Source organism: Phaseolus vulgaris, chromosome 7 (assembly GCF_000499845.2).
Source record: "Phaseolus vulgaris cultivar G19833 chromosome 7, P. vulgaris v2.0, whole genome shotgun sequence".
NCBI lineage: Eukaryota > Viridiplantae > Streptophyta > Magnoliopsida > Fabales > Fabaceae > Phaseolus > Phaseolus vulgaris.
The window spans coordinates 3,170,942-3,280,386 of NC_023753.2; the positions used below are offsets into that span (position 1 = coordinate 3,170,942).

The 109,445-nt window shown below is 30.3% G+C and overlaps 10 protein-coding genes across 11 annotated transcripts; 5 read left to right on the forward strand and 5 right to left on the reverse strand.

The window, feature by feature from the left end:
• The first annotated feature begins 14,223 nt into the window (after positions 1 to 14,223).
• LOC137830351 (uncharacterized) lies at positions 14,224 to 16,218 on the forward strand. Its single transcript, XM_068637638.1, has 5 exons — positions 14,224 to 14,388; positions 14,474 to 14,526; positions 14,754 to 14,803; positions 15,637 to 15,791; positions 15,892 to 16,218. The coding sequence occupies exons 1-5, from the start codon at positions 14,375 to 14,377 to the stop codon at positions 16,088 to 16,090; spliced, it is 471 nt and encodes a 156-aa protein (XP_068493739.1). The 5' UTR covers positions 14,224 to 14,374; the 3' UTR covers positions 16,091 to 16,218.
• Positions 16,219 to 17,558: 1,340 nt separating this feature from the next.
• On the reverse strand, positions 17,559 to 19,928 carry LOC137830352 (stress enhanced protein 1, chloroplastic). 2 transcript variants are annotated; one of them, XM_068637639.1, is made up of 4 exons: positions 19,753 to 19,928; positions 19,563 to 19,664; positions 18,413 to 18,588; positions 17,559 to 17,883 (listed from the first exon to the last, which is right to left on the reverse strand). In XM_068637639.1, exons 1-4 carry the CDS (start codon positions 19,796 to 19,798, stop codon positions 17,779 to 17,781), a joined length of 429 nt encoding a protein of 142 aa, XP_068493740.1. In that variant the 5' UTR covers positions 19,799 to 19,928; the 3' UTR covers positions 17,559 to 17,778. The 2 variants fall into 2 exon arrangements, with proteins under 2 accessions (XP_068493740.1, XP_068493741.1); XM_068637640.1 differs by having other exon boundaries at positions 19,756 to 19,923.
• A 2,687-nt stretch (positions 19,929 to 22,615) lies between these two features.
• Positions 22,616 to 28,517, forward strand: LOC137828182 (sodium/proton antiporter 2). The gene is made up of 10 exons (XM_068634646.1): positions 22,616 to 23,034; positions 23,539 to 23,715; positions 23,851 to 23,979; positions 24,998 to 25,174; positions 25,698 to 25,804; positions 26,331 to 26,451; positions 26,754 to 26,815; positions 26,925 to 27,227; positions 27,707 to 28,001; positions 28,117 to 28,517. Exons 1-10 carry the CDS (start codon positions 22,792 to 22,794, stop codon positions 28,231 to 28,233), a joined length of 1,731 nt encoding a protein of 576 aa, XP_068490747.1. The 5' UTR covers positions 22,616 to 22,791; the 3' UTR covers positions 28,234 to 28,517.
• Positions 28,518 to 30,681: 2,164 nt separating this feature from the next.
• Positions 30,682 to 36,011, forward strand: LOC137827655 (triacylglycerol lipase 1). The gene is made up of 9 exons (XM_068633875.1): positions 30,682 to 31,065; positions 31,194 to 31,313; positions 32,022 to 32,162; positions 32,471 to 32,581; positions 32,669 to 32,812; positions 32,885 to 32,925; positions 33,019 to 33,095; positions 34,636 to 34,731; positions 35,522 to 36,011. Exons 1-9 carry the CDS (start codon positions 30,895 to 30,897, stop codon positions 35,842 to 35,844), a joined length of 1,224 nt encoding a protein of 407 aa, XP_068489976.1. The 5' UTR covers positions 30,682 to 30,894; the 3' UTR covers positions 35,845 to 36,011.
• Positions 36,012 to 37,054: 1,043 nt separating this feature from the next.
• Positions 37,055 to 39,085, reverse strand: LOC137828808 (gallate 1-beta-glucosyltransferase 84A24-like). The gene has a single exon (XM_068635520.1). The coding sequence runs from the start codon at positions 38,675 to 38,677 to the stop codon at positions 37,166 to 37,168; it is 1,512 nt and encodes a 503-aa protein (XP_068491621.1). The 5' UTR covers positions 38,678 to 39,085; the 3' UTR covers positions 37,055 to 37,165.
• A 6,982-nt stretch (positions 39,086 to 46,067) lies between these two features.
• Positions 46,068 to 47,785, forward strand: LOC137827819 (gallate 1-beta-glucosyltransferase-like). Its single transcript, XM_068634159.1, has one exon. The coding sequence runs from the start codon at positions 46,228 to 46,230 to the stop codon at positions 47,686 to 47,688; it is 1,461 nt and encodes a 486-aa protein (XP_068490260.1). The 5' UTR covers positions 46,068 to 46,227; the 3' UTR covers positions 47,689 to 47,785.
• A 6,535-nt stretch (positions 47,786 to 54,320) lies between these two features.
• Positions 54,321 to 56,094, reverse strand: LOC137827820 (UDP-glycosyltransferase 84B2-like). Its single transcript, XM_068634160.1, has one exon. The coding sequence runs from the start codon at positions 55,907 to 55,909 to the stop codon at positions 54,485 to 54,487; it is 1,425 nt and encodes a 474-aa protein (XP_068490261.1). The 5' UTR covers positions 55,910 to 56,094; the 3' UTR covers positions 54,321 to 54,484.
• An 11,755-nt stretch (positions 56,095 to 67,849) lies between these two features.
• Positions 67,850 to 69,443, reverse strand: LOC137828838 (UDP-glycosyltransferase 84B2-like). Its single transcript, XM_068635572.1, has one exon. It carries the CDS (start codon positions 69,388 to 69,390, stop codon positions 67,966 to 67,968), a length of 1,425 nt encoding a protein of 474 aa, XP_068491673.1. The 5' UTR covers positions 69,391 to 69,443; the 3' UTR covers positions 67,850 to 67,965.
• A 4,588-nt stretch (positions 69,444 to 74,031) lies between these two features.
• Positions 74,032 to 76,315, reverse strand: LOC137828688 (UDP-glycosyltransferase 84B2-like). The gene is made up of 2 exons (XM_068635368.1): positions 74,688 to 76,315; positions 74,032 to 74,358 (listed from the first exon to the last, which is right to left on the reverse strand). Exon 1 carries the CDS (start codon positions 76,136 to 76,138, stop codon positions 74,714 to 74,716), a length of 1,425 nt encoding a protein of 474 aa, XP_068491469.1. The 5' UTR covers positions 76,139 to 76,315; the 3' UTR covers positions 74,032 to 74,358; positions 74,688 to 74,713.
• Positions 76,316 to 102,262: 25,947 nt separating this feature from the next.
• On the forward strand, positions 102,263 to 104,172 carry LOC137827691 (cinnamyl alcohol dehydrogenase 1). The gene is made up of 5 exons (XM_068633954.1): positions 102,263 to 102,476; positions 102,569 to 102,682; positions 102,787 to 103,014; positions 103,159 to 103,598; positions 103,718 to 104,172. Exons 1-5 carry the CDS (start codon positions 102,388 to 102,390, stop codon positions 103,918 to 103,920), a joined length of 1,074 nt encoding a protein of 357 aa, XP_068490055.1. The 5' UTR covers positions 102,263 to 102,387; the 3' UTR covers positions 103,921 to 104,172.
• Positions 104,173 to 109,445: the final 5,273 nt, after the last annotated feature.

Below are 109,445 nucleotides of genomic sequence, written 5' to 3' on the forward strand. Positions count from 1 at the left end.
GAGATGACTTGTTTAAATGAAAAAAAACATACAATTTTTAAAAAATAATTACAAATAATTAATAAATTTAATTATTTAAAAAATTGTAATTATATAAAAATATTTAAAAAATACAAATGTTATTTATATAATAAAATTTTAAAATAATTAAAAGTACTAAAAAGTTTAATAATTGCATAATAATATATTTTTTTAAAAGCACAATTTTGATTTATATCATAAAATTTATGTACTTATATCATTTTACATTTAGTAGGTAGTTTATTAGCTAGTTTACCAAACACTTCTAATTTAATAAGGTATTTTTTTAAAGTTAAAACTTATAAGTTAGATGTTTATTGGCTACCCGCTGATTAACTAAAAATTAATTTATTACCTATCATCTAACTTATGAACTAGTTTTGTCGAATAAACCTTAAATAATACCATATTTATTAATTAATATTACACGTCTAAACATGGTTACTGTTATAATTTTGATTATCTTTAATTTGATATAGGCATGGGGTCTATATATAAGTTAAAATAAGACTACATTTATTTAATAAAATATGTTTGTATCTATGATATTAATACAAAACACTCATCTTTAAAAATAATAACTAATATAGTTAAAGATGTTTTATTTGTATTACAGTTTTATTTATAAAAAAATTAATTTATTAATTTATTTGAATTCCATCAAGACAATTGAACGTCTATTTAACTTTAATTTTATTGATTTTATTTGAATTCCGTCAAGATATTGAACATCTATTTAGTTTTTAAGTAATTGTTATATTTATTTACTAGAGAAAGAATTAACATTTACATGCAAGCCTTTTACCCTTTTCATTTTTCTTTCTAAATTTAGAATATTTAAAACTTGTTCACCTTTGTTTTTTGTTTTTTAAATTTAAAATCTTTAATAATTTTTTTGACATTAATTATATACTAATGTTAATTTTCTCTTTAGTAAAGATAAATGACAATTACTAAATACCATACTTCAATCATTAATGGAATTCAAGTAGAAACTTAAATTTTTATTATACAAAAGCAAAATATGAGAACATTTATTATATTAAATATTTAATTTTCTTAAATTCAAAATCATATTTTCAAGTATATTTTTGGTAATTTTGCGAAAAAGTTGTACCTCATCCATAAATTTTCCGACCCCATTAGACCACAACTAACAAATAATTAACACATACAAAAAAACTATGAATAATAAAAAAGAGTGACACTTAAAAAGAGTATTCTTATGAAATATATAAGTAATATATTAAAATTTAAAATGTCACATCAATAAATGATTTTGTTTCGGTTCAACCATAACGATTAATTGAATTAGGTACTACTCAAACAATTAAAAAAACTAAATATATAAATATTTTAGTTGAATTGGATCATTGAGATAATATGTTTAATCACTTGAAAACAAACGTTTTTTAACATCACAATAAACAATTGCTACCAACTTTGTTTAGAAGCAAAGCAATGAAGGATTATATATTCCTAACAACTTCCAAAATTTCAAGGTTTCATTATAATAAAATCTGCAGAATAATTTTGTTTCTTAATTATAATTATGTAATGCTAACAACTTATTATTATTATTATTATTTATTTTGGTAGTTTCACAATTTAAATAATAGTTAGTTGGCAAGTTTCATGAACTAGATTAGGATATGTTTATTACATTTCAAACCAATACTTATAACTTTTGTTTGAAATAAACGACAATAATGCCTTGGGAGTTTTGTTTATTTTCTTTGTAAAATAATAATAATAATCATACACACAAAGAAAAGACAGTGATGATTAATGATTGGTTTTGGCTAAACAAAACTCAATGAAACATATCTTGCCTACTTTTTTTACCTAAAATAATTAAGTTAATTCATGTTTTATCATAAATTATATAACTCAAAATACCTATGAATTTTTTAATAATCATTTTTCCTTTATTAAATTACTCCATTTTGTATATTACATTTTTTTAAAATTAACATATTTAAATCCTTTCTATTTCTCAATTTAAATTATATTTCGAATTTTGAATCATAAGATGCATTTAGTCAAATTAGATACTATCCGAGTTTTTTTTTTTTAATGTACACACGTGTGACTTTCAATTCATAGATGAATTTCTAATATTTTTTCTATTTTAGTTTTAAGAAATTCAAAAAAATTGTTAAATACGTAATTTTACTTAATTTTATTTCGATTAAATTTAACTAAAGACATGATGTGTAACATAAAAATTATTTTAAACATAAAATAAATAAATGTATGCACACTTGGAGTTAGACAAAATGTACATTTTTTAAAAATACGAGTGTGAATCATTTTATATATCCGACTTCACTTTAAATATCCGAATGAAGTTGTTTTTTTGAAATTCTTTTATAGAGTTGGTTTTATAAGAAAACTTGTGTTTAGGTTTAGAGCTTTGCGTGTGAAGTTTTTGGAGGCAAAAATGAATATTTGTTAGATTAGGTTATGATAAGTTTAGATTGTTGATTAGAGTATTTTATATATAAATTTAGCATTTTGGTGAGAGAAGTTAAGTTAAGAATTTAAACTCTTAGATAAACAAAATGTAAAAGTAATGAAAGGTAGTTATTATTTTGATAACATTTTAGGATAGGTTTTTTGGACTCTAATGTGACTTGATCATAATATTTTGAGTTTTTGTGCAATGAATGTATTTGTTATATACCATCTAAAGAGTTTTGAGTTTTAACATGGATAATATTAGTGATGTTTTATTTAGAAATTTGTGATAATAATTATGGTTTAGGAATATAGTTTGTTTGTAATATATATTACTAATTGTTGAAAGTAAGGAAAAGAGTGATTTTGTACAAATTGTCTATATGAAATTCTAAATAAATTTTAATATAACATAATATGTTAGTAAAGAGATGAATCTCAAAATAATTATCTTTGTTATTGTAAGTGAGATTAATAATGTTTGAACTATAAGTATGAACTACTACGATATTTTGAATCACATTCTTTTAAGTTGAATTAAGTTAGATGGAATATGTTACATATTTTGGTAGCTAAAATGTATAATGTTTCAAGTGAGTCAAATTGGTTCAAGATAGTCTTATTTAAAATAAATTACTCAGTTATATGTATAAACAATGGATTGAAACATATTTGGACCAATTCGGCACAATCTATGAAATTATGCAAAAATTATTTTTTAATATACTTTATGGGCAACATCTTTTTTGTTTAACAAAATTCATTTATTTGAAAATCTGATAGATTTACTATTTGTTCATTGAACGAAATTCAATTATGTGAAAACCCAACGAAATTCAATTATGTGAAAACCCAATATTTTTGTTTGTTATGTGAGCAAACCCTTGACTAAATGTAAGAACGTTAAAAAAAAAGAGAATAAAGGTACAAAGATGCCCCTTCTTCCCCTCACCACAGTTTTTTTCTTCTTTCTCTCTCTCTCTCCATATTCTCTTCTATCACTCTCTCTTAATTTCTCTCCCAATCTTCATCTATTTTAGAATCTGATCATACCACGCTGTAGCAGAGGAGTTAAGGAATATTTCTACCCGATCAAATTTTCAAACAGAGTAAGTTCATTTTTATTCTAAATATCCTTTGTTCTCTGTTTTTCCTTAGGATTTAGTCATCAATCTTGGTGGGGTCAGTTGAGAAGTTTAATCCTCTCAACTTATTCTATTATATACTGAATTTTTGTTATGTTTGGATAATTTGCATTAGGCCCATAAATCTTGAAGCTTATTCAAACGGTGGGGAATAAAATTCTAAAAGTTGCTTGGAAAGCAAGCAATTGAGGTAAGAGAAGCTAAATTTAATTTTTAATAGCACCCTAGGATAGAAAATCTGAATGCGGAAGGGACGTGGTCCCAATATTCATTTTTTCTTGCAGGGATGTTGTGTGTTTATATATTGGGTTGTTTGTTTATATATTATTTAAATTTGTAAAAATATTATATTTTGATGGTTTAATATTTAAGTGTTGTTGTTTTTTATGTTAATTACGCTTTTGAATGATATTGTATGACAGAATGGTATGGAATTGAATTCATACATTTGGGATAATGTATGGACTGATGTTTGTTGTGTATTAAGTATTGATGCCTATGTGGTAACAGAGATCTCCGAGCTTCACTGATGATCTAAGTCACATAGACTAAAATATCAGGTGGTGAGAAGCTGATGAGGGAGTTCATGCACACCATGACATATGAGATGCACGACTTGGGTTGTATTGAACTTACCCTGATCCTTTCTGTTGGATTCGCTGGTAATCTTTGGATTAGGTGTTAGTCTCTGGTAGGACTTACTTAATACGGGTCTTCCGGAAGACGTTGTTTGTTGAATATTCTGGATGTGTAGATCCATGTGAGATGTATGTGATTGTTTATTGTTGAAATTTGAATAATTTGAGAAATTGATCATGTAATTTGGTTTTCTCTTTTGATTTAATTGTGTATATTATAAAATTCTATTTTCGCTAGCTTACCCTTGCTTTTCTTGTTGTGTTTGAACTGCGATGACTATACTATGTACACGAGCAAATGACCATACAGGTGCAGGAGAGCCTTAGAGGTTTCAGATTCTTATTTTGAGCTGTGGATATGTAAATATTTGTATTTCTATAAATCCTAATCATGTATTAGGAATGTTTTGAAAAACTCCAAGTTTGTACATAAACTGGTAGAACTTTTATTGTAATAGTTATATGTAAATTATGGGATGTTACATTTAATGGTATCAGAGCGGTTCATCCTTAGGATAACATGAGGGTAGTGGGTTTATTCTGTTTCTCCTCTGTGTAGATTTTTGGTTACGTCTAGCCTCAAGACTTAGTTAAAAGTTTTTAATAAGATGTTTGACAAAGTTGTTTTTCTTGAAATCTTGTTTGTGTTTGAGTCAAGTTAATTGTTATGAATAAAGATGAAAGTATTAAGAATGAAAAGAATCTTGATAGAGTGGTGAGGGTGCACACTCATGACTAGATCAAGATTATTTTCTATCTTAATTCTAAGTAGTTAGAGTACATTTTAGGGATAAGTTTTGATTGGTTTTTACTTGTTTCGTATGATTATTTCTTTGAAGTTAATTTGTCTTAAAGATGTAGTTGGAAATTTTTAGTAATTTCTAATCCAATTCTTTATGTGCTTAGAAGATGGCACGTAGACCACCTACTCCTCCTCCACCAGTAGATATGCCCAACTTAGCTTGGGCAATAGAGATGATGGCAACAGCCTTGCAACAACAGAGTGCTACTATGGCACAACAGCATCAGGCCACCCTTCATCAATTAGAAACAACTAGATTAGCAGCAGAAGCATCTCAGCTTCATCAACAACCCCATACCTTTAGTCTGGAGGATTTTCTGAGACATAATCCATCCAAATTTAATGGCAAGGTAAATCCAGATGGGGCAGACCAGTGGGTGAGAGACATAGAAAGAATCTTTGAAGCTACTCAATGCCCTAAAGAGAGAAAGTTATCTTATGCCATCTTTATGCTTATTGAAGAAGTTGAGTTTTGGTGGATAGGCATGAGGCAAATGATGGAAGACAAAGGAGAAGATGCCACTTGGGAGAACTTCAAAGTAAGATTCCTGGAGGAGTATTTTCCTGATAGTGTCAGGTATGCAAAAGAAATTGAATTCATGCAGCTGGAACAAGGAAATCTTTCAGTCACTGAATATGCTACTAGGTTCAAACACCTAGCTAGATTCTACACTCAAACCATGACTGAGGCTTGGAGATGTAGAAAATTTGAGTTTGGGTTGAAGCAAGAACTTAAAGAAGTGGTGATTCCTATGTCTATTAGAGATTTCCCTGCTCTAGTGGAGAAAGCAAAAGTAGTGGAGAGTTTGAAAAATAGTAGCAGACTTGCTAAGCCTCAAGTGGGAGGACCTTCTAAAAGCATGCCTAAATATGAAGATAGAAAGAAACCTTATTTCAAACCTCAATCTTATAGCAGTGGAAGACCCAATTCTCAATCACCACCTAGTTTCAGATGTTTTAGATGCGGTGGGCCACATGTTGTTAGATTTTGCCCTCATCCAGTGTCAAATGTGACATGTGATAGATGTCACATGTATGGTCATGCAACAAAAGACTGTCGTGTCCAATTGGGAGCTCCAAATTCTGTCGGAGTGCAGCAAGTAGAACAAAATAGTAATAAAAAACCCAAAGCTGCTGGTAGAGCTTTTGCTATTAGTGGAGTTGAAGCTTCACAGTCTGATAGCCTTGTTAGAGGTATTTGTTCTATCCTTGGAACACAATTATCTGTATTGTTTGATTCTGGGGCAACCCATTCTTTTATATCTTTTAATTGTGCTAAGAAACTTAAGTTGTCAGTCCGAGAGTTAGAAATTGAGTTGGTGGTATCTACACCCACAGAAGGTATTATAGTAACTTCTTCCATGTGTGCTGAGTGTCCAGTAATTATAGATGGGCAGAGATACAAGATCAACATGATTTGTATACCTCTAAAAGATTTGAAGGTTATATTGGGAATGGATTGGTTGTCTGCTAATATATCCTTATAGATTGTGCTCAGAAGAAGTTAATTTTCCCTAAATTAGAAGGAATGCAGGTTATCTCAGCTCATCAATTTGAGAGAGAGATACAAGAAGGTGCAGAATGTTTTATGCTCTTGGCTTGTTCTATAGTTACTGATAAAGTACAAAAAGATATATTTGTAGTTCAGGAGTTTATGGATGTATTTCCTGATGAGATTCCTGGACTTCCACCTAAAAGAGAGACAGAGTTTGCAATAGACTTGATTCCTGGAGCAGGCCCAATGTCAATTTCTCCATACCGAATGACACCAACAGAGTTAGCTGAATTGAAGAAACAACTAGAAGACTTATTGGAGAAGCAATTCATTCGACCTAGTGTTTCTCCATGGGGAGCTCCAGTGCTATTAGTGAAGAAGAAGGATGGTTCGTCACGTCTATGCATAGATTATAGACAATTAAACAAGTTAACAATAAAGAATAAATATCCTCTTTCTAGAATTGATGATCTGATGGATCAGTTGCATGGGGCAGTTGTCTTTTCTAAAATAGATCTGCGCTCAGTTTATCACCAAATTTCAGTGAAAGCGGAAGATGTTCAGAGACTGCTTTTAGATCAAGGTATGGTCACTATGAATTTTTGGTCATGCCATTTTGTGTGACTAATGCTCCAGCTATTTTCATGGATTATATGAATCGGATATTCAGACCTTTTCTTGATAAGTTTTGAGAGAAAAACAGTTATATGCTAAACTTTCAAAATGTGACTTTTGGATGTCAGAAATACAATTTTTAGGTCATGTCATCTCTGCACAGGGAATATTAGTAGATCCTTCTAAAGTGAAGGTTGTACTTCAGTGGGAGTGTCCTAAAACAGTTACAGAAATTAGAAGCTTTGTCGGGTTAGCAGGATATTACAGGAGATTTATAGAAGGTTTTTCTAAAATAGTGGCTCCTTTGACCCAATTGACTAGAAAGGATCATCCTTTTGCATGGACTGAAAAATGTGAGAGAAGTTTTGAAGAGTTGAAAAGAAGGTTGACTAATGCTCCTGTATTGACAATCCCTGATACCAATCAGTCTTTTGAAGTTTTCTATGATGCTTCCTATCAGGGATTGGGTTGTGTTCTGATGCAGAATAAGAAAGTTGTTGCCTATGCTTCTCGTCAGTGAAAGGTGCATGAAAGAAATTATCCAACTCATGATCTAGAATTGGCAGCAGTTGTCTTTGCTTTAAAAATATGGAGACATTTTCTTTACGGAGTTAGTTTTAATGTGTTCAGTGATCATAAAAGCTTGAAGTATTTGTTTGATCAGAAGGAGTTAAATATGAGGCAGAGGAGATGGATTGAATTTTTAAAAGACTATGATTTCCAGCTAATATATCATCCTGGGAAAACAAATGTTGTTGCAAATGCGTTGAGTCGTAAAAAGATACAAATGTCGTCGCTTATGATTAGAGAGCTAACATTGATTGAAGATTTCAGAAGTATGAATTTGGAGGTTTCCATGTCTTCAAATTGCATTAGTTGTAATACACTTGTTATAACTAGTGAATTTCTGGAGAAGGTGAAGGAGAAACAGTTGGAAGATTCAAAATTGAAGAACTTCATGGACTTATTAAATACTGACAAAGCTAAAGACTTCTCTTTAGGAGTGGATGGTATTTTGAGATTCAAAAATAGAATATGTATACCAGAAGATAATGAACTAAAGCAAACAGTGTTATCTGAAGGTCATAAAAGCAAACTCAGCTTACATCCAAGAATGACCAAGATGTATCAAGATCTCAAGAAGTCTTATTGGTGGCATGGCATGAAGAAAGATGTAGCTAAGTTTGTAGCTGTTTGCTTGACTTGTCAGAAATCAAAGATTAAACATCAACGACCTAGAGGCATGTTAACTCAGTTAGACATTCCAGTGTGGAAGTGGGACAGTATCTCAATGGATTTTGTTACCCACTTACCACGTACTTTGAGGAAGCATGACTCTGATTGGGTCATAGTGGACAGGTTGACAAAGACGACACACTTCCTACCCATAGACTTGAGAATCTCTATACGAAAGTTGGCCCAGATTTACATAGATGAAATAGTCAGATTGCATGGTGTACCCTCCAACATAGTTTCAGATAGAGATCCTAGATTCACCTCGAGATTCTGGCAAACACTTCAAGAAGCTTTGGGGACTAAACTCAGACTTAGTTCAGCATACCATCCTCAGACTGATGGACAATTAGAGAGAACTATCCAGTCCTTAGAGGATTTGCTTAGGACTTGTGTGTTAGATCATTTGGGCAGTTGGGATGAAATTCTACCTTTGGTAGAGTTCACTTACAATAATAGTTACCAAGCTAGCATAGGAATGGCTCCTTTCGAGGGATTGTATGGAAGAAAGTGTAGGACACCTTTGTGCTGGTTTCAGGATGGTGAAAGTGTGTTAATTGGACCAGAATTAATACAACAAACCAATGAGAAAGTCAAAATGATTAAGGAAAGATTGAAAATATCTCTCAGTAGGCAAAAATCTTATGCAGATCAAAGAAGAAGACTTTTAGAATTCTCTGCGGGTGAGCATGTCTTTTTGAGAGTTACACTGTTCACTGGTGTAGGAAGAACACTCAAATCCAAGAAATTGACTCCTAAGTTCATAGGACCTTATCAAATTCTTAGAAGAATAGGCCCTGTGGCTTATGAAATTGCTTTGTCTCCTCCTTTAGCTAACATTCACAATATTTTCCATGTATCCCAGCTACGAAAGTATGTACCTGATCCCAACCACATTCTAGAGTCTGATTCCATCCAAGTGAAAGAAAATATGTCGTTTGAAGTGAAGCCAATCAAAATTTTAGATTCACAAGTGAAACAACTTCGTGGAAGGAGTATTCCCATGGTGAAAGTATTGTGGGATCTCATCTCTGGAGATTCCACTTGGGAAATTGAAGAGGAGATACGAGCATCATACCCTAACCTCTTTCTTGGTAAGTTCATTTTCGAGGACGAAAATTTTTGTAGTTGGAGATAATGTAAGAACGTTCAAAAAAAAGAAAAGAAAAAAAAAGAATAAAGGTGCAAAGAAGCCCCTTCTTCCCCCCACCACAATTTTTTTCTTCTTTCTCTCTCTCGCTCCATATTCTCTTCTCTCCCTCTCTCTTAATTTATCTCCCAATCTTCATCTATTTTAGAATCTGATCATACCACGTTGTAGCAGAGGAGTTAAGGAACATTTTTACCAGATCAGATTTTCAAACAGAGTAAGTTCATTTTTACTCTAAATATCCTTTGTTATCTGTTTTTTCTTAGAATTTAGTCATCAATCTTGGTGGGGTCAGTTGAGAAGTTTAATCCTATCAACTTATTCTATTATATACTGAATTTTTGTTTTGTTTGAATAATTTGCATTAGGCCCATAAATCTTGAAGCTTATTCAAACGGTGGGGAATAAAATTCTAAAAGTTGCTTGGAAAGCAAACAATTGAGGTAAGAGAAGCTAAATTTAATTTTTAATAGCACCCTAGGATAGAAAATCTGAATGCGAAAGGGACGTGGTCCCAATATTCAATTTTTCTTGCAGGGATGTTGTGTGTTTATATATTGGGTTGTTTGTTTATATATTATTTAAATTTATACAAATATTATATTTTGATGGTTTAATATTTAAGTGTTGTTTTTTTATGTTAATTACGCTTTTGAATATTGTGGATCACTTTTTGAATGATATTGTATGACGGAATGGTATGGAATTGAATTCATACATTTGGGATAATGTATGGACTGATGTTTGCTGTGTATTAAGTATTGATGCCTATGTGGTAATAGAGATCTCCGAGCTTCACTGATGATTGGTTCAAGAAGCAACTTGGACTTTTGCATATTTGGCCCATTCACAAAGGTAGATGCTTCCTCTGGATAATTTACTCTAAAAAGACAAAATTAACAATAATAATAGTTAAGGTCCAAATAAACCCAATTATAAGAATATTAATTAAAACAATGGATTTATTTATTATTATAGTCTAATAATCTATGAATAAGGCTAGTGAGTGTGAATAAATATTAGATTTTTTATTTTTTATTTTATTTTTCGTTTTTTTATTGCTATAATAAATAAATAAAAACTAAAAGGAAGAAAATAAAGGTTAAATATGCAGAAAAAAAAATTGGGAAAAAAAAATTATGCAGATAAGAAAGAAAAACCTGATAACCAAAATCAAATTGAATTCCCCGGCAACGACGCCAAATTTGATAGCTATCGTTTTGCTGTCAAATTAATATGATTCTAGCGTAGACTTGTCTAACACTAGAGAGATGATAGTATAATTGCGGACAAATGTCCCCAAGTCGTCTCCCAACGAATCCAATAGTAAAATCAATTGACCAGGGTTTAAAATCTATCTGCAAGCAATAAAAGTTAGCAATAACAATAAAGAGAAAAAGGGGGTTTGAGATAGTTGTGCATAAAATATAAAAGAGATTAAAATAGCAAATAAAAAGCGGTTGATCCCAAGTTTTTCCACCATTGAATTCTTCATAGGTTCTCTAAAGATTAATCTTTTTTCAATCCTCCAACAGAGCTAAACCAGATTGAACATGCGCCGATCTGATTCAACTGAAACTCGCCAGTAAAGCATGTGTCTACTAGTTTAATCAATACCCACTTTGTTCCATGCGTATACTTCATGGGAATGCTTACCTCCTCTCCCTTGAATCATGCGCCCAAGAAATTAATTAGAACAATGCGAACTAACTAAGAAACCAAAGTTTAAGATAAGGAAGACTCTCAATCATGCGTTCAAGTACAACCTCTCACAAAAACCAGTTTTCCAGGAGATTAGACAATAAAAACAACTGCTTTAAAGAATTAAAAATCGAAACTTTTATTGAACAAAACCTCAGAACTCAATGGGGAATTACAAAAGAATCAACCAAAAAGGTTTAGCCTTCCATGCGGAGGCAAAACAAAAGAATTACTAAGAAGAAAATAAACTAAGAAAACCCTATGAAGCTCTCTCTTTTCTACTTGATGCTTGTGTCCTTTTATAGGCTTTTCTGCTCCAAAGATCTTGGGAAAATATTGCAGTTTAGATTTTGTAAACAGTTTTACTTTCCATAATTCTTTTTATTTTGCAGAAGATTTGCTTCCAATTCTGTTTCTGGAATCTTGTAGCTTTTATTTTCTCTTTCTTCTCCTCAGAATATTTTTTCTGTTTTGGTTCAAGAAGCAACTTGGACTTTTGCATATTTGGCCCATTCACAAAGGTAGATGCTTCCTCTGGATAATTTACTCTAAAAAGACAAAATTAACAATAATAATAGTTAAGGCCCAAATAAACCCAATTATAAGAATATTAATTAAAACAATGGATTTATTTATTATTATAGTCCAATAATCTATGAATAAGGCTAGTGAGTGTGAATAAAATATATGCTCATCAATGATCTAGGTCACATAGACTAAGATATCAGGTGGTGAGAAGCTGATGGGGGAGTTCATGCACACCGTGACATATGAGATGCACGACTTGGGTTGTATTGAACTTACCCTGATCCTTTCTGTTGGATTCGCTGGTAATCTTTGGATCAGGTGTTAGTCTCTGGTAGGACTTACTTAATACGGGTCTTCCAGAAGACGTTGTTTGTTGAATATTCTGGATGTGTAGATCCATGTGAGATGTATGTGATTGTTTATTGTTGAAATTTGAATAATTAGATAAATTGATCATGTAATTTGGTTTTCTCTTTTGATTTAATTGTGTATATTATAAAATTCTATTTTCACTAGCTTACCCTTGTTTTTCTTGTTGTGTTTGAACTGCGATGACTGTACTATGTACACGAGCAGATGACCATACAGGTGCAGGAGAGCCTTAGAGGTTTCAGAGTCTTATTTTGAGTTGTGGATATGTAAATATTTGTATTTCTATAATCCTAATCATGTATTAGGAATATTTTTGAAAAACTCCAAGTTTGTAGTAGAACTTTTATTGTAATAGTTATATGTAAATTATGGGGTGTCACACTAAACAATTAGAATGGTAACATAATAAATTTAGACATGTGTTTAATTTGTTTAGCAAACATAAATGATGGTTGAACAACATTTTCTAGACTTTGAATAACCTGTTTTGAAATGCTTTTAAATGTTATTTTTTCCACTAAATTGTTATATTTTATCAACATATCGTACTCGAATGTTATTATAATGTGATGCATGTTGAATTAAAATTTATATTACTATTTAAAATTGATTTTAATGTATAAGAATATATGATGCTTATGTTGTGATATGATATGCTGCATCTCATAAAATGAATTATTTCTAAGTAGAGAATACTATGTTGAGATACTTATGCTATGTATTAAAATTGAAATTCTAAAAGTGATATCCTACCTTTAGTAACACTAAACACAGATTCTGTTTGGGTTGAGGAGGAGATTTGTGAGAAGGGGAGAGACTGGATTTGTGAGGATTAGAGAGGATGTGTGATGATATGTGAGGTTGTTTGGATTGATGGATGATAGAGTGGATTTGTGAGAATGGTTTAGTGTAAGTTTACAAATTTATCCTTGTTATTAAAAAATATTTGAATAATGAATTATGATTTTTTTTGTGCAGATTTGAATTAATTAAATATTTTTAATATATAATATTCATAATTATTTATATTTTTTAATAAAAAATTAAAAAATATAATAGAAAATATTTTTGTGTTAAATTGAAATAAATTTATTAAATACATTAAAATTTATGAAAATAATATTTATTATTATATTCATTTGTTACTTTATATAACTATATATATACTGTTGATATTATAATTTTATTTTTTTATTTTTATTATTTATAATTATATGTTGTTATTAATAGTATAATTAAATATTTTTAAAATTATAAATAATAAATAAACTTATGTAATATTTTTTTTTATATTGTAATAAAATGTGCACAAAGATATTTAGGTAAAATACAATAATCCTACATCATCCTCGCAAATCTCTTCATTTTGTGAAGAGTGAAAAAAATCATCCACTCTCCACCCTCAAAACTCTCAAAACAAACACAAAAAATCTCCCCTTCCTACTCCCCCTATATATATATATATTAATAGTTTTCTGTATGGAAATAAATTATTTAAAAATATTTTAAAGTATACTTTTTTTAAAAGTTATTCATTTAAATAAAAATTAACTAAAATTATACTATATTTTATAATTTTTTTTCACTTAAAGAATTAAATATGATTTTCACTTTTAGCTCAAAAAATTTAGAAATTTTAGATTTTCATTAAATTTTTTAAATAACAAACAAATTTTTCATGTAATATAATATAGAATATTAAAATATTTCATTTGATTTATCATTAATATAAATATTATAAGACAGTCATATTAAAAATTAATTTATTACTTAAAAAATTATTGATAAGAAAAAAAATTAATTTACTATCCATTCTTATAATTTACTTATTATAAATATATAATAAATTTAAAATTTGGACGAAATATAAAAACCAACTTCGTTACGAAAAAAATTATTAAAATAAATTATCTTTAATATTCATTAATAAAGCAAAAAATAGTATAATTTAAATGTATTATAAAAATAATCTTTAAATAAAAATTAAAAAGAAATCCAAAATACATGAGAAGAAAAAGCATAAAAAATAGAAAAAAAAATGAAAATATATTTATAACTAAAACGGTGGAGAAGGTTCAGGCAGAGAACCGCTGAAACCCAACCCTGTATTTGGCGCCGCGACTTGAGAGTTTTGTGGAGATTATTCACTGTGGAGAGAAACCCAAAACACCCAAACGACACCGTCTGATCTGTTCCTTCTCAGATTTTGCAGCAATGGGCAAGAAAAAGTTAATGTCTTTCCTTTTCTTCCCTTTCTTCCACTCCCCAATTTTTTTTAATTTCAGTTTCTAATGACTGTTCCCACATGTGTAGGTCTGATTCAAAGTCCGACCACAGTTTCGAGAAGAAGCTCCAATTTTATTCCAGTATGTTCCTGGATTAATTTCTGAAAGCTTTTTCTATTTTTAACAATTAATCAAAAAAATATTTAATAAGTTTATTGAGAAAGTTAAATAAAATGTTGGGTATTGTTATATCTGTTTTATTTGCGTGTGTTTGATTGTGAAATTTTAGTTTGGTTGGTGTCATGTTAGGCGTCAATTTCTGTTCCAAATTTCTATCCTTTCTGATCAAATCCCTTTTGTTATTGCAGAGGTGAAAGAAGCTGTTACTTCCTTGAGTGCCCAAAAGTCTATTTCTAAGGTGAGAATTTTATTTCAACTCTATTATTACTGGTCTCAAGTTGGATTGATTGAACTGTGGAAGGACTTCAATTGCTTTGTTGTAGGTTTTAATTTAATGGCTAAATAACTGTTTTATGCTGTGCAAATAGCTGGGCATTCTGTCCTTTCTCTCTCCCACACTCATAATTAAACATTCTTGTAATTTTGCTGAAAGAAATATTCAGAGGATATGAAAATATTGATTCCTGTACAATTAACACCCATATGATTTGACTAGAAGTATTCAAAGAACATTGAGAGGAGTTCCATATGTTGCTTGTCATGTTGATTAAAATAAAAAATGATGAAACAGGAGGGAACTTTATGTATTGCTAAGAGTGTAGTGGAAACCTACTGACTAATCTCAACTAATATGACTAACAATCTGTAACAGGAGTTTTTTAATTTCAGTTTTATAAAGCATTTGTACTCTTTAAAAGTATGTGGTGATAATGTTGTTTTAGAAGGCATTGGATACCTGATTAACATTGATCTACAAAGATCTCTTTATAGTTGATTGTACTAATAGAATTTTATAATAGAATATCATTTATTTTTCTTTGTTTAAAAGAAGACTTAGTACATTCCCATGTTCCAAGGTAATGTCTCTTATGGAACTATCTTTTGTGAACTATCTTGAACTTGTGATTTATCTTTTATGAGTTTTACCAGTTTTTATTGAGTATGGCCTGATGATATGGTTGTTGTGCTGTCGTACTACTGACTGAATCATGTTCTTTAAGAAATACATCTCCTGTAGTCTTATCAATTTTATGAGTGCTGTTGAGTTTCTGAAATGTTGTCTTCTATCAGAAAAAGAGCAAACAACAAAGGCGTCAGAATAAATTGAAGGCATATAACTTATCTTCACTTTTGGAGTCCCTTCCTGAGGTGAAGGCATCAAAGAAGAAACAACCAAGTGGTGAGAATGACTCCAAACTTAATTGTAAATCAAGGCAGACGTTAGTGTGAGTGTTTCTCATCATTATTCAATATTACATTGCCAACTTCTCATTTGATAAGTATCATTGTATTTGTAAATTGTAACCTATTGTCCTTGCTCATTAGGTTGAAGGAAAGAGATCGATTTTCCGCTGTTATCAAGGAGCTTAGCGTTCAAGCAGATCCCCTGTTCGCCATTCAGCAATACTTACAGAAGACACAACCAGTTGTAGAGGAACTGCCCCAGAAAAAAGTGAACAAAAATGGATCCAAGAAGAAGAAGAAATCAAAGGCTTCAACTGGACTAAAATCTATGGAATTTTAGTGTCTTTGTGTGTGGCTGCTATAGTGATCTGTTTTTTTAAGATCTTTCCATAATTATATTACTTATGTAAAACATTAGTTTCTCTAATTATGAATGCAAAATCAATGGCTACTGTAATTTAGTCTCTATGTTGATATTCGTGCTGGGTTTTATCTGGGGAAGACATGGGGAGATATAGGACATATAAGTCATGAGCAAACCTAGTTAAGTTAACAGGTTTGTGAGTCTTTTCTTTTTATATGTTATTCTTCTTGCATATTTTTATTCTGAGACTCTAACTTATATTTGACTTCATCAAACATACTCTTTAAGTGTGAGTTCCTTCTACATCAATATTTGACTTCGTCAAACTTACTCTTTAAGTGTAAGTTCCTTCTACATCAGTGATACTTCTGTTTAAACTAATTATATTAATAATTATCCGAGTCGATAAGTAAGACTAACAACTTTGATACCGAGTCGGTCACTAAGACCAACAACTCAATCATTTGTTAGTTTCTTTAGAAGAAATTGTATTAATCATTTGTTGTTTTTTTGTGTAGAAGGTATTATTTTATCTATATGTAAATTAACATATTCATAGAATATGAGCACAATAGAAAAACTATCAAAAGTGATCGGATAACAATAAACTGATAAAAGAAAATGCGGAAATAATAGGATAAAAACAAATTTATTCATATCAGTTAACTTAACTGTTATTTTAAATAAAACAACAGAAAAGCTTAATATGTTTCAATGGTCATATTTTCAACTCTTGGACCTACAAATTCCAAGCTCTTGTCTCAAGTATTTAAAGCTTTTGGAAGTGCTTTGGTTTGGAGCTTGGTTCTCCACAAAAAATTGTGTACTATCTTCTTGATTCATAGATAAATTTGTCATGATTTTTCTGATTCAAAGAGTCTGATTCACTGTAGCAATAACAACTACATATTTTGCTTTAATACAGTTTTTACCCTTCACAACTTAAATTCTCCATGTTCTTTACACTTTTGATAAATCTCAGATAAAAATCTTGTATCTCTGAGAGGAATTTCTTCTATGTCATCATCATGATCATGCAGGAACTTTGAGATTTCTGGTCCTTGTCAGATTTATTCAACAGGTGGAACGAAAGAGAAACATACACAACCAAAGATTATCAAATTTTGTAAAAATGGTTTGTGTACAAACTAGCCTTTAAATGGAGTTTTTTTTTGTTCAGAACTTTAGTTCACAACCTATTCAAGAAAAAATACAACAGTACTTATCATCTCTTTTCTCAACTTCTTTAGCAAATCTTTCTCATATATCATATATCATACAAGTGAATTTTCTATTTTTTCCCTCACTTACACAATTTGTTGTGGAGTGTGAGGCAGATTAAGTTAATGTTCATTTAGTTGCGCGAGTAATGCATTATACTGATCGATTCACCATATTAAGTGAAAACTCTCCTTAATTCAAAACTAATGCAACGAGGTGAACATAATTCACAAATAGAGTTTGTATTGGATGAAGGCAAGGCAACATGAAAAGTTGAGGCCATACTATAATATAAGGCTTAGTTACTTGTGACTTTTCAGGCTTCAATGCCAATTAATTTTTTCATCAAATAATACAGAAAAGAAAGATAAAGTTTTATCTCCGACAAACAAAATCTCTAAGCTTCTGAATTTACAACAAGCACAACGTGTCTAAATATGTGATCAATTCTTTGAGGCTGACTGGAAGATAAAAATTGCTGTCAAGACACCCACAAGTGCTGTTACTGCGAGGGCAACTGTAGGCAGGGGACTTGATAGTCCAAAGTTCTGTAAAATCAAAGTACAAAATAACTTTCATTCTTTTGCAACAAATGTGCCATAATATTTCTCTAGAATAGGTGAAGAGGAGGTAGAAATAGGAGTAAGGAGTATTGGAGCTCTGTAAACTTGTTGAAGATTTCAGTGAGTTGCATTCACTTTGAAGCTCAAAATTTCAAATAATTCTATTTCGTTTAAGATTCATCAGAAATGTATGTGAACTCACATCCATGATTGTGAGCTTAGCAGTTTAAAACATCATGAACTGCTGATAGCATTAGACTATTAATTTATTACCAAACACTTAAGCTGAATTTACTGGATGTCATAAACACAATAAATGTAGAAAAGAAAAAGCATATTAGAGTTAGAACATCAAAGTAAACTTTTGACTGGTGTGGAGGTTATAAAAAGGGTTAAGCATTTGATGAAAATGATAAATTGGGTTAAGGCTCAAAGATGTAAACAAGTGCTTCCGTCTAAGTCATGCCTGAAGTAATATTCCACTAGTTACTACATAGTGTATACTGTATCATACCTCTAGGAGTCCCTTCCCAGTGGCAATTTCAACAGTGATGGCTACTGCAAAGCCAACCATGGCTAGCCGGCCTAGCCACACATCCAAACTGTTCCCTTGCTGGGTGTTTTGCTCACATCTTATCGAAACCGGCACTGCTTTGCATGTGGATTTCCTTCCATGATTTCTTCGAATCACTAGAAGCAAGTCAAACAATACTTAGCTGTGTAAACTTATTTTATTTCAAAATTACTTTAGTTTCATTCTCCCCAAAACCCATAAAAGGAAGAAAGAAACATCATATGCGTCATAAACATATGGATTAAACTACAAATCCAAGCTTCCAGTTTTAAAAAGAGTTCTAGGACAATTTAAGAACTAACCAGAAGAAAGTGGTAAAATAAAAAAGATAAGAAAGGTAACAATCCTCAACGAATGCATCAACAGTTTCACGTGCCACTACCGTCTTTTACAGCTGCTTCAAATAAGCTAGTTCAGATCAGAGGCTTAACTCCTAAAGTCTATCCAAAATAAGAAGCTTTACAGATGTGCTACAATGTTGCAAGTTTATAACAAATTATAAAAAAAACCCAGCAAAAGTTTCAGATAGCATTTGTGCATTAGCATTACCATCTTTCCCAGTTGTTTCAACTTAGCTAGTTCACAGGCTTAACTAATGCAGTCTTCAAAATATAGAAAATACCAGATTTCGCAGTAGAACTCACTGTGGCTAAAATTAAGTCTAGGATCCAAAAGAAGTGCTGAGTATTAACAAAGGAAACACAAACCTATAGTAATCCTCCCACATTATGAGCATGTTTTTGTTCAATTCCTAATATGCAATTCTAAGATAGACTACCCCACAAAGAGTTCCAGATCATAAGTTCTACTTTATCCCGAATCCCAATTAACTGATGCAAAAAAATAAATAAATCCTTTGGTTGGAATAACATCTGAAAAAAAGAAGAAGGAAGAAGCAAAGAAGGCCAAGTTGCCGGAGCATTCAATTTTGAAAAGGGTTGTAATTATTGTGAAGGGATTGCAGTGACACTGACATAATTGAATGCAGTTTTCACATTATAAAGTAAGCAAATATGATAATGAATGCAGTTTTGACATTATAAAGTAAGTAAATATGATAAAGAGAAACCAGGGGAATTAGAACATTTACACAGTGGGGAGCCAGCGATGAATGATGCTCGAGTTGGAATCAAATTCCTATGAGGGAAGTGAGCAGTGGGAGGGTATTTTGGTGCTGTGAAAACACATGTATCTGCAATACAATTCAACTGAGTGTTAGAAATTGAATAATTTGAAACTGTTCCTGATTGAAGGAAAGAGTGATGATAGAGAGAGATTACCACGAACAGAGAGAGAAAGAGAAGCAGAGGGTTGAACAAGTGCCATGGTGATGAATTGCAACTATCTCAAGTGTGCGGTACCTACGAATTTCAGAGTTTTAATGTTTATCTCTTGTGTGTTTTGTGATGCGGTGTTAGTGGCTCATACTTGTTCCACACCATAACCATTCCTTTACACTTCTTTCAGTCACACGTGGCCTCTTTTATGATTTTTTTTTTAATTTTATAATTTTATTACATTTTTAATTGTTTTTAATTTTAAAAATATAATTAAATTTATTAATTTATGACCTATAAAATAATTACTCATAGTAAAAAAAATTACAAAATATTTCTTTTATGCAATTATAATATTATCAAATTTACTAAAATATTATTTTTATGTAGATATTTTTTATAAATTTAATAATATTTTTTCATTTGAATAATTAATTTAATAGTTATATTTTTATTTTTAGTATTATAAAAAGTGAACACATAAAATCTCATATATATATATATATATAAGAAAATTTAAAAGACACATTTCCAAATATTTAAAAATTAATTAATTAAAAAAGTAATTGGAATAATAAGATGTAAAGAAGATAATTTTATTTTTTTTGTTAAATTGTTACGTTCTTGTTTAGAAAGCTAAACAAAGTACATTAATAATTGTTTCCTAAAATAAATTATATAATTTTAATTAAAGAGTTAAAAAGTAAATAAACTTTTAAATTGTAAATTGTGTTTATAAACTCACTCACTTTCACGCAGACGGATGTCTGGGTATCAACCCCGTTTGCTTCAAGGATGACATGCGGGTGAGGGAGCGCATGGAAAGAAAGTAGAGACTTTGGGGAATCATCTGAAGATTGAAGAGAAAGGAGGGAGGGATGAGCTGAAAGCCACGTCACACACGTGAAGTTACCATGCTACCTTTCATTTTATTGATTTGAACTCTTCACACGTGCAACTACAAACCACTGCCATGCATCGTTTACGCATGCAATGAGATTCCATAATCGATTACAGAGTTGTGAATTGGTTCACTAGGCTTGTAGAGGTTCATGAGGTAGCAGAGTGGTAGGGGAGTGAGTTTCGTAGTGCTTCTTTGATCTCAAGTTAGCTTTCTCTTACTTTTTTAGAGCACATAATCGATTATCAGTGAAAAACAACAGATTACATAATCGATTACGCTGTTAAAAATAGTGAATAATCGATTATCTGTTATTTTTTTCGAGCATAATCAATTATGTACTATGTGTTAAAGTGAGGTTAATCGATTATAGTTTGGAATAATTGGTTATGTTGGATTTATAACTGTAACAATAATCGATTATGTTTTTGAAAACTTTGGATAATAGATTATGCTGTTTTTATAAAAGCAATGGTTAATCAATTATGTTGTTTATATAATTTATTATTATATTTTTTAAGATTTTTATTTTATGAAAAATGAGTTTTAATTTTCTTTGACATTAATTTAAATTACAGATATCAATATGTTTTTTGAAAATATTATTAGTAATAAAAATAATATAATTATTTTCATGAAAATTAATTATATGCATTAATTTAAAATAGAAATATTAAGATAGTAATGGAATTTATATTATATTATTTAAAATTAAATATCTTTATTATTAAGAATTTGAATGAGTTTGTCTTAATTAAAATTTAATTTAAATATAGACTAAATTAATATAATTATTGTTTTTTATTGTTTAATAGGAGTTTATATTAGTCCTAAAATATTGAATTTTCTTTTCTGTTTTGAGAATATTCCTTTACTTTATAGATATTTTTTAAAAAGTATTTTTTGAACATTTATTTTTTTATTTTAAATTAATATTTCAACAGTAGGGAAATATAATTCAAATATTAATTTAGATATCTTTTATTAATTTAAGATATTATATACAGTTGAACATATTAATTTATATATATTTATATATGTATACAGTTTAGTTTTTAGTAATTAGAACTGAAAATTGAATGTTACGTTTGGATTATTATTAGTAATATAAATTAAGTTTGTCTTATTAATAAAAAATAATTATATGCATTATTTTAAATGAAAAATATTAATATAGTAATGGAATTTAAGAATGTTAAATTATTTTTTAAATTATAATTAAAACTTACAATTATTTTAATTATACAAAATTAATAATATTTTTTTATTATATTTTTACACGGATAAAAGTATAATTTATTATTATATATAACATAATGTAATAGAAATTAAATAATATAATACTAATTATTTTAATTAACTTAAATGTCCTTTAAATTAATTAATATTTCATTTTCCTATTTATTTATAAGAATAAATTTGTAATCTTACAATTTACACTATTTAAAATATATTAAAATACTTTCATAACTATCACATCATTCACACTTTTCAATAAACTTTTTTCACATATCCACTCTAACATTCCCTAATCCAAACACTTTCAACTTTCTCGAGACTTTCTTCACACTTTCACTCCTCCACACCCTCAACTTTTCACTCTCATCCTCTAATCCAAACAAAACATTAGTGATATAGTGTTTTTACGAGTAAATATACAGTTTTGATTCTCGTAAGTAGTGTTATTGCTTTGAATATGAAAAAAACATAATGGAAAATAGGAGATAAACTTCTTTTATAAAAAATTAATAATACATTAATATTAGTTTCATTCACTAAATATCTAAAAATATTATCATTTTATTATAATATAATAATTTATTTAAAAAAAGTTTAATAGTGGTTTGTTTTTTACATTGTGTTAGATTATGAGAAAAACTTTATTCTATTATCAATATTTTACATCAATACAACCTTTGTAAACATAAAAATTGTATTTTTAAAATTTAAAAATTAATATCTGGCATTGAACAATGGTAACTTGCATAGAACATGTCAAAATCATGGTTCTTGGATCAAAGAAGGTTACAAAGAGTAAAAATAAAACATAATTAGGTAATAATGTTATATTTGGTACTCATGAAACTCCGTTGGGTTGTCGTCTATGCGAGGAAGAACACCCATTTGGTTGTGTTGCTCGAATGGCTAGTTTTTCAACTGCGACACACTTGTCCATATTCCAGCATTTGCGAAGCTCTAAACGTCCCCTTCATGCTCTGTGCTCTGTTGAATCTTCACCCTTCTTTGGCTCCTCATCTGTCAGAACCAAATTCACGGGTACAATTCCCAGGTTGCTTCGTCACAATGTATTGGCACGTGCTGAAGATAAGGAAAGAGACCCTACATCTTCTTCGTTTCAGCTTCAACAAAGTTCACAGTCACAGGTTCTGGTTCTCTTCTGTATGACCCATTAACCAAGTTCTAGCAATACCCTTTCAGTCACTGTGTTTTTATAGTTTACCATATTGGATATTTGATGCTGGGGTGCATAATCTGGGTTAAGGGCACCTCACTTTTCCATGAAAGATAGAAAATTTGCAGTAGATTGATTGGGTATTCAATTCCAACTGTCTTTATTTTGAATTAGTTACTGTCTTTATTTTGAATTAGTTTATTTCATGTGACGATTTTTTGTATCAAGGAGATAACTTCATCACTGTAATGTTTAATGGATTGACTAGTTCTTTCAAAAAAAGTAAAAACAAAAATGGTGGTAGGGTGAACTTTAAAAAGAAACTAAATGTAAAATCAAATGGTTAATTTTGGTGATTCAGTCAGTTAACATGTGCATCTGGAAAGAGTGCATATTAGTTCTGTTACAAGTTTGAGAAACTGCTTCTTATATGTTAATAATGCTCACACTCTGTTCACTTTGAAAACGGTACCAGAACTTGGCACCGGAATCTGGAAGTTGTGATCCCCTATGTTCACTGGATGAAACAAGTTCACAAGAGTTTGAAGAAAGCTACCAGCCTAAGACTGATTCCCTCAAAGCTCTAGCAATATTAGCAGCAGCTGCAACTGGGGCTATGGCAATTAACCATTCTTGGGTGGCCACCAATCAGGTTCATCGATGTCCTCTGTTGGTCTATCCTGATATTTATGCTGCACATTTCACAATGAAGTGCACGCTCTTGGGAAAACGTTTCTAAATATGCATATTCCAGTAGTTATTTGTTTTCTATGACATTGGACTGCAGGATCTTGCTATGGCTTTGCTATTTGTACTAGGATATGCAGGGATCATATTCGAAGAATCTCTAGCCTTCAATAAAAGTGGCGTGGGACTGTTGATGGCTGTAAGCTTATGGGTGATACGGAGTCTTGGGGTAAATGTCCACATTTTTGTTTTGTTTTGATTTTTGAGTTAGTTTGGATTTAATGTGTCCATTCTCATGCTTTTAAGTTTTAGATCGCTGTTTGTTTGATCATGTCTAAGACACTGAACAGTTTGAATTCACTTGATGCATCTACTCCCATATATGCATATGTGTAAATCACAATTGAAAAAGAGATGCTCAAGTGTCTAGTACCATATACACTTTTTTCTTAGTGATTGTTTAATGTTTATTTAGTCATCTTTGCAAGAGATAAGGAGGCACAAACAAGGATTAGAACAAGGACAAAAGTATGACCCTTCCATATCCCGCTTTTATGTAGAAGCACAGTTTCAATGGTGAAACTAAGGATGCTATGTTTTCAAATTGCTTTTGAACCTAAATTGCTTTCTCATCTCATCCAGTATATTTTGATGCAAAAATAAGGAGTTGCTCTCCTCCCATCCCCTAACCTTAGCAATAATTTTAAGATACAATTAGGTAAATGGGGGCAATCTCCCTTTTCCCCTTAACTTTTCACATGTCAAAAATGGGTCTAACTATGGTTATCCAAATACAACAGTCTATGAACAAATCATAACACTCAGGAGGGCTTTCTTGACCTAAAGAATATAAGTTGCTTTGATTCAAACTACATATTATACTTTACCTTGAAGTTTTTCGTATGGGAATTACATTTTTTTTGTAGCTATTGATGCACATAATATGTTGTAGAAAAATGTAATTTCCTGACCCTATAGTTGCTGTCTCCTTAGTGACAGTATCCCAGAATACAATGACTTAATAAATGATAGTTTGCCCGCTGATCTGTTAGCTGTAGAGACTTGTGACTTGACAAATATTTTTTGCCCCAATTATATCCCCAATATCCCTTCACTTGTTGAACTTCAACATGTCCAGTAACTGGTCTGTTTATATGTTATGTTTTGAAGTCGGTTTTTATCTTCCTCTTTCTTTTGATTGAATTTTCCACTACTATTTCCTATTTATTTGTATGGATTTTATATAGGCTCCTTCAACTGATATAGCCGTTTCAGAGCTTACACATGCGTCTGCGGAAGTCAGTGAAATAGTATTTTTCCTGCTTGGTGCAATGACCGTTGTTGAGATTGTTGATTCTCATCAAGGATTTAAGCTCGTTACTGACAGTATAACAACCCGAAATCCACGCATCCTCCTCTGGGTGGTAAGTTCTCTCCCTACTTTGTGCTTGCATGGTCAACCCTACCAAAAAAGCTTCCTACAGATTCTTGGCAAATTGAGAGTTCTTGGAGATTTGATTACATTAGTTATTGAACATTACAGTTTGTGGTCAAATTTGGATGATACACACAGCAGGAAGGGACTCAGATTCAAGAGCTCCTTTCCTCAAAAAGATGCTGTACCAATTAAGCTGCACAATAGCAACAACTTTTCAAATTTTGATCCTTATAAATGTTGGCATTTTAAAAGAATAAAAGACATCACAAGAAAAAGATTGCGAAAGGCTTGGTGCATGTTTTCTGCTTTATTGCTTTTGTAAAATAATTGTTCTTCTAAAGGTCTCAAAAAGTAGAATAAAAAACAATTATTTTTTAAAATAAGCTGAACCACAGACATACTCCAAATCCCCCTGCCCCTTTCCCAACAAGTTCTAAATCTTCTGTATTTGTATCTCTAATTATTCTGTCTCGACAATGGAAGTTGACAAATTAACGTTCAATTTGCAGATTGGATTTGTTACATTTTTTCTCAGTTCAGTTCTAGACAATCTTACATCCACCATAGTTATGGTTTCCCTATTGCGGAAATTAGTACCTCCATCTGAATACCGAAAGTGAGTATCTGTTATGTTATTAACTTCTATGTAATGTTTAAGTCATGTGGTGAAGAATTAAACATGACCATATTTTCTGAAATACCAAGTATTGATAGACTGGGAACGTTCATCATGCATTATCTAAGGTTTGATCACTAGACTTATAAGCTTGATAGCTCTGCTCCTTCCTGGGGCAATTTTATACTGCAACACTCTTGCTTGCTTGTTATTTTTTCATTCTCCTAAAAATTCTCAATTCTCATATGAGGGATCTTGACAATTTTTCCTCCTGAAATGAATCCTAAGCTTGTTACTTTATTAGTTCCTTCTAGTGCTTGTGATTCATATGAAAGGGCGTTGGCCTTGTATAAATTTGCAATCTGTATTTAGTGATATTTTAGAAGAAAAAAAGTTGTTGAGGGCATAAGGTTTTAGAGGAGTGGGTGAATCTTCTAATTTGCAATTTCTAGAATTCTCCAACTATTCCATGGTTTGGCTACATCTTATCAAATCATCAGATTGTTGATTTGGATTCTGCTGACAGGATTCTTGGAGCTGTTGTTGTAATAGCAGCAAATGCTGGGGGTGCATGGACTCCTATCGGTGATGTTACAACCACTATGCTGTGGATACATGGCCAAATATCTACAGTTCAAACAATGAAGGTTATCTGTTGGATATTTGTTCCCGTGTGATTTGTTTGCTTGAATCACTGGAAAATTTTCCTGTGAAAGAAACTACACAATAAATTTGTGGTATATGAAATTTGTACTAATAAGTAATATCTTCCTCAAATATTCTTTGGTTTCAGTGATTTTAAACATATAACTTATGGCCCTGTATTAATATTTCCTTTGCGAAAGTCTTTCTGTTACTGATCTTTGATTGCATGAAGAACACTTGGATTCAACCAAGTGCAATGCGGAATGAACGAATGTATATATGATTGCATTTTGTTTACTTGTAGAGTTTATTTGTACCTTCAGTCGTTTCTCTAGCTGTTCCACTGGCTCTATTGTCTCTGACTAGGTACTCTTTTTACACAGCAAAAGTTAAAGGTTGATTATTTGAATAGTGAGATTTAGCTCCACATATTACAATTCAGATAATGTTAGTTAGTTTTTCTTCTTCTGCTCAGCGAAGTTAACAAGAAGGGACAAAATTCTTCCAATGTCTTGGCATCTGAACAAATCGCTCCTCGAGGACAGCTTGTTTTCTCAGTGGGTTTAGGAGCTTTGATTTTCGTCCCAGTATTCAAGGCTCTAACAGGTTTGCCTCCATACATGGGGATGCTGCTCGGACTCGGTGTGCTTTGGATCCTCACAGATGCAATCCATTATGGTGAATCTGAAAGACAGAAGCTAAAAGTACCACAGGCTCTCTCAAGGATAGACACTCAAGGAATACTGTTCTTCCTGGGAATTCTATTATCCGTTAGCAGGTAATGAGGAAATATATTTTAACTTTTCTGTTATGGCAAGTTCTAGACTATAACCAAGTGTTCATGCATTTAAATCAATGAAAAAATGTCAACAATATGTCATTGTCCCTTTGAATAGAAGAGAACTTGCTATGACTTTGGATAAGTTTCTCCAGAAAGTAGAAAAAATAGAATGCACTTCTCCATAAACTAATTTGTAAAAGCCATCCAATTTAGCCTTTTCAAAAACTTATTTTAACTTGTAAAAAGCTTCTTATACAAGTGTTTACAGAAAACTTAATCAAACATAACTTTGATACCCCAAAAGTATAGTTGGACTGCCTTCTGGAAAAGATGATATATTTTCCCGGTTTACCTTGTATGGTTATGAGACAGATCTTCTCTTTTGCATGAACTGTGACTATGTGACATCTTGAAATTTCTAATTTTTTCATGTTAACTGGTTTTATTTCATCAATTTTGCCCACCGTGTTTGGCAGCCTGGAGGCAGCAGGGATTCTTCGAGAAATAGCAAACTACCTTGATGCACATATTGCTAGCAGTGAACTGATTGCAAGTACTATTGGTCTCATTTCTGCAGTAATAGACAATGTTCCATTGGTTGCTGCAACAATGGGAATGTATGATGTCACTTCTTTCCCTCAAGATTCTGTGTTCTGGCAACTGATTGCATTTTGTGCTGGAACTGGAGGTTCCATGTTAATTATTGGTTCAGCTTCTGGAGTTGCATTCATGGGGATGGAAAAGGTGGACTTCCTTTGGTACCTACGAAAGGTATTTCCTACTCTGCACATCAGACACGATGATAATTTGATATGATATGTTTGTGTTGTGTTGTGTTGTGTTGTGTGTAGTTCATAACAGAAGTCATTTATCTCCTTTTTTGCAGATTAGTGGCTTTGCTTTTGCAGGTTATGCTGCTGGTATTGTTGCCTATATAGCACTTCATAAACTCAACATCTCCCTATCAACTCTAGCAGAGGTTCCTTTCCTTTCTGGTTCATAAATAAAAAGTTCACAACTCATTTGATTCGGTTTTCATGGCATCAAAAGCAGCAGTTCCAAAATTAAGATTTTGGTAGACAAAAAGTTATTTAGATGTAACTCTAAAGGATATGAGAACGGTTTAGATTACTTTTGTTTAAACTTCCATGCTCTTGATAATGTATGTATATATATTTTCTTTAGGATTGTATAATGTTTTAAATTTAATGTGGAAGTTCTAAATGTGTATCCATATAAAGGATCAATAACCGAATTAATTTATCCAGTTAAATATTTTGATTTTCAGTATTTGATTCCTTAGTTTTATAAATAATGCTGTATAATATTTTTCAGTAAATAATTATTTAATGTAATTGAAAATCCTCCAGGTACATAATTATTGATAATAATTTTCACGCAATTTGTTTATAATTATTGATCAATGAACCACATTGGTTTTCTATAATTTTATTCTAAAAAGACAACTCGGGTAAGTTGAAAAAAAATAAAATAGTTATGTAAATTACATTTTTAATTAATGTGGGACTGTTTAATTTCAAGTCCTAACCAATGTAAAATCATTTTGACGTATCAATCTCATCATACACAGTATAAAGTTTCAATCATTTTGTAATTATTGCTTCTTATACAGGAATGGTGGGAATTTAATAATGTTTTCTTGATTTTTTTTTTATATTTTCAATTTTTTTATGGGAAAGGTAAATTTATTTAAGTTAAAAAAAGTATTAATAGAGTAAAAATAGCATATTAATTTTATTAGATAATTTAATACGATAAAAAATTAGAATTTATATTGAAAATATCAAATTATTCTTTTACTCTCCAAAAGTATATGAATATTATTATTAAATATTGACCATTTTTGTTCTCTTAATTTGCACAATTCCATGAACAAGAAAATTGGGTGTTTTTTCCCTGCTCCCATCAATTTTCAAAAAGACTAATTTATTCTCTTTTTAAATGATTCTGAATTATTTTTTCTGAAAGTTTTTCCGGGACATTCTTTTTAGAATTCATGAAAAATATTTTCCAGAAAAGAAATAGAATTTCTAGAAAAGTTTTTTTGAAAAAGGATTTTTAGAATAAATTTTTGGAATATATATGAAATGAATTTTTTGGAATAATTAAAAAGAATCTAATGTTAATGTGTGTTTCTTCATTTGACCTTTTTATAGTGACGAGACTGAGAAAAAGAAGGAAGAAGAAAAAAAGAAATATTTTTAATTTTATTCTAAGAGAAATAAAAAAGGACCTAAATTATTTTTGAGGCCAGTCCAGAAGTACAACACGTGGACCAATAAAAGAGAGTTCTTTATATACACTTCACAGTTGGTAGAATAAGTAATAGAGTTTAGTTATTAATGCTTAATAATTCATTATAATATGAACAAATGAAAACGATGATGGATAAGATAATAACAGATCCAATCCTTCTTCACTGCTTTCAAGTGCGCGTGGATTATGCTTCTCAACACATTTACATAACTGCTAAACGGTAATTTTGTTGGCTGCCCAAAACCATTCCATGAAACTTCCCTTATCAATATGCTTCCAAAAATACATGCAACCAACTGAATCGAGTGTCTTTTAAGTCATTATGGGACGTTTCCAACATTTTTCACCCATGTGGATTTCATTTTATGCAATATATTAATGTTAAAAAATACAAATAATATGCATAGAAAATATAAAGTGTTATTACATGACTTTATTATTAAATTTTCTTTTTCTTTTTCGACTTTTCATTGATAACTTGAACTTTCGGTTTGGGTTAGCTACTATATTCTATAGACTTGGACATATTCTTAGACACTGCATGTCGATTATCATTCAGCTATTGGATTTGAGTCAACTCTCAAATCAATCTTAAATGGGTGTGTACTTACAAGAAGCTTGGATAATAAAGTCATAATCAATTTGTTTAATTATCAGATAAAAAAAACACTATACTTATCTATTAAACTGATCACTTATTTATAGTGATTATTGTTTGAGTTTTAAATTTAATTGGACTTTATTTTCACATCTTACAAATACAAAATATATTTTTAATGTTTTGAACTTATTTATTAAATTTTTATATAATGTTATTTTATTTTATTGTTTATTTATATTATTTTAATTTTTAATATATGATGATTTTTTAACATCTCTAACTTGTTCCGTACATAAATAATAATAATATATTGATTTGACAGGTTTATCTATATAATTGTATGTTTTGAAATATACCAAAGTCCTTAATATTTAATACATGATAATATGGATGTTTACTTCAGTTAATAAAAAAATATTTTAGATACATAAGTAATCTTTTTAGTTTTATGAATTTAAACTATAAAGCCTGAAAAATAATATTTTTAAAGATGGAGAAATTAAAATGAATATTTTAAATATAAAAACAAATTTTTAGCTGTAAAAAAATAAACGAAGGAAAAAAAATGAAGATAAAGCGAATGATAGGTTAACCCTGTGGCACGCATCAGCGAGAGAGAGTAATAAACAGTTTCAGAGCTCCGATGTTTCTTACAGTGTTACGTTGGAGTTCTGAGAAGAACGCGCGGGGAGAGGCGCGTGGTAGATTATGAATGGTGGAACCTGGAAGCAATATTGAGTGATAGTTGCAGCGAAGCAGAGGATCACAGGTGGATGCATTGGAGGGATGATGGGGATTCAGAGGTTCTTCCTCACTCTCGCCATAACACTCTCCGTACTGATCGGAAACGGAAACCCCGTTCTCAGCTTCGACGGCGGTGGTAGCCACCAAAAACAGCAACCCACTCTGTGCCAAGAGCTCATTATCCCCTTCGGTTACCCCTGTTCCGAATATACGGTGCCTGCAATCTTTCACTTCTGAATAAACTTCTTCTGTCTTTCTATCGTCATATCATATTCTGTTTCTGTTTTCTTTTAATCTGAAAATTGAATAACCAACTCCTTTGTTCGTTTTGTTACTCTCAGACTCAAACGCAGGACGGTTTCTTGTTAGGTCTTCAGCGCGTCTCTTCTCCTTCTTCTCTTCGTCTTCGGAACCGTGGAGAACGAGGTCCTCCGGTTCTGCTTCTGCATGGCTTATTCATGGTCGCTTCCTCATTTTACTCTTCTCTTTCGTCACAATTCATGCAATAAATGCGTTGACTAAACTACAATATGCTGCTTGCTTGCTTCCGTCGATCACATCCGACTTAATATTTTGGTTTTCAATTTCCTCATTCTGTTTATCATATTGACTCGATTGGCTTTGACTCAAGGATTCCACGGTCTATTATAAGTTTCACCTTTTTTTTTTCGTTTACTGCTGAAGATCCAAACGGTTCGGTGGTTGATTTGATGTCTAGGATAGTTCACTTCTATGTTTGCACAGTTCTTGGGCTGTGTTTGGGATATTTTTAAGTTTTTCTCCTTTACAACCAAATTTGAAATGAGTAAACCCTCAATTTTTAATCTCAGATTATTACTCTCTCTCTTACGGGGACCTTTTAAGGTAAAAGAAAAATGTAAGTAGTTCATTGAATATTAGAAATCATTCTAAGTAGGGCTCCCAAATATCCAAAGTTAGGAAAATATACCAGGAACTAAATCGATTGATGTTCAATGCTTGAGAGATAACTTATATTATTATTACCTTGAGGAGTCGTTGGGATATGTTCAGGTCGAAACATTTTGTATCATGTTTTAACCTTTGACTTTTTCAGGAGGAGAATTCTCTAACACTTGATGGTGGGAAATTCTTTTTTAAATTTTAAACTGTATGATTGAATCTAAGCAGTGATTTGTTGATGCGATCAGGCTGGTGACGCATGGTTTCTAAATACCCCGGACCAATCACTCGGCTTCATACTTGCAGATCATGGTTTTGATGTTTGGGTAGGAAATGTGCGTGGAACACGCTGGAGCCATGGGCATATATCTTTGTCAGAGAAGAATAAGGTGGATAGTTTGCCTTTTCCTTCGTGTTATAAAATTCATTTAGTGTCAGTTGGCTGTTTGTGATAGTTTTAATTGTTTTATTATTTTCAACAAATGAAGCTGATTTTTTTATAAATGTAAACCATTGGAGAAATATCAGGTTGAAATGGGATATATTCTTCTTTTTCTATTAAGGGACTAAGGATGTATTTGATAAAACAGAAAATATAGCATTGAAGTTCGGTACTGAAATATTTAGTTAAGTTTGTTATACATTTCACCTTGTCTGTGATGTGTGATCAATTGAGCTTGGGTTGATCCCTTTGTAGCAATTCTGGGATTGGAGCTGGCAGGAATTAGCCCTGTATGATGTTGCAGAAATGATCAATTTCATCAATTCAGTAACAAACTCAAAGATATTTGTGGTTGGGCATTCACAGGTACTTATGATTCTTGACGTTGTCCTTTTGACTTGCTATTTAGCAGTTGCTATAGCATACTTTTATTATGTTTCCCATGCTTCATAGGGGACAATTATATCTTTTGCTGCCTTCACTCAACCGGAGATAGTAGAAAAGGTTGAAGCAGCAGCTCTTCTATCTCCAATATCATACTTGGATCATGTCAGTGCACCTCTTGTACTTAGAATGGTTAAAATGCACATTGATCAGGTATTTCTTACTTTGTTCTATTAATTTTCACTGTGGAAATGGATCCTTGATATGATTACTGGTTTTGTTCAGATGGTTCTTTCCATGGGTTTTCATCAACTAAACTTCAAAAGGTTTTACATTTTTCTACTTTCTTTTGCTTATGTTCTTCAATTTATTTTGTGTAGCAAATTTTCACTTTATTATTTTTATTATTTCACTTTCAGCGAATGGGGGGCCAATCTCTTGGTTTCCTTATGTGATACCCGCCTAAGTTGCAATGACATGCTCTCATCCATAACAGGTTCATGTCTTTCACACTGGATCAGTCTATGCTTCCGTACTTTCAGAGAAGTATTAGATTCCGAGTTCACGAGCTAGGCTGTGAATTTTCATGCTGAATACTGAATTTAGCTGTTTGTTGAGAATGTTATTGCCTTATTCAATTATGAGAACTCCAGTCTATTGTGTCTTTGAGAATGCTAAACCGTCTGTTCTATCCAAGTAATATTTTCCACATCAAGGAGTTCTCTATTACTATTGTCTGTGAGAGGACTAAAAGTACAACGGATTGATTTCTTTGTTTTCTTTTGGATCTGCGGTTGTACGTTTGTCTATTTTTATCCATTAGTAGAGCTGAGTCATCTTGTCTCTGTGATTCATAAATTGATGAGTGTGTATGATATGTGAAGACAAGATAATTGCATCGTGAAAGGATTTTTCAATCTTTTTTCCTCTCATACCCAATTAAGATAAGTTGATTTGTCACGGCAACCGTGATACTTCCTGCTATGTGCAAGCGTCAGGAACTTACAATTTGAAACATTTCTGAGTTTGCAAGGGAGTTCAACTTGGTCCAAATAAAAGAATTGCAAATTTCTGAATTCGTAAACTTTGTCTGCTTACTCAATTTAAATTGATGGATCATTGAGTTGGATGTTATGTGAAATCTATATCCTCTAGTGTAGAGCATGGAGGGGGTGCGCTTCTCTGTTAGGACAGAAGGGATGGGACAAATAGTTTGGGACAGTTTGTCAGAGGGGATCTGTTTGTTAAATAGTAGGAATGAGGATGGAAGGAATCATTCAGAGCATATTAGGAAGTTTGTATGTCGAAGGAAAACCCTTCTAAAGACAATTCTCTCTATGCCATTCGTGGAATGAAGTTTGTTTCTCTCAATTTCTCATTTGCTTTTCTGTTTCATAATCCTCTAAATTATTATTTTTTATTTAGTTTTGTCAAGATTATGTAGCAAAGACTTGTTTAGTTTACAACTCTATCTAATTTTTTATTTTTACTGATCACAAAATTATCAGTATGCTAAATTATTGTCATGCATGCACTTTTCATGAACTTGAATTTGTATTTCTGTGTATTGCATTTGGATTTTGTGTGGGAATCCGTATGTGCGTTATGCCATTGTCTGTTATTGAGATGCACCAAAGTCATATAATCAGGATAAGAAAAGTTTCCAAGGATAAGATAGTAGAGTGAAATGACCCAATTAAGTGTCTTCATTCTATTGTTTTATCGGCTTGAAAACTATCTTCACTTCAAAATAATTCTTGCCATTGCTGGTTCACTGAATTTACCTTAAATTCAACATGGTGATTAAACTGTTCAGATCTGGTTACATTGATGGCCTTGTGAAAGCATATTCTCTCTCTATTAGAGCTAATAGATGTAGTCTGCTAACATATTAACTATTTCAATAACTCATTTTGACCAATTTAATGAGAAGTTGCTCTTTTGGGTCATTTTACAAGTTTCAATAGTTTTGCTGTGTTTTTTTCCTTTCTATTTTGACAAATACTTCCACTCAAGACACTTTTGTGAAATGACAGGGAAGAATTGTTGCTTCAACGAGTCACGCGTGGAGTTTTATCTTGAACAAGAACCTCACCCATCATCCTCCAAAAACTTGAACCACCTTTTCCAGAGTATGCTTCATTATCTTTATTTGAGTAGCGTTTTAATGAGACTTTCTTTGTGGCTGTCCCAACTCCCAAGTATGTGTTAAAGTTGTTGCTCTTATGAATACAATTAATTCTTATCATCAGAGATTTTCCTCTGATCCTGTCTAATAATAATCATAGCATTTGCATGATGCCAAATAGCTAAACTAGCCTTTGTAGGGATGGTATAAGAAATATCGAAAATAAGTCTGAACTCTGGAGACAATGTTTTGTTGTGTGTACACTAGCCAGGGAAATGAATTTGATAATTTGTCTAAACGTCAACCATAATTTTTGTTGGTTTATTTTTTTGTTTGATTGTATTGCTTACCTCTTCGTGGATATTATTGATCACCTACTTAGTACTTGGCAATATGCATCAAAATAGTTCTTGTTATTTACAAACTTACAAGTAGATTAGCTAGTGAAGTTCGCTATATTTTCTTCTTTTGGTTATTTATATTCCATTACGAGGTGGGATATATGCTTATGATGTTTTTTACATCCTTTATCTTGCCAAAGACCACACGTGTACAAAAGTTCCTCACTTCCTAGCTGATGTTATTAAATATCTGATGATTTCCAAGAGCAAGTCGTTTGAACTTAAGTTAGAAATTTCTGTTCTGAGATTTCGAATGTGTTTACCTACTTTCACCGTGTTATTCACCCTGGCTTTTACTACATATTTTTGTGTTGGTCTAGAAATCAATATTCATTTTCATGTGCCATTATTCTTCTAAATGAATTGTCTCTGATGACCTCCTTTGTTCACCAGTGATCCGCAAAGGTACCTTCTCCAAATATGATTATGGAAAGCTAAAAAACATGATAGAGTACGGGAAGTTCAAACCACCAAAGTTCGACCTTAGCCGTATACCCAAATCATTGCCTCTGTGGATGGCTTACGGTGGAAACGATGCTTTAGCAGATATAACTGATTTCCAGCACACACTCAAGGAATTGCAATCCACACCAGAGGTGATTTATCTTGAAAACTACGGTCATGTTGACTTCATTTTAAGCTTGCAAGCAAAACAAGATCTTTATGACCCTATGATTAGTTTTTTCAAGTCAACCGGAAAATTTACTAGTATGTAAAGTTTGCTTCCTTCCGGCACGACGGATGTGATACAAGTCTATGGGTCCATAAAGCATTATACTTTCTGTAGAGTTAAAATGTTAATATTCTGTGGGTAGACCCCACTCAACCTGCATTTTACGTGTAAAGAATTTACAGATCTATAAAGTTCGGCATTGCAAGGTCATATTTTCCCATTTAGGTCTGCCTTCAGCTGATTGGTAAAGCTAAGGACATTTATCATAGCAAAGACATAAATGTTGAACTAAATTTGTAATTAAATGCATTTATCAAGATTATCATTAAGGTAATAAAGAAATAAATATAAACATAAAACCAATAGTTGTTAGTGTAATGGGCAATCCTGCTTAACAAAATTTGCATGCTAAGTTATGACACAACTAAGCTATTTAGCAACTGAAAAAAAAAATCATGAAACCACTCAATTATGTTTAATTTATTATTTATTGTCAATATTATTATTTTAATTTTTTATTATTATTTAATTTTAAACTTATAGTTTATTATATATTTAATTTTAAACTATCAAAGTATCATTTGTAAAATAAGATATAGGGCGGTGTGTTGTTTGTCTCGTTAGGTTGGTCCATATATTGAGACCAACCATGGGTGAGGAGTTTGTTTTTGTTGTTGATCGACGAGAATGGTCCTATGCGAAAGAACTGTTGAGTAAGATATTATCATTCATCATTTTTCATTTTGAAAGATCAAGAATAGTGATTCATTGATACCCAGAAATAAAAAAAGTAGGCATTTTTATATTTCCATTTTTATTTATGTTTTAAGTCAATTTGGACAAAAAAAATCTCCCATCGAGGAAGAAAAGTAATGATTTGACATCTAAAAAATACTTGACTATTTTAAAGACTAATATGGGCATTAAAAAAATAAATTTTTATATTTATGAAAATAATTGAGTTGAAAACAAATAATTTGTTGAAGGGTCATGATTTCACTTTTGGGAGTGTGCAAGGGCCACAATTATTGACGTTTGATGGTCTGTTTTGAAGTTCATGTAACGTGAAAGTGTTGGAAACGTTAAATTTTTTTTAACTAAAGTATTGATATTCAACGTTCATCTCCAACATGACGCTCTGAAAGATCAACCACCACTCGCCAATACGTTCAAATGTCCAAAGAATACACAGATTACAGATAATTTTATATGCTAAAAAGATGAATGTTTTTTAAAGGAATTGGAAGAGTGGGTAGTTCAAATTGAAAGGTATTGAAATTTATTTTGCCTGTGCTAATGTTTCACTGAGATACTTCCATTTAATTTATCTTATCACATGCAACAAAGATTTGATCAAAGTACACCTATATCTCCTTCACCCTAACACTTCCACGCTTTTTTATATCCTTCACAAACGCGTCAAGATTCATGGCAGAGGAGCCATTTTCAGCCACTGCGGCCTCTGCAGCTCTCTTCCACTTCAATGCCTTCTGCTTCAACTCCTCTGCTTTTGGCCCTTCTGTTGCTTCCAACAAGCACTTATTCACCACATCTCTGCTTACAATTTTCTTTTCAGTCTGACCATAACCCAGTTTAATCCCCACCCCATAAACATCCACCAAGAACTTTGCATTTGTCACCTGGTCACCCCATGCTGGAAATGTCAACATCGGCACTCCCAAAGTCAGAGCTTCCATTGAAGAATTCCAACCACAGTGTGTCACAAAACATGCCACAGAAGGATGAGCCAGCACTTCTTCTTGTGGGCTCCACTGCACCACTTTACCCTTCCCTCTTGTCTCCTCTAAGAACCCATCAGGCAGAACATAAGGCGGAATCCCAAACTCCTTAGCAGGTGGTTTTAAAACCCACAAAAACGAGATTTTAGAGTCCAATAATGCATGTGCAATTTCGGTCACTTGTTCTTGAGGCGGGCACACAACACTCCCGAAGGAAATGTACACCACAGATGCAGCTTCCCTTGAGTTCAACCACTCTATGCAATCATCTCTCTTCATAAAATCACCACGAATATCACTTGTGTCTGTTGCTGTTGGGATCTTGAACAAAGGCCCAATGGGTCTTATATGCACCAACTTTGAAAGATAGTTTATGTGATCACACTCCAGTTCCTCAAAACTATCCACCAGCACACAGAATAGCTTGGACAAGTTCTTAAACTGTTCCAATATAACTGTCGCCAGAGCTGGATATGGACTAAATGGATGCAGAAAGTTTGGAATTTCATTATATTTAAGGACTACACAAGGTAATTGAACATCAACATAAGGATCAACAAGAGAAGGAAAAGTTGCCAGTTTGTGGAAATAACTATAGTAAGCAGTGAAGACAGCAGCAGATTGAACCCATAACATGGCAGAAGGAATACCATGCTCAGCAGCTACATCACTAACCCATGGAACAAAGGGGTTGTTTATGATGCACGAAATTGGGTGGTGTGCCTCAGCATGCTCCTTGATCACTCGGGAAACATATTGCCTCCCACAGTGCTCAATCTGAGCAATGAAGTCACTGAGAGTTTTCATCTTGGAACCATCACCATCACCATCCGTCATGCCACCTTCTTCAAAGAAATCGAACTTAAGAAAACCTTCACCGACGGGAGTGACTGATTCGTGAGAGATGTTGTTAGCTGTTCGCATGAGTTTGCCGACTATCTCCGCCGTGGAGAAGGTTACAAAGAAACCCTTAGCAGCAAGGAACTTAGCAAGTCTGAGGAGAGGGTTTATGTGACCTTGTCCTGGGTAGGACACCATGAGCACGTGAATAAGAGCTTCAGACTCCATTTTCTTCTTCCTTCGCCCACTTTTCTTCTTCTTGGAGTGTATAACAATAATGTGCAACCACTGTCTCATTTATATATCATAAAACCATTGATTAAAAGAATCATGAAAGAGGAATGAAGATGATAGTTTGACATTATATTTTTTTATACATTTAACAACGAAGTCATTTAACAAACGAAGGAAGATGATAGTTTTATATTGATATATTGATGATATAACCGACGTAATATATGACCCAAATTTCGAGTTTCGTCTTTAATTTTCGCGAAGGGTTTTCCGACAGTTCAATCATTAAATGGGAGCGTTTTGAGAGTTGTGTGGATCTGTTTTGACGCCGACTAGTTCCGCGCCATCATCCACGACAGCGACTGCACACGGTCTTTGCTGTTAGAGGCGGAGTTGTTCCCGGTACGCTGTCACGTCGAACACGGCAATGACGATCTCGCTTGGTGATCTGGGAGGGATCACAACCCATGAGAACAACAACTTTTAACTCAGTCTCATAACAAAGGAATTCGTCGAGAGACAATGAAATTATGGAGATGAGCATCACCGGATAAGTACTCGGTGGTGGACAAGAGTTTGGAAAAAACATTAGAAGAATCATTATATTCGTTGACATCCAAAACATTAATCTTATCTGCTTACCACCAAATTCACTATATCCACATGTTAATTAAACACCCGCAACCTTATTAGGTTTTGCTAATTAGCACTTCCAACCATCAAATTAAATCGTGTCCCCAATTTTAAGGAGCCACATATATACCTTTAGGGAAAATCGACATGACAATATGATTATTGGCCATTTTCCATTTTTTTTATTCAAAATGATAATGTTGATTAAAGGTAGTTTTCAATCAAAACCAGCTCAAAATTTTTGTATCATATTTTACAATACTCTTTATAATTTCTTTATATAGAAAAAGGTTTAAATTAAATATATTGTGTCTCGAAATACGAGTAGTCTATCTCACTAATTTTGCAAAAAACAAAAACTAATTTTTATAAATTCTTAAAAAGAACTAAACTATTTTAATGCTTTAACCTATCATCATCCTTACTCATGTGACATGATAAAATAAAAGGGTAGATTAGTTTATTATACTAATGGAGTTTTAAACAAATAGAAGCTCCAACCGTTATATTCATTAGTATTCAAATATTTGATATATAAAAAGGATTCCATTTTATAACCGTTTCTTTTTCTATAACTTTTTTTTATCATTCTATCCTTATTTAATATATCTCATTTTATTAGTATAATGAAATATTTTGTCATTTTATATAAATTATTTAAAAAATAAAATTATTTTTTAATTTTTTAAATTAATATTAATGAATAATTTTTATATGCAAATTAATTCTCCACTATTACCTCAATCCATTATTTTAAGACAACAACAAAAAAGAGAGATCAAACCCTCAACCTTTCTCACACCAAATATCACATATCAAATAAAATCACCTTAATTTCTAATCACTCTATTTCAAGCAACTATATTCTTGGATAAAATCATCATTATTTTGTATTTACTATCAAGTCAATCTTAACCTTAATGTGAACACTATCACACTCTACAATCCCAAAACTACCAATGAAAAAAGAAAAAAGTTTGAAAAAGAGAGAATCAAACCAGAAAAAAAGAAAAAAGAATTATTTAATCAATTCATAATTTTCTTTTATATGTTATTTTTTATTTTTCAATTTTAACTAATCCAATATTATTTTTGTATATATATTAAATTTTTATTATTATAAAAAAAAATTGAATAAAAAAGAAATGCGTTGTTTGTTTCCGTTGGTATATATGTGTGTGGGTTGAGTGTGATTATATTTAATTTATACAACTCATTTAGAATTTGCTTTTAACACATTATTTAAAATATTTATTATTCTTTTAATCTTTTATTTTCTGTGCTTTTGGTGTCTTTTATTGTCTATTTTATATTTGTAAGTGTGCAGAGGGATACAAGGAAGGTACGTGGCCAAGACGGATGTGGTGGGTGGGTGGTTTAGGTTATGACTTTTGACTTATGACTACTGACTTTTTAATTCGGCATGAAAATAACCATCTACCACGTAAATCAATTTTTTTTGTATTTATTTTTAATAAATAACAATTGAAATAAAAAAAATAAAAAAAAGTTGCAGAGACAAAGACACTTTTGGTAGTTGACACATAAAATTTCACATAACAAAAGCACACAATTTCTAAATACAACCTATGCATGTGATTGGTCTCATAAACTTTTCAAAACACATGACTTTGAATAAATTAAAGTGATATAAAATTTTATGTTTTAATATTTATCCGTAGAAAGTGGGTTTGCGTGGTTAGGAAGTAACGAGTAAAACAAATTTGTAGTCATGAAAACCACTGCACACTGTTTGAATATTTGTATATACAAATATCTTTTGATTGTAGAACGATAACTTCTAGGCAACAACTTGTTTTTTTTTTAACATTAGCTAATTGTTTGTTTGATTCTCAGAGAATATTTTCAAGGAAATAATATTTTTTTTCTTAAAAATTATACATTGTTTGATGAAATATGTAAAGGCCTGTTTTATAAATTTAAATTAAATAAAATATAAATGTTTTTTTTAAATGCTATAAAAGGTATATATTATATATATTATATAATATTATGAGTTGGATTTTAAACCTAACTTAATTCCATAAAACCGGTTCATGAGGTTTACATTTATTTATATACAATGAAATGTCTCAATTTCTGATCGATATGAGATTTCCAAAATATAAAACAATCATTTTTAAAATATAAAACAAATTAAAGTAACAATATCGTAGAGAAAGGAGAAATTTAAGGTTAAATGAAGAATAAATATTGTATTATGTGAAAGTTATACATGTTACATATTATGTATTGGATAAAATTTTTTTTTCGAAACATTTCCTCTCTTTAAGCTTTAGAAATCTTTTAGTTATCTTTGAATTTCTGTTGTCATTTTTTTCTTTCTTTGATTATAACGCAAGGCTTGGAAGTGGTAGAGTTTAAAATCATTTAAGTAAAAAGAATCTAATTTGCCAGTAAGGCTTTTTCTTTCTCATATATTTAGTATTTTGTTTTTGGTTTATTTGTATGAATGATTTTTTTTATATCATGTGTTTGACTTGGGTTGAAAAAATGAAATTGTGTTAGTATAGCTTCTACTAATGTGTTTAGTTTTTAAATTAGACCACCTACACATAACTTTTAATTTTTTATTATAATAATCCATAAAAAAATTATTAAATAATAATTAAATTTAGAGATAAAAAATAATTAGTCACTATATTGACTAAATTCGATATTATTTTACAAACTAAAAAATTATTGATATTTGAAGTGGTTTTTATTATTAATAAAAAAAATATAAAATGGTTTTTAAATCAGTATCTAAGTTAACTTCCAAAATTCTAGATACTAATATTTTAGATTATAAATTAGTCTCTATTATGTTCGGATTGAATAGTAAATATGTAGGAAGGGAAGGGAGTGGATTTGTGAGGATTAAAGAGAATGTGTGAGGATATATAAGGTTGTTTGGATAAGAGTCTGTTTGGATTGGGGAAAGAATTTGTGAGGATGGGGCGAGTGGATTTGTAAATATTATATAGAATGTGTGAGAATGTGTGAAGTTGTTTGGATTGAGGGATGATAAAGTGGATTTGTGAGAATGGTTTATTGAAATTTGTGAGTGATATGATAGTTTGAAGAGAATTTATAATTTTTTTAAAGGTGTAAAATGTAAGTTTACAAATTTACTTTTGTTATTAAAAATACTTAAACAATAAGTTATAATATTTTTTTTAGGTTTCAACTACAAAACTCCAAACCACTGAAGACCTAATTTGAAAAGCAAGAGAAAATATAAATATAAATTTTAAAAAAATAAAATAAAATAAAAACACAGTAAGAGAATCGATTCTCTATGCAGTTTAAATGCAAGGAGAACCGATTCTCAATGGCACAAAAAAAAAACAAAATCGATTGTGGGTGTTTTACAAATGCATGAGAATTGATTCTCTCGTGAGTACAAAATTTCCAAAATCGATTTTCATGACTAAAAGCTAAACAAGAATTGATTCTTCTTTCCATACAAAATATCCAAAATCGATTTTCCTATATGACAAAATCGAGTTTTGTTCTACACATTGCATGCAAAATCGATTTTACCTTTTCCAGAATGCTTTGATTCCTTGCACATTGCCCTATCTGAGAAAATTGTGATGCATGCAAATGTTAGGGCAAGGGTATTAATGTAAAAATGTATGCTCCTACGTGTAATCCTCTCAAATCCGCACATTTGTGTGAAGATGGCAATTTGTTATCTACCCGCTCCTCTATCCGCATAGGCACCTCCAAAACCGAGGAAACAAATAAGGTACCCGCTCGCTAATCCTCGCTCCAACCTCATCCGCAGTAATTTAGAATATAAAATACTAACTAACTAAAACTTTTGTAGCTAATAGTTAAATATTAATTTTAAAAAAAAAATTAAAATTTTTATTAATAGTAGAAACTACTTTATATACCAATAATTTTTTTAATTTATAAAAGAGTCTTTAATTTAGTCAAATAGTAACTAATTATTTTAGTCTCTAAGATTAATTTTTATTTAATAATTTTTTTTAGTGATTTTTTTGAATAAAAAAAACATAGTAAAATTTGCATCAAATTTCTATGGATAAAAATGTGGTTGATCCAATAGAGGTATAAAAGGCTTATAGAATATTTATTAATAGACATATTTGCATGAGTTTTGTCATAGGGATGTGGTTGATATTTGAATAATAGATTTCATTGTATCACCCTAAATACAATGGTGCAGCATTGTAGAATGCATTTCGTTATTATATATTTTCAATACCGTTTAAGTATAATTTTGTATCAAGTTAAGAAAACTATTCAACATAAAAGTTTTATATTAGCTCTCGATTAAGATAAGAATCAACTTTATATATGATCTATATAATTATAAAGAATTATTGATTAAATGTTAATAATGTGTGATTGATGTTTTTAATGTAAATGATTTTATATTACTGTATTTTGAATTTTATTAGATATTTCATATGTGAGATTTGAGGAAAATTCATATGATCGAATTTGTGGTTTGACAAGTCATATGGATCTATCATATCAGAGGACTTAATTTTTATGTTTTTGTAGCTTTGTGGAGACATAACACAATGGTTGTAGTCAAATTTATCGCACATGTCTTATGAAAGTAAAATTAAGGATCTTTTTGCTCCTGTGTATGTATTGTTTACAGGTAAAGAAGTAAGGGGATATCAACTATTTAAATCTAGAATTTTGTGGGAGAAAAGAAGAAAAGGATATACTTGTGAACAATAAATATTCTCTCCTATCAAAATGAAGAGATGTAGAAAAAAAAAACATCAGCATGTATTATTTCTAAATTTATCCTAATTTATTCTCCTATTATAGTATTTTTTTTTTATTTTCCATTACTGTAAGATTTTTTAATATTAAAAAATATTATTATTTTTATTTATATAATATGTGATTTATTTTCTAATTTTATAATATATGTTTAATTTTTTTTTAATTTCAGAATTTTTGTCTTTATTTAATTTGTTATTGTTTTTTATTAATATATTGTGTATAATTATTATGTTTATGAAATTTGTTGTTGTGTTTATATTAATATATTGTGTATAATTATTATGTTTATGAGTTATAATTTATTTAAATATAATGTTTTGTGAAAAAAAATTCTATTGTTAAGTACGTTATGTATTTTTTTGTAGATTTTTTATTTTTCATTATTACAAAGTTTTTAACATTAAAAAAAATAATATTTATATTTATTTATATTTATTTATATAATATCTCCAAATAAAAAACAAATTTAATTTAATTAAATTTTAAATTTTTCATAAATTTAATTATTTTCAATTAAGTCTTCATTAAAAAAATGTTAAAATGTTTAAAAAATATATTTTATAATTAATTCTTTTATTCTCAACTCCAATTAGTATGACCGTTTGATTTTTCAATCTCAAACAAAGCAACATAAACTTAAATAATAAAAGTAATAAACTCTAATTATCTTTATCAAACATTATTATTAGTATTAATTTAATTTTTTATTCTAATACGTAATTTATAAAATAAAACAACGTATTTTTTGAAAAAAGTATTATAATTTTAAAAGTTGTATTTCACTAAGTTTAGAATATTTTATTTGAGTTTGTAAAATAAACAATCGGATCATCCATAATAAATAACAAAAGTGAAAATTAAAATATAATTTTTTTAAATAATTAATACAATATTTTTTTTAAAATAATAACTCACTCAATTAAAAATAATTTACCATATTTTAAAATCTAATTAATATTAAAAATAATTTTATATATTTTCTAACTTATATTAAAATCGTAACAAGACTAAATATACTTTTTCTTTTTCCTAGATCGGAGGTGATCGATAGAAGTGCGGTATCAGAAAGAAAAACTAAGTTTCTCTTTGCTTCCGAGTGAACACATTCGGATTGAAAAACAAGAAAATTTTTTATTTGTTTCCACTGATTTTTACGGTAAAAAATGCGGTGTAAAAGAAAACCAAAAATCATCTCATGTGCCAAGAGAAGAAAAACAATCAAATCCTAAAATATTTACATCATATCATAAAAAGGTAAAAACTATCCTTAACAATTATTTTTTATACACATGTAAAAATTATGAAATAATAATAATATATTTAAAATAAAATAGAAATACTATATATAAAAAAGTAAAAAAATTATAAATAATAATAGTAACTAAAATAATAATAATAAATACAAATTACATACTTAATAATAATTAAAACAAATTATTAAATAATAATATTAACAATAATAAAAAATATTTTAATTTTTATTTGATTTGATTTTATGAAAATACTTTTTATATATTTATTAAATTTTAATTAATTAAAATTTATACAAAAATATCTCATATTTTATTATTTAAATATTTTTTAAGAAAAAGATAAATTTATAAACTTACATTTTATACATTAAAAAAAAATCTCTTTAAAATCATTCTATCACTCACTAACTTCAATCAACCTTCCTCACAAATCCACTTTAATATACCATAATCTAAACAACCTCATTTTCTTTACACTTTCTCTCAAATCTACTCCATCAAATCTTCTCCCCAATCTAATCATAACCTAACTAAAACAAATATACTCACTTCATAACTATTTTAACAATATAATAATATATTGATATTTTAAGTTAAAATTAATATTTTGAAATGTATAAAAAATATATTTTATTTTAGGAAGAAATTATTTGTTACTTTTTTTCTCATTTTCGGTTTATAAATAATAAAATATTATATTTTTTAAAGATAATTAATATAAATAAAATTTAAAAATAAAATAATAATATATTTAATTGTTAAATAAATGAATGACAAGTGTCTATCAGTCCTGGTCTTTACTTTATGGCTGTAAAAGTATATCCCCTTTATTTGAGATAGCTTTCACAATAGAAGAAGCGTGTCAGAAAAAGTGAGTTCTAACACCTCCTTCTTCCTCCTATTTAACCCCTCCTATTCATCCTAAGGAAAAAGCAAGGTGAGTGATTAATGGGATCTGAAGCTCATATTCACGTGCTTATGGTGTCCTTCCCAGGACAAGGTCACATAAACCCTCTCCTTAGACTTGCCAAGATCCTTGCTGCTAAGGGTTTCTTTGTAACCTTCTCCACGGCGGAGACAGCTGGCAAACTCATGCGAACAGCTAACAACATCTCTCACCAATCAGTCACTCCCGTCGGTGAAGGTTTTCTCAAGTTCGATTTCTTTGAAGATGGTGGCAGAATGGATGGTGATGGTGATGGTTCCAAGAAGAGAACTCTCACTGACTTCAGTGCTCAGATTGAGCACTTTGGGAGGCAGTATGTTTCCCGAGTGATCAAGGAGCATGCCGAAGCACACCACCCACTTTCGTGCATCATAAACAACCCCTTTGTTCCATGGGTTTGTGATGTAGCTGCTGACCATGGTGTTCCTTCTGCCATGTTATGGGTTCAATCTGCTGCTGTCTTCACCGCTTACTATAGTTATTACCACAAGCTGACAACTTTTCCCTCTGATGTCGATCCTTATGTTGACGTTCAATTACCTTGTGTGGTCCTTAAATACAATGAAATTCCAGACTTTCTGCATCCATTTAGTCCATATCCAGCTCTGGGGACAGTTATATTGGAACAGTTTAAGAACTTGTCGAAGCCGTTCTGTGTGCTGGTGGATAGTTTTGAGGAACTAGAGCGTGATCACATAAACTATCTTTCAAAGTTGGTGCATATAAGACCCATCGGTCCTTTGTTCAAGATCCCAAGAGCAACAGACACAAGTGATATCCGTGGTGATTTTATGAAGAGCGATGATTGCATAGAGTGGTTGAACTCGAGGGCAGCTGCATCTGTGGTGTACATTTCCTTTGGGAGTATTGTGAGCTTGCCTCAAGAACAAGTGACCGAAATTGCACATGGATTAATGGACTCTCAAGTCTCGTTCTTGTGGGTTTTAAAACCACCCAATAAGGAGTTTGGGATTCCGCCTTATGTTCTTCCTGATGGGTTCTTGGAGGAGACGAGAGGGAAGGGTAAAGTGGTGCAGTGGAGCCCACAAGAGGAGGTGCTGGCCCATCCTTCGGTGGTGTGTTTTGTGACACATTGTGGTTGGAATTCTTCAATGGAAGGTCTAACATTGGGAGTGCCGATGTTGACATTTCCAGCATGGGGTGACCAGGTGACAAATGCAAAGTTCTTGGTGGATGTTTATGGGGTGGGGATTAAACTGGGTTACGGGCAGGCTGAAAACAAAGTTGTGAGCAGAGAAGAGGTGAAGAAGCGTTTATTGGAAGCAACAATAGGGCCAAAAGCCGAAGAGTTAAAGCAGAAGGCATTGAAGTGGAAGAGAGCTGCAGAGGGTGCAGTGACTGCAAATGGCTCCTCTGCCAAGAATCTTGATGCGTTTGTGGAAGACGTAAAAAAGAGCTCCACTGTTAGGGTGGAGGAGGCGTCTTCTCATGAAAAGAAGTAAGTGTGTTGTGAGGGTGTAATTGACAAATAAATGTTTAAATATCTCAGTGATAATTGAATGCAAAAGTTAAATTAATTCTGCCCACTGTTTAAACAAATACTACGGTTCTCTCTCTATTTGTATTTATATGCTTTTTTTTTTATTAATGTATTTTCGGTCCTTTTTTTTTTTTTTGGAGATCACTTAGATACACGCTGACGTATGCACGGTTAGGTCGATCAGTACATATAATCATTAACGTTCAAAACAAGTTAGTAAAACTAAAGTATTTTAAGAATCAAGTAATACTATTCTAAGTGTGATCTATTTCAGTAATCAGACCTAATAAGGTAAATCTATTAAAATAATATAAATAGTATCATTTATTATTGGACACCTACCTGAAACCTAATCACCTGTTTTATTGACTTGAGCGTTGGAGTGTCTTCTGCAAGTAATTCATTTGGTATTCACCCGAGATCGATAATCAAAGGAGAAACACGAAGGCGAGAAAGATCTCAGTGAAACCATAACAAGTTGTCCGACCGAATGAGAAAGACGAAAACTTCAATAGTTCTCTAGCTCTCATCTCCACATAAACCATTAATTTTTTTAGGATTATATCTATGTGAAGGTGGTTTTTTTTTTCTCAGTTTGAAAACTTTAATTAAATTGATTTTAAGCGATAAAGTATTAAATTAGAGAAAACAGGAGAGACAGTTTAAAATTGTGTTTGGATAAAGCAAATGTGATATCTTTTCTCTGCTAAAACTGGATTTGCTCTTGTGGTCAAAGATCTTAAACTTTAGCAAATTCGATTTGACTAGCTAGGATAAAAGTGTTTCTTCCTCAAACCACATGTTTAGAAAAGACCTTTATAAAATTATATTTAGATATTTTCGTTTTATAAAACTTAGTAATGTAATGCTTCCTGTCAAGTTGATATTTTAAAGAAAATTTGGTTATTTTCAACAATAACTTAACATTTATACTTTTTAAAATTAAGTTTGAGCACGCTCAAAAAGTAATTCTCATAATTCGATCACGACCCCTCACACTTAAAGCAACATCAACTGTTCTGATGGATATTTGTGTCTATTTAGAGTTTAGGGTTAAGATAAATTTTAAAGTAAAAGATCATAATAAGACTATAGAAAAAACTAGAAAACATGTATAATGCGAAATCCTTTATAAAACATTTATAAGTCTTGATGATAAAGTGTTAAGATAAGTTTTAAAGGAAAATATCATAATAAGATTATAGAGAAAATATGATGAAATCTCTACGTATTCCTGTCTATTGATCATTTCAAGTATACTAGAAAAGTAAACTCTCTTGTAAAAGGTTATTTTTATGATGATGATAATAATAATAATAACACTAAAATTAATAATAATAAAAAATAATAATAATAAACGTAATAATAATAATAAACATACTAACAGTAAAAAAAATAAAAAAATAATCTATACCTATATATCATGTGTCATTTTTTATTTTTTTCTACAATATTTAGTATATGTAGTGAAGACGGTTTTGAATTGAAAGAGGGGTGGATGAGTGGTTTTGAATTGGAAGAGATGTGGAGGAACAGTTATGAATTGAAAGAGAGGTAGAGGAGCGGTTTGGTTTATTTTCAAAATCAGTTACATTTTATTAATATTTTATATATTAATATTTTATTTTATTTCTATTTTATTCTTATTTTTATTATTTTGTAACTATTTTTTTTATATAATTTTTTTAAAAGAACAGTGAAATATAAAGAGAATTTTTTACTTATTTTGTAGACAATTTTAAATATAATTTTTTATTTGTTACTTTTCTTTTTGAATTAGCAGAATGATTTTTCTTTTATTTACGAAATATTTGAATCAGCAGAACTATTAATTTATTTATGAAATAATTTGAATAAAAAATATTATTTTTTACTTTTACTGAATAGTTACTTATAATTCCATATTTGTTATTACTGATTTTATTTTTATTTTTTATAACAATTATAACAATAAGTATGTAAATAATAATATCATTTATTCGATTTTAATATTAAAAATAATTATATATAAATTATAAAAATAAAAATAAATATGAATATTGAGGCACGTCAGTACCTATGTTGCAATAATATAAATATAGTCAACATCTTTCAATACGTAGTGGTGTTGGCTGCTTCCATCAACAATTTGACATTGTTCCTTGTTTCTTCTCGCTAAGAAATGTTACACACGTATCTTGTTTGTAGTATTTCTTCATATTTATGCTTTAAAATATAAATAGACTATTAAATTATGAATGCAAAGTTTTAAAAAAGTACTGGTTTGTAAAAGTTTACTTTATGGATGATAGAATTATGAATAAAATAAAAACATTTAAATTTGTATAGCTCTGGAAATCTCAGAAAGATATATTTATTTAAAATAATATGATATAGGAATGATTAATACTTCATTAAGAAATCAAGAAAATTAAAAATTCATTTGATTAAAAAATTAGTTAAAGACAAAAATATTATTTTTAGAGTTTTAATAGCATGCATTATATAAAAAGAAGGACATGTACGTTATTTGAAGAAAATATTTATAAACTATATCTCAACTTTAAAAATACAAAGTGATATTCATGCTTGAAATGTGGATGTGTAACACAGGAAGCATAATCTTATCATGTATGAGTGGTAGAAACTCTCATTTGACAGCTCAGATTCCATATATGGGTTTGTTTCACATCATAAGCTTAAATAACATATATTTAATAATATAACATTATATTCTATATTGTTATTTAATAAATACAATTTAATTTAATTTTTTTAATTGAGCTAAACCAATTATATTGTAGTAAATTATTAAAAATATCAGTTTTTATAATTTGTAACAAGTTTTTAATTTTTTTTAATAGCACCCTATCATTCTATCATTTGATACTTTTTTTATTTGGTTGAGAATTATTCATCATAATTTATCTTCTCACTAGAAAGAGTATTCAATCTATTTTGATTCTACTTTATAAAATTATTTTAATTCTGAAATAATTTATGAAAGTGCCCGAACAAACTGTGAAGGTCGAAAACGGCTCAAATCTGTTTTTTTTAAACAATGATACATCGATAATCTAATTTTTTATACAATAAACACGTTATAACTCTTAATACTATTATTTTAATATATTTTTTATTAAATAATTACAAGTTATCTCTTAATATTATTATTTTAATACTTTTTTATATTATGTAATTATAAAATATTTTTTATTATGTAATTATAAATTTATTTTTTATTATATATATTTATTTTTAAATCTATGAGACAGAATTGTATACAAAAATTGTGAAACTATCATCTTCATTTTTGTTCAATAATGGTCCACAGCACTATCCTAATTATGATATTGCTATTCACATCCCCAAACGACTGTTCAAATCCCCATCCTTTTGAACAAAACATTAACGTTGATACTCTCACAACACAACAAAAAGAAGTTTCACTGCGTGTCTCAACCAAGTACTTGTTTTTGGCTTCTATTTTGTGGACACACGCTAATTTTGTTCGAATCAAAATCAACACAATGCAAATGGTACTGTGAATGGGTGTTCGCTTTCGTCTTTTAAATGGAACTAAATGCGTATTTCAGAAAAATTTCCAAAAACACTTTTAGAAGACAAAAAGAAAATTATTTTGTTTTAGAAGGAAAATGTTCAGTGTACCGGTATGGGCGAGACCGAGACCCACCTGGCTGCCCGAGACCGAGTCTACCTGACCGAAATCAGGGGAACTTGGCGAAGACTTGAGAGATTTGACCGAGATGACGAGGCCGATGACCCACTTGGCTGAGACCTTAGAAGACTTGGTCGAGACGACCGCGACCATTGGAATTTGGCCGATGGCCAACCCATACTAGGGGAACTTGGCCGACGACCGACCCCTATTACCGTTAACGCTCAAACCAAGATCAATTAAGTTAATCCATCATTAAGAATTACGTAATACAACCCTAAGCGGTATCTACTTCGATAAACAGACCCAACAAGATAGGCCCATTAGAATAATATAAATAGCACGCATCCCAATGAATAAGGTATGTCATTTATTACTGTTCACCTACCTGAGAGCTGACCACCCGTTTTATTGACTTGAGCGTCGAAGTGCCTTTGCAGGTACCCCACCATCCGGTGTTCACTCGAGACCGAGTGCCGAAGGAGAAACACGAGGACGAGAAGAATCCCAGTTCACGACCGAAGGAAGGAAAAGAAAACTTCAATAGTTCTCTAGGTCTCATCTCCCTAGTAGAACATTCTGTATTTTAATCTTTTCTATGACTTTCGGATGCAGTTTTTCTTAATAGTATTCTATCAGTTAGAAAATGACTAAGTACATATTTTTCTTAATAAGTTTTCTATCTGTTAGGAAATGCCTAAAGGTAAATTATATTTAATTGATCATAATTTGTTTAAAGTAAATTTCATTTTGCTATAAATATTCTTTGTGTGTTTTTTTAATTTACTGAATATTTCAAGGTTTCCTTTATCTCAAATTATTTAACTTTTGATATTTATCTTAAATTATTTAACTTATGATATGTGTTATAGTTTTCTTTAGGTAATATTCTCTTAAGTTTGTGTTTGGATCAGGGTGCAAAATTTTATGATGTGGAAAATGAAAGAAATCTAATGAGAAATATTAAATTCTAATTTTCTTATTATTTTAGTTATTAATTTTTACTATTACTTTTTTTTTACAATTTTATTATTAGTATTTTATGAATTTACTATTATTAAAATTATATTTTATTTTATAATTTTTATTATTATTATTTATTTATGATAATCGTATTATTGTTTACGGAAATAAATAATGTTTCAGGTGAAAGAGTTTTTGAGTGAGTTCTTATGTTTTATTTTGATTATTTTGTATTATATATGTGTATATATTAAAAACTATATATATATGTATATATCTATATTTTTTGAAATATTGTATAAATTATTTGTATATATTTTTTATATAATAATTAAATATTATATGTATATTACATTATTAGATATATTATGTTTCTAGAATTTATGTATTTTTGTAATTAAAAAACTACTTCGTAAAATAAACTCTCGCTTTAGTATTAAATAATATAATTATAGTAAAATATGGTCTTATATTATAGGAGAGCTTCTAGAAAAGAGATACTAGAAAATGACAACACAGAATAATAATATAATAAGACATTGAAAAATCAATTGAACCCTGCCACACAAACAGAATCATGTGATCCCATAAACGTCCATTGAGAAGTCTCAAAGTTGATGTGACAAATTAAAAAATACTAATTCGTCAAAAGTTAAATATCTTTATTTATTATTGTTTAATTAATTAAGATAGTTTTGAAACGAGTGTTATCATGTCTAATAAATTTTATTATCATTAAAGAGTAAATAAAATAAAATGAGATATTTAAGAAATTTTTATAAAATAAAATGAGGTATTTAAGGAATTTTTATAAAAAAAGAAAATAAGTTTTCTTGCACCAACTAAAGATCATGATAAGTACATTAATAATATGAAACTCGGACAATTCACTTAAATATTATGTTGGTGTTCGATATCGATATTTGTATGACACGTATCCGTGAAATGTCCAATTCAAAAAATATTTGTTGGATTTATCACAATTCTAGTACGGTTCTAACACAATTTTAAAAAAGAAAAATACATCAATTTTCTAAAAATTCAAATTTATTGTATAAATTTTTTATTATGATTATAAAACTAAAAAACAAATCCTTGTGAACCAGTTATAAAAAACATCTCCAAAAAATAATTTAAAACATATTTGTGCACATAAATCTTTATTGTCAACTTATATAATTTATAATTATATAATATATAAATCTGTGTTTCCATATCCTCCATTTTAGAAATTATGTATCTTTTGTGTTCGTGTCCGTATAGTATCAATGTCCGTAACACAAGAACAAATGATAAATAATTATCATTCTTTTAAAAATGTTTGTGTAATATATAATAATTAATAATTAAATTAAATAATTTTTTTATAAATTATACTGATGTTATCGAACTAAAACTTATGCAGAAATAAGTGAAATTTTTAAGATTTTTTTTATCAAATACTCAGAAGACCAAAATAGATAAAAAATGATACGGTAGTTTATTATTATTAACTCATAAAAAAAAAATCTTAACGATGTAATAGAAGGTGAAAACTAAATGTGTAAAGACTAAAAGTATTTTTTTTTATTAAACATATAACTATAAGTGAAAAGAATTAAACTTCAAATTTTCTAAAATGCTACATCACCTTTTTGTGATTTTTATAAAAAAATATTAATCTGTTTTTTTATTGTAAAACACATTATACCACCTTTTAAATATATTATATTAATTGTTACATTTTAAAAAAAATGTATGCATTGTAAATTTTATTAGTAATTACTATTTTGTCATAAAATAGACATGCAAATAATGTTATTAATTATAATTACGAACTAAATTATTCAGTTTAGTAATTAATTTTTAAATTTATTGAAATAATAGAAAAATAGTATTTAAAAATTAAAATACGATAGTTATTTCAAAATAATAAAATAATATGAATGGATAATAAATGGGAAAAACATTAATCACTGACAATTAACCAGAAATAAGTAAACCTTTCACGATTCATTAGATTAACTATATTTTCTTATTTTTTAATTAAATTATTAATATATTATTAAAATAAAATTGTTGAGATGGAAGTGTAGAACTATAGTTTTTCAACATCCAACAATGACAGACACCAAAGTTGCAGAGTCGTCTGCAAGAACTAAGTATTTAATTTCCCACCAATAATTTCATCCACAAACGATTGGATATTTCGGTCCGACGAGCCACCGTGAGCCACCGCTTCTCTGGCCGCCCGTTTCAGCTCCGACGCGTTTCTCTTGAACTCCTCCGCCGCAAAAACCTCTTCAAAAGCCCGTTCCACCTCCTCCGTCGCCACAAACCCATCACTCCCCGGCGTGAGCCGAACCCCCACACGAAACACATCGGAAATCAGTTTGGCGTTTGTGGGTTGGTCGGTCCACTGAGGCCAAGCAATCATGGGTGTGCCGGTGGTTATGGCTTCCAACATGGAGTTCCACCCACAGTGCGTTAAGAAACAAGCGATCGCAGGGTGACTCAAGACCTTGGTTTGCGGGCACCATGGGACCACCATTCCTTGTTCTTTGCTCTCTTCAACAAATCCTTCTGGCAGCGGAACCGGTTCCTCTCCTTCTTTATTCTTAATCACCCAAAGAAAAGGTTTGTTGCTGTTCTTCAAAGCTTTGGCTATGCTCTCTAGTTGCTTAGCGGTAAACACAATGAGGCTCCCAAACGAGACGTATATAACCGAAGAAGGAGGTTGGTGGGTGAGCCACTCCATGCACGAGTCCTGTGGTTTCCACATTTCGATTCCCACATCTTCGTTTTCGTCTTCGCCAAGTAAGGAGGGAGGGACTAGTGGACCAACCGTTGTTATGGGGCATAACTCACCCATGGAATCTATTACTTCTTTCTCCAACTCATAGAAAGAGTTTGCGAGTACCCACTTGAGCTTTTTCATGTGTTGGAGCATCTCCGCCAGCACCTTGGGCATGCTTCCAAAAGGGTTTGATGGGAGAACAAAAGAAGGAAGGTCTTGGGGTTGTAGCAATGGAAGACCGGGTAAGTTGACACTCATGGAAGGGTTTTCGAGAGTGGGGAATTCGTTTAAGTTGTTGTAGAAACGGTAGTATATGGCGTAGAGAGCGCAGGGTTGGATCCACAGACATGCACAAGGGATGTTGTAGCTGGCAGCTACATCTGCAACCCATGGAACAAAGGGGTTGTTGATGATGCAGGCGAGTTTTCTGGAAGTGTTAATGAAGTGGTTTTTTATGACGTTGGAGACGTTAACGGGTCCGAATTTTCCTATGTGTTCCATGAAGGAGTCGAGGGTACCCCTGTTTTGGCCGGTTCCAAAGCCATCGGAGAAGAAAATGATTTCGATCCCGTCGGTGGTGATGGAAGTTGGGACGGTGTCGGGGGCGTCTGCGGTGGAGGATTTGAAGACGCGGTGGTAAACTAATTCGGTGGTGGCAAGGGTGACTTGAAGGCCTCGAGCTTGGAGGGTTTTGCCTAGCCTAAGCAAAGGGTTGATGTGACCTTGGGCTGAAAAAGCGACGAGAAGAACGTGTAGGTCTTCCTGGGTTTTGTCCTTGGAAGCCATGGATTCACAGTGACCTTAACGAAAACGGTGATGGTGGAGTTAAGGAGAGACGTTGAAAGAGGACTGCATAGTTGCCCTTTATAATGGCCGTCTACTCGACATATCTTGCTGCACACGGGTCAATCCGACACATAATTACCGATTCTAGAGAAATCATACTTTGAATTTGAAACGATGAATGTTGTATCCAACTTTTAATTTGATTAATTTATATATATATATATAATAAATCTATAATTAAATATTATAAAAAGACATTAAAATAATAATATTAAAAAGTTATAATATGATTTTATAAAAAAAGGATTCCGAATATAATATTACCCAATAATATAATACTACAATATCATGTCCCACGCGGATACATCCGGTTAAAGTTAAAGTTATCATTCTTTTATTAAAACAAGAGAATAAACTTTGTTATTGTAAAATAACTAGGTTCCATATGTTGTATAGGTAGAGATATGTAATGACAAAACATATAACCCAAAATTAAGATTTAATATATCATAACTTATTGGTTAAAATTCTGCACAGGGCATAAGTAATATGACATAAATAAAATAGCATAGTGTAATTTTGAAATCATCATTACGAGGTGCATGTGTTGGTTACTTGTGGAACATGATAAATTTGCAATGTTGTCTAAAATATGCTTTTAATTTCATGCTCTTCACATACACAAAATTCTACTACATACTCTATATTTAGTAAGTAAATGAGATTGTAATAAGAAAGATAAAAAATAATTTTAAACATAGAAGGAAACAACATATGGTGGATCACATATGTCAACAATATTCGACAAAATGTTGTTATGGTATTTTTGTGTGTTGCTTTTATAATTTTAATTATTTATAATGATAAGTAAAAAATGAGTTTTTTTTAATAAATTAATGGATTTGAATTTGGGTGGTGGCTATGATAGGAAAACACCACTTTCTAACACATGTGAAATATTTTTTTTTTTATCCAAATAAATTCGGGAATGCAACTCGACAAGGATCGTGTGTTTATCAGGAAACAAGTTTTCAATTGGTATGCGAGAATGTTCGTTTATGCTTAAGTCAGTAGGAGTAACAGAGAGCTGAGAATAAGAGTATACGAGTATAAATAGAGTTTAGTCTGTCCCCTTACTAAGTGAGTCATCACCTATTTATAGGTCTGGTTGTACTCAGATCATTAAGAAAAACATTAAATGGTTATAGTGAGATATAAATGAATTTTATGATAGTAACCTATAACCACAAGTAACTTATAACTGATTTATGGTCTAATTTATGTGTCTTAAATATAATATTAAACGAGCATTTAGTGTTTGATTGCCTAAAATATTATATTAAACGAGCGATTATTGGTTTGAATGTACCCGATCGTAATTAGGGGTATGTACATAAGTCCCCCAGCTCGAAATCCGAGAAGAAGTAGAGGTGGATCAATTTGAAGGATAAACGAGTTCAACTTGGACTCGTTTGGATTTGGTTTTTAGATATGCTCGTGATTGAACATGCTTCGTTCTTGATTGAACTTGCATTATTTTAATTTGCTCCTGGTTGAACATTTCTAGTTCTTGATTCTTCGCTCTTGGTTGAACGAGTTGTTGTGCTCTTGGTTGATCGTTTTTAGTTATTGATTGAACTTACATTATTTTGCTCCGGTCTTGGTTGAACGAGTTGTTGGGCTCTTTTGTTGAGCGTTTTTAGTTCTAGATTGAACTTGTATTATTTTGCTTTGCTCTTGGTTGAGCGTGTTTTCGTGCTCTTGGTTGAGCGTTTCTAGTTGTTGATTCTTCGCTCTTCATTGAACGAGTTGTTGTGCTCTTGGTTGAGTGTTTTTAGTTCTTAATTAAACTTTCATTATTTTCCTTAGCTCTTGGTTGAACGAGTTGTTGTGCTTTTGGTTGAGAATTTTTAGTTTTTGATTGAACTTGTATTATTTTTGCTTCGCTCTTGGTTGAACGAGTTGTTGTGCTCTTCGTTGAGCATTTTTAGTTCTTGATTGAACTTGACGAGATTGTATCGAGAAAAAAAGGACATTATTCTGCCGAGCTTACCTCGTTAAAACTTTGCTTGGCAAAACCGTCCTTAGGAGAAAAAACCCAAGCTAAGGAAACAAAGTACAAGTTTTCCGTCTTTAACTGTTGTACACATTTAGATGGGTTATGTTCCACGTTCTTGGAATCAACTTGTCACTTAGTTCCTGGAGTTTATACGCTCCGTTTTGTAGGCTATCCACTATTCAATATGGGTCATCCCATTTGGGTGCGAGTTTTCCCTCGTCTTTGCACCTTCTTGCCTCGTCAACCTTTCTCCAAACGAGGTCCCTCTTGTGGAGCACCCGAGCTCTAACACGTGAATTATACCTATGGGTTATTATATGCTTTGCAGCCTCCTCCCTGACTCGATCTATTGTATCAAGTGGTTTAAGGCCCCTAATTGGACCAACTCCTTCGTGTTATGACCTATATTTTGGTGATAGCTACAATGCTTATTCTGGTACCCTGAAGGATTAAGGCCTCTCGGAGTATGATCTCCTCCGAGGCATTCATGAGGGCGTAATTTTCAAACTTCCCCGACCTCTTTCTTTAAATATTTGAGAAGGCCTTTGAGGTTGGTGCCTTCATTATCCTTCTCCGAGCATCTACGTTCTCCTCAATGATCATATATCTTGTCGCCCTAACCCGTAGTTGATCCATGTCCTTGGGGGGTTTCCCATATAGAGTGTCCAAGAATTTCCGTACACTTAGCACCCACTAGCAGGGTGTGCATGGAGACCACCGAGTGCAGGTCGGGTATGGTCAAAGTAGCTCGAGTGAACTGGGCCATGAACTGTCTCAAGCCTTTTGTCTTCCCTTGCATGACATTGTGCAAGGATGCCGAGGTGGAGGCCACGGGCTTGCAATTTGCGAACCTGGCAAGGAACCTGCCACATAACATGTCAAATGAGTCTACCTAGTTTATGGGTAAAGGAATACCATTTCAAGGACACCCTGGCCAAAGTGGTGGGAAACAGCTTGCAGTGCACATCCATGTCCTTCTAGAATAGTGTAGATTAGGTCATATAGGCTTTAACATGTACCTTGGGATCTGAGGTTGAGTATTTCTCTAGATTGGGCCAACTCCATCTATGGGACAATTGGGCCCTCCTAACCTCATTCGTGAAGGGATGAAAACACCTTAGGTTGGTCATCATTGTGCGGTTGATGAACAAGTCAGGAAGTGCCTTGAAGGGTTGATCCCCGTGGCCACGACTCCCTCGCTTTGTCTTGCACTATGTGGATCTCGGTGGGGTTCCCCTCGAAGATGATTTTCTAGTGGAAGTACGAGATATTGACCTCTCCTGCTAATTCAACTTTTTTGGGGGTACCCTCCTGGATTCGACGATATGCTCTGAATGTTGCTGATCACCCTGAGTGATGTTGTTGTTGTCCCTACAAGTTATCTGATCATGCAGTACAAACAATTATGCCCTATGTTGCTCTCTTAGGGATGCCAAATCTCGTTCCATTTTTTCCTGCATTTGACCAATGGCGTCTTTCACAGTTCTAGGTAGGTCTTCCTCATTTGTTCTAGGGGTCCCCTATCGACTGATTTGCATTTTCCTATTGGATATTCATATTAAGAGTGTATGTTTGGATTTCTGTAGCGGTCATGGGAAAAGTTTTACCAGGGTCCCATGTGTTGGAATAAGATAAATAGAATAGTGTATAAATAGGTGTGCATTTATGTTCATTTGTGTACATCATATAACACACAGTTTCTCTAATAAAGGTTTTTTAGTTTTCAATTCCAACTATCATTTAATTCCCAACAGAGTGGTATCCAGAGCATAGAGATGAGACTTGTGTGGTTTCTTGGCAGTGAGGGTAAGACTGTTGCTGGAACTTTGAGCAGAGGAGGATCTGCTGTTTTGCAAGCCAAGAATTGAAGGTTGACTGCTGTAGGTGATAACTGTCATGGCTGCATTTGGTGTGGTTCCAGGGAGTCTTCCAGTGTTTGATGGGAAAGATTATGATGATTGGATTGTGAAGATGGAAGCCATTTTTGGTTTTCAAGAATTAGAAGAAGCTGTCAAGATTGGGTTTCAAGATTCAACCAAGCTTGAAACAGAGGAGCAGAAGAAAAAGTCTGAGAAGCAGTCAAAAGAAAATCAAAAGATTGATTGCAAGGCACGGATGTTACTGCATCAGTGTGTCTCAGCTGCCATTTTCCAGAAAATCTCAAAAGCTGAATCTGCCAAGCATATTTGGGACATACTGGAACATACCTATGGAAATACTGGTAGGGTTAAGAAGGTGAGGTTGCAATCACTCAGAAGACAATTTGAATTGCTGTCCATGACTGAACAAGAATCAGTGTGTGATTACTTTGGTAAAATCCAAGCAATTGCAAATTCCATGCGAGGTTGTGATGAGCAGCTGCCTGAATCAAAGGTGGTTGAGAAGATTCTTAGAACTTTGACTCCTGCTTTTGATCACATTGTTGTGGCAATTGAAGAATCCAAGGATCTTGGTGAAATGACAGTAGAAGAACTGCAGAATTCTCTTGAAGCACATGAGCAGCAGTTACTTTCAAGAAAAGGTAAAGAAAAGGTGGTAGAGCAAGTTTTCCAGGCTCAAACTGCTGGCAGAGGCAGAGGAAGAAATGGCTGGAAAAAGAAAGGAAGAGGAAGAGGAGGTCAATCAAGTGATTGGCCTGCTTCAAGCAATTAGAACCAGAGTCAAAATAGTGTGCAGAAGCAGAAATTGGCTGCTGGTAGAGGGAGTCAAGATCATGGATCCAAGAAATTCCATGATAAAAGAAAACTGCAGTGTTATAATTGTGGAAAGTATGGTCATTTTGCAGCTGAATGTTGGGGAGCTGATAACAGTAACAACACTGGAAAATTTTCCAAGAAAGATGAAGCACATCTAGCTCAAGAAGATGAAGATTCTGATTTAGATCAAGTATTATTGATGGCCACTACAAATCAAGATGAAGATGCTTCAAGTTGGTACTTAGACACAGGCTGTTCCAATCATATGACTGGAAACAGGGAGTGGATTATTGATTTTGATTCTAATGTCAAAAACAGTGTGAGATTTGCAGATAATAGTATGATCTTTGCTGAAGGAATTGGCAAGGTCAGATTCACTTGTAAAGATGGAAGAGTTGGTTGTATGAATGATGTCCTATATGTGCCATTAATGAAGAATAATCTTCTCAGCTTAGACCAACTACTGGAAAAGGGATTCAAAATGTCAATGGAGCAGAATTCTATCAAGATCTATGATCAGAAATCAAGGTTAGTTCTTAAGGCACCTTTGTCTAAAAATAGGACTTTTAAGACTAATCTTAATACATCAACTGCACAATGCTTGTCTTCAATTGGGAATAAGGAGGAAACAAATTTGGTGTGGCACTACATATTTGGCCATTTGAATTTCAAGAGTTTGAACCAACTGAGCAGTAAACAAATGGTCACAGGGTTGCCACCAATCAACCTATCTCATAAGACTTGTGAAGGTTGCCTATTTGGGAAGCAATCAAAAAAGAATTTCAAGAACTCTGTACTGCAAAGAGCAAAGAAGCCTTTGGAGGTTGTATACTAAGATGTATGTGGCCCTCTTGATAGCAATTCACTTGGAGGTAATAGGTATTTTCTTACTTTTGTGGATGAATTCACCAGAAAAATCTAGATCTACCTATTAAAGGAGAAAGGTGAGGTGTTTGGAAGATTTGTAAAATTATGTGCTAAGGTTGAAAGGCAATCAGGCTATGCCTTAACCATTTTCAGAACTGATGGAGGTGGAGAATTCAATTCCAAAGAGATGGAAGAATTTTGTGCTGCAAAAGGAATTGAACATGAAGTTACAACTCCTTACACTCCACAACATAATGGAATTGCAGAGAGAAGAAATAGAACTTTGCTTGATATGGCAAGGTGCATGCTCAAAGGCAAAGGGCTGCCTCATAGCTTTTGGGGAAAGGTTGTCACCACTGCAGCCTATATTCTCAATAGGTGTCCTACAAAAAAATTGGAGGCAGCTGTACCAGAAACAGTTTGGTCTGGACTTAAACCAACTGTTAGTCATTTGAAAATTTTTGGTTCCTTGTGCTGTAGGCATATTCCAGATGAGAAGAGGAAGAAGTTGGAAGATAAGAGTGAAGCTCTTATCTTAATTGGATATCATCCAACAGGTGCTTACAGGTTGTTCAACCCAGTAAACTAGCAAATTCTCATCAGCAGAGATGTTGTTGTAGATGAGAATGCATCCTGGAATTGGAGTAAATCTGTAAAATAGATTCATTGTTTTTTAGAAGACAGTGGACAACAACAAGATGAAGAACATGAAAATACTGTTGAGCCAGAATCTAGAAGATCACAAAGGCAAAGATTTCCTTCTTCCAGATTAGCAGGTCATGAAGTTTACAGTGATAATTTGATCACTGATGAAGGAGAGTTGGTTCACTTAGCATTTGTGGCAGACATTGAGCCAATCACTTGGAAGGAAGCAATAGTTGATAGAAAGTGGAAGAGTGCAATGATTGAAGTGCTGGACTCACTGGAGAGAAATGAAACCTGGGAATTAGTGGCTTTGCCAAAGGGAAAAAGACCAATTGATGTCAAATGGGTTTTCAAGATAAAACTCAAGTCTGATGGCAGCATAGCCAAGCATAAAGCAAGATTAGTTGCTAAGGGTTTTCTGCAGAAACATGGAATAGACTACACTGAAGTCTATGCACCAGTGGCTAGATTGGAAACCATTAGATTGGTGATTGTTGTGGCCAATTCTAGAAACTGGAAAATCTATCAAATGGATGTTAAATTTGCATTCTTGAATGGAATTTTAGAAAAGGAGGTTTATGTGACTCAGCCACCAGGTTTTGAAGCAAAGGATGCCAGCCACAAAGTGTTCAAACTTAAGAAAGCACTTTATGGACTCAAACAAGCTCCTAGAGTGTGGAATAAACTGATAGATTCGTTTTTGCTCAAGCTAGGCTTCACAAAGTGTTCAATAGAATATGAAGTTTATGTAAGAGAGTCACAAAGTCAAAGCTTAATCTATGTATGTCTATATGTGGATGATTTGTTAATCACAGGGAGCTCAATGACAGAGATTGAGCAATTCAAAAATAGATTGAAGGCTGTTTTTGAAATGACAGATTTGGGAATGCTTAGCTATTTTCTGGGAATGGAATTTGTATACACAGATCAAGGTATTATCCTGCATCAAAGGAAGTACATTAATGAAGTGCTCAACAGATTCAATATGAATCAATGCAATGGAGCTAGGGTGCCTGCTGCTGGAAATTTGAAACTGACAGAAGCCTTGGAGGAGATTACAGTAGATAGTACTTTGTTTAAACAGATTGTTGGAAGTTTGAGGTTCATCTGCAACAGCAGGCCTGACATAAGCTATGCAGTTGGACTAATAAGCAGATTCATGAGTAATTCAAGAGTCTCTCATATGGCAGCAGCAAAGCACATATTGAGGTATCTTAAGGAGACAACAGGGTATGGCTTACTGTTTCCAGTAAGCTTGAATAAATCTGAAGACTGTTTGGAGGCTTGGAGTGATTCAGACTGGTGTGGTGATAAAGTGGGAAGGAAGAGCACCTATGGATATTTTTTCAAATATCTGAAAGCACCAATTTCTTGGTGTTCTAAGAAGCAAACTGTAGTTGCTCTCTCATCTTGTGAGGCAGAGTACATAGCTGCAGCAGAGACAGCTTGTCAATGTGTTTGGCTTGAATCTGTGCTTAATGATTTGAAGCTGGATCATGTCAAGCCTGTGCAACTTTGTGTGGACAACCAATCAGCCATCAACCTTGCAAAGAATCCAATTTCACATGGGAGAAGTAAACACATAGAGACCAAGTTCCATTTCTTAAGGGAACAAGTTGGAAAAGGAAAGTTAGAAGTGAAACATTGCAACACCAAGGAGCAAGTGACTGATATTTTCACCAAACCACTTAGACTAGACAAATTTGAAGAACTAAGAGAGTGGTTAGGAGTTAGAAGTGTTGCAGAATTTAGCTTAAGGAAGAGTGTTGGAATAAGCTAAATAAAAGAGTGTATAAATAGGTGTGCACTTATGTTCATTTGTGTACATCATATAACACACAGTTTCTCTAATAAAGGTTTTTCAGTTTTCAATTCCAACTATCATTTAATTCCCAACACCATGAAGGGCGCCAAATGTTTCTACCGAAAATAAACTCGGGAGTGCAACTCGACAAGGACTATGTGTTCCCCAAGGAACAGTTCTCCGATTAGAAGGGGAGGTCCACCTGTAAAAGATTCTCTGATGCTTAAGTCAGTAGAAGCACAAAGATGGATGATAAATTCTTAACAAAGAGATCTAAGAGTAAGAGTATAAAATAGAGTCTAGTGTATCCCCTTACTGATAGAGTCATCACCTATTTATAGGTCTTGTTGGACTCAAACCATTAAGAAAAGCATTCAATGGTTAACATGAGATATAAATAGATTTTATAACAATAACATATAACCGCTAGTAACTTATAACCAATTTATAGTATGATTTATGTGTCTTAAATATAATATTAGATGGATAGTTATTGTTTGATTTATGTGCCTTAAATATTATATTAAATGTGTAGTTATTGATTTGAATGTACCCAATCATAATTAGGTATGTACAGTCATAAATGTGTGAAAAGTGTACTAGAAATGTTCTAAGTGGTATGAATATATCCATAGAGGTGAGAAACACGTCGTCAGAAAAAAAAATGCATTATAAGATATATATATTAGAAAAAATAATGTTTCTGTTTATTTACTTATTTATTAGAAGTTGTATATATTTTTATTTGAATAATATCTAAACTAGTTGATATGAGTATTAATCAAATCAAATTTTATTATTTATCAATATAATACTATTATATTAAGTTTCTTTATTACATTGTTTATTGTATTCGTTTTTTTAGGATCGAGAAAAATAGTTTTAGGGTAAATGTGGTATAATTAAATGACACTTATATATTTTATTATTAAATTTAAAAGAGCATATAAATAGAAATTTAGTTATTCGGGTTTCATTGTAAAAGAATCATTATCTCTCCAAAAACTTAATTTTCTTTTCCTCAATCTTCTTTCTAAGATTCTGACATCCTCACTCATCAATTTGACAATCAGAGTATGTCATTAGACTTTTGACAACGAAGACTATCAAACTGCCCAATCAGAATTTCTGATAAAGTAATTTCATTTTTGTTTCTTTTTCCTTTCCTCTCCATTCTCTCTAAGTTTTGACCGCCTCTCTTATCAGTTTGACGATCGAAGTTATTGAACTCATGGCAGTGAACTCTACAAGATTGCGTTATCAAAATCTAAAAATAGAGTAAGTTCATTATTGACTCCTTTTTTCTTTGAGTTAGTTTTGATCTGGTTAGGTTTGTCTTTAGTTTAAGTTTGCATGTGATGTTTTTATCTTTAGAAGTAGTCTTTGTTAGCTCAAGGCCCTAGTGGTATAGTTAGATTTTTTATCAGGACTTTGTGGTGCAGGTTAGGCTACCATTAGCTTTTGGTAGTTTGGAGCTCTTAGGAAGCATCCGTTCAAGTTCAGGTAAGTGAAGCTAGTTTAAATTGCCAATAGAACTCTAGGCTAGAAAATCTGGATGTAGGGGTGACATGGTCACCAATCTCAAATTATCAAGGGGTAGGGCGACATGAAGGTTGAAAAAAAGACAGGAATATACAAAGAAAAAATGACCCTCTGAATGAGATTGACCCATACAGATGATGTCGGTCGGTTTACAATAATCTATGGCAAAAATATTATCATCGGAGTCCGGCTTCAAAATGATATGCTTCCCCATAAAAGAAGAGATGGAAGAACCGTATAAGAAAACAAAGGCAAACCCAGTTACCTTAGGGTCTACCTAGTCAATCCCCAAGAGCTGGAACGACTGTGCTAGTGGATCCGAACTGTCGGAACCACCCGCCGGGTCATCTGCCCTCACAACATCCTCCACAGGGGACAATACCTGAATTGCCCCAACCGCCAAGGGCTCGGTCGTGGAGGAACCAAAAGAAGAGGAGGACGAGGACGAGGAAGAAGAAGGAAGGGAGGAAGACAAAGAAGAAGACAGGGAAGACATGACTAACCTCTCTAATAAGGAACACAGTGTGCCAGGATGAATATGTTTTGAGTGTCTGAGCAAGGAAGAAGTGACTCGACACTATAGGGGACCATTATTTATAGCCTTCAAGGGGCTCAGAAGACGAATCATCATTCTTATCTCAATCGTTGGATCTCCCTCGATCCAACGGTCCTTGTCAATTGACACCCCAAAAATCTTGTCATTAATGCGCATCACGTCACTTGTTCGGTGTCACCAACGTCATGTCAGACCTCGGGAAGTCCAACTGTCACGACGGTCTTGGACAAAGACTCTTCGGATTAAATATCCTCGAGTCTGGGGGGCAAGTGTACTATTCAAGGATCAAGAGTTGGGTAATGTACTTCTAAACATGACTACCTCCCTAATCTAGCCCAATAAGAAATGACATATGAAATCATATAAATAAGCACAAATTTCAAGAATCAAGTATGTCATTACACATTGACCTCGATATCGACTGTCGAATACTAAATTCTGACTTGAACGTCGGAGTGCCTTTTGCAAATATTATCTAAGTCTGAACTTACTGGAGATTGAGAGATAAAGGAACAAAAAGATAAGAAGGAGTTCATTTGGAGAAGAATGATGAATTGACCAACCCACTCAAATATTCTCTTAATATATTATTAAAATAAATTTGTTGAGAGAGAGGTGTAAACGGTTTTTTTCAAGATGTGTAATTTCTTTACGAATTTTTTAAAATGACTAATTTTTTTTTCGAAAATAGGTAAATTGTAAATGTAAAGTACGTTTTTTTTTAAACGTAAATGTGTTATCTCATTTACATTTTTTAATTTTATAATATATAATAATGTATAAATTTTTAAAAAAATATAAAATTCTTATATTTCATATACAATTTTTAGGTAAAACCGTATATGAAATATACATTTTTTATTTTTTTAATATATCATAATTTGATATACATTTTTGAATATTTAAAATTTGAAAAAATAAAAATATTAAGAAATTAAATAAGTTTAATTTATTAATTGTAATCTTTTTATATATGTAATTAAAGAAAATTATTTTTTATAAAATATCTTCAGGGAAGTTATTAGATGTTGAAATAAGAAAATATGTCTGAAATATTTTGTAAAATATCGTGGTATACATCAAATTAAATTTTGAGAGGTATTTTCGAAGTTATCACCTATTAATATATTTTAGAAGATAATTTTTTATTATATAATTAAAAATTAAATATAACTTTTTAGTTTTTAATACATTAAAATTATTTCGGATGCTTAATAAATCCTAAATAACCCAGAAAACTTTAACGAAAAAGTTAAAACAGACAACCTTAATTGAAAAAAATATGTTTAAAAAAAACATTGAAAACTGACATTACATTAAATGGAAGTACACAAACATAACAATTTAATTTAAAAAATAAATAATTTAACAAATACAGTAATTATTTATAAAATTATGTTCCACATGAAGATCTTTGATGTTATCTCGTTCATCTGAGAGAAGGTAGGATTAGGATATCATCATTATTATTTTCTTTTTGTTGTCGTCACATAAAATATCAAATACGAATCATCATTATTTTTTATTTTTTTTCAGATAAAATATCAAATCCTATTGAAAATAAATGTTAGGAATTTAATGAAATACTGAGGACAATATTGTTGAAGTACTAAATATCTCCAAAGGATCCAAAGAAACAATATTATATATTATAAAATTAAAAAATATTATATATAGATATATATATATATATATATATATGATTTTTTTTAATGTGTATGCATGGCTGCCGATTTTAGTATTCAAAAATTGAATTGGGGATATACTCATATTCAAACAAAAAAATTACCGTTTTGGAAAATTCTTAAAAATATTGCACTCCCTTAAAATAAAAACCAACAGTGACAGATACCTAGTTGCACTCAGTTGCAGAGTCGTCTACAAGAACTAAATATCTAATTTCCCACCAATAATTTCATCCACAAACGATTGGATATTTCGGTCCGACGAGCCACCGTGAGCCACCGCTTCTCTGGCCGCCCGTTTCAGCTCCGACGCGTTTCTCTTGAACTCCTCCGCCGCAAAAACCTCTTCAAATGCCCGTTCCACTTCCTCCGTCGCCACAAACCCATCACTCCCCGGCGTGAGCCGAACCCCCACACGAAAAACATCGGAAATCAGTTTGGCGTTTGTGGGTTGGTCGGTCCACTGAGGCCAAGCAATCATGGGCGTGCCCGTGGTTATGGCTTCCAACATGGAGTTCCACCCACAGTGCGTTAAGAAACAAGCTATCGCAGGGTGACTCAAGACCTTGGTTTGCGGACACCATGGGACCACCATTCCTTGCTCTTTGCTCTCTTCAACAAATCCTTCTGGCAGCGGAACCGGTTCCTCTCCTTCTTTATTCTTAATCACCCAAAGAAAAGGTTTGTTGCTGTTCTTCAAAGCTTTGGCTATGCTCTCCAGTTGCTTAGCGGTAAACACAATGAGGCTCCCAAAGGAGACGTATATAACCGAAGAAGGAGGTTGGTGGGTGAGCCACTCCATGCACGAGTCCTGTGGTTTCCACATTTCGATTCCCACATCTTCGTTTTCGTCTTCGCCCAGTAAGGAGGGAGGAACTAGTGGACCAACCGCTGTTATGGGGCATAACTCAGCCATGGAATCTATTACATCTTTCTCCAACTCATAGAAAGAGTTTGCGAGTACCCACTTGAGCTTTTTCATGTGTTGGAGCATCTCTGCCAGCACCTTGGGCATGCTTCCAAAAGGGTTTGATGGGAGAACAAAAGAAGGAAGGTCTTGGGGCTGTAGCAATGGAAGACCGGGTAAGTTGACACTCATGGAAGGGTTTTCGAGAGTGGGGAATTCGTTCAAGCTGTTGTAGAAACGGTAGTATATGGCGTAGAGAGCGCAGGGTTGGATCCACAGACATGCACAAGGGATGTTGTAGCTGGCAGCTACATCTGCAACCCATGGCACAAATGGGTTGTTGATGATGCAAGCGAGTTTTTTGGAAGTGTTAAGGAAGTGGTTTTTTATGACGTCGGAGAGGTTAACGGGTCCGAATTTTCCTACGAGTTCCATGTATGAGTCGACAGTGGCCGTGTTTTGGCCGATTCCAAAGCCATCGGAGAAGAAAATGATTTGGATCCCATTGGTGGTGATGGAAGTGGGGACGGTGTCGGCGGCGTGTGCGGTGGAGGATTTGAAGACGCGGTGGTAAACTAATTCGGTGGTGGCAAGGGTGACGTGGAGGCCTCGGGCTAGTAGGGTATTGCCTAGCCTAAGCAAAGGATTGATGTGACCTTGGGCGGAAAAAGCGACGAGAAGAACGTGTAGGTCTTCCTGAGTTTTGTCTTTGGAAGCCATGGATTCAGAGTGACCTTATCGAAAACGGTGTTGCTGAAGTAAAGGAGAGACGTGGAAAGAAAATTGCAATAGGGTCCCTTTATAATGCCCGACTACACTGCATAACTTGTTCCACACGGGGCAATCCGACACAAAATTACCGATTCAGACCTTGGTCATATCAATAAATAATACACACCAATAAATTAATAATTAATACACATCAATCAATAAATAAATAATTAATACACGTCAATCAATAAATCATTAAATAATACACATACTGCCCACTTCAAAGCAAAGTCGTCACACAAAATTTCGGCAAAAAAATTCAAAACATTTTTACCCAAAATAGCAATACCATCCAATCAAACATTGACACGTTGCCGAAGCACAGAGTGCCACGTAATGCTCATATAAACACTATTTCTTCTCCCTCCCTTCGTTCTCTCATTTCTTTAAAACCCAAATCCTCTTCATTCCTTTTAAAACTCCCACTTTTCTGTTCTCTTTCCTCTTTCACAAATTTGGCAAGTGTACCTTTTGCTCGTTGCAATACCATCAATCTCTTCTTTGCAGTATTTTTCATTTGGCACGTATTTTGAATTTTAAAATGGCAATTCTAATTTTTTTTTATATTGTTTTTTATATTTTTGGCTCTTACGGGTTTTTTTTTCAACTGATGCAGTTTATAAGATTTTTTTATCATATTTCTGTTGCGTTTTTGTATTTTTTAGGATTTTTTTATCAAAGTTGTTTCCTTTTATCTTTTTTGGCGATTTTCTTCTTCTCCTTTATCTCTTTTATGATGTTTGCTTTTATTTATTTTATTATCTTAATCTTTTTTATTATTATTTTTTTAGTGTTTGTCATGTTTTTTTCTCTCTCTTTGTTTATACATTCTTTGTTCTCTCTTTAAAGTTTTTGATTTTTATCTTTTGTACTCATTCTCTTTATCTCTTTTATGTTTTATTTGGATGAGAGAGTGGAAATGAGGGAGTGGATTTGAGATGATTTGAAGGGAAAGTGTAAAGAAAGTTAAGGTGTTTGGATTAAAGTAAATAGAATGGAAAGTGTAGGGAAAGTTTATGAAAGTTGGTGAGTGATGTGATAGGTATGATTGAAATTATATTTTTTTTAATAGATAAGAATGTAAGTTTACAAATTTACCCTTATATCTAAAATTTGTTAAAAATTAATTTGATTTATTTATTTATAAATTATAATTATTTTAATTAAAATATTATTTAAATATTTATAATTATAAATATTTGATAAAAACTTATTTTTACATTAAATATATTATTATTTTTATCTTTATTTTTTAATTAATATAATTATTATATAAATTTATTTCTATATTATTAACAAGTATTTTTTATTATTATTATTTATATTTATAATTTATTATATATAATATGATTAATTATGTTATTTATAATAATTATTTTTTATAATTTTATATTTAAATTATAAATTTATTTAAATAAAAATAATAATAATTTAAATGTAAAATGAAAAGGATAAAAACGTAAATTGTAATTAATTAATTAAATAAATATATATTTAGTAAATTGTAACTTTCTTTGCAATCCAGCGAAGAAAGTTTTGATTGAATTTTTTTTTTCGATTTCTCTGTATATTTGGCTGTATGTGTATTGATTTTCACAATTTCTTCGCTCATAGTAAATACCTTCCTTCCATCGCCCTTAAATCTGTTTGTTTCTCATGATGGAAAGACAAAAATTTAATGGGCAGTGCAGAAAGTTGGAAAACCAAGATTTTTTTTTTTAAAAACACAAAAATTGAGACAATTTTTACTTTCAAAACTTCCTTCGCAAATATGCGAAGAAAGTTGTCTACATATATATTTATTTAATTATTTTATTTTATTTTACTTTTTTACTTTTCTTATTTATATTTAAATTATCATTATTTTATTTAAAATAAAATTACAATTTAAATATTAAAATATAATCAAAATTATAAAAAATAATTATTATAAAATAATTATTATAAAATACAAATAATTAATTATATTTTATATATAATAAATTATAAATATAAAAAATAGTAAAAAAATATATTTTTTAATAATAAAAAATTAAATTTATGTAATAATTATATTAATTACAAAAGAGTAAAGATAAAATAATAATATTATTTAATAGAAAAATAACTTTTTATTAAATATTTATAATTATAAATATTTAATTAATATTTAATTAAAAATTTCTAAATATAAGAATAAATTAGTAAATTTACATTTTTATTAATTAAAAAATATATAATTTTAATCACATTCATCACATCACTCACATACTTTCATAAATTTTCCTCACACTTTCTACTCTATTTACCTTAATCCAAACACCCTAACTTTCTTTACACTTTCTCTTCAAATCATCTCAAATTCATTCTCTCATTTCCACTCTCTCATCCAAACACAGTCTGTTTGTTTTCAATTATTTTTTTTTATGTTATTTGTTTTCTAATTGTTTAGTTTTTCACAACTTATGCAGTTTTTTAAGGTTTTCTACTAAAAGTTTTTTGCTTATATATTTTTTTCATTCTCTTCATCTATTTTACGGTTTGATTTCTCTATTTTTGTTGATATTTTTTTTTTCTTTGTTGTGGTTTTAGTTTTCATCATTAATTACATCTAATGATGGATACTGCTCATCATTGCTTCATGTCATGTCCCTCCATCTTTCTGAGTTTGTCATTATAGGTATTAAGTTTTGTACACTGAGTTCGATTATTCTTGTTCTCATTTTTTTTTCGTTTTGCAATTTTTTTTAATGTTTTCTGTTCAGTTTTGTTTGCATTTATATATCTTTATGTACATATTGTTAACTCCATTTTCCTCCATTATTTTTTTTTATTGTGAAATCTTAATTGCATTTTTTTTGCGTTTCAATTGACAGTGTTTTGGATGTTTTTGTGCAACTGTTTTTTTAGAAGATTTTGCATGAGAATCATAAAGCAAAAGGTAATACAAGCAAGAAATGAGGTGTTTTTGGGTTGCTGCAAAATTTGAAAATTTGGGAAAAAGGTAATTAAATTTGAAATTCAAATGTCAAATAAATTTAAATAAAAAAACAAAAAATAAATTAAATTTCAAAATTATTCAAAATCTTAAATAAATACATACCTTAAATTATTTGATGCTATACATAAATTAAAATTTTAAATAAATAAAATTCATAAATTATTCAAAATCATAAATAAATACAAATTTAAATTATTTAATGTCTTACCTAAATTAAAATTTTCAATAAATAAGATTTCTAAATTATTCAAACTTCTAAATAAATACAAATCCTAAATTATTGAATGTTGTACTTAAGTAAAAATGTGAAATAAATAAAATTTCAAAATTATTCAAAATCCTAAATAAATGCAAATCCGAAATTATTAAAAATTTAAAATAAATTAAATTCTTAAATTATTCGAAATTGTTAAAAAAATGAAAACCTGAATATTTAATGTTATACATAAATAAAAATAATAAATTATTTAAAAATCTTAAATAAATAAAAATTTAAAATATTTAACGTCCTACCATCACTCTCATCTCAACCATTGGATGAGATCTCTCTCGATCATGATCTCGTCAATTGGAACCCAAAACACCTCATCATTAATGCGCGTCACACATTCAACGCTGCCAACATCACGTCAGACGTAAGCCCAACCGTCATGACAATCTTGGACAAAGATTCTTCATATTAAATATCCCTGAGCCTAAATGCACTTCTAAAAATGACCCAACTCCCTAATTTGGTCCAATAAAAAGGACACATGACAATCATATAAATATGCACAAATTTCAATAATCAGATACATTACATAGTGTTGAAGATACTAAGTGTCGAATACTAAATTATTTCTTGAGTATCAGAGTGTCTTTTGTAAGTAACATTTAAATTTAAACTTAACAGAAATCGAGAGGTAAAAGAACGAAAGGAGAATAAAAAGTTCATTTGGAGATGAATGAAGAGTTGACTTACTGAAGTGTTCTCTTCATTTTAACCCTGTATGAGAACTTCTTTTAATTAAATTATTTTATATTATTAAAATGAGATTGTTGAGATGGAGGTGCAAACTATAGTTTTTTAACAAAACTAAGATTTTTTTTTAAGATAGTGTAATTTCTTTACGAATTTTTTAAAATGAGTAATTTTTTTTCGAAAATAGGTAAATTGTAAATGCAAAGTACGCTTTTAAAAAAAACGTATATGTGATATCCCATTTGCATTTTTTTAATTTTATAATATATAATAATGTGTAAAATTAAAAAAAAATCTAAATATAAAATTCTTATATTTCATATACAATTTTTTAGTTAAAATCGTATATGAAATATACATTTTTTATTTTTTAATATATCATAAAAATATTAATAAATTAGATAAGTTTAATTTATTATTTGTAATTGTTTATATATATAATTAAAGAAAAGTATGTTTTATAAAATATCTTTTTAATTGAATAGGGTTTTTGATTTTTTTATTATATTAAATTAAAGAATGATTGAATTTTTAGAAGATATTTTTTTATTCTATATAATTAAAAATTAAATATATCTTTTTGGTTTTTAATACATTAAAATTATTTTAAATTCTTAATAGACCCTAAATAACTCATACAACATTAACGGAAAAGTTAAAAAAAATATATATAAAAAAAACATTGATCTTAAGGAAAAATACACAAACATGATAATTTAATTTAAAAATTACATAATTTAACAACTTAAACTTAAATATGAACAAACTATCTATAAGATCATCTCTTCAAAGATATTCGTTATCTCACGTCTAAACGAGGATAAGATATCATTATCATTGTTTTCTTTCTCGTTATCGTGAGATGAAATATTGAATCCTATTGAAGACATTTTTGTCTGATGACAATGCATGATAGAAATTGGATGAAATGCGAATAATGGTGTAAATACTGTTGAAGTACCAAATATCTGCAATTCTGCAATGGACGCGAAGAAACAATATTATATATTATAAAATTTAACAATTTAAAAAATGTTATATATATATATATATGATTTTTTTTAAGTTTAAACATGACTGACTATTTTAGTATTCAAAAATAGAATTGGGGATTTACTCATTTTTAGAAGATAAAAATATTACCATTTTAAACAATTCTTAAAAGTGTTATGATATTTTCACACTGTATTCCATCTTCCATTTATAATAAAATATTAATATTGAGTTGTAGGATGCAATGTAAAATAACATTTTTGTTTTTAAAAATATTAGCCTACCTTAAAGAAAAACAAAAATGACAGATACCTCGGTTGCAGAGTCTTCTCCAAGATCTAACCATCTAATTTCCCAGAAATAATTTCATCCACAAACGACTGGATATTTCGGTCCGACGAGCCACCGTGAGCCACCGCTTCTCTGGCGGCCCGTTTCAGCTCCGACGGGTTTCTCTTTAACTCCTCCGCCGCAAAAACCTGTTCAAAAGCCCGTTCCACTTCCTCCGTCGCCACAAACCCATCACTCCCCGGCGTAAGCCGAACCCCCACACGAAACACATCGGAAATCAGTTTGGCGTTTGTGGGTTGGTCGGTCCACTGAGGCCAAGCAATCATGGGCGTGCCTGTGGTTATGGCTTCCAACATGGAGTTCCACCCACAGTGCGTTAAGAAACAAGCTATCGCAGGGTGACTCAAGACCTTGGTTTGCGGGCACCATGGGACCACCATTCCTTGTTCTTTGCTCTCTTCAACAAACCCTTCTGGCAGCGGAACCGGTTCCTCTCCTTCTTTATTCTTAATCACCCAAAGAAAAGGTTTGTTGCTGTTCTTCAAAGCTTTGGCTATGCTCTCCAGTTGCTTAGCGGTAAACACAATGAGGCTCCCAAAGGAGACGTATATAACCGAAGAAGGAGGTTGGTGGGTGAGCCACTCCATGCACGAGTCCTGTGGTTTCCACATTTCGATTCCCACATCTTCGTTTTCGTCTTCGCCCAGTAAGGAAGGAGGGACTAGTGGACCAACCGTTGTTATGGGGCATAACTCACCCATGGAATCTATTACTTCTTTCTCCAACTCATAGAAAGAGTTTGCGAGTACCCACTTGAGCTTTTTCATGTGTTGGAGCATCTCCGCCAGCACCTTGGGCATGCTTCCAAAAGGGTTTGATGGGAGAACAAAAGAAGGAAGGTCTTGGGGCTGTAGCAATGGAAGACCGGGTAAGTTGACACTCATGGAAGGGTTTTCGAGAGTGGGGAATTCGTTTAAGCTGTTGTAGAAACGGTAGTATATGGCGTAGAGAGCGCAGGGTTGGATCCACAGACATGCACAAGGGATGTTGTAGCTGGCAGCTACATCTGCAACCCATGGCACAAATGGGTTGTTGATGATGCAAGCGAGTTTTTTGGAAGTGTTAAGGAAGTGGTTTTTTATGATGTTGGAGACGTTAACGGGTCCGAATTTTCCGATGAGTTCCATGTACGTGTCGTAGGTGTCCTTGTTTGGGGATTTTCCAAAGCCATCGGAGAAGAAAATGATTTGGATTCCGTTTGTGGTGATGGAAGTGGGGACGGTGTCGGCGGCGTGTGCGGTGGAGGATTTGAAGATGCGGTGGTAAACTAATTCTGTGGTGGCAAGCGTGACGTGGAGACCTCGGGCTAGTAGGGTTTTGCCTAGCCTGAGCAAAGGGTTGATGTGACCTTGGGCTGATAAAGAGACCATAAGAATGTGAAGGTGTTCCTGGGTTTTGTCTGTGGAAGCCATGGATTGACAGTGACCTTAGCGAGAACGGTGTTGGTGGAGTAAATGAGAGACGTTGAAAGACAACTGCAATAAGTGCCATCTATAATGCCTGACTACCGTACATATCGGATTCCATATCCGTCACAATTAGTTTCCCATGTGTTTTATATGATGTGTGGGGTATAATATTTTGGAAAAAGTTTCTTTAACATCATTAACTAAAAATATATATTTGATAAATATTTATATTAATATAATAATATTATGAATTAAATAAAATAAATAAAATATTAATTTATTGAGATGTGAAATATATGTCTCTTCACAGTATATAGCATCCTAATATTTTTTTTTGATAATTGATACACTTATCAATTACTAGCCGTCTAAGTGTTTATTTTTTACTAAATTAACTTAGAAGTATTTGGCAAATGATTAACTACTCAGTAAATATTAAACACATAATAAGTTTTATTATATAAATAAAGTTTTATTTTTGAATAAAAATATATTATTATGTCATTATCATTTTAGATTATTAAAAGAATAATGTTTCTATTTATTTATTTATTAGAAGTTGTATATTTTTTATTTTAATAAGTCCTCTAATGAGTACTGATCAAATTAAATTTTATGATTTATCAATCTAATACTATTATATTAAGTTTCTTTTTTACATTTTTTTATTGTATGTGATTTTCATAGATTTTAATGTAATGAAATATTAGTCACTTCAGTTTAAAATGTTAATTTGTTTTAATTTGAACTACACACAAAAAAAGTAAACACATAAATAATAAAATTAGTATCGTAAATATCCATCTCTAGAAAATTAAGGATAATAAAAAATATTAAAATATAAAATATGATAATGAAGAAAAACGTAAGTATTATGAATACACACCTTTTGGCCATCTTATATGATTTTTTTTACCATTATTACTATCAGTAATAAAATTAACGATGTTATTAATAATATTAATAATCTTATTAATATATTAACTAAATTATTTTATTAATATTTTTATTTTAATATATATTAATATAAAATAAAATTTTTATTATTATTACTACTTTTATTATTATTATCTTCATTATTATTATATTAAATTATTAAATTTATGTCTTCATTTTAATTTATACTAATATAAAATAGGATTATAATAGTATTACTATTACCGTAAAATATTATTAATAATAAGAAAATTATTAATATTATTATAGTTATAATTATTCTCAAAATTATTTTAATATTACTATTATCATAATTAATATTATTATTATTACATCAAATTATTAGTATTACTATTATCATAAATTATTATTAAAAAGAAAATTACTTATATATTTATTATCATAATTATTTTTGTTATTACTATTAGTATCATGATAATAATAGTTATTATTATTATTCAAAGAATTAAAATTAAAATTTACATTTTAATATATATTAATAGAAAAAAATATTAGTATTTTTATTATCATATATTATTATTAATAATAACAAATTATTAATATTATTATTATTATAATTAGTTTTAATTATCATAACTATTATTATTATTAATATTATTTTGTGAAATTATTATTAGTATTATAATTATTAAAATTAAAAAAATTATTATTATTTTTATTAATATTATCAACATTATTAGTATTTAATTACAATAAAATCATTAAATAACAAAAAATTCAACATATTCTTTCTTGTCGTCAACCTTTGGCCGATAAAGTCAAATTAAAGCTAGCATATTGGAAAGGTAAATCTCTTAGCATGATGGGTCGAATTCAGTTAGTCAATATGGTTATTACTAGATTTCTTACTTATAGCTTTAATATGTATAAATGACCTATTTCACTTCTTAACCAAGTTGAACAATGTTGTCGAATTTTTTATTATGAAAAAAAGGCATAGTCACTCTGAATTGAGATACAATTTGTTCTCCTCTTGATAATGAAGGCTTGAAGATTATTAATCTTCGTCATGAAAATAATGCATATCTTCTTAAGCTTGCTTGGAATTTTGCTTATAGCAACATGCCTTGGTCTTTGCTCTTGAAAGGGAGGGTTCTTAAATCAAAATATGAGTTTAGAATGGTTTATAAATCCTCATCTCTTTGATCTGATATTAAGCGATTTTATTTTACTATACTTTATTATACTTTTTGGACTATTGATACCTGTTCTTTTATTCATTTATGGAATGATAAATGGTGTTTTACTATGACTTTTTTTCTTCGAACCAGGAGTTCCCTGTGATTGGGGTAAATTCATTTGGTATTCATCTATTCCGCCTTCCAAAACTCTAGTACTTTGGAAAGTTTTTCATGGACGACTTCCTAGAGATCAACATATTATGAATAAAGGTTGGCATATATGTTCTATGTGTACGCTTTCTGAAAAGTATGATGAATCTATTCAACATTTATTTTTTGAATCTTCTAATGCTTTGCATATTTGAAGTTAAGTTTGAGAGTTCTTTCTTACTTCTCATTTCTCTAATAAGGATGATCTTCTTTCTTTTATTAAGAGTGATGGTAGTCATTTAGTTAAATTGATTAAGCTTTGTTGTGGTAACTTTTTCTATTTAGATGATATGGCATATGAAGAATTATGCTAGATTTTTCAGGATAAGATTATGGTTTCTAGGACTATTTCGGTATTTAAAGATTTAACTTGTCTAGTGGAAAATCGTCTAAAACTTTGAAGAATGATATATTGGATTTCAACGTGATTAAGTTTTTTGATATTAATACTCGTAGTGGTAAAGTTCTTCGTTATCTTCCTGTTAGATGAGAGTTTCCTTCACCAAGGTTAAAATTAACACAGATGGGGTTGTTAGGGATATCCTGATCTTACTACATGTAGAGGTATTTTTCGTGGGAGTTATGGAAAAATTTATTGGTGTTTTCTCTATGTTTCTTGATGTTCATACTGGAGTTATAAATGCTATGAAGGAAACTCAAAAGATGGAGCTTACTAATATTTGACTTGAATGTAATTATGACTTGATTAGTATTGTGTTTACTTCTAGTACTAACTCAACTGTAAGAAATAAGCAGCTCATAAAATAAGTTTGTAACTACTTATAGAGTATAAAATATCTTTATTTTTAATGAATGTGTGATATTCAACATGTTTCCTTCTAGAATCTGTTGGGAGTAGAGAAAAGTAGGAGTTTGAATCAAACACCATTAGGGAGAGAGTGACAAGGCGTTCACATATTAAGCATTAGAAGAACAAAATTGTTCAAACTGAAATTGAGTAAAAGTGATGAAATATTCAGAAGGATATGAACCTGTTTCACGTTAAGGATGGAGGCTAATGCAGATGCAGTGTATAATGTATACCTTTTGCAGTAACATGAACCACTTCATTAGACAAGCCACCGGTTTGGTGGATAAGCAATCTGCATGTTGCAGGAAGGAAAGTTCACGAATTGTATCTTTCAGAGTACACTAATGGAAAAAGTATTTTGCATTCGTGGCCATTCATCAATATATGGTGCCTCATTACAACTTAGAGTAGTTCTAATCTTGTGAAGGAAAATGGAGCTAAGTTAACACATTCTGTTCAAAATAACATTTTTTTTTTCTAGTTGTAGGTTGCTTTCAAAACTACTATTTCTGGTGGAGTCAACTTTTCCATTTTCCATCCATTTTCTTTTGTCTAGCACAGCAGCCAAAAAAGATAGCCTCAACATACTTACCATAATGGCCAAAGTATAAAAGTGGTGAAAGTTACACAAAAAAGGAAAATAATACTTTTACAAACTTAAGTAAAATACACTAATCTTATAACCCAATATAATAATAATCAAGATTTTAAATTCAAAACTAAAATAAATATTATTATTTTTTGATTTTTTTTTTGAAGAAAACAATATTATAACATAACACCAATAAATCTTAAATATTTAATATACGAAAGTGAAAATAACTATTTTAACACTACCACTACAACAAAATTAGTCTTAATTGCTAATTAGATATCAATTTAGAAACTATTTAATAATAGTAGAAACTAATTTAGAAATCATTTTTTTTTTCTAAAATAGTCTCTAATTTAGTTACTATTGCAACTAATTATTTTGATCTTTAAAAATTAGTTTTTATTTATTATTTTTTTTATAAGCTTTAAGATAATAAGTATAAGAATTTTGTTTTCTATATATTGTTGTTTCTTATACTCATCCTTTTTTAATGGATAACAAACTCACACTTAGAATTTTAATAATTATAATTTTTAAATGATGGTATATTATTTGATGTTCAACAAACAAAACTATAGCTTTCTTGTTGGAAAAACTTTGACACTCACCCAAAATATTTACACCCATTTAACAATTATTTCAACTATAATAATATATATTGATATTTTAAGTTAAAAAAAATAAAAGCTTTGGTTTCAGTTCATTTTATTATAGAATATTAATTAAATTTATGTGTTGAACAAATTAAATGATAATTCCAACAATAAATATAGTTAAGTACTAGTTCTTTGCTACAAGTCTCATTTAAAATAAAAATACGTTTTCTATTTCTTATATACTTTAAAAACATCCAAAATTATTTATATCAGGAATTCATAAATACTTTTCATTTTTAGTTTTTTGTAAATTTGAAATAAATAATATTATATTTTAAATATAAAATCAAATCAGAAAAAATAATATGTCTAAATAAAGTTACAAAATAAAATATTGATATAAATAAAATTAATTTTAAAGAAATAAATTCAAATAAATTACATCACAGTATAAATTTAATGAAAAATATTCTTTTTTAAAATAAATTTAGTTTTATAAATCTAAATAAAAAAATAAATTTATAAAATTAAATTATAAATAAAAGAGTAATTATAATCACCCATCCTCGTTAAAAGAAAATTTACGGTTATTGACAATCAATAAAAGTGATTATTCGACACGACTACTACAATAATATAAAATTGAAATTAAACAACACACAACTTCTAATAATTAAAACCAATATTACCAACAAGATTAAACTTTAAAAAAACGACAGTCTAGCTAATAATGTAATTACATACAAGTAATGTTAACATAGATAAATTCAAATGTGTTTAATGTATATCTCATCTCTTCTATTTTTTTCCCCTCTAATAGCATGTATAAAATTAAAATAAAACAGCACAATTAGTTACCAATCAATTTGTATATTTAATTAAGAGCATCTTATTATTTAATTTAATTTAAACATTCACTAAAGTTGATACTCTTTATTGTTAACTATCCTCGTTATTTATTTCAACTCCGTTCATTTTTCATCTTTTTTCTGAAAATGTTTAGAGAAAAATTATTAAAAGTATATATAAAAAGTAAACTTAAATAATTTTGTGACTTGTAAGTTTTTGAAGCAACCCTACCTCGCAAATATAAACGAAATTTAAGTATTATATATCAATGATATTTTAAATTAGATAACATAAATACTATTCAAATATTAATTTTTAACAACCAGTATAAAAATATTAAATCCTGAATTTATAACTAAAACATTAATGATTTTGATTAAAACAATTTATTACATCCATATTATATTTTTGGTATACATATTTTTGTTGTTGATCTTGACTATATTTTAAAATTAAAAAAAAAATCTATAGTAATATATAATAGGATTCTTATTTCATATTTTTAATTTTTTTTTCATAAATACATTTTAAAAGTATCAAAAACATAAATATAAATTACTCATGTGTTAAAAGTTATTATATACTATAAGTCATTTATCACTATTCTTTATTTCCTTAAAAAATATAGACACACAGAATGCCTCTTTCTCATTAATAATAATAATAATAAAAAGAAGATTTTCTGTTATATTAAAAGTTATTGTATTTCTTATAGCTATTTGTTTATATAGGAATTTTTGAAAAATAAATATGCATATAGATAAATCACATCACAGTTAATAAAAAGTATATTATAAAAAAATACATTAGTTACTATAAGATTGATGGACTGGTTTGTGTCCTTGATTTTTACTTCTCATATTCAGTGTGTTTTGTTGCTACCATTATTTAGTGTGTTTTGTTGCTACCATTATTTGTTATTGGTCTTCACAGATTCATGTAAGTTGGAAAAATTAAAATTATTATACAGTAGTTATTGCTCTTGTTGAGTTATTATTTTATTGTGTTGAATTTTCCATCAATATACAGTCAAGTTTTATTTATTTTTAATTGAAATTCGTGTTGGATTTTGATGCTCAAATTTTATACTCGAATTTTGCTTTTATTTTTCTTTTCTGGCTTATTGGTTCTTGAATAATACTCCAAATTTCTGATGGAATTTTGAAGCTTGAATTTCGCACTCCCTTCTTGTTATTTGAATATTACTATGCGATTTTGATGTTGGAATTTTATGCTTTGTGAAGCAAAAAGTGTTGGATTAAACGATAAACACTTTATTCTTCACAAGTTATAAATCCAGAGGAGGATTAGTTGAGAAAAAAAGTGTTATAGTTTTCTCTTCAATGTGTTAATTGGGAAGTGAAAAGTGTGAAAAGAATAGTCAACAACATTACCTTTTAACGTAAGTATTCGAGTGGAGTTTACATGTGTTGCTCCAAACATTCTCAAACTGTCTCCTCCAGCAGTTGTTATCTAGTAATTCAATATTTTATACCTCTTTTCCCATTCTCTAAAAAAGTGCTACTACATATATATAGCTATTTAATTAAAAAAATCTCACATCAATTAAAAATAAAATAAAAATATTTTAAAATGATTATAAATATCATTTTCTAAGATTAATTTATTACCTGAATCATTTAAAACGTATTATGATGAAAGTCAGCAATTTCAAAATATATGTTTTATGAATGAGTTGTAATCGGACTATGTATAGATAAAAAAAAATGAAGGAAACATATTGATAAAAATAAATGAATAAATTGAAAGAATTTAAAAGAAATACAAATACGAACTATAATGAAACTTTAATATTATAGATAGATAAATCACAGAGAACTTTCATTAATTAATTGTGTGTATATGTGTGTGTATATATATATATATATATATATATATATATATATATATATATGATCTGATGAGTATCACATATAACAATGACAAAGGAATTCCCTATGTAATTTATAAAGAAAAAGCAGGGACAGTGACAAGGACAGAAAATCATTAGCCACATAAGAGCCAAATACTTCAAATCACACATAAAAACGAAAAGTGTTAGCTGAGATGATGGAAGTTTCTTAGTTTATGAAGCTCTAATTATTAATTATTGTTAGGTTTAGAGTGGGAAGGTAGTGCCTCTTTATGCCCTGGTCCATCGGGGCTTGGACCACTGTTGTCCATTACAATAAGTTTCCGAACCATCTTCTTCTCTCCATCTCCCACATTCAAGCTTCTCAGAACTGTGTTTGACAACTCCACAATGCTTCTCCTTGCTTCTTCATCAGCATCTGCATGCACCACTAGAGTGTTAAGTGGTCGTGCCGTCGCATGTTGGATGTTCAGCCACACCACGATAACAATGAAGGCTAAGGATTGGAGTTTTCCAGCCATGACAGGGAGCTAGATGCAGCAGCAAATGAATGGAATTATTAATCTTTGAAGGTGAATATGATTTTGTTAGTTTTGTTGTGAATAGAGTACCATAGTGCACTTCTTTTTATAGTGTTTCTTCCAATGCACTGTTCACTGATAACATAGTATCATGATGTCCATAAACTATAGTGCCTGACATGACATCTTGCATTACCCTAATATTTCCCCTCCTAGTTTTGAACTCCATAAGAAACGAAGGAGCAAGTAAACTTTTGAACGAATACTTGTAGAAAAATAAAATTAATTAAGTTTTGTTTCATATTTAAAATCAACTTCTCTATATATTTATGTTATATGATACTTTTTATAAATTAATATAAGTAAATTAATCTTAATTTATATTAGAAAGGGAGATTAATCAATTCTAAGGTCAAATTTGTACTCACTTATATATTATGAATTGACTTTATCTCTCATTGATTGCACCTTCTTACATCGAGATTGTATCGAGATTGTAGTGTGAGTGACATAATAGACCTAACAAACTCATGTTATAATAGACTCTGAATGACTTGATGCTATATTGAGAACTGAATTTTAAGTTTCACTTAAACTTACAAAACTGATTTGTAAAACGATATTTTTAACCTTATACCCACTTATATAATATGGATTAATCTTTTCTCTAATCAATTTGAGATGTTCAATAACTTACTGGAAAAATTTTAATTTATTTTGTTTTGTGGATAACAAAACGTATACGAATGGACTTGATTTGTTAGCATAGTTTATGATTGCAGCTTCACTGACAAAGGAGATGAAGTATAGTTTCAAGAAACAACCAAGTTATAATAGGAAATGTAAGGAAAATGTTAGTTCTAGTATCCCAGATTTGGAAAAAAAGTTAATTTTGGAATTACACAGTGGCATTGGAGGGCAATGACTTGTGGAGGAGGAACAAAACTTGTTGAAATGCAAGTAAAATGGACAAACAACGTCTACATTCATGCATGTAAGTCATGATGATGGAGGAGGAGGAATAATGCACTTAACACCTTTTAATTCCAGTAACATGAACTACCTCCTTTTTCTTTTTCTATTATGACCATATAAACCACTACTTTTGGTCCATCACCACCCTCAAACAATTTTTGTATCAATATTTGTTTAACTTATATCTACATGAATTTTAATTTATATATTAGATCATTTTCTTCTCCCCATAAAAAGTAGTAGTGGGGAATTTATGAACTCTATTCGTTGTATCTTCTTTTTACTTTCATATGCTTTGACTACCAATTTCCAACTTCTTCAAACCTTTGGAATTTACGTAGTTTATGGTTCCTTTTGGGTTTAGGTCAACTACAAGTACAACACGCAAGTTCATCCATGAAATTGAGTTTCAGGGGAAACATCTTGTTTTGCTTTCAAGGAAGAGAGTAAATTCCAAACCATTTGATTTTGTCTATAAATCTTTTGTCCTTTTATGCAAATGGAAGTAACCTCACACTTTCTTCTTTTCCCTTTCTTTTGTAACAATTCCATTCAACTTTACTGCATTCATCGTACCTTAAATTCAAACCTTACTCCATTTGCAATTTTGGAGTGCACGTATAAAACACTATTTCCTTCTGTTTTCTTCATTTATTTTGGATTTTGAAGGAAACATAACATTCACCCCCATTCTTAGGGTAACTTAAACCTAGGAAGAAGAAGAAAAACTGATAAACATAATAAGTGATGTAACGAACAAACATGATAAGAATGGAATAAAAAAACAAAAATATACTTTTAACAACCTGTTAGTGACATAACAGTTTTAAATAAATAAATATATATATATATATAATTAAAAGTAAAATTATAATTAAATTATTTGAAAAATTATTAAAATAATAATATTAAGAGTTGTATAATGAGAGTAAAAAAAGAGAGTGAATTATGTATTTTTCATACTCCATAAAAAAATATCATCATGCATTCTATTTTTAAATTGAAATAATGTAGTGGAAAGAGAAAAAAAATATACAAAAACATAATGGATAATGTAAAAGGAGTAAAAAGATAAGAAAAAAATAAGATTAAAAAAATATTAGAAGCTGAGTATTTGTTTATAGTAAACCGGTTTTAAATGGGTTGACGTTTTATAACGTATATATTTTTAACCATAATATTAATACGAATTATTTTATAATTTTGACTAAATATATATTAAATTCAGATGCTCACTAATTGAATAACACTGGCTAAGAGTTATGCATGTTTTTCTCCATGCAAAAAGAATCAGACAAAATAATTATAACCCATTTGATGAAGACAGAGAGACAATGGCCCATTAAATATTGGATCGTCAGCACTGGCTCACTAGGTATGTCGCAGGAGAGATAATTACTCTTTGTACCCCTCAATTTGAACCTGCACCCCCACATCTCTTGAAAAGACGATTTTACCTTTCTTTAAAATGATTTCTGGATTATCAAATCTTTTCCATAAGAAACCTTCTCTTATTCAAAAATACATTTTTGAAAAGACTTTCTGAAAGGGATTTTGAGAATAAACTTTTAAGGACATATATAGTATCTTTTAAAATACGGTTAAAAACAATTTAATTTTAATATATTTCTTATAATTTGGGAAGCTTGTTTTTAAATAATTTCTTTTTTTAAGTACTGTATGAGTTATTGTTGGAGATCTCATATTAACTAGAGGTTAAAATTTTTTTTTAAGTCTAACTCAATCTCGTCAAATCGACTTATAAGATAAGGTTTGCACCTACTTATATATTATGAAATGTCTTAATTTCTAGTCGACGTGAAATCTTCAACCATAACAGTGGTAGGGTGCAGTGGGAGAGGAAGAGACAGGGCAATTTGATAATTTCTTACAAGTGTAGGGTGCAGGAAGTAATTCTTGGCAGGAGAATATTGTTGTCTGTCTTAACCCGTGTCCTGACATTTGTTACCGTGAATTTAAATTTTCCAAGTTTTGTGTGGGATTTGTTCACCTAACTTTGACCTACTTTGTTTTCATTTCTTCTTATAACCCCTCTGCTTTGTAGGAGAACCCGTACATTTTTATCAATTTCAATGCTATTATAAGATCCACATTTTTATAATTTAATTTTAAAACTAATTTAATTATACAATTAATTTTTTTATATTTTAAAATCTACGAAGTTATATATACTCTTATTGAACACATCATTATGTTTTGATGGAGTCTTTTTATTAAATTATGATATCAAATGTAAAATCAAGACTAAAATTCTTGCATTATAAAGATATAAATCGTAAGACAAATGTTAATAAGACTATTCATGATTCCAGTTCTTTTACTCGAAGTTAATATTAGTCAAAGAAACAGAACTCAGAAGTTTCTATTGGAAATGAAAATGATTATTACTGTAACAAACTAAAAACAAAAGGGTTTAATAGAGGGTTAAAGAATCATTAACTAAATATGTCTCTCACTCTAATCAAGATGGGTGATTACAGAAGCATTGACATTGAATCATTGTGCAGCTAATGTTAGATGCAAAACTTGTAGAGTAGGACAAAGAATTAGCACTTAATGAGAGTTGTTGTTGGTGATGTGCTAGTGTCCTTGACCTGGACTAGGACCAGAATTTTTCATCCCTCCAACATTTTCAAGCTTGTTAAGTCTGTGTCCAATACCAGGACTTGGACCAGAGCTCTTCAATGTTCTGAAGACTCCCTTCACCTCTCTGACAGCACCATCTTTCCTTGGTGGATAAATAGGCAGTGGTCGGGATTCTGATACATGAAGCAAAGAGGTACAGAAGAAAGCAAGAAGAACAAGAATGAGGAAGGAAACAGACTTGATTCTTGTGTTCATGTTGAATGAAGTTGAAGGTTTATTTGGTGATATGGTATGATATGATATGATACTCTTAAACGGGTATCTTAATTTTGATTTGTATTGCTAAAGTGGGAGCATGGAAGGTCCTATATTTATAGGGAAAGAATGTCTGCTATATATGGATATGAATGTGGAGTTCACAATTTAAAACCATGTGAAACTACAGAAATAGTGAGGTGGTGCCGCCAGATGTAGTTCAATCATACCTTCTCCTTAAGGTAGGTTCATTTCAAAGATAGATGGTAGCAAAAAAAAGAAGGTTTGGCCAATTGAAAATGATGTTTGATCAGAGGTTGAAATTTTTACTAATAATTCATATTTATTTTTATTTTTTATTTTTATCGGCAATAAACAATAAATAAATATGAATCATTTTAGGGATAATTCAACCCTTATACAAGAACTCACCTATAATCTTCATCACAAAACTTACTTCAAAGTCTGCCAAAACAGAACTCTCCTAGTTAACCTAGAGGAAGACATCTAAGAGAAACAATCAAACAGCTTGAATGAATACGTCATGAGATCATCCTCATATAAACCAACGGATCTATGCATCAATCAGAAAATGAAAAATTCGCAAACTGTGACTTAGATGTAATCTATGACCAAGCCTTTAATTGAACCAAAGCAAAAGTTTTCAGAACATCCACTACTTCCCGTTAAAAATAATCATGTTTCTATGCTTTCAAACCTCGTTGATTACTGCGATCCAAACAATACTCCAAACCTCATTTACCAAATCAGACGCGTTGTTCAATCTAAACTAGAAAAAATTTAACAATGATTTAGGGTTAACCCAGAGAATTCATATGCATAACTCAATGTTTGTATGTAGAAATAGTTTTTTTTCTTCATGGGCCTATTTTACAGTAGTGTAACACTTTGAAGTATATGTACATCTTAATTTTCTTATAAAAGAAAGTGACAAGCACAAAGTTCATTTAGAGGAAAAGGGTGAGCAGAAAATGGTTAAATTCATGTAGTTGATGCAAGCAACCCAATTGACCTAGAAATCAAAGGAAGAAGCCATCGGGTCTAGGTGTTCTGTATGCAAGTGACGCTTGACAGATCACAACTTTCAATGATTCAAATTTGGAAATCACTCCAACGTTTATCTTCCTTTTTGTTGTCAGCAACAGTATTGTTATTGTTTTCGTGGAAGATCACACTCCCAATTACTTTCCCTTAATATAAAGCAGTAGAACAATAAGTCAAATAATTTCCAAATTCATCTTTTGCCATAAAAAAAATGTGTATTTGCCAATTCAGAACACTCCCATGCATCGTTTCTCCCCCACACAATCATATTTTCGGAATTTAATCATTCTACAACAGTCTATTTATATTTGATAATTGAGTGATTGAGTTTCGTCAAAAGAAGAATTTAGAGATTAAAGGTGAAAGAATTGCAGAACGTTGAAATAGGTGTGGAAAATGGTACATTTTTTCAGCTACACTTTAAGGAAATGTTCCAACTTGGAAACAAACGTTGTTAATAGAATTTTTGTACATACAAAAAGTGGAGCATTTTCTTAATGAAACACCACACAGATCAACCCAACAAAAATGTGGTAATCAAATAAATGCTACCATAAAAAAAATCTAGACATTTGAATTTTTAACCAGCCTAAAAAACATTAGACAGATCAAAGAGCTATTTATTTTAAAATCAGAAAAAACTGACTCTCAATATTTAAAGAAAATTATTTAAATTAACTTACACCACGTTTCTTTCAGTTTTTTTATTGCTAGATTTGTTAATTGATAAGATTTAGCAAAGATGGTTTTAAGTATCTTATAAGTTTCTAGACACACTGTTCCAATAATATTGTTTAAACCGTTTACTTTTAACTTATATATACATTATACTCTCTTTTTTCAACCTATCAATATTTATTAATTTTTCATCAAACCAATATTTATTAAAAATATGACATCTAGTTAAATGCATGTTAATTGATTTTATTTTAAATTTCATTGAGAATATTTTCAAATATAATATACGGATAATGATAAATGCATAATATATGTATAATTGAAATAATTTATGAAAAAAAAATTAAAATTAATTATCACCTTACAGTATATATTATCAATAAAATAAAAATTTAAATTTATGGATAAAATGTTGGAAAAATCAGAATTAGTGGATGTATATACAAAAGACACTTGCGAATAATAAACCAATAATATAAAATAGAGTAAATAAAATAATAATATCGAAAAAAAATTTAATGTGAGAAGGCTTATCATAGATAGTTGATAATTACTCTTGATCACATTTACAAGAAAGAGAATTACAACTTCAAAAAAACTTTTAATAATTACTAATATTCATTGGTAGGTCTTCAAGTAAATTTAAAAGAAATTTTCATCATAAAATAAAATAAAAGAGAATAATATGCTTAAAAACCCTGGGTGGCCACTCTCATGGGCAAGTGTGGACAGGTGCAGAACAGTTTATTTCACCAACTTTCAATTCAAATCGGAAAATATACTGTTACAAAATAGTTGAAGAGGCTGTAGAATGAAATTCACCACATTCACCAAATAAAATATCATTTTCTTAATGTTTTAAGAACAAAATTATACTGTTTGTAACTTTTCATAAACTGTAATTATTAAAAAAATAAGCTTAAATTTAACTCATTTTTCAAAATTGACACGTAATTTAAATGTAATTATTTATATACTATAAACTGTTCAAAAACTAGAGAGATGCCAATATTTGGTCACATTTTTACCTACAAAACAGGAATGCTGCCCTTTCAACATTTTGCTTTGTTTGGAAGTTGATGTTAGGATTTCCGTGCAGTACAGGTCTAGTTTTAGTTTAATGATAATGTCTTCGGAAAACCTTTGAAAAAAACTTGCCACTCTGTTTTAGCACAAACTTATTAGCTCAAAAGAAACTTAAGTAAGAGAAAAAAATTTAAGAGAATGAAATTAAGAAAAAAAAAAAAAAAGAGTCTCTGCACTTCTCACCTAAAACAACATGCAAAAGCTTAGAAAAACAGGTTAATTTGACAAATGTCTACATTGTTTTTATATTGTTCAAGTTATACACAAGAATAATGGATGAGATGGAAAAATGAAAGTAAAACAGTATAATGGATTGTGCATAATAACCCACGTAATCAATAAAAAAATTTAAAATATTAGTTACATAATGGATGATATTTGTTAGATTTGAATAAATGTTGATTGAATTGAAAAATTATAGCATTTATTCCATGTCGTACCTTATTACCCACCTAATTGACAATATTATCTAAATGATTGATACCATGAATGTCGCATTATTATTTGCAAGACAGCTATGACATTTATTACCTTATGTCAACAATAATTAAGAGCAACTAGTAAAAAATATAATGTACAACATCTAAATTATATCTTTCTTTTTTCATAATAGAAAGAAATTGTTAGTCAACACCACTTTTATTGAATTTGGTGAGTGAAAGTAATTGATATTTTTTTGTTTTTTAGTAAAGATTTGGAATATTTTGTAAAAAATGAAGTTATAACGTTAAAGATACGACATCGATTAAAGATTTATATTTCAATGTATATTAAACATGAATTTCACCTCGTTATATATAATGTTTTATAAAGTATATGATTTGGTTTACATATAAATAAAAACGTGTCAGCAAACTCGTTCTTAGCACACAAAGTTGTCCCGTGAATTCCATGTCACTGGTTTTCAATGTGTTGATAAGCCAACCAATAACAATAAGCACCATTTTCACCTCCAAAGTGCATACTTCCCTAACTCAAACTACTCTCTGTGCCGCCATCTCCACTTACACAAATATCAATGTCACATTTCATCTTCTTATCACTACAACTTAGTTTCGAACTCAAACAAATTCTGGTACATAACTAAATCAGGTAAATGGACATTCCTTCTCATCATTTTTTCCTCATGAAGTGACACTTCTATTCTTGCTTCCAAGTTTCATCCATCACTAAAGTTAAGACTAAAAAGTAAACTTGTTCTTTCACTTTCAACAGTAAAATCGAAACTCAATATGGCAGATGAATTGGGGGATTAGAGAAAGTCTGCAACTTACACTACATTACTCCAAAACAAACCAAATTTGATCCAACGTTTATCAGTTGTCCCAGAATAGCTTTCAAAGAAAAGTTGTTCCCAGCCATGTGTTCCTATAAATAGTGTAAGAATCAAGATTTTGATGATTAAATTAATGTTATATAAATATCTTTTGTAGTTATATAAACTGAGAGCGCAAAAAGTATTTTTATTGGGATTACACTTATTGATCTATTGGTGATTTTCTGATTACTTCAATCCCAGCCATGTGTTCCTATAAATAGTGTAAGAATCAAGATTTTGATGATTAAATTAATGTTATATAAATATCTTTTGTAGTTATATAAACTGAGAGCGCAAAAAGTATTTTTATTGGGATTACACTTATTGATCTATTGGTGATTTTCTGATTACTTCAAGTCTTTTTCTTCAAATGTTAATGCTCTGTCGGTCGGAAGTCGGAGATTATCTGCAAAAGATACTCCGACGCTCAAGTAAGTGTTCTGGTTTAAGAATGTATTCTAATTAAATGAAAAAAAAACGTATCTTACTCCTCTCCAGAAGGCTCTATTTATAGTATTGGTTTATGGATCTGACTCTGATGACCGTATATCAGTTATTATTTGACATGCATCGTGATCCTCTATTATCAGGGACGTGCATCTTTTAATTAATATGTTTTAACTGGTTTGTCGGAAATATTCCCATATATTTCGGGATGTACCTTAAAATGCTACTTGTAACTGTTGTTACTTATCGCATTTCTTGTTCTTTGACTCAGGCAGTCGGTCATCAAAACGGAGACGTATTCGTCCAGTACTAATCATTACATCTTTCAAGAAAGAAATTTCATGAGGGTTTACCATGAAACCAATTTGAAAGCTAATCTTGACCAGTGGGTGTGTAGATTAGACAGGTAGGAAAAACATATGTCAAGACTCTCGTTTCTGTAACGTGAGGAAGAAGTTAATGCAAACTTTCAGTTAAAAGTTTACAGCACAAGACGCACTATTGAAGCCTGGTTGAACCACACATTCTTAGCTACCTGGTTAAATTTCATACGCTCTATAGATTGTCAAAGTCTAGCACATTCTATCTGATGCTGAAAGCCTTGGATATAATATGCTCAAAAACCCTCACATCTATAGACCTAACTGGCCAAACTAAGCTAGAATTCAGAAAATTTCATGTGCATGAAATTGATCAGTGTTAAGATAACAGTTTGAGTTCCAACATGGCAACATGTCATTTTCAAACCCAAAAGTGGTCATTCTTTGGTAAATCATCCAACTTGTTCAACACCCGGAAGCACACTTTTTTTCTCCTTTCTCCAGTCAATCTCCTCCTATAAAAGGGATTCTCATAGGCCCTCACAAACCAATCTACACATCCTTGGACGATTCAAAATAATATGCAGTGGTCTCTTTAATGGATAGGAAAATGAAGCTTTTCTATGTTACTGCTCTTCTACTTTTATTCCTTCACCTTCAGTTGCTTTCTTGCATTACAGCTCGGCCACTTGAGGTTAGGAAGTTAGATAACACTGCTCAGAAAACCATGGCAATGCTGCATTCAGGGCCAAGCCATGGTGGAAAAGGCCATAAATCTGAGACTCAGCATGCCCCAATTCCAAGACAGCTTAAACAATCTGTTTCAAGTCCTGGCGTTGGACACTAACTAATCCACACCTGATGCTAATCCTTAGCCATTTGGCTTCTTCACTTGGAGTATATACCCTTACTAATAACATGTAAGAAAAATAGCAAGTAGTTTCCTTCCTTTTTCTTGAGATATGATGTTGTATACCTGATATGGAATTTTATGGTAGAATTAATGTTATGGTATTTGGTTTAGTAAAACTCTTTTGAATGTCCTCAGAAAATCAGAGTAAACCATTGAAGTTGACTAGCTCATTAGAAAAGCACAGCTCAGATAATGGACCTACATTATATGCTATATCATGATTTTTTTTTTACCAGCAAAGCAAGGAGTTATATATTATTATTAGGTGCTGGAGTTTACCTTAATTCCAAAAACATCACACATTAAGACTTGGTAAACCTTACCGATTCTATGTCGTGGCATTCCTCATTTTTACAAAATTACTTTTATACCTCTGCTAGATCCAATCTCTCCCCCTACATACATATATATATATATATATATATATATATATATTATAATTAGGGTTCAAAGGATCTTAAAATATCTTGGTAATTAGTATCGACCAACTCTCATAAGAAAAATATGTTAAAGTTAAAATATATTAACATAAATTAACAGTAAAAAAATTAAGTAATACAAATCTTAATTATGTTATGTATCTTAATCTCGACTCAATATTAAAATGGTATATCAAAACCATATAAACTCACACAACAATCAAAACAAACAAGATACATAATTATTATAACATTTATTACATTCATGAACTAAACACTTAAACGTCGAAATCTTTTGTAGGTGTACTCCTGATTGAGAGTTGTTTAGAGTAGTATTTGGATTGTAGTAGTTAATGAAATCTGGAAGCTCATGAATAAGCATATTTTTCAAGGTGGAGTGATAGACCATTCAAAAATGTTCACCTTGGTTCTGCTTGTTTTATTTATTCTAAGTGGTGTATTGATCATATGGCTTGTATGTTGTCAATTAAGTGAGATTATGCAAAGTTTATCTCTTTGATGATGGTGTTTTTTACTTTAAAGATATAAAGATTAGGTAGGCTGGAAGGGATTTTGTGAAAATGTTGTGTTATGAATATGTATAAGGGTTGAACCACCCATTAAGTAGTTCATATTAATTTATTTTTTTATTGTCGATAAAAAAAAAACTCCTTATTGAGAGCCGAACCACAAACTCTAGAACAGGAATCTAGAAAAAAACTAACTCCCTTCACTGTTTTACTTGTAAAAATTTCCATAACACCTTCACCAATTATGCTTATTTTTCCATATGTCTATATCAATATCCGAAATTAAATAACCCCAAAAATTTGTAATATATACTTTATTTTACATTAATTTTTTAAAAAGAAAAGGACATTCTTGAAGTTAGTCTCATTGATGGTTTTCATTATCTTTGACAACCCCAATATTAATATTCTAGCTCGGCCCCTGCAAAACGTAGAAAAATTAAACTAAGCTGCAAGCTTTTTCATTTTTTGGTTACAAAACTGTAAGATTTTCTTTTGAGTTATAAAACTGCAACTTTTCTTTTTAGTTACCAAACTGCCTTCATCTGATAAAAAAAATATCACATCACCTTTAGCTTAACATGCTTTAATTATAATTGTTACATGTATTTATGAATTAATTATTATTATAGCTGCATTTGCAAGCTTGTTAGCACAAATTCTAACACATTTATCAGAGAAGTAACAGAGGAAATATATTGGCAAAAATATGTTGTCTTCACACAAAAAATGCACTGCGTTGCTTCACACTCTCTTTATGAGTGTGAACTACGTTTTTTTTCTCTACGGATGATCACAATTTGGCAAAGCAAGATATGCCAACGGATTGGCCCGCCAGTTACCATAATGGCAAATGCTCACCGCACCCAACATAATTTCAAAAATTTCGAAAATATCTTTTATTCTGGAAATAAAAATCCGGAATTGAAAATAATGCATTCCAGAAAAATAAATCCGGAAGATATTTTTGTGTTTCGGATGTAAAAATCCAGAAAAAGAAAATCAAAATCCCATTTTGGATAAAAAAATCTGGAACTGAAAATAATACATTTCAGAAAAATTTATCGTGTTCCAGAAAAGAGAGTCCGGAATGTAATTTTATATGTACCCCATTTTTTTAAGGATATTTTTGAGTTTTCTCCTGTAATTGGGTGCAGTGATATGGTGCAGGAAGAAATTGCCTACCATAATTTAAGAGTTGAGTTGGTATTTACGGATTGCCCACTAGTTACCAGAATTTAAGATTTGAGTTCTACCCTCAAATATTTTAAAAAATATTAAAATTATTTATTTTAAATTTTACAATTTAAAATACAATTTTTTATTGAAATTCTATAATTCAGAATATAAAATTTACATTTTGAATTGTAAAATTCAAAATTTATATTTTTAATCGTATTCAAAATACAAATTTGCATTTCTAATTTTTAATTGTTGACTATTTCAAATTGAATACAATTTCTCTAATTTCAAATTTTAAAATTCATAATACATTAAATTCATTAATTTGTATTCTGGATTGTGAAATCCAAAATACAATTTTTTTTCTACTTCGATGGTGAAGATGAGAGTTATTGAATAACGAAGATAAAATTATTATTTCGTTTCTTCTATAGAAATGCAAGATGAAAGCATAAAATAAAATAAAAAATTATCTTTAGATTTTTACTAAATTTGTTGGATACACCTTACCTAACCTAGCTATCCAAAGATGAGAGAATAGTTCATATGCAAAGATGAAATAATATTATAATTTAAATGGTTAATATTATAAATTAAATTTTAATTATTAATTAAGATAAAATAGTTTATCAAGTAAAGTGATAGAAATAATAATTTATTTAATTATATGTTTTAATTAATCAATTAAAAATTAAAAAACTATTTACATAATTAAGTGTTTTTAAATGCAATGTTAACTATTTACATATATATATATATATAAATTTAAAAAGTGACTGTTTACATCGTTAACCACTGAGCAATGGGTGGGTCAAGATTTCCAGTCATTTTACCTCCTTAGCTGAATTTTCTTTTTGAAAAACATAAAAATCTTACCATTAAAGTAGGATTGCTTTTAATGGAGTTTACATTTAATCGTAAAAAAATACTATAAATATATTTCCCTTGTTATTTAGTTTATTCTCTTTCTTTTCTAAACCAACAACGGAGACAGAAAAATTGAATTTTTAGAAGTCAACTTTTATTAGTTTCCTTTCACTTTCTTTTTAATGTTATGCTTAGTATAATAGGTTTCTCATAAAGTAAACTATTATTGGAACTAATTTTGAAAATAAAATAATATATATATATATATATAAAAAGTAATCTGAATCTCATATTTACATTATAATAACAAGTTTTTTTTTAAAAAAGAAAATATTAGGACTAAGATTACAAATTGACAAAATAATAAAACAAATTATATATGAAATTCAAGACTTATCAACTACGTTTTATGTTTGATTTTCATCGTTCTTATCAATGTTAAAAGAAGATTTTTTTTTTCAAACCATGAATAATAATAAGGGTGGAGAAAAAAAATCCAAATTATAAAATCCAATCCATTATTATCAAAATCCAATCCATTTAAGTGAATTTATCTCAAATTCAAATCCATATTTTTGGATTTTAAATTCAATCCATTTAATTGGATATGGATTAGATATGGATTGGATACATTTTTGGATTATCCAAATTGTATTTTGGGTTGGATTTTGACTTGACCTGATCCAGGTTGAGGCAAGACAATTTAGACCCAGGTTGAGCAAAGTCGACCCAAGTCCACGTCGAGCTGAGTCGTCCGGGCCCAAGTCGAATTAAGTCGGTATGGACCAAAGTCAAGCCAAGTCATTTCGGACCAAAGTCGAGCCGAGTCATTTCGGGCTAATGTCGAGCCGAGCAAACTCGGGAAAAAGTCAAGCCAAGCAAAGCCGGGTCGATGTCGAGTCATCCGGACCCAGACCGATGTCAAGTCGCCTGGGCCGATATCGAGCCGAGCGGGTCCGGACTGATGCACGAGGTGTTGAATTTGAATTTAGATTGGATTTTTTTGAATTTGAATTTAGATTGGATTTTGAAAAATCCATGCACACCCCTAATAATAACTATGGTTTAAGCTTAATTCACTTGGTCAATATCAAAACCTTAAGAGCATCTTTGCTAAAAAAGAACGGCATGATACCTTCTCACATTGATCTAAATAAATACAGTCACACACTCTTTCCTTTCCTGCATATGCTACCTCCTCATCATCTTCAGCACTCAACTTTATCAACGTTTTCAGAATTAAATGATACCTTGATTTTTAGCCATTTTTGTTGAAAGTTTTGGCATTGAGTTTTCATTCCAAACGCAAATATAACAAAGTAAAAAATAAGCACAGTTTTCTAAGAAATGAACACGCATCCAACTCATATATAAAAATAGGTCCCTTTTTTTAAATAAATTGGAATCATTCAAATCCAACTTAAAAACAATTTAATACAAAGGTTATTTAAAGCTGGGTAATTTTACTTACAAAGTTTAAATTGAAGTAAAAGACGTGATAATATTCAAACACTGTTGTTGTTTATGTCGTTAAAAAAAATAGATTTTGAAGGAGAAAAAATAATAATAAAATATTTGAAGTAGAATTTCCCTTATTTTAAAGCAAAAGGAATGATGATTAGTTATGATCGTAAGTGGGTGAGATATGGTGTGGTGGGCCTGAAACAGGTACACCATACACTCCAATTATGTCGTTACGTTGCAATGGCCCACCATTGCCTCATGTTCCATACGCATTCTCGTAATTGTTATTACATATTTTTCCTATTTTCAATTATGAGTAATTTTAATTTCACTTTTATGTTAAAAAAGTATCGTAAAGTTCGTTTATAGAATACTTAAAATTCTCATTTCTCAGTTTTAATTATTTTAAATTTTTGCATCCAAGTCTTTTTTTTTTTTTATCTCAAATACTAATATTTTATTTTTTTATATTACACTACAAATTAATATAAAATGAGAAAATTATTATACTAGTAAGCACAACTGTTATTTTGATTATATATTTTTAAAAATTAGAAGAAGACTTGCACAACTAAACCAATCCCTTAGAATTTGGAATGTTAGATTGTACTACTAATTTTTATTTATTTTTAAGTTACAAATACGATTATTTTGGAGAAGAATTTTTAAACTATAAATTGAAAACATGAGTTTCGTGAAGCTATTTATACAACTGTGTATGAAGTGTACTTCAAAAAGAAGACTTTCTTTCTTTTATTGAAGTCGGCTTGTAAAGACGTTTTTTAACTTTTTAAAGTTTTTCAATTAAAGTCGTGATCGCAAAGTATTGTTTTTTAATTTTTTTTATGGTTTAATTTTTAAATATACCGAGTTTACTTTAGAGAATAAATAAAAATGAAATTAAAAAATAATAATAATAATAAAACAAATTTATCTTAATTTTTTTCTTCTAATATTGTCCAAAGAATTCATAAAACTAAGTCATGACAACAAAGTTGACTTTACATGATCTACCATTCAGAAATAAATTGAAGAAACACATATATACACATCAATAGTTAAAGCATTAAAAAAAGAGTGGGATTTGCAGGCATGATTTTAATAAAAAAATATATAATTAAAAAATGTTTCTGGAAACATAATTTCATTAAAACTCATCTTACTTCAATAAACAACTAAAAAAATCAAATAAAAGAAATTCAAAAAAATCTTCAAAGTACAACTTTAATATAATTTTAAAATAAAATTGACAATTTCTAATATATAAAAATGGTTAAATCAAAAAATCAAAATCATACTTACAAACATGACCATTTTATTTAAAAATCATTTTTAAGTACGATTAACGTAATTTTCATAAAAATTAACAAAAATTGTATTACTATAAATTTCTTATAAAATGATCTCATAAACTCTTAGTATTTTTTAGTTTACAAAATAGTTAAACTACTCATTACGACATGATTTATTATTTCTTAAGAAGTGGATAGGTCGAGAGTGTTCAAATGGTTGATAAAAAAATTACATTTAATAAAAATATTTCTTTAAGTTTATATATATACTTTTTTTTATTATTTATTTTATTTTTAGTTTTTATGACTTTTAAAAAGATAAAAATAAAATAAACGAACAAAAACATATCAATTATTAATAAAAATATCACAAAATTTATTTTAACTATCAATATTATCAGTATAATAAAAATATCAACAATTATAAATAATAATTATTATTTAATAATAAAAATAAGTACAATAGTTTCTAACATACTAAAAATGTATTGTTAAAAAAAATATACAGATGATGATGAGCCGAGAAAATGTACCTTGGAGATAGAATTTACATTTTTCGTTATCAGGTTTGCAAATATCGAGGAATATTTTACAACAAAAGCACCTTACGCATGACGCAATTCAGCAACACCTATTCACGTAGTTTTCTGCTTGTAAAAAGTTATCAAACAAATGATTAATTTATTTAAATTTGATAAAAAAACTATTAAAAAATGTTATTTAACCAAATGTACATGAAATAATTTCATTAAAATAAATAAATTAATTAAAACGTCAAATTGTTTCAATGAAGTAAAAAAAATGAAAATATAATAAATTTGTAAATTGTTAATAATTTTTTATTTTAATATATTTTTTACATAATTAATTATATAAGTTAAACATTGCTAAAATATTTTAAAAAATGATTAATTATAAATAAATAATTAAATTTACTAGAAAAAAATAAAATCTATATTTTTCATACATTTGACTTTAGAGTTTGATGTTTTTTTAACTATCTTAGTAATATAAAGAAGAAAAATATACATAAATTATTTTTATAATTAAATTATAAATAATATGTTTTTTAACTATACAAGAATATTTCATAAAAGCAACTCATAAAAACTTGTATAATACATATTTGCGTGGTTGAATGTATTGTTTATTTTAAATTTGTGGAGATTACATTACTATATCAATTTTATAAACTTATTAGAAAATTAATATTAAAATTGTTAGAGTAAATATGAATTCTTAACTGAAATCAAATAAAACTATATAAATTAAAAAAATTATTGTTATGAATTAATTATTATAATATTATTTATTAAAACAAATTATTCAAGTAAAACAATGTTACATTATTTATTTCAATTCAAAAATATTAAATCACTTTATTTACTTTTAAACCATGTACTTGGATTTTTTAAGCCCTAGAGAGTTATAACGTTAGACGATAAAAATAGAGACAAAATAAAGCAAAACATAAATAAGCTGAATATTTAATTATCTAGTAAGCTAAAAACAGGTAAATAAATAGAAAAATACATTTAAAAATTATATAATTTAAATTATTTAATAAAAAAGTATAACAAGTTTTACTATTTTTTTTCTCTGTGCATCAAACATATTTAATAGGTGATATTTATGGGTTGCTTTTCTTTGAAGTAATTTTTTCATTAGAGTAGTCTTACATAACACTTTAAAGTTGTTTTGAAGCAACTCTTTTATTCATCTTATGTGACACTCTAAAGTTACTTAAAATTTCTCTGTTTTTTTTTTTATATTAAGTAATTTAAAGCAACTCAAGTTTAAGAATAACCATTATTCCACTTGATGGAATAATAATTATTTTAATGCAATAATGAAATTTAAATTAGAAAATATAATATTGCGAGTTATTTGAAATTAATTAAAGTTTTTTCTAATGAAATAAAATTTATTATATTAATAATAAAGTCTAAACTAAAAAATAGAACGGTTAGTTTTTTAAATTTTGTTTTATTGAAATAAAATAGTATAAACTACTAAATAATAATTCCATATATAGAAAATACAAATCATATTTTCTAATTTATAAAAAAAACTCGTATTGATATTGAAGATGATCATTATATCTTTTATCGAGACAACCTATTTCTATATTATACATCAAACCAAAAACTTTATTTGCTGCAAGAAAGAAAGAAATTGTCTCGGTAAAATTTATTTAAAAAAATTGATTTTCAATAAAGCCGTCACTTATTATAATTTTTAACATATTTCGACAAAGTTATTTAAGAATGAAAATTCTATTATTTTAAAGCAAGTTGAAAGTTATATTTTTTTTTATAAAACGCATATATGATAAAAGAATTCAAAAAATAACAAAAAAAAACCCATGTTTATTTTTATTTATATAAAAAACACTCTGCTGTAATATTTTTCTTAAGCACAAAGAAATACATTCATTGTACCAGCCAATTGCGTAGAAATTAAAACAAAAAAAAAGGAAAAAGAAAGAATACGTATAAGGACAAATTTATATGAATCATAGATAGATCATATGCATTTAATACCTTATATCTGAAATAAGATTATTATGTATCACAGAAATAAACAAATATTTTTCAAAAATGTATATTACTATTAATAATTTAAATAAAATATTAATAAGAGAGAGTTTTATAAGACTTTTGTATTAAAATAAAATTTATAAAAATATCTTAAAAATAATATATACAATAAAACTTAAAAAAAAAGAGAAAATTATGCTCTTTAAAATAACATATTAAAATAGTGAAAAATGTTTTCTTAACATTAGTTAAATAGTTTATGTCTGTTGGTGTCAGATTGAAAGGAAAACAGTGAATTGTAACCTAATTGAAAGAATGAAAGGTGATAAAAATATGTATGACTAATTTTACTATTTGAAATTGAGAGTAATTTGCTCAAACTCTTATGTATTGAACTCTTATATATTGAAGTGATATCTTATATATTAATATTCAGCTTGATTTAAAAAAAAAAATAGTTTATCTCTGTGCTCTTATCTTAATAACTTTGTACAGAATTATATCTTATCTAATTTGATTGAATATTATGATAAAGTGATAAAAAAATTGTCACCTCCAGCCACCTACCGCAGAATGGTCCCACAATCCATGGTGATTGCTGAGTTGTTGGCTACGCCACCTTTATATGCACACTTCTTCCCAAAGTAACTCACCAACAAACTCCATTTCCCACTCTTACATCTTCTTTTCATTCCTTCACCACACTATCATTTGTTTTTCAGTGTTAAAACCCTTTTGAAGAACAAAAGTTAGAACAAAAGATGGGTAGCCTTGAAGAGGAAAGAACAACTGTAGGATGGGCAGCAAGAGACCCTTCAGGGATTCTCTCTCCATACACTTACAATCTAAGGTCATCTTAACTTCCATCTGTTTTTATTATTACACTTCATTTAGTACTTATAATAGTGTTTCTAATTTCATCATTGTTGTTGTTGTTTGCAGAAACAATGGTCCTGATGATGTTTACATCAAAGTTCACTACTGTGGAATTTGCCATTCTGATCTCCACCAGATTAAAAACGATCTTGGCATGTCCAATTATCCCATGGTCCCAGGGTACTTACGTGCACTGTTAACAATCCTGCTAATCATGGTTGTTCTGTGTGTTGTGTTTTTTTGTTTGATATCCGTGTTGTGTTTTTTTGGGTGTTTTGTTCCAGACACGAAGTGGTTGGTGAGGTACTGGAGGTGGGGTCAAATGTTGGCAGGTTCAGAGTTGGTGAAATAGTTGGAGTGGGACTCCTCGTAGGTTGCTGCAAAAACTGCAGGCCGTGCCAGACAGACATTGAGCAGTACTGCAGCAAGAAAATTTGGTCTTACAATGATGTTTACATCGATGGAAAGCCCACTCAAGGTGGCTTTGCAGAAACCATGGTCGTCGAGCAAAAGTAATTTATGAATTGCTGTTTAAAGTTTGAACTTTTTAAGAGTTTGATCTGCAATCTTAGTCTTGGGTATGACCCTTTTAAATTTGTATTACAAAGATTAACATGATGAAGTTAATTTGATTGTTGTGCATTTTTGGGTGTTAGGTTTGTGGTGAAAATTCCAGAGGGTTTGGCGGCGGAGCAAGCTGCGCCATTGCTGTGTGCGGGGGTGACTGTGTACAGTCCACTGGCACATTTTGGGCTGAAAGAGAGAGGGCTGAGGGGTGGAATATTGGGGCTTGGAGGAGTGGGACACATGGGAGTGAAGATAGCAAAGGCATTTGGCCACCATGTGACTGTGATAAGTTCTTCTGATAAGAAAAAACAGGAGGCACTTGAACACGTTGGAGCTGACCAATATCTTGTTAGCTCTGATGAGTCTGCTATGCAGGAAGCTGCTGATTCACTTGACTACATCATCGACACTGTGCCTGTTGGCCACCCTCTTGAGCCTTATCTCTCCTTGCTCAAACTTGATGGCAAGTTGATCTTGATGGGAGTCATCAACACCCCTCTGCAATTTGTTAGCCCCATGGTAATGCTAGGTAATCACGCCACCTCTTTCTTGGTTTTGGAGTCACTTTTTTTTCAAATTTTAGTGAAGAACTCATTAATACGTTTTCTTGATTTTGCAATGTTGGTGATGTGTGGTGGTGTGGTGCAGGGAGGAAATCGATAACAGGAAGTTTCATTGGGAGCGTGAAGGAGACAGAGGAGATGTTGGAGTTCTGGAAAGAGAAGGGACTGAGCTCTATGATTGAAGTGGTGAAGATGGATTACGTGAACAAGGCTTTGGAAAGGTTGGAGAATAACGATGTAAGATACAGGTTTGTTGTGGATGTTAAAGGGAGCAAATTTGAACAGTGAAAGCATCATGAAGAGTCTGGACAGTTAATTAACTGAACTAAAGTTGCCTTTGTTTATTAAGAAGAGTGCTCTGTTTTCTCTGTTTTGGCTTCATGCCTTTCATTAGATACTTTACATGAAATTCTTGTGGAAAGCAAAAGATTCTCCACCTCCTACTACCACTACTACTACTTTGGGTTTTGTTGTGTTAAAATATTGATTCGTTGGTCAATAAAAAAAGAAGAAAAAAGTGGATATGAGTGGGTTACCAAATCTAAGTTGCTTCACCTTTACCTAATTTTTGAGAGAGACATTATCATCTTGCGTCACACATACGTCTCTCAAATATCATCTTATCTTCACATTTTTTCTCTCATGGAAAATGATAGTTTTAATAACCTTTTGAATTTTATAATTTTTTATTTAATAGATTTAGAAATAAATATATAATAAAAAATAAACTTATAATTAAACGATATAAAATATATTGAAATAATAATATTAGAAGTTGAAATATAGTTATATAAAAGTTAGGATTTTCAATGTATTATTATCCTTTTCTAATCTTCTTTGTGTTTTTGCGGTTCTCTGCTCTCTTATGTTGTTGTTGATGGAGGGAAAATCTATACATATAAAATCTATAGATATATGTATTTTTGTGATGATTTCAAACTTGAAGTTTCCTCTTCACCATATAGGAATACTTTGAAGTAAATTCCTAAACATAACTACAAAATAATGTTATATGTAAGTTTTGTCAATTAATAAATAAATTATAAATAAACTACTAAAATATATTATTTTAAAATATTTTAGACTTGACTACAATTTTTCTAATGTGCAGTGTTGGTTTCTTTATTTTAGAAGGGAAATAGTGAGTTTTTTTTATATATTTTAAAGCATTTGTAATTTTGATTATGTTTTGTTTTGCTTTCATTATATTCATTTACCGTGTCATGGTTTAATTAACAAAAATCTAAGCAATACAAGAAGTACATATACAAAACATAAAATTATATCAAAATTTGCATATTTTTTAAAATAGAAAATCAAATATCTCTATTTCAAAAATTAAAACTATAAGTTATATAAAATAAATAAAACAAAAATATATTTAAGTGAATACGTCATTAAAATAAAATAGATAATATTTAGTGTCATTTTACTCTGTGTCATGTCATGACACGTTTTTCTGACTTAATATTTAATGTCTTTTTTAGACAATTTAAAGATCGATGTTACATATTCAAAATGGATTATATATTATGTATCTTTCCTATTTTACGCATTTTAAATAAGTTATGTCATTATACATAATATTTTTTTTATTATACTCTAAATAGTTCTTCCCTTCAGTATCTTCTTTATTAATTTTATACATTATTAATAAATATCACCATTGCACAAGTTTTACTTTTTATTCTATAAATATATATTTTTTATTATATAAACATTTTTTGTTTATAGGACCATTAACATGTCATGCGGGTTGTAGTATATATATCTATATATGAAAAAGTTACATATACCATAACACTTTTTTTTTTTTTTGGAGAAACTCTCAATATTTGGATTCTACGTAATGGTTGTCTCTATTATATTTTTTTCCCTTTTAAGAATTTGCCATATGAATGATTATCAACAACATCCACTTATAAATATTACCTTCTTTGGTTACCAAAACCACCAATGGTTGTGGAATAAAAAGGTGGATTTGTTTAATAAATAAATAGAAAATAGAAAAATTAAAATGTATGCTTGAGAAGGTGAAAATAAAAGAAGAGAGAAAGGGAAAAAGGTTAAAAAGTAAATAAAAAACAACAATCATATTGTCGAGATATTGAAAAGTAAACATCGTCATCTTGACTTTTTTTTTTACATTATTTTTCAATATTCGTAGAAGGTTAATCAATTTAAATATTATTAATAAATAATGGATAATAAATAATTTTTGAAGTTATGATTTGAGTCTTTATACACTACTAACTTAATCCTTTTGAGTCCAAATTCATCACTATAAATAGATAAACACGACAAGAATAAAACATAATAAAATTCTAATTATTCACTTATATAAGTACTCAATCCTATATTTGGACTCGCATTGACTTAAACGTCAAAGTATAATTGTAGGTACCTTTTTTTTAAAGACCGAGTAATCAAGGAACAAAGATAACATTGATCGAAAGTCTAAGAGACCAAGATATTGAAGATCAAAAGAGTAAACAACTAAATAATCACATTCTCGATCAAGGTTGACTTCATCGAGAATCCCTGCTGAGAATGGCTAAACAATCACATTCTCGGTCAAGGTCAATTTTGCCGAGATTCCTTCTTGACAATGGCCAAATAATCATGCATTCTTGATAGATTGAGAATTCCCAAACATTCACGCATTCTCAGCCATGGTTAATCATACCAAGTGATTTCCGGTCATAATAAAATGGTATCGAAACATTTCCAAACGAAATTTACATTATATCTTAATCAAGAACGTCCAAACTTTCAAATATTTTCAACAAAGAGTCAATTAATCAATTTACGCATCAAGCCAACAATTAGACAACAACAATAAATAAACGAACATGAAATAAAATGTGGAAGAATGCGAACAAAACTTAGAAAACTCAATATTCAATCATATAAGTCGATATAATGTCGACACTGATACAAACCTCCATTCTAGTCAAAAAGTAAAAACGGTTTCGTTTAGTACAAAAAAAAACAACATTGAGATTGATAATCTTCAAGAATAGTCAGTCTTGTCAGTCACATCTTTGGCTCCGAGAATAGTGGAACGTGTCAATTCCTCCTGGGCATCTAGAATGTCTTCCATTGGGATCAATTATCCTTTGTAAAAATCTTTCCCGACATCAAAATTTCTCTCATCTAGAGGAATGTTGTAAAAGTGTGCAGCTTGTTGTAAAGCCTTCGAGACCTTTCGCATGACACTCTTGCTCGAGTTTGGTGGGCCAGTGTGACTATTGCCTATGACAACATGTCGGTAGGATGACTAAAGAAAATGGATTTTTCTTTTCAACCAAGTCATCATAAGCACACCTCGACCTACATAATCTAGACTCTTCGCCTTATAACTTGAGTTTGGGGGTCAGTATACTATCAAGATGTCCGGAAACTCACATCATTTTTGGTCTCGGACTCACGACACCCACAGAAGGTTAATCAACCGTCAATTATTCAAATAAGATTAATAAGGGATGAATAGTAAACAACCCCTATAATCATGATTAGAAGCACTTTGGTCGATATGCCCGTAGTTTAATCCTCCCCCAATCTATCACTATAAATTGATAAGCACTTCAAGTACAAAGGATAGAAAACTTCTAACTCTTCACTTATATAAGTACCTAATCCTATACTCAAATTCGTTATTCGTCGAAGTATAATTGCAACTCTTACCTTGAAAACAAAATAACCAAGAAACTGAAACATCATTAACAAAAAATCAAAAGACCAAAATATTGAATATAAAAAGAAGAAGACAATATTAAAAATTAAAAAAAAGACGTTGAGTATAAAGAATATCCGATTTTGCAGTAACAACTAAATGAAAAATAACATTGTTTTAAACTTTAAAAATGATAGGAAAAAAAAATATTTGAAAAAGTCTTCTATTAGAAAAACGAAACAAGTACATGAACAACTTTATCCGCAACTAATCAAACACATTTTCTTTCTTTATTGAAAAGTTGCTTCCTCTACAAACGTACAACGCTTCATTAAGGAAAATTGTTTTGTTAACGTTAATTGCTTCTTGCAAACATCATTCCTTTTTCCTATTTTGTCTTAAAACATTAAATTATAAAGTAATATGGAAAATTGGTGTATTGCAGATATTCATGGTTAAGAGTTGTTCATATGTAAAATAAGCAAAACTAAATTATGTATCGATGCCAATCCTTTTGAAAGTTGTGGCAATCACAAGTTATATTATATCATGTCTTTTATAATATATTGGATTCTTAGTTATTTTTATTATTAATGTTAAGGAGGATAAAACAAGTGAGATTGATCTGATTTATCATTTATTCATAAAAAATAAGGCATGATGGGTTGTTACGGGGTGGCAACGCGGACAAATCCGCTCTACATAGGCTCATCCGGTATTTAGTTCGTAAAATGTGAGTTATGTTGATTGGTTCCACATAAAGAATGTGGATTTATTTCACTGGTCCGTTCCGCATAAGAGGTAATCTGCGGGTCCGTGGGTAGTTTGTATAAGAAAAATATTTTTTTTCAAAAATTAAAATTTTATTAATTATAAAAAAATTATTTTATTACTGAAAAATTAATTTTTTTTTTCAATTCATTCAATTAAGATAAAAATATAAATTCAACTATGAGAGTTGTTAGAAGACTTATTAAAAATAATTAAAGTTTTGTTTTGTATGTAACGAGTATCTTATCAAAGTTTTGTTACAAAATATTTGAATGAAGATGACTAATTTTTTAACTATTCTATTGAAATATCTTCTTTATATTATTTTTTATTAACAAATTTTAAATATAAGACTTTACTTAAAATTAAATTCAATGTCACTCTTACTACTAACTCTTTTAGATGATTAAAATAAAACATTATTGTTTTTAATACATCAAATTCAATTTTTTTTAAAATAAAATAAAATATAGGTCACATTGCAATAATGGATAAATGAGATATAATTTTTTTAAAGAAATCAAATAATTATTTTTTTATTTATGCGGGCCAACCCACCCGTCTCATTGTTGGCCCGCATGGGTTGCTAGTTATGCGAGACAAGCCTAAGCGGGTTAGCGGGCTAGATTAGTTAGTCCACCCCGTAATTTTTGGTAGCGGGCTGTAGGTCAGTCCGCATGACCCACCCTGCATTGCCATCCCTAGGTTGATTCATTGTATAAAACCGATTGAATTTTTTAAATTGTTCTGTCTAAGGTTGAATTGACTGACTGACCGCCAATATTTATAATTTATAACTTATAATTTATAATTTATAATTTATAATTTATAACTTATAACTTATAACTTATAACTTATAACTTATAATTTATAATTTATTAAAATTTATTTTTTATCATATGCATATATATATATATATGTTAAAAATATATTTAAGTGTATAATTAATTTTTAAATTTTTAATTGATCAATTAATTAAATAAATTTAAACAATAATTATATTTACATGTTAAATTATTTTATTATAATTAATAATTGAAATTTCATTTATCAGTTTTAATAATTTATATTATAATATTATAGTATATATGTATTTTTCAAATAATGTAATAAAAAAAATAATTTTATAAATACATTTTTTTTTTTCTAAAAGTGAGCTCGTAGTCCATTTTAATTTAGTTTTGTAATCCATTTTAATTTAGTTTTGGTCCACTAATTTGACAGATTAGGCAAGATAGCTCGAAGTGACAAAATGGATTGAAAACACTAAAGCAAATTCTGGGAGTACCTCCATATCTTCTTCTTGCATTTTCATAATTTTTTTTTTAATTCTAACAATACTCTTCTGAGTATGGTGGATGGTGTT

Excerpts from the sequence above, each read along its gene's own strand:
- LOC137827819 (XM_068634159.1), top strand. The coding sequence starts at position 46,228 with ATGGGATCTGAAGCTCATATTCACGTGCTTATGGTGTCCTTCCCAGGA.
- LOC137827655 (XM_068633875.1), top strand. The coding sequence starts at position 30,895 with ATGATGGGGATTCAGAGGTTCTTCCTCACTCTCGCCATAACACTCTCC. Across the intron at positions 32,813-32,884 it reads TTAAAATGCACATTGATCAG|ATGGTTCTTTCCATGGGTTT; the intron begins GTATTTCTTACT and ends GGTTTTGTTCAG. Across the intron at positions 34,732-35,521 it reads CTTGAACCACCTTTTCCAGA|TGATCCGCAAAGGTACCTTC; the intron begins GTATGCTTCATT and ends TTTGTTCACCAG.
- LOC137828182 (XM_068634646.1), top strand. The coding sequence starts at position 22,792 with ATGGCTAGTTTTTCAACTGCGACACACTTGTCCATATTCCAGCATTTG. Across the intron at positions 26,816-26,924 it reads GCTCTATTGTCTCTGACTAG|CGAAGTTAACAAGAAGGGAC; the intron begins GTACTCTTTTTA and ends TCTTCTGCTCAG. Across the intron at positions 27,228-27,706 it reads ATTCTATTATCCGTTAGCAG|CCTGGAGGCAGCAGGGATTC; the intron begins GTAATGAGGAAA and ends CGTGTTTGGCAG.
- LOC137827820 (XM_068634160.1), bottom strand. The coding sequence starts at position 55,909 with ATGGCTTCCAAGGACAAAACCCAGGAAGACCTACACGTTCTTCTCGTC.
- LOC137830351 (XM_068637638.1), top strand. Across the intron at positions 14,527-14,753 it reads GAAGCTCCAATTTTATTCCA|AGGTGAAAGAAGCTGTTACT; the intron begins GTATGTTCCTGG and ends TTGTTATTGCAG. Across the intron at positions 14,804-15,636 it reads CCCAAAAGTCTATTTCTAAG|AAAAAGAGCAAACAACAAAG; the intron begins GTGAGAATTTTA and ends GTCTTCTATCAG.
- LOC137828838 (XM_068635572.1), bottom strand. The coding sequence starts at position 69,390 with ATGGCTTCCAAAGACAAAACTCAGGAAGACCTACACGTTCTTCTCGTC.
- LOC137828688 (XM_068635368.1), bottom strand. The coding sequence starts at position 76,138 with ATGGCTTCCACAGACAAAACCCAGGAACACCTTCACATTCTTATGGTC.
- LOC137828808 (XM_068635520.1), bottom strand. The coding sequence starts at position 38,677 with ATGAGACAGTGGTTGCACATTATTGTTATACACTCCAAGAAGAAGAAA.
- LOC137830352 (XM_068637639.1), bottom strand. The coding sequence starts at position 19,798 with ATGGCACTTGTTCAACCCTCTGCTTCTCTTTCTCTCTCTGTTCGTG. Across the intron at positions 18,589-19,562 it reads CATCGCTGGCTCCCCACTGT|TGATTCGAAGAAATCATGGA; the intron begins GTAAATGTTCTA and ends ACTTGCTTCTAG. Across the intron at positions 17,884-18,412 it reads CTGGGAAGGGACTCCTAGAG|AACTTTGGACTATCAAGTCC; the intron begins GTATGATACAGT and ends TTGATTTTACAG.
- LOC137827691 (XM_068633954.1), top strand. The coding sequence starts at position 102,388 with ATGGGTAGCCTTGAAGAGGAAAGAACAACTGTAGGATGGGCAGCAAGA. Across the intron at positions 102,477-102,568 it reads CCATACACTTACAATCTAAG|AAACAATGGTCCTGATGATG; the intron begins GTCATCTTAACT and ends TGTTGTTTGCAG. Across the intron at positions 102,683-102,786 it reads AATTATCCCATGGTCCCAGG|ACACGAAGTGGTTGGTGAGG; the intron begins GTACTTACGTGC and ends GTTTTGTTCCAG.